The 144,179-nt window shown below is 34.2% G+C and overlaps 2 protein-coding genes and 1 pseudogene across 4 annotated transcripts; 2 read left to right on the top strand and 1 right to left on the bottom strand.

The window, feature by feature from the left end:
- Positions 1-76,549: 76,549 nt before the first annotated feature.
- LOC143222373 (cytochrome P450 307a1-like) lies at positions 76,550-89,221 on the top strand (annotated as a pseudogene). Its single transcript, XR_013012206.1, has 4 exons — positions 76,550-77,073; positions 85,031-85,815; positions 86,172-86,271; positions 88,066-89,221. The product of XR_013012206.1 is annotated as a cytochrome P450 307a1-like (transcript).
- Positions 89,222-98,130: 8,909 nt separating this feature from the next.
- Positions 98,131-116,703, top strand: sigmar (Tumor necrosis factor alpha-induced protein 8-like protein sigmar). Of its 2 annotated transcripts, none has more exons than XM_076448819.1 (5): positions 98,131-98,325; positions 109,038-109,162; positions 109,582-109,692; positions 111,963-112,162; positions 113,854-116,703. In XM_076448819.1, coding segments are annotated over exons 3-5 (567 nt in total). In that variant the 5' UTR covers positions 98,131-98,325; positions 109,038-109,162; positions 109,582-109,691; the 3' UTR covers positions 114,220-116,703. The 2 variants fall into 2 exon arrangements, with proteins under 2 accessions (XP_076304934.1, XP_076304935.1); XM_076448820.1 differs by having other exon boundaries at positions 98,234-98,325; positions 109,023-109,162.
- LOC143222371 (fanconi-associated nuclease 1-like) lies at positions 116,044-143,967 on the bottom strand. Its single transcript, XM_076448818.1, has 15 exons — positions 142,267-143,967; positions 141,859-141,999; positions 141,084-141,285; positions 139,709-139,846; positions 138,431-138,529; positions 134,790-134,924; positions 134,006-134,150; positions 133,167-133,247; positions 127,778-127,945; positions 127,173-127,332; positions 122,999-123,198; positions 122,074-122,169; positions 119,988-120,116; positions 118,053-118,158; positions 116,044-117,805 (listed from the first exon to the last, which is right to left on the bottom strand). The coding sequence occupies exons 1-15, from the start codon at positions 143,138-143,140 to the stop codon at positions 117,768-117,770; spliced, it is 2,712 nt and encodes a 903-aa protein (XP_076304933.1). The 5' UTR covers positions 143,141-143,967; the 3' UTR covers positions 116,044-117,767.
- Positions 143,968-144,179: the final 212 nt, after the last annotated feature.

The raw sequence follows: 144,179 nt of genomic DNA, 5'->3' as shown, positions 1-144,179 counted from the left end.
AGTCAGTATCATTAACAAGTCATGTTATTTATGTAGTTTAATATTATCCACTTCTTATATTGTGAATAAACCAACTTACGTTATGAACTTAATACCAAGTTCAGACAAGTAACCTGTTTCTACTATTCAAACAAATTATTTTGTTAAGATTTTATTCTTTGGTACTCCTGATTTTATTAGGTTTTGTTTGAAACAGAGGTTTGACTGGTTTTTGTTTCGATGTTCTATATCAGTTACCTTTTAAGATTTTATTTTCTCTTTTTTGTTAGTTTTAATGTAACTTAAGTTATTTTTATTATCACTGTTTGTTCCTAATTTTCTCCGACTTTCATGTTTTTTTTTTTTAAATACGTTTGTTTTTCTAACGATTTGAATTATACGTTCTCACAATACAGAATATAAAATACAGTAGCGTATTGTTGTATTTGCAAGTTATGGCATATTAGGCCACATGCTCAGCATCTTATATCCGAATGATTACAAAAAAATTCCGAAATAAAAATATTCTTGTGTCATGGTTGGTAACTACGTAGAAGTGAGGACAATGTTTTAAAAGGGGGCTCAGTTTTCTAATAAATCAGAAAAAACTTCAGAATTCGATAAGTTAGGAGTATAGGGGGCTCTAATCTATCCTGGACAACTTCATCATTTATTATGATTACTGAAGAGAAAAAACAATTGAAAAACAACATAATTGTGATGAAGCTGGACACATATTTCTATTGTTTACAGAGTAATAAACAATAATTTGACTTAACAAAGGATTATAGGCTAAAAGTTTACAAATCAGCAACTGTTTTCATTTGGCAAATGATTGAAACAGTGGGAATCAAACTATATCTTCAAAGTCCACAGTGTAACGATACAATGGACATTTATTCATTTAGCCGTTTTAAAATTGGTATTAGAATCCGATATACAGAGAAGAGTAAAATTTGAAAAGTGTTTCTGGTCAAAACTGACACAATCAGCGGCTACTAATAATGGTGATGAAATTGAGTACGATCGGAACAGCCCCTCTAGCTTGTAATACTTACAGTTAATTGGACAGATTTTTAATTTTAATTCAGACTAAACTGAAGCAGAAAATATAAACTCAATGGAACAAAAATTGTACAGCCACCCTCTGAAACATTCTTCGTACGTCTATGACTTTGGACAAAAAATTTAATAAAACTCCATAAATAAGTATTTATATAAATGTTTATACAATGATCTCTATATATAGGATGTCTTTTCGACACATTTATTTAAAAAAAAATGCTATATATCTGACTTAATAAAAACATCTTCTGTAATTTAAGTTACGACTAGGTTTTAACAAATGGTTTCGGTGCTTCATTCCCGTTGGTTTCCTTTAGTTGTAGGTATTGAAATTGTTAATGAGTTGAAATTAAATATTTTTCGCAGGTTAAATATTACCCAACAGGTGCGACTTGAAAACATTTGTTAATAAACGATATCAATGTTAAACAATGATAATATTGTTTTAATTTCAACATCCCTCATAGAAAAGTTATTTACGCCTCCACTTGTTTTTGCCACGGTGGGAATACCACTTCTAATACTTTTATTATGGTAAGCATAATATTTTTGTTGGTTTAATTTGTTTATTGTTAGGTGGTACAGAGGCATCCAATGGGATCGAATTCACTCAAGTTTATAGGTAATGAGTTTTATACAGATTATATATTTCTAACATGTAATAGGCTTACGAATAAGGAAGGTGTGGAGTTTTACAACTGTGAAATTAAACTCGAATTTTTAACTAGTACTTACAGTGGGTGAAACAATGTAGATTCAAGTGTTAATTATCCGTATTCGTTAGAAATATAAACTCACCAGCTAACTCATTTAATGTGCAATTAATATTTTCACTATTTATTTGTAAAAGAGTAGCCGAAGAGTTGACGGCTGGTGGTGATAACTCGGTGCCTTCCCTCTATTCTTTCACTGATACATTATAGATTTTTAACATCGAAGTCTTTAGGTGAAATGAAAAAAGAAACGACTTTTAAGAAGTTGTTCATCACCGTATGATATTTAAGATATTTTTTAATATTTCAATAATAAATAAATAATATGAATTCCTTTTACAGTCTGAGATATATGAACAATAACTTAGTAGCTAAGGTTTCTATTACGTTTTTCCTGTATTACAAGTTTTGGTGGACCAGTTTTGTAACTGTTTTGCTACTCGGTTGTCACGTACACAAAGTGAAGTTAGCTGTGAAGTTAAGATGAACGTAAACTGATATTGATAAATCATCATAAGCGCTGAAAGTAATTTGGCATTAATTACTTTTTCTGTATTTCAATACTGATCGAAATGTCTTTATTTTCTTAAAATGACAAACCACTATATATCTATATATAGGACAGATTAATATTTACACTAAATATTGCTAGAGGAAAATGTTAAAAACCACACATCTGATATTTAAAATGAAATGAGTTTAATGTATTTTTAACATCAATATTAATACATTTGAGTTACTTAATTATGAATGTTTTTCCGTTAAATAAGGATATTATTTATTTTACGTGAACGATTTTGTTTCAGACAAATATATTATTAATATATTTTTGTTTATTTCATAAGGATAACAAAAAGCCAATAATTTCAAGGGAAATTGATGGATTGCCGAAAACTGAAATTGCCAACCATTTCTTTAAACATGTCGATGAGAATCATTCAAAAACATTTCCATTATCTGCAGAATCAAAACCAAAATCTCCTACACTTCAATATACACTCTCTAAACTCACAGCTCTCGCAGATTTTCTTTGCCAGAATCCAAAGTATAGAATTAAAAATCAACCGAACTTCAATTGCACCTCTTCTTCAAAACACCCACTAAGAAATTTCTCAAATAATTTAAATTCAAAGTTGAAAAAAAATACAAATACCTTAACTGTAGAACAGGATACAAAATCTCCTTCACTTCAATCCACCCTTTCTAAACTCACAACTCTTGCAGATTTTCTTTGCCAGAATCCAAAGTATAGAATTGAAAACCAACCTAACTTCAGTTGCACCTCTTATTATTAATATATTTGATGATGTTTCAATGAAGTAGAAGATACTCGATTACATCTGAATAAAACATATGAAACGTAAAATAATTTTCTGAGCCGACAAAGTGAAATCTTACATCTTTAGTTTATTTTGAATCCATTATTCGTTTATTTGTGTTTTGAAACATGTTTGGTATGATGTATCAATGTTTATTTTCTCGTATTGTTATACAGATATAAAATATAGACTTTATCTGAAACCGTAATAAAAACATAGTGTAGAAAAGTTTAATGAAAGTTGATCTGGTATTTTATGAACTAAAGTGTTTATAGAATAACAGTGTATTTAGACATTTTGTCAATAAATGTATCAGTTTTATTCTCAAGCCTGTAATTTCACATTGTTATTGTGTGGTGTGTTCTATAATAACAGACATAAGTATATTGGATATATAAAATGTGGAAGAATAATACTTTGATTTTTGACTGAAGGTTCTTTTGATATGATAATTGATAAGTGATATTTTGATAAGTCTCTTCTGGTTATAAGCTATATTCAAGTGTCAGCAATATTGCTGAAAGAGTCCCGAACGTTTAAAGACATATTACTGATGCTCGTCATGAAGCATACAGCAACTGTTTTATTATAAGAATATTACTAAGTTAGAGTTGTGTCTAATAATTTTTGACAATGAGAATTTATCGAGCTTTTAATATGAATGTAAATAGTTTTAGTCAGCAAGAACCAAGCTCAAATCAAAGATTTCTGAAAATATCTATAGAAAGACAAGAATATAGTTTTTGTTTAACGATGCTTTTCATTCTTGTTTAACTACATTTGATATACTCCCTTCATTAATATTGAATTTAGAAAACACTTAAAGAACTCATCTTTGCAATCTTTCTAAAGATTATTTTAAAGCTTCCAAATTAACAGTGAAATTTTAGTAAAATATTATTAAAATTACTAATAAAAATCTTATTAAGCTGTTCACTTGGAGCGTAGTGTGGCTGTTTATATAGCTTTAGGTCCTGTGTTTCAAAATGTCCATAACTTCTTACCTCAGTAAGATTAAGAAACATGTTTCAACATTATTTCATTGATTCAGAATCACGTTCTACCGCTGAAAAAAAAAACGAATTTATTTGCAAAAGAAAACACGAAACGTTTGTCATTTCTGTTTCGTTTACATACATAAATACAAATTTCAAAGTAGTAAACTTGAGGAATTCTAACGCTATACACTAAGACAAATTTCAAAGTAGTAAACTTGAGGAATCCTAACAATATAAACTAGGACAAATTCCAAAGTAGTAAACTTGAGGAATCCTAACAATATAAACTAGGACAAATTCCAAAGTAGTAAACTTGAGGAATCCTAACAATATAAACTAGGACAAATTTCAAAGTAGTAAACTTGAAGAATACTAACAATATAAACTAGGACAAATTCCAAAGTAGTAAACTTGAGGAATCCTAACAATATAAACTAGGACAAATTCCAAAGTAGTAAACTTGAGGAATCCTAACAATATAAACTAGGACAAATTTCAAAGTAGTAAACTTGAAGAATACTAACAATATAAACTAGGACAAATTCCAAAGTAGTAAACTTGAGGAATCCTAACAATATAAACTAGGACAAATTTCAAAGTAGTAAACTTGAGGAATCCTAACAATATAAACTAGGACAAATTCCAAAGTAGTAAACTTGAGGAATCCTAACAATATAAACTAGGACAAATTCCAAAGTATTAACTTGAGGAATCCTAACAATATAAACTATGACAAATTCCAAAGTAGTAAACTTGAGGAATCCTAACAATATAAACTAGGATAAATTTCAAAGTAGTAAACTTGAGGAATCCTAACAATATAAACTAGGACAAATTTCAAAGTAGTAAACTTGAGGAATCCTAACAATATAAACTAGGACAAATTTCAAAGTAGTAAACTTGAGGAATCCTAACAATATAAACTAGGACAAATTCCAAAGTAGTAAACTTGAGGAATCCTAACAATATAAACTAGGACAAATTCCAAAGTATTAACTTGAGGAATCCTAACAATATAAACTAGGCTTCCAAACTCGCGGTGGCTACAGCACAGACGAACACTTGAGTGGATTGGCACTTGAAAAAAATTCTTTGCGTTAGATAGGTGACGCAACCTGTTAGCTAATGATTAAAGCTATGTTGTAGATAAGTGATGTCATCTCTTATGTAACATTCAAAGTTATGTCGTAGATAAGTGATGTCGTCTCTTGTGTAACATTCAAAGTTATGTCGTAGATAAGTGATGTCATCTCTTATTTAACATTTAAAGTTATGTTGTAGATAAGTGATGTCATCTCTTATGTAATATCCAAAGTTATGTTGTAGATAAGTGATGTCATCTCTTGTGTAACATTCAAAGTTATGTCGTAGAAAAGTGATGTCATCTCTTATTTAACATTTAAAGTTATATTGTAGATAAGTGATGTCATCTCTTATGTAACATTCAAAGTTATGTCGTAGATAAGTGATGTCATCTCTTATGTAACATTCAAAGTTATGTCGTAGATAAGTGATGTCATCTCTTATTTAACATTTAAAGTTATGTTGTAGATAAGTGATGTCATCTCTTGTGTAACATTCAAAGTTATGTCGTAGATAAGTGATGTCATCTCTTATGTAACATTCAAAGTTATGTCGTAGATAAGTGATGTCATCTCTTATTTAACATTTAAAGTTATGTTGTAGATAAGTGATGTCATCTCTTATGTAATATCCAAAGTTATGTTGTAGATAAGTGATGTCATCTCTTGTGTAACATTCAAAGTTATGTCGTAGATAAGTGATGTCATCTCTTATTTAACATTTAAAGTTATGTTGTAGATAAGTGATGTCATCTCTTATGTAATATCCAAAGTTATGTTGTAGATAAGTGATGTCATCTCTTGTGTAACATTCAAAGTTATGTCGTAGATAAGTGATGTCATCTCTTATTTAACATTTAAAGTTATGTTGTAGATAAGTGATGTCATCTCTTATGTAATATCCAAAGTTATGTTGTAGATAAGTGATGTCATCTCTTGTGTAACATTCAAAGTTATGTCGTAGATAAGTGATGTCATCTCTTATTTAAAATTTAAAGTTATGTTGTAGATAAGTGATGTCATCTCTTATGTAATATCCAAAGTTATGTTGTAGATAAGTGATGTCATCTCTTGTGTAACATTCAAAGTTATGTCGTAGAAAAGTGATGTCATCTCTTATTTAACATTTAAAGTTATATTGTAGATAAGTGATGTCATCTCTTATGTAACATTCAAAGTTATGTCGTAGATAAGTGATGTCATCTCTTATGTAACATTCAAAGTTATGTCGTAGATAAGTGATGTCATCTCTTATTTAACATTTAAAGTTATGTTGTAGATAAGTGATGTCATCTCTTGTGTAACATTCAAAGTTATGTCGTAGATAAGTGATGTCATCTCTTATGTAACATTCAAAGTTATGTCGTAGATAAGTGATGTCATCTCTTATTTAACATTTAAAGTTATGTTGTAGATAAGTGATGTCATCTCTTATGTAATATCCAAAGTTATGTTGTAGATAAGTGATGTCATCTCTTCTGTAACATTCAAAGTTATGTCGTAGATAAGTGATGTCATCTCTTATTTAACATTTAAAGTTATGTTGTAGATAAGTGATGTCATCTCTTATGTAATATCCAAAGTTATGTTGTAGATAAGTGATGTCATCTCTTGTGTAACATTCAAAGTTATGTCGTAGAAAAGTGATGTCATCTCTTATTTAACATTTAAAGTTATATTGTAGATAAGTGATGTCATCTCTTATGTAATATCCAAAGTTATGTCGTAGATAACTGATGTCATCTCTTGTGTGACACCCAAAGTTGTGTCGTGGATGAGTGATGTCATCTCTTGTGTAACATTCAAGGTTATGTTGTAGATAAGTGTTGTCACCTCTTGTGTAACATCCAAAGTTATGCTGTAGATAAGTGATGTTATCTTTTATGTAACATTTAAAGTTATATATAATACTTCACATTGTGTAATAACCCTAATGCATGCTGCTTACATAAGACATATATCGAAAAAAAAATTGTTATATTGTATTTGTGAAAATATAGTATACAAGTTTGTTAAAAATATAACATATAATGTTGTTGAAACTTAAAACACGTAAAGTCATTGAAAACATGACGTATTTCTCAGACTACGAAGTGTATAAAGATAGTTTTATGCATTTTTATACTTGCTGTCCTAGGAGAATATATACTAAGTTAAAAATACAAGAGGTTAATAATTTTCTCGTATGTACCTCAGTTGTAGACACCATAATTTTCTTAACGTTGAATAAAACCTTTAAGGTTTTTATTCCATTGTATTTTTTAAATTAAAAAAATAACTTACCTTATAAGGATGGAAAAGAGAAACAACGTTACGAGACTCGTGACCGCGAGGAACTGCTCAGAAAATCAAATTCGATCTTATATTTCACCAAGAAGGAAGGTGGGAATCCTGAAACTTCGTCCAATCGCAGCCCTGTTGGCAGCTTTCTAGCATTACAGCAGTATTCCGGGTGATTGTGAGCATTTTGTGACTCTACACATCATGGTATCAAATTGTACTAAATCTGTCACTCGTGTGATCGAGTCTTCAGTAGAATGATGGTCATAATTATAATTGTATTCATAAACTCAAAGAAATATAAAGAACATCTCACGAATCAATATAATTATTGTATACCATGGAATTATTTTATTGAATGTTTTCGCAGATAGCCCTCGTATAGCTTTGCGTGAAATTCATACAAACAAATCCTTTGAGATCGTATAGCAGGATCTGACTGTCACTCTTATAATACACCCAAAGTTCGAAAGTGCGGAGCGTGTTTTTTATTTTGATTTTGATGATATCTGAACGTGAGCCACGGAACCTCAGCTCTCCAATCTAGCAAATGATCATAACGAAATGTGATCGAGGAAAGCAATTGATAAAAATGAAATGGGACACTGACGTTTTAGACTCCAAGAAATGATTTGCCACATGTATAAACTGAAACTAACCCAACTTTCTTTGAGGTGTGATTTGATTGTTGTTAAGGTCAAAACTACACAATAGACTATCTGTATCATGCCAATCACAGGTATCGAAACCCGAATTTCAGCGTTATAAGCCTGCAAACTTACCGGTGAAAAACTGGCGCTATTTCTGAGATCAAAAGCCAACAAAATCTCATAACTTTACAAATATACACAAATATGTTGTTTGTAACAGAAGATTATAAACTTATGAGGTTAGTAACGTTGATTATATCCACAGATAATATAACTATTATTGTTATTATTTGTTTGATTTTTTACATTTTGTTAGGTTCAGTATATTTCATAGAATAGAACTTATAAACTCATTTATAGAGATTACAAAGCGGAAGAGTTTTTGTTTTAGGTTCAGTATTTTGTTATCGAATATTATGAAGGTCAGGTTATAAAGATAACCAGAATTTCAGGTTCATCATGTCGCTCTACTGATAACGTGAAGTTTGCCAAATATGTTCGCTCTTTCTGCTATGGGGACGTTATAAACCTGCAATCAATCCCACTATTTCTTGGTAAAAGAGTAGCTCAAGAGTTGGTGGCGGGTGGTAATGATTAGCTTCCTTTCTTCTAGTCTTAAATTGCTAAATTAAAGACGGCTGGCGCAGATAACCCTCGTGTAGCTTTGCGCACAAATTTAGGCCCTCTACTCAGTAGCTTTATAACATCATTGAACAGAATATATAAATATATATATATGTTTTAATAAATACCTTTAATGGTAGTCCAGTGACAAAATTAGTTATTTTGTAGATTTTATAAGTAGAAAACAAACTTTTTGGATTGCCAATAATCATTGTATCAATGGAAGCTTATTCAAATATTTTATCTGATTCCCACTGATACATAGTTTAGTAAGATCTAGAAAATTATTTTTATACGTCCGAGAACTTGTTGATAACATTATTAGTTTTGTTACTTTGTGCATAGAGCCCCCTCCCCCAGTGGCACAGCGATATGTCTGTAGACTTACAACGTTATAATCTAGATTTCGATACCCGTAGTGGTCAGATCATCTGTAGCTTAACTTCAAATATATAGCGTGTCTATGGAGAGCTAACAAAGGCTGTGTTTCATAGTATTTGACGATCATACCAAAATGGCTTTAAATTTAATGATTTTGAAAACACATTCATTGTCAAGCTAGCGTTCACATTTTTGTGAAATTGTAATCGTTAATTCATCAGAACGCACCCGATCCGCTTTCAGCCGTGGAGGCGTTATAATTCGACGGTCAATCCCACTATTCGTTGGTAAAAAGAGTAGCCCAAGAGTTGGCGGTGGATGGTGATGACTAGCTGCTTTCCCTCTAGTCTTACACTGCTAAATTACGGACGGCTGCCAAAGATAGGACTCGAGTAGTTTTGTGCGAAATCCAAAACAAACAAACAATACAGTGGATGGTGGTTCAGAGTTATATTAGTTATTTTGAATAACTGGTTGGGTCCCTTCACTCTAGTATTACTTGTCTGCAAGGCTACTAATTAGTTCCTTACCTTCATATTTCGGGCTGAAATGCCAGTTTCAGGAGGTAAGTTTATCTTACTTACCCCTAAGTGGTGATATGTTATTATTTTGATTTCTTCTTCTTTACTTTGGAGAGCAGTCACTTTCCCACAATTGTTTGCTGGTAGTAAAGGGTGAAAAAGATGTGGGACACCCACATCTCGCTCTCCTAATTTCAATTGATTTTGATTATTTTATTGCTCTTGAATTTCTTCATGTGAGACTGGCAAGTGGAGGTTAAAACTGACAGTCAGTGTTTCCAACCACAGTGTGGTTTCTACGTCATCAGTCAGTGTTTCCAATCACAATGTGGTTTCTACGTCATCAGTCAGTGTTTTCAACCACAATGTGGTTTCTACGTCATCAGTCAGTGTTTTCAACCACAATGTGGTTTCTACGTCATCAGTCAGTGTTTCCAACCACAATGTAGGTTCTACGTCATCAATCACCTTCAAAATCTAGAGTACAGTTTACATATCACATTATAGCCTGTATCCTGGGGATCCTTTTGATTGGTGCGGCGTCTTGGATTTTTGTTTGGATTTATTTTTGTGTTTATTACAAACATATGTTATACAATATATTAATTAGAGAAATGTAAACTAATTTGTTATCGATAAGTGTTATACCTATGAAACGTTATAAATGCAAAACTATGCCATGCAAATTAAATGTAGAACTGTTTGTTTATTTTTGTTTAAAGTTAGCTACACAAATACACAATGGGCTATCTGTGGCTGCCCATTTAGCTACACAAATACACAATGGGCTATCTGTGGCTGCCCATTTAGTTACACAAATACACAATGGGCTATCTGTGGCTGCCCATTTAGCTACACAAATACACAATGGGCTATCTGTGGCTGCCCATTTAGCTACTAAATACACAATGGGCTATCTGTGGCTGCCCATTTAGCTATTATAAATACACAATGGGCTATCTGTGGCTGCCCATTTAGCTACCTAAATACACAATGGGCTATCTGTGGCTGCCCATTTAGCTACCTAAATACACAATGGCTATCTGTGGCTGCCCATTTAGCTACCTAAAATACACAATGGCTATCTGTGGCTGCCCATTTAGCTACCTAAATACACAATGGGCTATCTGTGGCTGCCCATTTAGCTACCTAAATACACAATGGGCTATCTGTGGCTGCCCATTTTAGCTACCTAAATACACAATGGCTATCTGTGGCTGCCCATTTAGCTACCTGAATACACAATGGCTATCTGTGGCTGCCCATTTAGCTACCAAATACAATGGGCTATCTGTGGCTGCCCGTTTAGCTACTATAAATACACAATGGCTATCTGTGGCTGCCCATTTAGCTACCTAAATACACAATGGCTATCTGTGGCTGCCCATTTAGCTACCTAAATACACAATGGCTATCTGTGGCTGCCCATTTAGCTACACAAATACACAATGGGCTATCTGTGGCTGCCCATTTAGCTACATAAATACACAATGGGCTATCTGTGGCTGCCCATCACGCTTACCTAAACTTATTTTTGTTTAAAGTTAGCTACACAAATACACAATGGGCTATCTGTGGCTGCCCATTTAGCTACACAAATACACAATGGGCTATCTGTGGCTGCCCATTTAGCTACACAAATACACAATGGGCTATCTGTGGCTGCCCATTTAGCTACACAAATACACAATGGGCTATCTGAGGCTGCCCATCACGCTTACCTAAACTTATTTTCTAGCATTATAAGTCCACAGAAATATAGAAGTGAGAGCCATTGAGTCATTGTTTAAGTAACACATATTAACATATACCTACATAAAACATAGTGGAATTTTATATAAGTAAAAAAAATAACGTATTTAAAAATGTAAAATATGCCATATATCTGAAGTCTTATTTTACAATAGAGTAAAACTACATTTACTAAAATCATAGTGTGTTGTTGTTTTCAATCAGAAGATACTTTTAAAGTGAGTGTAAAAGCGAAAACTATAAATCTAGTGTTATAATATGAAAAGATCAATGTTGACACTTGTGGTGATGGCATCACTTCTAGCAGCTCGCCCTCTGACATTAGTGACATGATCATGTTATGCTGCCTGATAACATCCTCGTTTTTGGAAAAACATGGGTTTCACATTAAGTATTTGAAAAAAAAAATGATAATAAATTTGGTTATTACTCCAACTTGTATATTAATTAATTTAATTTTGCATATCACATACATATCCATCACCTAATTACTTTATTAATATTAATTAAATAAAATATTACTTAGATATTAATTAAGAATTTGCACTTCACCATATATTAATCGCATTATTAATTAATCTTTAATTAATAAATTTCCCCCAGTAACACCTCAACCACCCTCCCTCCTGGTACTGTCTTCTGGCAGATAGTACATGGACAGCAAAATCTGCTCACATCTCTGATGATTCCTGGGCAATGAACATAACTAGTGGATCTATCTGCTATCTTCTTTGCTCTTGGTGTCCTTGCACAGTCAACTCGTGAATTTGTTCCATCAGTTGAGTCCTGTATTCTGTTGTTATGATTTGCTACACTTCCCCAGTATAAGTTCTCTGTTTGATTTGGTACAGCAATTCCATCTAATACTCTGCTCTATAAGTGCTTTACCCCTTTGTCTTTTGCTCGATTTTTCCCCACATATTGTCACAAAGATTGTGCAGTGAAAAGTGTTTCTTTTGCGCTTCCTTCAATTCCTGCAAACCTACATTCGTGATATCACCTTTTGACCTTTGTAAGATTTTCGTGTTATATTTGCTCTTATTTTCTTGAGTTCTATTGGTGACTGCCAGTGTTTCTTCGTTTATATATGTATGTTTTTCATGCATTTAGTCTTTGATAGGTCTGATATAGCACTTCCTATTCTGTTGGTACCATCTCCTTTGTCTTCTGTTAAATTTTCTCCCAGGTATTGTCCCAAAGTTTCTGCAATGGAGGGACTTTCTTTTATGATTCCTTCAGTTCCTACAAACCTACATTCGGGATGTTCCCTTTTTGACACTTGTAACGTCTTGATGTCTTGCTTGTTCTTCTTTTCTTGACCACTAGTGGTGACCACCAATGTTTCATCAATCTTCTTTCGGTCTAGTATCTGAGTTTCTACTAGCTGGTATGTTTTAAACAATTTGGTCCAATGTGGATGTTTTATACTGTTGTCTCCAGGTCTCCCACATAATATAATGATTTATCTTTATTTTCTTATTGGACACTTTCTCATTGTCCCATCAATAAGTACACACACACACTCACATGTGCAGTTTGCCTTTCATTTGGTCATAATATAGTAGACTGGCTCTCACTACTGCAAACAATTTCTTGTAGGCACTTCACTCTTTTGTCCCCAACATATTCTTCCCTCACTGGCATGTTGTGATTTGCTGGTACTTCTGAATATCTGTAACATGCTCCAATCACTATTCACACTGTTGATCCATTTGTTAACTTAAGTTGATTGTTAGTCGTGTACTGATTAACCATAGAAATGGAACTTCCTTCTCATAGTAAATCTGGCATCTTTTATTGATTCTCTTTCTTTTGGCAGCAACATCTATGCTGACAGTCAAACTTTCTAGTTTCTTAACAACACCATCTATAGAAGTTGCTATAGCAAGTTTATACTGAGATTTCTGCTGTTGCTTTTTAGTTATGGACTTCCATTCCTTCGCAACGTTAAATATTTTATAAATAACATTTCTTTACCCATTTGTCTGTTATCCCCATGTAACCTTTGGTAGACTCCTGTTTCTAGTCAACTACTAATTTTTGTTTTAAATAATAATCTCTTCAAAATGAGACAAACGTATATACAAAAATTATTTACACCATGAAATATCACAGTTGTATCCAAAACTCTAAATAATTAATCTTTATTTTCAAATATCCACTTGGGCTGATTCAATTACTTAAGATTATAATTGACAATATAAACTATTTTTCACACAGTACTTACTTTTACTCACAGTACTATTAGTAAATTATTCACGCAGTAACTACCCCATGGGTTACAACAGTTCTATCATAACTTTAAAAAATTTGTCTACATCTCATGAAAATACACAGAGAATGGTTCAATTAATATAGATCCCCCTTTTACAATACAAATTATTATATTTATTAAACTTTGAAGCTAACTTTATCATATCGCCAGATATGGTTAATTATTCTCACACCAGCTAACTTCACGTTTTTTCTCATTGACTAATTATCTGAGAAAATTCGTAATCTGAGGGTCGCGGGTTTGCATCCCCGTTGCGCCAAACATGCTCGCCCTTTCAGTCGTGGGGGCGTTATAATGCGACGGTCAAACCCACTATTCATTGATAAAAGTGTAGCCCAAGAGTTGGCGGTGGGTGGTGATGACTAGCTGCCTTCCCTCTCGTCTTACACTACTAAAATAAGGGACGGCTAGCATAGAGCTACTTGAGGGCTATCAACGTGGTAAGTTTGTTTGTTTGCCACGTCATACAACTAAACTTAAATAATCACTGTTATTTTTTTAAATCATTAAATATTAACTCACCAAATGAATTGAATAATAACTCTTAAACTAAACAGTTTTGTATATCCAAAAAATATTAATTACTAATTTGAAATCATTCTTTCCCCAACTTGTGTGTCTGTAGTGAAGTTATAATTTATAAAGCTTCTGTAATAAATAATCATTTTCTTTGAAACAAACGTGGATTTTTAAAGCGATAAAACAGGCAATTTTTAAATACTCTATAACTTTTTATTTTTTATTTACATACATTTTATTTTAAATTTTTTATCGATGTTAAGTTTGTGAAAATTCGGGACAAGAAAATATAAATCGAGTTCACTGTCTCTTATTAGTGAAGAAAATCGTACGATCACAGAAGTTCTTCTGTTGTTGTCTTGCATCTGGCTTTCTACTTCGGTTAAACACTAGTCAAAAAATTCTTGTGGATCTAAATATGTTTCAGGAGCTTACGTTTCTCAATTTTTCTATCTACTCTAGTCCTCTGAACATTCTGACTCTGATGATTTACTTTCCTGAAACAAATCTCGCAGTTCTTTGAAGTAAACAGGTCTCATTGATTTATATTTCGTAAATTTCTTGTGACGTCTACAATGTGAAGGTACCTTCTTCCTTTCAGTTAACAGAGTTTCTGATATATATGAGATAATTGATTTATATTTATGAGGCTGTGTTGGTATAAAATATTTGGCATGTGATCCTTCCAGACTTGTGATAATGTTTGTTATTTCACTTGAGGCATTGCTATTTTGGACCACCTTCCTATTGGTGAAAACATACGCCTTGGTTTCTTTCTAAAAATAACAAGAATCAGGATAGGTTGATGTTAGTTATCATTATATCGAAATTACCTCTTGGAAATTAATACAATAAAACTACCGATACCTGTGCTATATAAATTTAGTGGATATCAATTAAAATACGTTTTCGAACAACACTAATTGACTCTATAAATTGATTTCTAATTAGTAAAAAAGGGAAGGGAATGTTAATCTTATGCATATCGAAATATTTACAACTTTACTTTGGGGAAACACTCTGTAGAAAGTATCATATTTTTCTAGTACTAAACAGAATAAACTGTAAACAATTACTAACAAGCGTTATTAGAAAATTGAGAATTTCAAAAATAATCAAACTAAAAAGAAATTGAAATAAAAAAACGTTGGTACTAACAACTATACTTTTGAGAATGATAAATTGCGTGATGAATATTTTAATTTAGTTGCTGCAATTATCGAGAATTTCACTCTACGTTGTTTTTGTTGGGTTTTTTTTTTATCAGAAAACATCAAAACGGACTATCTGTGTCTGCTCACCAAGAGCATTAATACCAGACTTTTAGAGTTATAAGTCTTCGGCCGTATTACTGAGCTCCACCAGATGTCCTTAATCTATAGGTGCCTTTGTATTTAAAATTCGAATATTTTAATATTAGTTTGGAAGCAGTTTAACATCGAGATGGCGCTGCGAAATTCATCAATATCGATTTGAACTAAAGCGCAAAGAGAATACAAACACGATAATAATGATGCTTCATAAAAAAGTAAAATAAAATACATTTCTAGCTTTATGTGGTGCGTAAATCAGTCCATTGTTTTTAATTAGAAAGTTTCTAGCTAGCATAAATATAAACTTGTTAGATAATTTCTACTGTTTAAAATTCTGACATGACAAAAGGGGTGTTTGAACATCAGATAAGATACATCAATGTTCTACAGTTATCCAAGCAAAGAAAATTTGGCTGATGCCGGTTTGTTAAACAGCAAAAGAAAATAAGCAAATATAAATGGCCAGGTGGTTAAGGCGCTCGGCTCGTAATACGAAGGTCGTGGGTTCGAATCCTCGTAACATCAAACATGCTCCTCCTTTCACTCGTGGAGGCGTTATAAGGTGACAGTCAGTCCAACTCTTCGTTGTTAAAAGACTAGCCCTGGAGTTGGCGGTGGGTGGGGATAACTAACTGCCTTCCCACTGCTAAATTACGAACGGCTAGCGCAGATAGCTCTCAAGTAACTTTGCACGAAATTCAAAATCAACCCAATTCTCAGGTTTATTTTGCTTTGAACTGTCGACACAGGCCTTTGTCGAAATGAAAGTCAACAACTCAAACGTGTTGTTTAGGATAGAAAATTCTGTAACGTTCGTTCGTACATAATCAATAAAACAAATCGACTGGTTTCAGGTATTTTATTAAGACAAGCGTGTTTTGTTCTTTTATTATAAATAACATCATTAGTTTTATTACTATATTCTTTTGCAATTATTCGAGTCTACAAGGCTATCAAAGAATTAGAAAATGATTTAGACTCACTAATTTCACATTACTATGAATTAGGTTTGCTTGCCAGTAAATAATACCCTTAATGCTGTTAACATGAAGCTAAAGGCAATCAATTATTAAGGATTCTTGGCGTTCTCTTCTTTATTAACACACAAAAAAAGGTCTGATAGTGTAATATATCACCACTAGATGGTAGCAGCATCAAATTTCATGCAGTCTTCGTGGTGGTTGTGTAATGATAAATATATATCACAGCCTGGTAATACCACTGTTGCATCCATGCTGATATTTATCCATACATCATAGCTTTACCCTTTCTTGGCGTTCTGACGAAATGTCACGATGCCTGCAGTCAAAGTTGGCAAAACTAATTTGACCCAAAGCTGTCGAAAACTTACCTCCGGATGTTTGCATCGAAAAGGCGAAATAAAGCAACTATTCGTTGGTAAAAGAGAATGAGACCAAGAGTTTGAGATGTTTGTTGTTGATTCGATGTCTTTCTCTCCAGTCTGTCACTTGAACATTACAGATGGTTGGAACACATGACCATGCAGTAACTGCCCTTAATACGTCGTAGGTACTGACAACATTTCTTGTATTGATTTGTTCATTACATCATAGGTTCTATCAATATTTCTTCTATTGATTTACTCAGTACGTAGTTCAATCTGTCAACATTCTATCCATTTTACCTGTTTTCATCGTGATTTATCCTTCTCTGTAATTGACTTCCTAAGCCTAATTTATTCTACCGTTGATTTATTCTCTGTTCGTGGTTTAAATCACATATTGAGATCTCAATTCATTTCGCTGTCAACTTTAGGTGTGTTCATATGCAACGTTCTTTCTTAAATATCGGAACTTTTAATGTATCCATATACAACACCCCTTCTTGTTACGTATCAAAACTTTAACACACAACAGACGAATTGCTTTACTCGAAGTTCAACAGAATACTTAGGCTAAAGTCTTTTACTGAAAGTGATGAAGACAAAATGATCTTTACTAAACTTTATGAATGTTGGTTATTCATAGAATTGCTATAAGAAACATAAAACTACTACCATAAAGTATATACAAACCAAACGAGTTAATCTATACCAGATGGATACATTTCACCAGAAGTCCAACCCCTCCTTCACTGATTGGCAAATATAGACTGCTTCATTTAGTTACATGCGTCGCAGTGCTAACTAATATGCGCCCTGCTTTGGCAAATAAAGAAATATCTAAAATAAGAATTTTAACCAAACATAGGTACATGTTTTTGTTCTAGTAACAAATACTCCTACTGATTTCAAACGAATATTTTAATTTTAATTTTAATTTTAGCTCCAAGGAGAGGCCAATGAAGCTCAAATGGTTCTTCCTGCACGATACAAGAACCCTAGTATACTAGACCAATGTTAAGAGGACGTTTCAGAACCTACGCTTTCCAACGTCACCCCGAATTTTTGGATGAGCATACGATTGATGACCACATGACAGGGTCAGAGCAATAAATAAGGGGCACATCATACAGATCGAAGGCTACAAAGTATGAGACGATTTTGAATTTTTATTGAAAAAAACAAAACAAGTGCAGATAGTACAGAATTGTTAGATATTACAAAATAGAAACACAATCAAATGATACAGCAATTTGTTTGTTTGTTTTTTGGAATTTCGCACAATGCTACTCCAGAACTATCTGTCCCTAATTTAGCAGTGTAAGACTAGAGGGAAGGCAGCTGGTCATCACCACCCACCGCCAACTCTTGGGCTACTCTTTTACCAACGAAAAGTGGGATTGACCGTCACATAATAACGCCCCCCACGGCTGAGAGAGCGAGCATGTTTGGCGCGACTCGTGCGCGAACCCGCGGACCTTAGATTACGAAGCGCACGCCTTAACGCGCTAAGCCATGCCGGGCTAAGAATGACATAAGCAAACAAATTAATACAACAAAACTAAAATTACATAATGAAATTATACACCACTATACGAAAATATATTAAAATCAAAATATTAATAAGACAGTCACTGGTCAAAGTGAAAAGTAGCGAAGTCAATTGTGATAAAATGCAAAACGATCCAGAAGCTGGAAGTCAGCCTCTTGATGCAAGAGAAAGCAAACCTGACCGGCTGCAAGACATTAAGACGTGTGTCTCGAGACCTGTCATATAGTATCTATTTCATGTTAGCCAAATTGCATATCCGAATAGAATTAAACAATATTGAAAGGAAAACACAAGGTGCTTGGACACAATTAATGGAATATATAAAAGAACAGAAGTAGGTGTAATAAACGAAATACAAAATAAAATTGAAAGGAAACGCCAAACCTAGACTGAGATAAAAACCAAAGGATTCATAAATTGACTCAACACGAGCGTGACAGAGTGGGCAGCACCCAGACGTACTGGAACCATGAAGATACAGATGCTTTCATACAAGTAAAATATTGTGAATAATGCACTAACAGAAAACCTACAGGTACAGGTCAAAATGATGCAAAGCGACACGAATCCAAATATAATCCCAAAACAGATAAAGTTGATGTTGCCCAGTTTAGTGAAAATGTTGAGAGAATAGTAAATGATAAAGAGAATGAGGCTACAATGACAAAATATCAAAACCATTAACCTCTCGCTGACAGTAATGAACAGTTGGTAATACTGGAAAAGAGAATTCAAGTACATGGGAAACAACAAGGAGAGTATAGAGCTGAAAACCCTGAGTTTCTCCCACAACGAGTAGCGAGAGAAAGGACAACAGCGATTGCCATCCCAAAACAGATATTAAATAGATAAGATAAACAGCAATGATAAACATTTTATCCTAATACGCAGAATCTCAAGATACCCATTATCAGAAAATAAATGTAAAGAAAGCCACGAGACAAGCTCAGTCTTATCTATCTTCAAATAAGAAAATGATAAGACGATCAATAATCCATATACAACTTTTCCCAGGGAAATGCAACACCAAAATACTGAATAAGAGGTAAGACCTGTTGATAAAGAAATTACAAATTAGATATAATATAAGCAGGACTGGAACAAAAAATCGTTCATAATATAATGGAGAAGACAAAAACATCAAACCAAAAAACGTCAAGAGAGAAAAGAAACCAAACCACAAAGCATTTTAAACCAGACATTGCTAATGTCAAATCAAACGGAATATTAAAGGTAGATGCAAGATGACCCAACCATCTGGCCTTGAGAAGATTCGTTTGAGCTTTACTAATCTGAGAGTAACGTCTCCATCACAGCAAGAGCAGGACCAATGGAAGAAGGCCAGATGTAAAGATGTTGACATCATGTGTATGGCTACACAAGTCCAACAGGAACATCATGAGATAACTGGATACTTTGAAGCGTGATAAAAAAAAAAGAAACATTCTCAGTGGTCAAGGTATGCAGCAGAAGAAACAATTGGCAATCTTAACACGAACCTTGATGAACGGAGAAATAAGGTGTCAAAAAGTCATTCAACAAAAGTTTACTGGAAGCAGTAAAATAGAAAGAACAAAGAAAATAACAAAGAAATACAGGAAGACACCCACATCTTACCAAATCAAACCATAACATATAGTGGTTAACATGATTAAATGTCTTACTGTTATCATGGGAACGATTACTACAAGGATATTCCTGTTATCAGTGTAATGAAAGAGGTCACACAGACACATAAGGTGTCACTGAATACTCCGACCACTGACACCACATGTTTGAGTAATGAGAATAAGGTTGGATGTTTCAGAGGCTGCCAGAGAAATGGACTGAGAACTAGCCATTTCACTAGCGTAGTAGAGCGCCCTCTGAAGGCAAGACGAGGAACTGTGTCTCTTCCCCTCAGATTTCACAACACAAAGTACATTCGTCGCCATTATGCCTAAAGTCCATATACTTCACAGGAACAGGAAAGATGCTCCTCACGACCAGAACGATGGAACATACCAGCGTAGTTTACCATTACTACATAACTACCAATCTTCACAAACTTTGACACTCGACTCTTTGGACTATTCACATCAATATTCATGCGACGAGTACTTGTTCAAATACCTGGACGAGATGGATGTCAGTCGTGTTCGATCTTCAACACGCGATCAAACTGAGTAAGTGTAACAGTTAGAAAGTCATGAGGTATCTCAAATGGAGAAGAATAAAAAGTCATCTTCTTTATATTCAGACTGGCAGGTCTCATAGTGATGGACTGTTTATTGTCGGAAAAACAGTCACGTCCAAATAACTTCTGGAAAACAGGAAGATAATGTTGCAACATATCATGCAGAATCAAAGTGCTGTAGACGGTCCATAGCTTCACCATCATGAGCAGTATACAGAGAGCTAATAGTAGCAGACTACAAAGTGTTCCTAATGAACGAAACGTCTGACAAACCGTGTCGCGCAAGGTAGGGGGGGAAGGCAGGAATGAGTACTACCTTCCCCAGTAATAATCCACTAAAAATAGGCTCACAGAAAAATACCTGGACAAAAATATGACAATATATAATGAAAAATCACTTACAAGCCCAAAAAAGCCTACAAGGTTCAGGAAGGGGCATCGAAAGGTAGGTCAGGAGGGCAGGGGACAGTTATGTTCCATGCCCCCTTTTTGAAGTCTTCATAAATTCGTGGTACATTTATTGGGATATAATTTTTTTTTTCTGGTGGGTGGAAGCCAGATGTGTTGAAAATTTAAATTTTTTGAGGCAAAGCGATTTTCCGCAGTATCGCTATATTGCGTTAAGTACATTATTAAAATACGAATGCATTACTTTTTATCCCGTATTTCCCAAGGCCCCAGGACTTTAATACCTTTGACCCCCCCCTCGTCAGGACTCAGTCCAACACACACGATTGTCAAATACCGCACACACAATTTCAGGTTTGGGTCTACTGAAGAGTTGAAAAAAAGACAACCAGTATAGAACGCATTACTTCGATTATTAAGAAACTGGAGTTATTAAAATTAGACATCAGTAACACAAACACTGATCATCAGTTGATTGAATACTTCAACTGGCTAGTAGTTTCAACATCAATTTAAACATTTATTTATTGATAGAAAAATTATTTTGTAAGACGTGTTCCTCCAACGAAATATACCAGGACCTCATGTACGAAAATTTTGTGCTTTCCCTAGCGACATAAAATTAAACTATTATGAAATACGGAAATAATATATTTTAGTTTCTTTCTTAGTTTTAAGGCATTAGTTTCATCTGAAATCCCTAACGTCTTTCTTTTACAAAAATATTCTTTACCCTTTTATTCGTGATCTAGGGGTCGATGGGTTCGGATCCCCGTCGCACCAAACATGCTCGCCCTTTCAGCCATGGAATCATTATAATGTGACTGATAGTTCTAGTATTCGTTGGTAAATTAGTGGCACAAGAGTTGGCGGTCACCGTTGGTGACTAGTTGCCTTCCCTCTAGTCTTACACTGTTGAATTTGGGACGGCTAGCACATATAATCCTCATGTAGTTTTGCGCGAAATTCTAAAACAACAAAACAAATCACTGTTTAATAATTAATATCCAGGGATAAATATTTTTGTCATACATCCAGGATCATTTTATCATTTTACAATTATATTAAGAACTTTAATGTTTCATAATCTAATTATATCAAATCCCATAGTAAAATTTATCTTTAAAAAATTATTGTATACGAGACATATCTATACCAATACTGAATAGTATTTCATGAGTGTAAGTAGTTTTACTATACAAATTATCAAGAAAACCTTTAGATATGGGATATAGAATGAATTTTCAGCTCCATTTATAACAAGATATTATGAAAATGTATTTATTTCTATCTTTTAACACGTTTAATTATTTCCATATCGACCCATCTCTTTGTACAGTTCATTTGTGTCTTTCACACATTGCAGGCTAGTCCTAGAAAGAACAAAGTCAACAATAGACAAGAGGTAATACTTTTCTCACATTCCTCGCATCTCTGTTTATTGTTCAAATAACAAGGTCAGTGGTACTTTACTTACTGACTGATAAAAGAAATATACAAATAATTCACAACACAAGTATAATAATGTGTTTTATATTTTAAAACTACTAATTAGAACACTATGTTTCTCTTCCCATTTATTCAAATGATATACGAACAATGTGAAATATTATATCGTGGTCAATGTTGCTTACTTACACCATATTGTTAAACATGAAACAGTGTAAGAAAACTGTAATTTTGAAAACAAGTGTTGGTCACAATGAAGAACATTGTAAAATGTCTTAAGTATTACATCTTTATCCAATTATGAATATTATACTTTAACCAGTAAGATTTTACATAATTAATTTATGTTATGTAGATTGTGCTGAATAGCACATTTCATATATTATAGTAAATAATCCAGAAAGACAAATAAACATAAAATTGTGTTTAAAATATAATAACATTATACTTTTATAATATTATTAAAGTTATTTGTAAAAATAAAATAAATAACAAATGTCCACACAATAATTTGACAGCTGATGTTCTAATAATTAATAATCTTATTTACGGAATGTAATTCACATTTCACCAGATGTCAGGGCAGATTAGGTGTATGATGTATCCCATACAGTGTTTCAATACATAAATAATTTATGTACAACTTGACTTTAATAACAAGAAGTAAATAATAAAACAATTAAAATGATTTTTATCAAATGACCTGAAACTTTAGACAATTTAAAAAGTTTGTGAAACAGGAATTGGCCTATAAATTTAGTTAACACCACTGAGTTTTTTAGTAGCAAATCATATATTAAGATGTTCTTTTGGTTGAAGTTTCAGTGGGTCTACCCCAACCACTGTGTGGGTATGCGTGGTACTATACTTCATGGCCTAGAATCCGTATAGTGTCCTCCCTATTAATTGTATGATCCTGGCATGTGGTCATCAATTGTATGCACACACAGTGAGTTGGGGTGAAGTGGAGGTGGAGAGCGTGGGTTCTCGAAATGTCCCCCTTAACGTTGGTTCAATGCTCCGGGGTACTTGTACCGTCCAGGAGGAACCATTTCACCTTCACTGACCTCCAAATAATCAAAAAGTAGAAAGTAAAACATATATTTTATTTATTACACTCGTTTGTTAGAAGTACGATAAAATTTATTCTTGTTGAAATTGGTATTTTAGGACTTTCGTTATCCACTACAAGAGGGGGAACAGTTTTTAACTTGTTGTTTCTTATTGACTAAGGAGCTACGGAAAGGGGCTATCTGTGTTTAGCCCACATTTAGTATCTAAACTTGTTTTCAAGCATTGTAAGTTCGCAGACATACCACCGTGCAACTGGGAAGACTGGTTTCCTCAATGAACAAGTCTAATATGATAAACTATGCCACAAGAGACAACGAAAACGCTTGTGAATTTTCGTTCCAAACAAACGTGATGTCAGAGTCATTTTACATGTACTGGAGTGTATTGCATGATAAATTAATTATAAAACACGAAGTACAAGTTCATGACACGAATAAGAAACGTTCTTCCACATTCACCATGAAACTTAACTAAATGTTTTCAGACGAAACTTACTGGCTCAAATCAACTTACTTTAGTTGATAAGAAAATCTCTATAAAGTCCAGCATGACCAGGTGGGTTAAGGCGTTCGACTCGTAAACCACGTGTTCGAATTCCCGTCGCACCAAATATACTAACCCTTACAGCCGTGTGGGCGTTATAAAGTGACAGTCAATCCCGCTATTCGTTGGTAAAAAAGTAGCCCAAGAGTTGGTGGTGGATGGTGGGGGCTAGCTGCCTTCCCTCTATTCTTACACTGCACAATTACGGACGGCTAGCGCAGATAACCAACCAAATACTTTGCGCAAAATTTATAAACAAACAAAACTTCTACGTCCTTCAATTCACGTTTTGTGAAACAAATAAGTAGAAGAAAATGAGAAAAAAAGGTTAAAAATACAAAATCCCATGTATGGTATTATACCCAGACGTACTCCTATGCCACTAGGGGGAGTTACTTAACATAAAGAAAATCATTTGTTTTAAACATTTATACCAGGCCAGATCATGAGATTAATAAACCTAGTAATAAACCTCACTCGTGTATCACCTGTTGTGGTGGACACAGAACACCAGATTTCCTACCCTTGTGATGACGTTTGTCCATAGTTATTCTGTATTCGACAGTCTCTCTCGCACCTTCTAAGCCTGATACACATACACCTACCCCACAGAAAAGCTTTGTGATGTGTTTTCTGGCGCCGCCTACCTGTAGCTGAGGGAATTCCTTCCAAATCTGAGCTCTCAACAACACGAGTGTTGCAAATAGTTTCTATTTACTGGTGTTTATGGATATTTTTCAGGCACCAAAGGGGCACTTGGCATATTGTTCATTGTGATGATTCACTCCTAACTACAACTAGGCTCCAAGACCTTTATTCTGAGACGCATATCAACAATACAATAAAAAATACTTTGGCGTAGAGGTCGTACCAACTAAAACGAGAAATCTGTAACCCTGAAATTCATGTTAACACGTGAATATATTATAATGGTATTATTATTGTTACTATTGTAGTTATTTCTTGGTAATCGCAGAGCTATACAATAGGCTATCTATTCTGTGTTCATCGAGGGGGACTGGAACTCCGAATTTTAGACTATAAACCTCATATTTTTCTACTACCCAGCGAGAAATATAATACATGCATTCAATTAATATTTATAACAACAGATGAAAACTAAATGCTCTTTGAAGAGTTTCTTTTTGTGAAAGTATTGAAAATAAACATTCTTTACAAGTTCCCCCTGGTGGGACAGAGATACAATTATAGACTTACAACGCAAAATCCGAGGTTAAATTCTCTGCAGTAAATACAGTAGAAAGTTCATTAGAACTTTGCTTAATTATCCAATCAAATGCCACACTAGTCAAAAAATTCTTGTGGATCTAAATATGTTTCAGGAGCTTACGTTTCTCAATTTTTCTATCTACTCTAGTCCTCTGAACATTCTGACTCTGATGATTTACTTTCCTGAAACAAATCTCGCAGTTCTTTGAAGTAAACAGGTCTCATTGATTTATATTTCGTAAATTTCTTGTGACGTCTACAATGTGAAGGTACCTTCTTCCTTTCAGTTAACAGAGTTTCTGATATATATGAGATAATTGATTTATATTTATGAGGCTGTGTTGGTATAAAATATTTGGCATGTGATCCTTCCAGACTTGTGATAATGTTTGTTATTTCACTTGAGGCATTGCTATTTTGGATCACCTTCCTATTGGTGAAAACATACGCCTTGGTTTCTTTCTAAAAATAACAAGAATCAGGATAGGTTGATGTTAGTTATCATTATATCGAAATTACCTCTTGGAAATTAATACAATAAAACTACCGATACCTGTGCTATATAAATTTAGTGGATATCAATTAAAATACGTTTTCGAACAACACTAATTGACTCTATAAATTGATTTCTAATAAGTAAAAAGGGAAGGGAATGTTAATCTTATGCATATCGAAATATTTACAACTTTACTTCGGGGAAAACTCTGTAGAAAGTATCATATTTCTCTAGTACTAAACAGAACAAAATGTAAACAATGACTAACAAGCGTTATTAGAAAATTGAGAATTTCAAAAATAATCAAACTAAAAAAGAAATTGAAATAAAAAACGTTGGTACTAACAACTATACTTTTGAGAATGATAAATTGGGTGATGAATATTTTAATTTAGTTGCTGCAATTACCGAGAATTTCACTCTACGTCGATTTTGTTGTTTTGTTTTTATCAAAAAACATCAAATCGGACTATCTGTGTCTGCTCACCAAGAGCATTAATACCAGACTTTTAGAGTTATAAGTCTTCGGCCGTATTACTGAGCTCCACCAGATGTCCTTAAACTAGGGGTGCCTTTGTATTTAAAATTCGAATATTTTAATATTTGTTTGGAAAAAGTTTAACATCGAGATGGCGCTGCGAAATTCATCAATGTCGATTTGAACTAAAGCGCAGGAGAATACAAACACGATAATAATGATGCTTCATAAAAAGTAAAATAAAATACATTTTAACTCTATGTGGTGCGTAAATGAGTCCAGTGTTTTTAATGAGAAAGTTTCTAGCTAGCATAAATGTAAACTTGTTAGATAATTTCTACTGTTTAAAATCTTGGCATGACAAAAGGGGTGTTTGAACATCAGATAAGATACATCAAAGTTCTACAGTTATCCAAGCAAAGAAAATTTGGCTGATGCCGGTTTGTTAAACAGCAAAAGAAAATAAGCAAATATAAATGTCCCGGCATGGCCAGGTGGTTAAGGCGCTCGGCTCGTAATACGAAGGTCGTGGGTTCGAATCCCCGTCACACCGAACATGCTGCCCCTTTCAGCCGTGGGAGCATTATAATGTGACGGTCAATCCCACTATTCGTTGGCAAAAGAATAGCTCAAGAGTTGGCGGTGAGTGGTGATGACTAGCTGCCTTCCCTCACTACTAAATTAGCAGTTGTAGTGTATGAAGGATGGAAGTCCTCACATTATACATCATACGTATATATGTCTCTCTACTACTAAATGGAATAAGTACAACCCAACTTTACGAGGTAATGACTCATAAACAGAGTCATGCAGTACAAATCTATAGAATAAACATTTATTAAAGGTTTGGAGACGACTTGAATGGTAATGAAGAAAATATTATTATATACTAGCACAAGTACTAGTCCCCTGGACGGAATTTACGTAAATTCATAATTAATTAAAAGTTATCTAACGACATGAAGAATTGCCCCCTTATATGTGACCAGATCATGAAAACCATAAGATAAAATACTAATAAAACGCCTTCCTATCCCCGTAGCGGGCTTAGAACCATAATTTGAAACAGCTTCTATCCAAGTGGAACCGTTTTAAAATGGTCATATTAGAACCATCTTTCATATATCTTCTCAAATATTAATACAGTAGAAAATATGTAATTTTTACAATTTTGTTGTTCATACATTTCACTTTATACTTTGAGTACATAGATTAACAAGAATATCGGGTTATACTTTTGTTGCTAAGCGACATGGCATAAAGTTGTTGTTGTATACCTATACCAAGTCAAGATTCATCCGTAACTGTGTCAATAACTGTGAAAACACATGACTCATAAACAGAGTCAATAGAGTACAACAATTTCGAAAATGTTTTGAGATGGCTGCAATGATAAAGAAGAAACCTGTATTATATGTATATATCTACACACAACGTCTCTAGAAGCTGTTATCAAGTATCCATTTAAACCGACTACAATTTCTTTCTAAAAATCGATACCATTAAATTGAAACGTTTCTTATAAGGTGTAAGATTATAGTGTAAAGTTTATAACCTTAATACATTATATTTATAACGGTGTCTAAACTTCACGCAGAACACCAGCATGAAAATGTATAGAAAGTAAGTAAACATATGTGACTGAAGGTATATTACATTCTTGTTATGTTCGTCTATTTGTGCTCTACCCACCACGACTATCGATAGCCGGTTTCTAGCATTGTAAGTCCCAGACACTCGGTATGAAATGTGATGACATTTCCCGTTATCACAATACTTACTTTAGGAAGATGAAAATTCTGGACTTTTTTGGCCCTCTTCTCTTTTACACTTTTATATTTTCTCTTCTCGTTTCTATTAACAGACTGACCTTCATCTTTTTGTGGTACAAGTGAATATTTAATTTTTTTTCTATCATCTTTATTTGTATGGTCTTCTGTGTTCACTGATTTCACTGTTTTACATCTACAACAATTGCACTTCCAAATAATGACACTACAAAAGAAAAGCGCTAATAAATAACATGGTTGATTTAATTTGACTCTTATTTGTACATCAGTGTTATGTCAATTAAAAATGGAATATAATTATAATCTAGAAATAATAATATTTAACAAAGACAGCCACAGGGACGTTCTCTCCCAGTGGAACGTCAGTAAGTATATGAACATATAACACTAAAATAGGCGGGTTCAGTTCCCCACGGTGGGCATGGCAAGTTGACCCCTGCTTCATCTCTTTAAAATAAAGTTAACAAATGTAAACAGGAATAAAATGTTATAGCTTAAGATGGATAATTGAATAATTATTATATTCGCTGATAAATTTGAATTTTAAGACAATATTGAAATAAACTGAAAATCATTAATTAGTTAAAGAACTTTTTTGAATGAAAATGCCCTTTATATTTATCTTAATTACTCGAATTGTAGTAATTTAGGTTACCCATATTTTACACGTTTCAATTTCAAGTATTTCTACTGACACGCACAGTACCTTATTGTATTTACATATAAAAAAGAGGTTGAACAATAACATACTTACAAGGAATGTTTTTCATCAGAAGAACTTGTAATATTGTAAAAAGTGATCCACAATTTAAGCTTTAAGTGAATCTCCACACATAAAATACACTTTATTGTAAACTAATGATGCTAATTTCCCCTTACATATTTCTTCTTAATGCAACCGTTTGTAACCTTTTGATTATTTATCATTCTAATTAAAATAAAGTAACTAATATCTTTTTTATTTCTCAGCCCCTTTAATTTCATTATTAAGTATATACACACATGGTTCAACTATTAATAACATAGAAATTATATTAAGATCTATTCAACAAAACATAAAAAATACTGTTTTGTTCTTGCCTTAAAGAAATTAACAAAAGTGGTATTCCTACTGCAGCAGTTATCAATGGAATCGTATGTTTTAACATGGATGGTGCTGAAATGGAAAAATACAAGTTAAAAAGAAAGTTAGTCAAGTGCAATTTGTTTTTGTTATATGATAGTATTGGAGGAGGCTACGTTTCATTTGGTATACTTACAGTGAAAATAACAAGATAACCACAGCGTTCTGAGTTACTGGAATCGAAGAAGTTCCACTCTTTATTCAAACACGTATAAGTTTAATGAATATGGATAAAACAGTACAGGTAAAGAAGTGTGAAGTATCACTTTAGATTTACTTTCTTCCTTGATAATCCAAGTAAAGATATTTACTTATCATATCTTATGACAATCAAATACACTGACTGTGTTTTTATATCAAATCAGGATGATCATTTGATGCGTCACATGACTGACCACCATTACATCAGATATATATATTCGTATCAAGACAAAAGGCAAAAGTGACGAGTTCTCAGACTTCCAAGGATGTATGATTGTCGACACTGACTTACTAGCAATTTGTAAACTGAATACTGTTTATATGTTTCACTATTCAAAGAAATCTGTAATTAGTGTCTAAATGAACTACAAACGAAAGAGAATATATTGGAAAACTATCGGTAACAATTCAAAGGTAAAGTACATGGACGGTCTTTTTGTTGTAAACAAATCTAAAACTCTGCTCTACTCAACCAGTTTTTATAAAATAGTCAAGGTTTAAATAATACAACAATACTAGAAGGAGGAAAATACTTATGACATGCAGTTACTGGTCCAAAAACTTACTTCAGACAACAGAAAAGCTCAAACTGTGAACAGTGAATTAGTGGGAATGATAGACGTGGTTTGGTGAATCATGTTTTACCTAAGTTGCTATGAGTGGTGAAATAGTAAGAGATTTATTATTTAGAATAGAAAATAATGTCCACAATGCACTGGAATATTATAAGAGATCGGGTTTTCACACATTACTACATTTTTTACCTTCATGAATAAGGGATTCAAGAAATTTAACAGGAAGAAAGAACAACACTCGTCAACACAAACATCGTCACAGTAATATTTTTCCATCACGACATTTTGTCACCAACCTTTCCACACATATTGTCTCACGTTAAAGGTACGTTTTACGTTATGTAGCATAACTTACTTTTCCTTGGAGAAGGAACGTATGTTTCTTCCTCCGTTCCTGGTTGACTTGGATCTAAGAAAAAAGCTTGAAATGTTTACAATATAAACTTTGACAATTAAAAATAAAATAATGGATGAAGTATGTACTAACTAATTTACTGCTTAGTTTGTTCAAAACAGTTTTTCCTTTTTCGATTTATTTAAAAATTATAATTCACAAATACTGATACAAATACTGCGGTATTAAACCACTAATTCTCCTGTTTCGTCCCTTTCCTTCAACACCCGGAGATATATCAAGTCAGGTTATCGCCCGGAATTGTTACTCGGTGGAACAATGGTAAATTTAAAGACTTACAATGCTAAAATTAGGGATTAGATTCCTGGTGTTAGGCACAGCATATCACTCACTGTGATTTTGCTCTGTAACAAAAAGCAGCAAGTACTTCAAAAGCGTATGTGTTATTTTTAAAACTCAATAACATGTATGAGCAAATTCTTCATTAAATCACGTTCAACAGAGGGCGGTGCATGCGTTTTATGAAGAGTTGAAATCTGAAATTATAAATATGTACTTTATTACAACTTTTAATTATGTTTTCCCACGTATGATGAACAATGTCACCTAAGCCTACTGGAGCATGCTTTAAAATATCATTTAGGTCTGAGCATTTAAGAATGCGTCTTCCTTGGCCTAAAATCCTAGTGACTATATCTCATCTGAAAACTTAGTTTAAGGTACCTACAACATCAACACCTCTCCAATATTTGTTATGTTCACTTCCAGAACAAACTAACTGATCACTCGTAGCGTTAAGAATAAGAAACACTTTGATCCATTATGGATGTTTCTAATGCTTGCTTACGGTTTAAAGAGATATCTGATGTCTTGGATTTTACTTTAGGAGCTGAAAAAAAATCGCAATCCGCTTCTTAGAAATTTACAGCGGAGTAGCCGGTGTTGGATTAACTACAAAATCCACATTTTCAATGTCGGCTGGCGCTGCTTGTGGCTATGCTACCCAGGCGATTACACATTACTGTATGAGATTATTTCGGGTTTCAGTGTATTTATCTGTATCGTTTAGGATATTATATTCATCCGATAACACACGTGTACACTATTTTTTTCTAATCCTATCAGCAACATAACGTGTAATTATTACAGAAAATAGAAAAGAATTAGGAGGGAAGAAAAAAACCAACTACGTTAATCTTAAATCTAAAAATTTTATTTCAGAAACACAGAGAGAGAATAAAATGGCCATAAAAATATACGTAGGAAAGGACAAAAAACACGTAAAATTTTATTTAGAAAAAGTGTTATTGTGAGAAAATAAGAATTGTATTATCCCAAATAGTAACAGTAAATATCTTACTTTACGCGGATGGCGAGTTCTCAACCATTCACCATACTTACATGCCCTTTTATCTATAACAGTGTAGTAATGTGACGGACTATCCAAGTATTTGATTAGAGGACCTCAAGAGTCGGCATTGGGTGCTATTGAATATCGCCCTCTAGTGTATTAATTGTAAATTAGAATAAACTCGAGAAGCTGTCGACAAAATTCGGAAACAAATAATCGCACTATAATAGACACAAGATGGCATCTAACTACAAAATCCAGACGTAATAACAATGGAGTTGAAATAAGTACTACATAGAATAATTTTGTTTTCTATATTTGCCATAATTTATTCTGTTTCATTCGGTTATACGTTATTACGATAGGCCTTGTTCTTTCATTAATTTATCAAGTATTTGCCGCAGTGTACATTTTAGTAAAAAATATTTCTTAACAGTCGATATGGATAGACAGCTTAATTTATTTATTAACAACGAATAAGCAAAACAATTACATAGAAAGAGGGAGACAAGTAAACTATGATATTAATTATAAAAAACATATACCAAATTTGTAGCAGACAAAAATTCTGTATCAATCGCTACAACATAAAGAAGAAATACTGGAACATTTTGAAACCCCTGTTCACGTGATTTCATCCTGATCAGGCTACTTTAGTAGAACGGAAGAGATGCTTGCAAAGGTAAATCAATACCCTTCGAAGCGATCTTTGACAACCGAATAACCACAACATGTCCCCATGTTTTCACATTGTTATTTTACTTAGTCTTATTAGTAAATCAATGTTCACCGAGTTTATTAGTAAATAAATGTTTACCATGCCCTGAAAACATGTTTGTCTGACGCTATTTCTTACTTACTCGGGCTCACACAGTGCTACCCAATTTATTTATATTCACACTCATTCTCGCCCGCCATGGCCAGGTGGATAAAGCGCTCCACACATAATCCAAGGGACGCAGGTTCGAATCCCCGTAACACCAAACATGATCATCCTTTCAGTCGTGGAGGCGTTATAAGGTTACAGTCAATCCTACTATTCGTATGTAAAAGACTAGCCCTAGAGTTGGCGGTGAATGGGGATAACTAGCTGCCTTCCCACTGCTAAATTACGAACGGCTAGCGCAGATAGCCCTCAAGTAACTTTGCACGAAATTCAAAATCAACCCAATTCTCAGGTTTATTATGCTTTGAACTGTCGACACACGCCTTTGTCGAAATGAAAGTCAACAACTCAAACGTGATATTTAGGATAGAAAATTCTGTAACGTTCGTTCGTACATAATCAATAAAACAAATCGACTGGTTTCAGGTATTTTATTAAGACAAGCGTGTTTTGTTCTTTTATTATAAATAACATCATTAGTTTTATTACTATATTCTTTTGCAATTATTCGAGTCTACAAGGCTATCAAAGAATTAGAAAATGATTTAGACTCACTAATTTCACATTACTATGAATTAGGTTTGCTTGCCAGTAAATAAAAAGCTTAATGCTGTTAACATGAAGCTAATGGCAATCAATTATTAAGGATTCTTGGCGTTCTCTTCTTTATTAACACACAAAAAAAGGTCTGATAGTGTAATATATCACCACTAGATGGTAGGAGCATCAAATTTCATGCAGTCTTCGTGGTGGTTGTGTAATGATAAATATATATCACAGCCTGGTAATACCACTGTTGCATCCATACTGATATTTATCCATACATCATAGCTTTACCCTTTCTTGGCGTTCTGAGGAAATGTCACGATGCCTGCGGTCAAAGTTGGCAAAACTAATTTGACCCAAAGCTGTCGAAAACTTACCTCCGGATGTTTGCATCGAAAAGGCGAAATAAAGCAACTATTCGTTGGTAAAACAGAATGAGACCAAGAGTTTGAGATGTTTGTTGTTGATTCGATGTATTTCTCTCCAGTCTGTCACTTCAACATTACAGATGGTTGGAACACATGACCCTGCAGTAACTGCCCTTAATACGTCGTAGGTACTGACAACATTTCTTGTATTGATTTGTTCATTACATCATAGGTTCTATCAATATTTCTTCTATTGATTTACTCAGTACGTAGTTCAATCTGTCAACATTCTATCCATTTTACCTGTTTTCATCGTGATTTATCCTTCTCTGTAATTGACTTCCTAAGCCTAATTTATTATACCGTTGATTTATTCTCTGTTCGTGGTTTAAATCACATATTGAGATCTCAATTCATTTCGCTGTCAACTTTAGGTGTGTTCATATGCAACGTTCTTTCTTAAATATCGGAACTTTTAATGTATCCATATACAACACCCCTTCTTGTTAGTATCAAAACTTTAACACACAACAGACGAATTGCTTTACTCGAAGTTCAACAGAATACTTAGGCTAAAGTCTTTTACTGAAAGTGATGAAGACAAAATGATCTTTACTAAACTTTATGAATGTTGGTTATTCATAGAATTGCTATAAGAAACATAAAACTACTACTATAAAGTATATACAAACCAAACGAGTTAATCTATACCAGATGGATACATTTCACCAGAAGTCCAACCCCTCCTTCACTGATTGGCAAATATAGACTGCTTCATTTAGTTACATGCGTCGCAGTGCTAACTAATATGCGCCCTCTGTTGGCAAATAAAGAAATATCTAAAATAAGAATTTTAACCAAACACAGGTACATGTTTTTGTTCTAGTAACAAATACTCCTACTGATTTCAAACGAATATTTTAATTTTAGCTCCAAGGGGAGGCCAATGAAGTTCAAATGGTTCTTCCTGCACGATACAAGAACCCTAGTATACTAGACCAATGTTAAAAGGACCTTTCAGAACCTACGCTTTCCAACGTCACCCCGAATTTTTGGATGAGCATACGATTGATGACCACATGACAGGGTCAGAGCAATAAATAAGGGGCACATCATACAGATCGAAGGCTACAAAGTATGAGACGATTTTGAACTTTTATTGAAAAAAACAAAACAAGTGCAGATAGTACAGAATTGTTAGATATTACAAAATAGAAACACAATCAAATGATACAGCAATTTGTTTGTTTGTTTTTGGAATTTCGCACAATGCTACTCCAGAACTATCTGTCCCTAATTTAGCAGTGTAAGACTAGAGGGAAGGCAGCTGGTCATCACCACCCACCGCCAACTCTTGGGCTACTCTTTTACCAACGGAAAGTGGGATTGACCGTCACATTATAACGCCCCCACGGCTGAGAGAGCGAGCATGTTTGGCGCGACTCGTGCGCGAACCCGCGGACCTTAGATTACGAAGCGCACGCCTTAACGCGCTAAGCCATGCCGGGCTAAGAATGACATAAGCAAACAAATTAATACAACAAAACTAAAATTACATAATGAAATTATACACCACTATAAGAAAATATATTAAAATCAAAATATTAATAAGACAGTCACTGGTCAAAGTGAAAAGTGCGAAGTCATTGTGATAAAATACAAAACGATCCAGAAGCTGGAAGTCAGCCTCTTGATGCAAGAGAAAGCAAACCTGACCGGCTGCAAGACATTAAGACGTGTGTCTCGAGACCTGTCATATAGTATCTATTTCATGTTAGCCAAATTGCATATCCGAATAGAATTAAACAATATTGAAAGGAAAACACAAGGTGCTTGGACACAATTAATGGAATATATAAAAGAACAGAAGTAGGTGTAATAAACGAAATACAAAATAAAATTGAAAGGAAACGCCAAACCTAGACTGAGATAAAAAACCAAAGGATTCATAATTGACTCAACACGAGCGTGACAGAGTGGGCAGCACCCAGACGTACTGGAACCATGAAGATACAGATGCTTTCATACAAGTAAAATATTGTGAATAATGCACTAACAGAAAACCTACAGGTACAGGTCAAAATGATGCAAAGCGACACGAATCCAAATATAATCCCAAAACAGATAAAGTTGATGTTGCCCAGTTTAGTGAAAATGTTGAGAGAATAGTAAATGATAAAGAGAATGAGGCTACAATGACAAAATATCAAAACCATTAACCTCTCGCTGACAATAATGAACAGTTGGTAATACTGGAAAAGAGAATTCAAGTACATGGGAAACAACAAGGAACGTAGAGAGCTAAAAAACCCTGAGTTCCACACCCAACGAGTCGCGAGAGAAAGGACAACAGGGATTGCTATCCCAAATCAGATATTACACGGGTAAGATAAACAGTAATGATAAACATTTTATCCTAATACACGGAATCTCAAGATACCCATTATCAGAAGATAAATGTAAAGAGAGCCACGAGACTAGCTCAATCCTATCCATTCTCAAACAAAATAAGACGATCAATAATCCATATACAACTTTACTCCAGGAGAATTGCAACACCTACATACTGCATAAGAGGTAAGACCTGTTGATAAAGAAATTACAAATTAGATATAATATAAGCAGGACTGGAACAAAAATCGTTCATAATATAATGGAGAAGACAAAAACATCAAACCAAAAAACGTCAAGAGAGAAAAGAAACCAAACCACAAACCATTTTAAACCAGACATTGCTAATGTCAAATCAAACGGAATATTAAAGGAAGATGCAAGATGACCAAGCCATCTGGCCTTGAGAAGATTCGTTTGAGCTTTACTAATCTGAGAGTAACGTCTCCATCACAGCAAGAGCAGGAACAATGGAAGAAGGCCAGATGTAAAGATGTTGACATCATGTGTATGGCTACACAAGTCCAACAGGAACATCATGAGATAACTGGATACTTTGAAGCGTGATAAAAATAAAAAAGAAACATTCTCAGTGGTCAAGGTATGCAGCAGAAGAATCAATTGGGAATCTTAACACGAACCTTGATGAACGGAGAAATAAGGTGTCAAAAAGTCATTCAACAAAAGTTTACTGGAAGCAGTAAAATAGAAAGAACAAAAATAACAAAGAAATATAGGAAGACACCCACATCTTACCAAATCAAACCATAACATATAGTGGTTAACATGATTAAATGTCTTACTGTTATCATGGGAACGATTACTACAAGGATATTCCTGTTATCAGTGTAATGAAAGAGGTCGCACAGAAACATAAGGTTTCACTGAATACTCCGACCACTGACACCACACGTTTGAGTAATGAGAATAAGGTAGGATGTTTCAGAGGCTCCCAGAGAAATGGACTGAGAACTAGTCATTTCACTAGCGTAGTAGAGCGCCCTCTGAAGGCAAGACGAGGAACTGTGTCCCTTCCCCTCAGATTTCACAACACAAAGTACATTCGTCGCCATTATGCCCAAAGTCCATATACTTCACAGGAACAGGAAAGATGCTCCTCACGACCAGAACGATGGAACATACCAGCGTAGTTTACCATTACTACATAACTACCAATCTTCACAAACTTTGACACTCGACTCTTTGGACTATTCACATCAATATTCATGCGACGAGTACTTGTTCAAATACCTGGACGAGATGGATGTCAGTCGTGTTCGATCTTCAACACGCGATCAAACTGAGTAAGTGTAACAGTTAGAAAGTCATGAGGTATCTAAAATGGAGATGAATAAAAAGTCCTCCTCTTTATATTCAGACTGGCAGGTCTCATAGTGATGGACTGTTTATTGTCGGAAAAACAGCCACGTCCAAATAACTTCTGGAAAACAGGAAGATAATGTTGCAACATATCATGCAGAATCAAAGTGCTGTAGACGGTCCATAGCTTCACCATCATGAGCAGTATACAGAGAGCTAATAGTAGCAGATTACAAAGTGTTCCTAATGAACGAAACGTCTGACAAACCGTGTCGCGCAAGGTCGGGGGGGAGGCAGGAATGAGTACAACCTTCCCCAGTAATAATCCACTAAAAATAGGTTCACAGAAAAATACCTGGACAAACATATGAGAATATATAATGAAAAACCACTTACAAGTCCAATGAAGCCTACAAGGTTCAGGAAGGGGCATCGAAAGGTAGGTCAGGAGGGCAGGGGGACAGTTATGTTCCATGCCCCCTTTTTGAAGTCTTCATAAATTCGTGGTACATTTATTGGGATATAATTTTTTTTTTCTGGTGGGTGGAAGCCAGATGTGTTGAAAATTTAAATTTTTTGAGGCAAAGCGATTTTCCGCAGTATCGCTATATTGCGTTAAGTACATTATTAAAATACGAATGCATTACTTTTTTATCCCATATTTCCCAAGGCCCCAGGACTTTAATACCTTTGACCCCCCCCTCGTCAGGACTCAGTCCAACACACACGATTGTCAAATACCGCACACACAATTTCAGGTTTGGGTCTACTGAAGAGTTGAAAAAAGACAACCAGTATAGAACGCATTACTTCGATTATTAAGAAACTGGAGTTATTAAAATTAGACATCAGTAACACAAACACTGATCATCAGTTGATTGAATACTTCAACTGGCTAGTAGTTTCAACATCAATTTAAACATTTATTTATTGATAGAAAAATTATTTTGTAAGACGTGTTCCTCCAACGAAATATACCAGGACCTCATGTACGAAAATTTTGTGCTTTCCCCTAGCGACATAAAATTAAACTATTATGAAATACGGAAATAATATATTTTAGTTTCTTTCTTAGTTTTAAGGCTTTAGTTTCATCTGAAATCCCTAACGTCTTTCTTTTACAAAAATATTCTTTACCCTTTTATTCGTGATCTAGGGGTCGATGGGTTCGGATCCCCGTCGCACCAAACATGCTCGCCCTTTCAGCCATGGAATCATTATAATGTGACTGATAGTTCTAGTATTCGTTGGTAAATTAGTGGCACAAGAGTTGGCGGTCACCGTTGGTGACTAGTTGCCTTCCCTCTAGTCTTACACTGTTGAATTTGGGACGGCTAGCACATATAATCCTCATGTAGTTTTGCGCAAAATTCTAAAACAACAAAACAAATCACTGTTTAATAATTAATATCCAGGGATAAATATTTTTGTCATACATCCAGGATCATTTTATCATTTTACAATTATATTAAGAACTTTAATGTTTCATAATCTAATTATATCAAATCCCATAGTAAAATTTATCTTTAAAAAATTATTGTATACGAGACATATCTATACCAATACTGAATAGTATTTCATGAGTGTAAGTAGTTTTACTATACAAATTATCAAAAAACCTTTAGATATGGGATATAGAATGAATTTTCAGCTCCATTTATAACAAGATATTATGAAAATGTATTTATTTCTATCTTTTAACACGTTTAATTATTTCCATATCGACCCATCTCTTTGTACAGTTCATTTGTGTCTTTCACACATTGCAGGCTAGTCCTAGAAAGAACAAAGTCAACAATAGACAAGAGGTAATACTTTTCTCACATTCCTCGCATCTCTGTTTATTGTTCAAATAACAAGGTCAGTGGTACTTTACTTACTGACTGATAAAAGAAATATACAAATAATTCACAACACAAGTATAATAATGTGTTTTATATTTTAAAACTACTAATTAGAACAGTATGTTTCTCTTCCCATTTATTCAAATGATATACGAACAATGTGAAATATTATATCGTGGTCAATGTTGCTTACTTACACCATATTGTTAAACATGAAACAGTGTAAGAAAACTGTACTTTTGAAAACAAGTGTTGGTCACAATGAAGAACATTGTAAAATGTCTTAAGTATTACATCTTTATCCAATTATGAATATTATACTTTAACCAGTAAGATTTTACATAATTAATTTATGTTATGTAGATTGTGCTGAATAGCACATTTCATATATTATAGTAAATAATCCAGAAAGACAAATAAACATAAAATTGTGTTTAAAATATAATAACATTATACTTTTATAATATTATTAAAGTTATTTGTAAAAATAAAATAAATAACAAATGTCCACACAATAATTTGACAGCTGATGTTCTAATAATTAATAATCTTATTTACGGAATGTAATTCACATTTCACTAGATGTCAGGGCAGATTAGGTGTATGATGTATCCCATACAGTGTTTCAATACATAAATAATTTATGTACAACTTGACTTTAATAACAAGAAGTAAATAATAAAACAATTAAAATGATTTTTATCAAATGACCTGAAACTTTAGACAATTTAAAAAGTTTGTGAAACAGGAATTGGCCTATAAATTTAGTTAACACCACTGAGTTTTTTAGTAGCAAATCATATATTAAGATGTTCTTTTGGTTGAAGTTTCAGTGGGGTCCACCCCAACCGCTGTGTGGGTATGCGTGGTACTATACTTCATGGCCTAGGATCCGTATAGTGTCCTCCCTATTAATTGTATGATCCTGGCATGTGGTCATCAATTGTATGCACACACAGTGAGTTCGGGTGAAGTGGAGGTGGAGAGCGTGGGTTCTCGAAATGTCCCCCTTAACGTTGGTTCAATGCTCCGGGGTACTTGTACCGTCCAGGAGGAACCATTTCACCTTCACTGACCTCCAAATAATCAAAAAGTAGAAAGTAAAACATATATTTTATTTATTACACTCATTTGTTAGAAGAACGATAAAATTTATTCTTGTTGAAATTGGTATTTTAGGACTTTCGTTATCCACTACAAGAGGGGGAACAGTTTTTAACTTGTTGTTTCTTATTGACTAAGGAGCTACGGAAAGGGGCTATCTGTGTTTAGCCCACATTTAGTATCTAAACTTGTTTTCAAGCATTGTAAGTTCGCAGACATACCACCGTGCAACTGGGAAGACTGGTTTCCTCAATGAAGAAGTCTAATATGATAAACTATGCCACAAGAGACAACGAAAACGCTTGTGAATTTTCGTTCCAAACAAACGTGATGTCAGAGTCATTTTACATGTACTGGAGTGTATTGCATGATAAATTAATTATAAAACACGAAGTACAAGTTAATGACAGGAATAAGAAACGTTCTTCCACTTTCACCATTATATTTAACAAAATGTTTTCAAACGAAACTTACTGGTTTATATCAACTTACTTTAGTTGATAAGAAATCTCTATAAAGTCCAGCATGACCAGGTGGGTTAAGGCGTTCGACTCGTAAACCACGTGTTCGAATTCCCGTCGAACCAAATATACTAACCCTTACAGCCGTGTGGGCGTTATAAAGTGACAGTCAATCCCGCTATTCGTTGGTAAAAAAGTAGCCCAAGAGTTGGTGGTGGATGGTGGGGGCTAGCTGCCTTCCCTCTATTCTTACACTGCACAATTACGGACGGCTAGCGCAGATAACCAACCAAATACTTTGCGCAAAATTTATAAACAAACAAAACTTCTACGTCCTTCAATTCACGTTTTGTGAAACAAATAAGTAGAAGAAAATGAGAAAAAAAGGTTAAAAATGCAAAATCCCATGTATGGTATTATACCCAGACGTACTCCTTTGCCACTAGGGGGAGTTACTTAACATAAAGAAAATCATTTGTTTTAAACATTTATACCAGGCCAGATCATGAGATTAATAAACCTAGTAATAAACCTCACTCGTGTATCACCTGTTGTGGTGGACACAGAACACCAGATTTCCTACCCTTGTGATAACGTTTGTCCATAGTTATTCTGTATTCGACAGTCTCTCTCGCACCTTCTAAGCCTGATATACATACACCTACCCCACAGCGAAGCTTTGTGATGTGTTTTCTGGCACCGCCTACCTGTAGCTGAGGGAATTCCTTCCAAATCTGAGCTCTCAACAACACGAGTGTTGAAAATAGTTTCTATTTACTGGTGTTTATGGATATTTTTCAGGCACCAAAGGGGCACTTGGCATATTGTTCATTGTGATGATTCAATCCTAACTACAACTAGGCTCCAAGACCTTTATTCTGAGACGCATATCAACAATACAATAAAAAATACTTTGGCGTAGAGGTCGTACCAACTAAAACGAGAAATCTATAACCCAGAAATTCATGTTAACACTTGAATATATTATAATGGTATTATTATTGTTACTATTGTAGTTATTTCTTGGTAATCGCAGAGCTATACAATAGGCTATCTATTCTGTGTTCATCGAGGGGACTGGAACTCCGAATTTTAGACTATAAACCTCATATTGTTCTACTACCCAGCGAGAAATATAATACATGCATTCAACTAATATTTATAACAACAGATGAAAACTAAATGCTCTTTGAAGAGTTTCTTTTTGTGAAAGTATTGAAAATAAACATTCTTTACAAGTTCCCCTGGTGGGACAGAGGTACAATTATAGACTTACAACGCAAAATCCGAGGTTAAATTCTCTGCAGTAAATACAGTAGAAAGTTCATTAGAACTTTGCTTAATTATCCAATCAAATGCCACACTAGTCAAAAAATTCTAGTGGATCTAAATATGTTTCAGGAGCTTACGTTTCTCAATTTTTCTATCTACTCTAGTCCTCTGAACATTCTGACTCTGATGATTTACTTTCCTGAAACAAATCTCGCAGTTCTTTGAAGTAAACAGGTCTCATTGATTTATATTTCGTAAATTTTTTGTGACGTCTACAATGTGAAGGTACCTTTTTCCTTTCAGTTAACAGAGTTTCTGATATATATGAGATTATTGGTTTATATTTATGAGGCTGTGTTGGTATAAAATATTTGGCATGTGATCCTTCCAGACTTGTGATAATGTTTGTTATTTCACTTGAGGCATTGCAATTTTGGATGACCTTCCTATTGGTGAAAACATACGCCTTTGTTTCTTTCTAAAAATAACAAGAATCAGGATAGGTTGATGTTAGTTATCATTATATCGAAATTACCTCTTGGAAATTAATACAATAAAACTACCGATACCTGTGCTATATAAATTTAGTGAATATCAATTAAAATACGTTTTCGAACAACACTAATTGACTCTATAAATTGATTTCTAATAAGTAAAAAGGGAAGGGAATGTTAATCTTATGCATATCGAAATATTTACAACTTTACTTTGGGGAAACACTCTGTAGAAAGTATCATATTTTTCTAGTACTAAACAGAATAAAATGTAAACAATTACTAACAAGCGTTATTAGAAAATTGAGAATTTCAAAAAATAATCAAACTAAAAAAGAAATTGAAATAAAAAAACGTTGGTACTAACAACTATACTTTTGAGAATGATAAATTGCGTGATGAATATTTTAATTTAGTTGCTGCAATTATCGAGAATTTCACTCTACGTTGATTTTGTTGTTTTTTTTTATCAGAAAACATCAAAACGGACTATCTGTGTCTGCTCACCAAGAGCATTAATACCAGACTTTTAGAGTTATAAGTCTTCGGCCGTATTACTGAGCTCCACCAGATGTCCTTAATCTATGAGTGCCTTTGTACTTAAAATTCGAATATTTTAATATTTGTTTGGAAGCAGTTTAACATCGAGATGGCGCTGCGAAATTCATCAATATCGATTTGAACTAAAGCGCAAGGAGAATACAAACACGATAATAATGATGCTTCATAAAAAGTAAAATAAAATACATTTTAACTCTATGTGGTGCGTAAATGAGTTTTATTTTATACCTCTTTAAAATTAGCTTCAGTTTCTATATTTAAAAATCGAAATTTTATTTTTTGGAAACCAAGTTTCTTTCTCTACACTGTAAATTAGACATTTATTCACTTTCGAATGGAAACAAAAATTAGTAAATCGTAAATATCGCAAAAACGAAAGACAATTCCAGAATAATATTATACTGAAACTCTTCGCAATTTGATTGCAAGGAATAAAATAAGATAGAATACGGTATCAAAAGCTAAGACTAAATGTACTTTCGTTAATAAGAGAACTTCAAAAGTTTCCGATAGAGGGCAGCAGTCACTCTGGTCATATTCTAAAATATACGTTTGTTTGTTCGGAATTTCGCGCAAAACTACGCCAGTATTGTCTACGCTAGCTGTCCCGAATTTAGCAATGAAACACAGCTACGGAAGGTAGATAGTTCTCACTACCCATCGCCAGCTTTGACTTACTTTTTTACCAACGAGTAATGAAATTGAGTACAACATTATAGCGTCCCCATTATAATGGCTGAAAAGGGCAAGCATGTTTGGCTGGGACAAGATTTGGAGCCCGTGACCTTCACATAAGGAGCCACGTGCTCTAACTACCTCGCCATCATTTTAATACATTTTACAATTATTAGACTCCATGACATGTTCCATACGGAAGTGAAAATGCACAACCTGTGTGTATGGTATTAAAAGTTTCGTTTTCAATTCTTGGGTACAAATACTTTTTTTAAAATATCAGTTCCCATAAAACATGATATTAATAACCAATGATTGAAATAGATAGCTCAGAAATTTTATTGTGTTCTTGGAGTTAGCTCAGAAGTTCTTTTGTAATCCTTCATGAAACTAAATGAAAAGTTTTGCTATATTCTCCAATTAGGTTTGCTTGTTTTGAATTTTCGCGCAAAGCTACACGAGGGCTATCTGCGCTAGTTATTCTTAATTTAGCAGCGTAAGACTAGAGGGAAGGCAGCTAGTCATCACCACCCACCGCCAACTCTTGGGCTACTCTTTTACCAACGAATAGTGGGATTGACCGTCACTTTATAACGCCCCCACGGGTGAAAGGGCGAGCATGTTTGGTACGACGGGGATGCGAACCCGCGACCCTCAGATTACGAGTCGAACGCCATAACACGCGCAAAGCATAACGTAATTAAAGAAACTTTTTCGTAACAAAACAAACAGCAGATGGTTGAATTACGCTTCGGATAATGACAGAAACTTTCACAGGCGCATCATGTTTTTGGAAACTTGACATTCCCACAGGTTAGTTAATTACGATACAATAAATATTAGAGAGTTTAAAAAGTAGAACAAATAATGTGCTGCAGAAAGATTATGATTGGGTGAACTAATCTCTACGTATTTATTGATGTTGATGACGTCTTTACAGGGTATGAATGTATAAGTTTCAGAATGAAGCTATTATAGTCTCTGAGCATGCTAACATTCACAAAGATTGGATGTTGTCTTTATAGTTTTTCCATCTCAATTTCTGTGGTCCTCTCTTCTATCATATGTGCTAAATCTTGATATCCTACATTGAGTGACGGGATTCGAACCTTCAACTTGCACATTGTGAGTTGAGAGCCACAATCATCAGTCCACGACAGCCCTTGATGCAAAAACAATCGTAATCAAATCACTAACTTGTATCGTTAGAAAGTTGACGATTATTTAACCTGTTATTTATTTTCGTCAGCTTTTTCTATGTTCTAATTGACTGACTTACTGAAATAGTTACGTGGAACTTGAGAACAAATCGTTGTTGTTAACTCTACCCTTAGCAACAACTCATGCTTGGTTTGTTTCTCTGTAAGGTCGTTTACTCTCGACAAGAAAACCATGACGTCATAAGTTAAACAACTTTGACAGACTGCTGCACGTGGGATTTGGTGCCGGTTTTGATGCCCAGTGGCCTAAGGGGGACAGTGAAAAAGGAAAAGGATTGAAGTAAACAGCAGAAACAGAAACAGTGGATATGTAAGTAAGGATCGTCCGGAGTTGCTGTTCAAAACCTGGAATGTTTCTTGTTTGTGACTTAAACTTATTTATTATTACATGACGAGCTTTTCAAATAAAAAGTGCTAACGGGTGTACAACAATATCTTGGAAACACATCTAATAACAAATAAACGTAAAAAACATAACAGACTATTGGATTGTTTATTTCTGTTTGCTAGAACTGATGTTTAAAGTGGAAATATGTGTGTGTGTTATTATATGTAAGCATACTCTATATCTTTTGAACTTCTAATTTTGAAAAAATACTCTATAACTCTTGACTTCGTAACACCTAAAAGACGCCTTGTGACTTTTGACCTTATAGATCTGGAGAAGTACTCTATAACCTCTGTCCTTCTAAGACATGAGAGAAATGCTCTGTGATACGTGATCTCTACATCTGAAGAAACTATTTATAACCCTTAACCACTTAGACCTGGAAATATATTCTTATGACCTTTGACTTTCATGTCTGGAGAAAAAATATGACCATAAAATCAGCTTTATATTTTTCATAACAGCGTTTTATGCAAGACTGTGTATGAATATTCTAATTCCAATTTTCCTTTTAGTTTGTTATTCAAGTTTACAGGGGTATTATTACTAGTTCTTATAGTAATAAAAATGCGTTTTCTCCCGATACCATCTGTACTGTCTTGTTTTCAGAATGTGTTTGTTTTGAATTTCGCTAAAGCTACACGACAGCTATCTGCACTAACCGTCCCTAATTTAACAGTTTAAGACAAGAGGGAAGGCATCTAATCATCACCACTGGTCGCCAACTCTTGGGCTACTCTTTTACCAACGAATAGTGAGATTGACCGTATCATTATAACGCCCTCACGGCTGAAAGGGCGAGCATCTTTGGTGCGACCGGGATTCGAACCCGCGACCCTCGGATTATGAGTTGAGTGCCTAAATCCCATGTCCTTGTCGGGGCCCTGAGAAGTATTTCATGCGCACCTAAATTAAGTTGCTTCATTGTTTGTTGTTAAGCAATGGGCATCCTTTGTAGAGCCCAACCCAGGTATAGAAACCATGTTTTTGGTCTTATATGTTTTTAAACAGCTTATCTAATCAATAATTCATAAAACTAACTTAGCAGCAACAATGCTACATGTCTTTTAAATGCCATATAAACACATGTTCAGAGTGTTAAAAAAAACATATATAACACACATAGTGTTGTTTCTTATATCGGAGTTCAGGTCATAACAGCGAAAAATACATAGACCTAAGTTGGCTGCTATCTGCTTTTAGTTTCTTTTTATTTTAATATTGGTCAAATAGTAGACCTCTAGCGGTACACTGTGTTAAAAATCTACATAGCAATTGGAAGCATCCAAACGGTAAGTTGTATTAATAATAGAAGAATAAATAGCTAGCCTCGAAACGGTAAGTAGTGTTAACAATACAGGAAGTGATTAGCTCTGAAAGAGAAGTATCCTAGAGAAGGTTTCACATTAGTCACACTAACTACACATTACATAACTCTAGAACTGTTTCACATTAGTCACACTAATTACACAGTACATAACTCTAGAACTGTTTCACATTAGTCACACTAACTACACATTACATAACTCTAGAATTGTTTCACATTAGTCACACTAAGTACACATTACATAACTCTAGAACTGTTTCACATTAGTCACACTAACTACACATTACATAACTCTAGAACTGTTTCACATTAGTCACACTAACTACACATTACATAACTCTAGAACTGTTTCACATTAGTCACACTAACTACACATTACATAACTCCAGAACTGTTTCACATTAGTCACACTAATTATATATTACGTAACTCTAGAACTGTTTCACATTAATGACACCAACTGTGGAGTACATAAGTCTGGAACGGTATCACATTAATCACACCAACTATATAGTACATAAGTCTGAACTGTTTCACATTAATCACACCAACTATACAGTACATAAGTCTGAACTGTTTCACATTAATCACACCAACTATACAGTACATAAGTCTGAACTGTTTCACATTAATCACACCAACTATACAGTGCATAACTTTCGAAGAATTTCACATGAGACAAAATAATATTTTAAGTGCTTCCATAGATCAATTTTCGTACTAAATTGTAGATTTGAACTCCATGAGTCGCATTCGTTACCCTAAAAAATCGCAGTCTTCACTTGGGGTTAGCAGATATGTAATAAGAGTAGCTGTCAAATCCTATTATACAGTCTGAGAAGAGTAGTCCAATCGTTGACGGTGGGTGATGTTGACTTCATTCAAGTCTGTTATTTTTAAAATTAAGGACGGTAACGCAGATAATAATACCTCCTGTACCTTTGCGCAGAACCAAATAAACCAATCAAAATCGGTTATACATTAGTTACACTGACTCTACGACAACAAGAGAATGGTTTGTCTCACCGACATTATGATAAACACAAAGTGGATTAACCCTTACCCAGAGGTTTTAATAACACTTAAGGTCTCCTCTGTAATTTGAGTTAACCCTAAGAACCCGCATTTTGTCCTTCGACCTACTTCTGTTGGAAGAGCGGCATGTCTTTGTACTTACATTGCTAAAAACCGGGTTTCGATACCTGTTTTAAAGATATTACAAATAGCCCATTATGTTGCTTTGTGCTTAACTACAAATAATTAATCAATAATACTACCGAAATATTCTATTAACAAATTTTAAATTTATACATTTTGACTCTATGACCCCAGTCACGCAACGCTGGTTCTGTGAAAATGCGAAAATAATAACGGAATTATTGTTTTACGTCCTCAGTTTCCAACAACAGAAAAACTGTTAAAGTTTCCATGTTTAAAAATCACGTGGAACACTCGTATTTCACTTCCGTAAACAACTTATGAAATCAACGTCACAAAATTAGGCTTAATAATCGAGAAAGCTCATATTAAGCAGAGGCCAGGTGGGTTAAGGCGTTCGACTCGTAATCTGAAGGTCGCGGGTTCGAATCTCGGTCGCGCGAAACGTCCTCCCCTTTCAGCCGTGGAGGTGTTATAGTGTGACCACTATTCGTTGGTAAAAGAGTAGCCCATAAGTTGGCGGTGGGTGGTGATGACTCGCTGCCTTCCCTCTGGTCTTACAATGCTAAATTAGGGATGTCTAACACAGATAGCCCTCATGTAGCTTTGCGCGAAAGTAAAAACAAATAAACTGTATAGATGAACGAAGGCCGATGTCTTACTTTCACTGTTGATACACGTGGTTTCATGTGATAAACCACGTGGATTCACATGGTTCATCTAGTGGATAACTATTGTACTTCTTCATTCATTTTTAAAATTTAAATTTTGTTTCGAAGTTCTTTGCAGACATAATTAGCTTTAGAATCAGGGTAATCAAATAGAAATTTCGCTGTGTTTGTATCTATGTATGTGGCATTCGTTTACTAAGTGTCCCGACATGAGTAGGTCAGCTGAGAAAGGTAATATCCTTTAAAGTGTAGGGTAGAGACTGATTGAAATGATCCGGTTATGCACACACACTAAGTTTGTGGTTCAAACTTACTGAAATGATCCGGTAATGTACTCTATGTTTGTAGTTCAAACTTACTGAAATGATCCGGTAATGTACTCTATGTTTGTAGTTCAAACTTACTGAAATGATCCGGTAATGTACTCTATGTTTGTGGTTCAAACTTACTGAAATGATCCGGTAATGTACTCTAAGCTTGTGGTGAGTGTGTGGTTCAAACTTACTGAAATGATCCGGTAATGTACTCTAAGCTTGTGGTGAGTGTGTGGTTCGAACTTACTGAAATGATCCGGTAATGTACTCTAAGCTTGTGGTGAGTGTGTGGTTCGAACTTACTGAAATGATCCGGTAATGTACTCTAAGCTTGTGGTGAGTGTGTGGTTCGAACTTACTGAAATGATCCGGTAATGTACTCTAAGCTTGTGGTGAGTGTGTGGTTCGAACTTACTGAAATTATCCGGTAATGTACTCTAAGTTTGTGGTGAGTGTGTGGTTCAAACTTACTGAAATGATCCGGTAATGTACTCTAAGTTTGTGGTGAGTTTGTGGTTCAAACTTACTGAAATTATCCTCTAATGTACTCCATGTTTGTAGTTCAAATTTACTGAAATTATCTGATGATGTGTCGTTATTGTGTGCTGATTTTCACGCCCTTAACTTTGAATTAGAAGAAAGGCAATATCTAAAAGCACCCACCGCACGCTCTTTGGCTACTCCAACAGTGGGGCCTGTCTGTCACGCACGTAACGAACTCAAAACTTCAAAGTGTGTAATGATTTTTTGTGGAGTGGGGGATTGAACTACAGAACTTCGAAAGGATAATCAGTCATGTTAAACAATTGGGCCGCACTCGACCTAGAAAATGACTGACATAACCTTGCAATGTACTCTGAGCGTGGAGTATAGAGAGATGAACTGATGGTGGGCTCTACGCGTGAGGAACATAGCATTAGAAACCGTTGAACTTTTTGTTTAAAATTAGATCCAAACCTCTAATACCTTGCGATTCTTTCTTTTATATAACAGTAAAAACAATTTATAATTATGTTTGTTCAACCACAGCTATTAAAACTCGGTTTCTCGCACTGCAAGTCCACAGACTGTGGAAGAGAGGACTTTTAAATTCGAATTCCAAATTATGATTTCTGGATCAGCTACTAACCACGAACTTCTGATAAAAGAATATTTACTGACATCAAACAAACACCCAAGAGTAAACAACAATCGTAGATCTTTAAAAATTCTATATTGATTCTTTTTTGTAAAATAAATAATTTTTTTTTTTTCTGTGAAGGTTACATCAACACATGGTACAGCTTGCAAGATTTCAATATATCATAACAATTGATATTCTCGGTGTACAGTAATGGGAATATTTATTGAAACACACAAGTGATTGAGTTATGGGCGCCCGCAGGGGGGTAGGGGCACTCGCCCCCACCAAAAATGAGAATCACAATCATTTCTTTATACATTCAGAACTTACATCTGTGTTTTTCTCATAGCAAAGCCACATCGGGCTATCTGCTGAACCCACCGAGGGAAACTGAACCCCTGATTTTAGCATTGTAAGTCCGTAGACTTACCGCTGTACTAGCGGAGGACCTGAATTTACTTATGGGTAGTTTATTCATTTCCCAATTTCTTACTACTTTGCCCCCATCTTAAAAACTTTGGCCCTACCTGGAAATATTTTTGAGGACTCCTCTGGATACAGAAGTCACAACTAATCAGAAGTGATGAATTTAGTAGTGGTCCAGAACATTATGACACAAACGTCACGCCATTCTTAATAACAATAGCTTGTTTCCTTGTTTTAGATTTTCCAGTGGGTTTTCCGTTGAGACAGTGGTAAGTTTACGGACTTACAACGCTAAACTCGAGGGTTCGATTCCCCTCTGTGGACACAGCAGATAGTCCAATGTGGCTTTGCTCTAGAAAAAACACATCCTCCAGTGGAACAGCGGTACGTCTGCGAACTTACAATGCTAGAAACTAGGTTTCGATGCCCATCGAGGGCACAGCACAAATAGCCCATTGTGTTTAAATAAAACAAACAAAACCTTATTTCAGAAAAAAATAATTAAAGTTTTATTCCAGTCTCCAGGCAACAATCTAAGCACGTTGCTGTTGAACTGACGTTTAAAATAAAAATGTAAGAATAGTGAATAGAATGTTACGTTTTGGATCGGCATATTCCAGTCGTTAGGGCACCAGAATCGCAACCTATGGGTCACGGGGTAGAATCCCCTTACCGAACATGTTCGCTCTTTCAACCGAGAAGAAGTCATAGTGTGACGGTGAATCCAACTATCCGTTATTAAAATGATAACCCGAAAGTTGGCGGTGGGTGGTTTTTGACTAGCTTCCTTCCCTCTAGTCTGTGACTTTAAAATTAGGAAGAGCTAGCACAAACATCCCTGGAATAAGTTTGAATAAATAAACAAGTAACGAACTCTAGCATTGATGTGGAGAACTGGATATTGACAGATCCCATACACATTCAAGCAAAACGTATATACCCAGCGAGCCATTTTATCTGGATCGTGTTCTTGGAACACCATATTTTAGTAAAACTCAACCAATATTCAAATACGCATTTTTAGCCTGTATTGCATCGTATCCCACTGCGACAAAACTCTGTCGTATTTCTTGAGTTAGGCTCGGCGTGGTCAGGTGGGTCAGGGCGTTCGAATCGTCATCTGAAGGTCGTCGGTTCGAATCCCCGTCACACCAAACATTCTCGCCCTTTCAGCCGTGGGGGGCGTTATAATTTAACGACCAATCCTACTATTCGTTGGTAAAAGAGTTGGCGGTGGGTGGTGATGACTAGCTGCCTTTCCTCTAGTCTTACAATGCTAACTCAGGGACGGCTAGTGCAGATAGCCCTCGTGTAGCATTGGGCCAATTTCAAAAACAAAACAGACAATTTCTTGAGTTTTACAACTGTTTTTATTTTTATTCTACCAGTTGTAATAAACAACTTTTTATTAAATCTCGTTATCAGGTATTTGGTGAAAACGTTTTCAAATCGCACCAGACAAAAGACAGTTGTGATCAAGGCGTTGTTTATATCAGCAACTGCAAACTGTAACCATTTTCATTTTTCCCTTTAATGTCATCCACCAATTAAAATTAGAGTTTAATAGCACACACACTACAAATATTAAATATCTGTGTGTGTGTATGTGTGATTAGAAATGTTGCAAAAATTACTAGGAACAAATCTTGAGGACATAATAGTGGTTTTATTTCGTGCGTTTTAAAGCTATATTGGTAAAGTTTGTTCTGGTACTAATAACTCCAACCCGGATTCAATTAGTAACTAGTGCTTTAAAACGCCTGAAACAGTTTCATCCGTACATTGTAGGGAACATGATTGTTGTATCATTACTAATCAGAAGATCACGTGACAAGTTAACACGTAACAGGTTTTTTATAACGTATTGACACCACATCTTTTTCATTTTAAAGGCTTGTGAAGGTCACCTTGGCTTTTAAAAGGTTAAAGAGTTCAAAGTGAATCATCTCGTGCCTCTTTAGGTTTTCCTTTGAGGTATTTGCAAATGGGGTCTTATTATAAGCGTGAAATAATGGTATACTAACACTTCCATGTCTAATGTGGAAACGAGGACATTGATAACTGGATTCTATATGTTCAGCTCTTCATTGGCTCAAAGGGGAAATCTAAAGGATTATAACACTAAAAACCGGGTTCCAATACCCGTGGTGAGGTCACTGTCTAGGTCAAGATAAAACCCTTTCGTCTGTACCAGCCCCTCCGCTTGTACAGCGGTATGTCTCAGATTTACAACGCTAAAATCAGGGTTCGATTCTCCTCGGTGGGCTGAGCAGATAGCCCTTTGTGGCTTTGCTATACGAAAAACACACACACTCCTCTGTACCATTATGTGAGATCTGATAACGATAGGTTTGTGGATGCGTTTAGCGTGTCTGATGTTATTGTTTATCCGATAAACTCGGTTAGTCACGTGCCTGCAAAACTTCTGCGAAGATAGAAGGTTTCAGACGTTTTTCGAAAATTAATCTGTTTTCCAGTTCATGTTAAAGAAAGTCCTTCTAACCAAACACTGAAGAAATCTCGCCAAAATTTCAACCTGTGCGTATAGCGAAGCACAAAAGATATAAACTAATAAGGTTGCGATTGGTCCCAAAAAACTGAAATATGGAAAAATATCCTTCCTTCTGATTACAATGTTTGAAAGGGCGCACTTTTTTTAGAAGTAGTGTAACAATAGTTATAGTAGGACAGTGTTTTGTTTTTAATTTCGCGCAAAGCTACACGAGGGCTATCTGCGCTAGCCGTCCCTAATTTAGCAGAGAGAAGGCAGCTAGTCATCACCACCCATCGCCAACTCTTGGGCTACTCTTTTACCAACGAATAGTGGGATTCACTGTCACATTATAACACTCCCGTGGCTGATTGGTGCGACGAGGATTCGCACTCGCGACCCTCAGATTACAAGTTGAACACCTTAACCCACATGGCCTTGCCGGGCCTAATGTATTTTATCTTATAGCAAAGCCACATCGGGCTATCTGTTGAGTTTACTGAGTGGAATCGAGCCCCTGATCTTAGCGTTGTAAATCCGTAGACTTACCGCTATACCAGTGGGGAACAGGACAGAGCGAAGAAGGTGAGTGGAATATGTCTTCATACAAAACAACTTTAGTGTGATACGAGATGTCGATATATATAAATCCTTCGCGATGTCAGAATGTCAGATGTTCTGATTTGAAGATAAACTATAGCCCAACACAACCTGCTTAAACGTTGTTTTTTTTTGCGGTTTTTTTTGTGGGAGGGTTTAAGAAAAAAAACTAAACCACGTGCTCACGTGCTGCAAACGGATCGGTTAAGATGTAAGTTCTTTGTACTTTACAAAACGTTCCCGGATGTCCTTCTAACTGTCAAGGTCAGAGTTATGAAGCGTGCACTTAAGATGCATGAAACGACTCAGGGATAAGACTTTCGTAACACCAGAATGCAGTTCTTTTCGAAATTTATCTTGAACGATTGAGAAAGGCGGAGCTGTCTTCAGGTGGGACAACTTTCTGGACAAAAAAAACAAAAACTTATCTGCTGGCGAGTTTAATCCGGAATCTTGAATTCTCGTGCGTTGTTTATTCTAGGTCACACAAAAACTCCCGCCTTCAAATTAAAAATAAACTCCGATATCTATTTTGCGGTGTCGTTTAGACATTTCAAGTCCAGAAATTTGTTTACTAACACTTAAAAAAACGTTAATTAGGGATGTGCGTTAACGAAAAAATGAATTTATAAGCACGTTATTGCTTACGTGGAACAACTCACCACTTTGGACCTGAAATCCATGGTTGGCGTCCCGTTGTGGCAGAAAATAAAAGAGCGTCTTCCGCAACTTGGAATCGCGGGTACAATGACGCAATGCGTTTTTCTTTTCTAACGCTTTCGAATTGTTTAGAATCCATAATATATTTTATTTTCCCTAATTTAGCATTGTAAGACTAGAGGGAAGGCAGCTGGTCATCACTACCCACAGCCAACTCTTGGGCTACTCTTTTTATCAACGAATAGTGGGATTGACTGTCACATTATAACGTCCCCACGGCTGAACGTACGAGTATGTTTGGTGTGACCGGACTTTTATAAAACACTCGAGTTTTAGGTCTCGTGTGAAAACCTCTGCGACTTTTGTATGTAATCCTGTGTGTTAACTTTTAACCAGAAAGGTACCGGGAATCAATTTTTGTAGTACTAAGGAATTATTTTCAGTTTAAACGTATAAGACAAGATGTTGTGAGGACTTAGAAAGTCAAAGAATAAGACGGAATACGGAACAGAAAAACTGTGGACTTTCTTGACTGAAGTAGTTTTGTTTCTGAGAAACTTAAATACGTATTTCATTGAGGTGTTGTCATTATTTTGTTATAGTTATCGCGTATATTCCTGTTTGTTTTGTTTTGTGTTTGAAACAGAAATAGCTCTAATTATTTTTTACTACATATTTTTATTCATTATCTTAACCAAAGCTCTTTTTTAGTTTTCTTTCTCGTTAATGACCGCTTCTCTCTTTACTTACATGTATATATTGATAAATTTCTCGGAAACTTAATCAAAGAAGAAAATACAAAACCATAAATAAAGTCGATGATAGTGCCATCTCACGGCATAAAGAAGAAAAAATAATAGCTTTGTTTTCTATTTTTTGAGAGTTCCTCTTGCGAGACAACAGTAACCATACTGACTTACAAAAGTCAAAATAGGGAATTGTTGTTGTTGTTTTGAATTAAGCACAAAGCTACACCATGGGCTATCTGTGCTCTGCCCACAAAGGGTATCGAAACCCTGTTTTTAGGGTTGTAAGTCAGCAGCCATACCGCTAAGCCACTGGGGTAAATAGGGAGTTAAATCTTTTACGGAGAATACGGTAGATGGAGTGATGTGGCTGGCTTTACTATAAAACAAACAAAAACTCAAAGACAATTTTAACATGATTTTTTGCTTAAAACAAGAAAAGTTTTCCAAGCGATTTTTGTTTTGTTAATCAAAATTTCAGGTAATAAAAATTAAATACTAATTTCCGCGAATGTCATTTTGGTACGTAAAAATACCAAGAAAAATAAACTTCGATTTCTTGTTAATTTTAGTTGTAACGAACAAAAATAAATCAACAAGTAATTCATGTCAACTGTAGAAAATGGTGGGAAAAGAAACGTGAACGTAGCGAACGAAAGAGAAAACAGCGCCACCAAGTGAGACAAGTGATTTTATCCGTGCGATAAAAGGTAAGTACACATAACTTTGGGCCGAGCGTGACCTAGTAGTTAACGTGCTCGAATAATGAATCCGAAAATTCGCAATTTGCGACCAATTGTCCCAAATGCGCTCCGCACATTGGATCGACAGATCACATACAAAAGTAACAATTAAATTTCACTACTAGGTCAGAGAATAGTAGCTTAAGTGTTGGCGGTGGGTACTTTTGAGTAGCTTCCTACGCTCTAAGATTTTTCAGTTTAAAATTAGGGATGGATATACACAGCCAGTCCTTTATTAGGCTGTAAGTTAAAGTTCTGTAACAAATATGTTAACCACGTGGCTATTCCATTGTAAAGCTATAGCTGGTTTTCCACTGTAAGCTCACGAAATGTATTTAGTATAATGGGTGTATTGGGAATTTCATCTTACAATCTTTGTAGAATATTGTTGTTAGCTCCAGTAACCTTCTTGTAGTTTAATGGAGACAATTTGTGTACTATAAACAGGAAACATGTAATAAGGAGTAATGCTGTGTGTACGTATCTTATTGTAAAACCATATCGGGCTATCTACTGTGGCCATCGAGGGGGAATCGAATCTCTGATTTATCTTTCAGACTTTTCTAAAGATTATTTATTTGTGTTTTTATCAGGCTTACTAAACACATTTTAAATAAAACAAAGTGCAGTTAATAGTTAACATATATCAGTGTCACTGCTATTTTAACAAGATATTTGTGTCTTAAGTGGGACTCATGATGCAAAAAAATCAGGTTTCGAAACCAGTGGTGAGTATGACATATTTTGTAGCTCTGCGTTAAACAAAAACAAACAAGCACAGTGGTCAAAATATTTATTAGTGTTAAGTGTTATAGGGCAGGAAAGCCCATGTATCAGATATGGACACAACAAAAACTAATAATAACTAATTCAGTCTGTTTTGTCTCTAAATTAGAACATAAACAGCTCGTGGTAGGTAAACAAGATTTAAGCCTGGCTGGAAAAACAGGTTACAAGGCTACTCTCCTTCTGAGACAACTTTGTAAGACAGTTTTTATGATGTATCCTTGTTCTCAGTTCTCGTAAGATACACTTCAAAACGTTGAAGGTAATATTTATTTTTTATTTATCTTCAAATATGGAGAGTTTTATTCAATAAGGACTTTCATATTTAAAACAAAAAAGAAATTATTTGCGAGAGAAAATCTGTCTTTGAACAGAAATAAAGTTCGCAGTTTCTTAGAAATTTCCAGCATAAAAAAAACCGCATATAGTTTTTGAACTAACAGACTCTACAACATAGATTTGTTTCTTTCTTTCTCTGGAACTAAGAACAAAGCTATACAATGGGCTATCTGTGCTTTGCCCACCACGTGTATGGAAACCCGGTTTTATTGCGAGCCTGCAGACATGCCGCTGTGACACTAGGGGACATATAATATAGAAGGAAGACGTCTAGACAACGGTTTGGTTTGAATTTCGCGCAAAGTTACACGAGGGCTATCTGCGCTAGCCGTCCCTAATTGAGCAGCGTAAGGCTAGAGGAAAGGCAATTAGTCATCACTACGCACCGCCAACTCTTGGACTAATCTTTTACCAACGAATAGTGGGAGTGACCGTCACATTATAACGCCCTCACGGCTGAAAGGACGAGCATGTTTTGGTACTAAGGGATTCGAACCCGCGACCCACAGATTAAGAGTCGAACGCCTTAACCCACCTGGCTATGCCGTGCAGTCTAGAAAGCGACACACCGTGGAAACATTTAGACTTCTTCAACGAAATAGTGTTAAATGATCATCAGTCGATTCCAAACTGGGTTGCAACAATATGACACCAAATATTACAGTCTGACAAATGGGCTACTCCTAGACCCGTACATTTTTATGTTTTTATCAACACAAATACAATTTTGTACTTTTGTCATTACAAAACAGGTTGTTTCGTACTGCAGAAATACAAAAATGAAACGAGTTTAATGTGAACTCTCGAGGTTAAATTCATGACGGAATTTCTCCAACTTAACTTCGCCATTTTTCCTTTACACATCGGTAGAATATGTTAAAGTACAAGTTGAAATCACACAAAAGATATTCCATTAGATCCACACATATAAGTAAAATAAGGGATTACACTAGGTCTAAAATAAATTACATTAGATTTATACCTACGAATAAACCAATAGGTTACATTAGATCTATATATATATTTGTTTGTTTCTTTGTTTTTTCATTTAGCGTAAAGGCCGGCATGGCCAAGGGGTTAAGGCACTCGACTCGTAATCTGAGGGTCGCGGGTTCAAATCCCCATCACACCAAACATGCTCGCTCTTTCAGCCGTGGGGGCGTTAAAAAGTACGGACAATCCACCTATTCGTTGGTAAAAGAGTAGCCCAAGAGTTGGCGGTGGGTGGTGATGACTAACTGCCTTCCCTCTATTCTTACACTGCTAAATTAGGGACAACTAGCGCAAATAGCCCTCGTGTAATGTTGCGCGAAATTCAAAAAGAAACAAACAAACCGATCTTAAGGGTTAAAAGACAAACATTACAAAGCATTTCTTGATGACGAGAAACCTACTTGAAATAAAAATGTTTCTCAGAGCGGCTGGTATGGTTATTATCACTTCTATTGATAAGAAGAGAACAACGTTTTGACCTTCCTGGGTCATCTTCAGGTTAGGAAATAGAGAGTTAACCTGAAGATGACCTAGGAAAGTCGAAACGTTGTTCTCTTCTTATCAATAGAAGTGATAATAACCATACCAGCTGTTCTGAGATACAAACATTACGAAGAATATTTTAACTTCCAATTCCCTTGTTATTCTGGGAACCTGAATGATATTTAGCGACACCTAGCGACAATATTTACAATTTTGTTTGTTTTTGTGTTTTGAATTTCGCGCAAAGCTACACGAAGGATATTTGCGCTAGCCGTCCCTAATTTAGTAGTGTAAGACTAGATGGAAGGCAGCTAGTCATCACTACCCACCGCCAACTCTTGAGCTATTCTTTTACCAACGAATAGTGGGATTGACCGTCACATTATAACGCCCCCACGGCTGACAGGGCGAGCACCTTTGGCGCGACGGGGATGGCGGGTGTCGAAACCCGGTTTCTGACGATATATGTCTGCAAACGTACCGTTGTGCAACTGGGGGACATTGTTTTGTTGTTGATTTAAATTTAGCAAAAAGTTACACAATGGGCTATCTGTGCTCTGCACCTGCGGGTATCGAAACACGGTTTTCAGGGTTGTAAATTTGCCGACATACCGCTGTGTCACTACTAACTGTGATACTTTTTGAAGTTAAATATTATATCCACATTGCCTATCTGATAATAACAAGTTTAACAACAATATAACTGTCAAGAAACTCAAGTATCGAACATTTAGTGATTGAATACATACCTGCCACTTTGCACATCTAACAATGATAAATACAGATATGTTTTTAGTTTTACAATACTCAAGTGTCAAAAAATAAAAGTGTTAATTTATCTCCACGTGTATGCGTATAATAAGGTAAAATTTGTTTCCTTGAAAATATTGGACTTGTTCCTATAATGAGTGTGATCCCACGTGACTAGTAGAATTGTTTGTTTGTTTTTGAATTTCGCGCAAAGCTACACGAGGGCTATCTGCGCTAGCCGTCCCTAATTTAGCAGTGTAAGACTAGAGGGAAGGCAGCTCGTCATGATCACCCACCGCCAACTCTTGGGCTACTCTTCTAGCAACAAATAATAGGATTGACCGTCACATTATAACGCCCCACGGCTGAAGGGGCGAGCATCTTTGGTGCGATGGGAGTACGAACCCGCGACCCTCAGATTACGAGTCGAACACCTTAACCCACCTGGCCATGCCGAACCCGACTAGTAGGATATATTGAAACTGTCTATAATAGTTTAACTCTGTTCCGTTGTTTTTGGTTTTGTTTCCAAGGTTTCATTGGCTTTTCATAGGTGGCAGTTCTTTAATGGCTATTTTTATTGTTCCTTGTTCTCCTGTTAAGAAATGTTCAACTTTGTTCGTCTGTTCTGGTGTTTATTTAAAATATGAATCCTTAACAGGCGTTTATCACAAAAAAAAGAATAATTTATTGTGTTAAAGAAATATTTTTTTCGTATATAACTCTTTAGGGAAACTTCCATATCAGTACCTTCGTTAACCCTAACTTGAAAGTTATTTTGGGTTGTTTTAACTCTGTGTAACGACATTTATAAATGAAGCCAGTCACTCTACCGACTCATAAATTTTTTTTGTGTGTTTATGGAAAAGTTACTGTAACTAACTGCCGCCGTCCATAATCTTGAAATACTAATCACGTATTACCAACTCTCGGGGAATGACTGAAACTCCTATAACGCATCTACAGCTTAAACGGTGGGAAATATTTTATGGTACTTCAAGGATTCGAACTCGACTCGTCAGCTCCAAAAAGTCCAAGAAATCCACCACCTGGCCAGCCCGTGCCCTCGAGAAACAAAAACCAGAAACTGGAGAAAATTGCATAGAGAACATAAGTCTGGCAGCAAAAACGTATAGTGTGTACATACATACTTAATTAAGTTCTGTAAATTCCACAATCACAAATATCGCACAACTTAAACTGTTTTACACCCATAGCTAATTAGAGTAGGACATAAAGACCAGAAGCAGTTGTTCTATTTTCTGTTATTTACTGAAGTAGTCTTATATCCAGTAAAAGTTTAAATTAGAATTCAAAACAACTACTAATTGACGTCAAACGTTTGAATGAAACACGAACGCACGATAGAAACAAGCTGTTTGGCCCACAAATGTTTTTTTTTATTATTTGTTCTTTTTGTAAGATCAAGAATTTTTCCGAGACAAACACAGAGTCGGTTTCGCGGGCTTGTCAGGCACGTAAACAACTGATGGCACCAGGTGGCTTGAGGTAATTTATACAGTTGTTGTGTTTTAGGGCAGTCGCCACTTAACGTTCTGGTCAGGTTATCTAGCTTGGCTTTTGTTGTTTTCTAGCAGAACACGGATTGCTGTGGATGGATTTATCCCGATAAAAGTGGGTCAGATGGTCAGGCCTTCTCAAAGGTTCAGAGATACCTGGGTCACTTCTATCTTTTGAGGCACATGGCTATAATAAAAAAAAAAAAGATAAAACATGAAAGTAAAATTACACAGTCATAGGCCCAAAATAACAGTGAAACATAATTTGAATATTTAATTTATATATATACACGGCTGGCCAAAATCTTAAGGCCAATGAACATAAAGAAAAAATATACGTTTTGTGTTGTTAGACTCAACCACTTATTTGAGTAGAGCTTCGAAAGATGAAAATAAAAAGGGAAAATAAAAATAAAAAACATTTTTAGCATTTAATAGGGAAAATGTAAACACTATGAAATTAGCCTAAATACTAGCTTACCGTTTCTGTTCTTGTTAAAGCAACTGATAATATAAACAATGCTTCAGTCTCTTCTTTTTATATCCTATCTCAGGCGGCCTAATGAGCACTGGTATTTAGCAAAAGGCTTCGTAGGTATACTGAATGTAGCAGATACATTATGGTTAACATTACATTTTCTTTCCTTCTACTCAGGGCCTGGCATGGTCAGATGGTTAAAGCACTCGACTCGTCATCTGAGGGTCGCAGGTTTGAATCTCCGTCACACCAAACATGCTTGCCCTTTCAGCCATGAGAGCGTTATAATGTGACAGGTTAATCCCACTCTGCGTTGGCAAAAGAGTAGTCCAAGAGTTGGCGGTGAGTGGTAATAAATAGTTATCTTCCCTCTAGTCTTACACTGCTAAATTCAGGACGACTAACATACTTTGATATCCCTTTGTGCGAAATTCAAAAACCAAACCTTCCACTCAGATGCTTTCATAATTGAGTTAATCCACAGCTTATTAGGGTACCAGTACACGAAGTACTAAAATATATTTAGCTTGTCCTTTCCAGGACTATAATTTCATGGCTTGTTCCTTTTATCCTTGGCGGCTAACATCGGTCAGGGTCCTTTCTTTCTTTTTTCAATATGGGACAAAATAACAATACCGCGCTATGATCGCTTACAGAATAAGATAAGTGAAAGTGTGTTTTAGATGATATGTAATTCAAGAAACGTTATTCGAGAATGTTGACAACTATATCACTAAGTTTCTACAAAATTACTTTTTCTTTTGCTGATCCTAAAAAATTAAATGACGCAATGAAAGGCAGAACAAGCCTAGAAAAATTAAATCACGCAATGAAAGGCAGAACGAGCCTAGAAAAATTAAATCACGCAATTAAAGGCAGAACGAGCCTAGAAAAAATTAAATCACACAATCAACACAAGTGTGGCCAATGTTTGGGATTTCACAGTATCACCAGCACCAGTCCAGTATAACAGATATCCAAGTTATGGAATACAACATGTTAGAAACAAGTAACAGATGCTCCAAGTTATGAAGTACAACACGTTAGAAACAAGTAACAGATGCTTCAAGTTATGGAGTACAACACGTTAGAAACAAGTAACAGATGCTCCAAGTTATGGAATACAACATGTTAGAAACAAGTAACAGATGCTCCAAGTTATGAAATACAACACGTTAGAAACGAGTAACAGATGCTCCAAGTTATGGAATACAACATGTTAGAAACAAGTAACAGATGCTCCAAGTTATGAAATACAACACGTTAGAAACAAGTAACAGATGCTCCAAGTTATGGAATACAACACGTTAGAAACAAGTAACAGATGCTTCAAGTTATGGAGTACAACATGTTAGAAACAAGTAACAGATGCTCCAAGTTATGAAGTACAACACGTTAGAAACAACTAACAGATGCTTCAAGTTATGAAATACAACACGTTAGAAACAAGTAACAGATGCTTCAAGTTATGGAGTACAACATGTTAGAAACAAGTAATAGATGCTTCAAGTTATGGAATACAACACGTTAGAAACAAGTAACAGATGCTCCAAGTTATGGAGTACAACACGTTAGAAACAAGTAACAGATGCTCCAAGTTATGGAATACAACACGTTAGAAACAAGTAACAGATGCTCCAAGTTATGGAGTACAATATGTAACAGTGTGTATAAATGTAGTTGACGCACGCGGAATCATCAGAAGATTATGAAGTTAATATTTTTATTTTGAATCACTTTCACAGTAACTTTGTTCAAAGATTTGTTTGTTGTTGTTTGTTTGTTTCTATATTATACTTATCCGCGAACACAGAATACTACATATCAACCTAGGTTTTCACGGATAATAATTGTTCCGAAATATTTCTTCTTCGGTTAGAATAATTTGTTTAGTTGTTATAAAATTTAGAATTATTTATCTGAATACAAAAAAAGCTTCTGATAATGATTTCGCATTTCTGAAAAGATGGGTAAACATGTTTTGTAAGAAAGGTAGTTTGGCTGTATTCATTTACTGCAAGAGGGCGTTGTGAATATAATTCGTATACATATATATATATATAGCAGATTTTTCCCTTCGTCTGATTTACTGTTCGGAAACTGTGTAATAATACTAGGTTCTTTTCTGAGGTACTTCTGTGTAGTGATACCAGGTTTTTTTTCTGAGGTACTTCTATGTAGTGATACTAGGTTTTTTTCTGAGGTACTTCAGTGTAGTGATACTAGGTTTTTTTCTGTGGTACTTCTGTGTAGTGATACTACGTTCTTTTCTGAGGTACATGTGTGTAGTGATACTAGATATTTTCAGAGGTACTTCTACGTAGTGATACTAAGTTCTTTTCTGTTTTCCTCCCACAACAAAATTAAAGGTATTTCAATCTATCAATCTCTACGATTTGTTTCTCATCTCCCAGAAAAATCAAAAAGAACAAAAAGATCCAGTTTTTACCTAAATGTGAAGTCTTGTGTTTAACAAGTCATTTTTGTTTACCTAATATCCACCTTTTTTAGGGATGGGGGAGGAATTCAGTATATAACAACAAAGAAACGTTCACTCTATTAACTGTAGTTAGTACAGCACCACCAAGTAACGTTCACTATGGTAACTGTAGTAGGTACAGCACCACCAAGTAACGTTCACTATATTAACTGTAGTTAGTATAGCACCCCCAAGTAACGTTCACTCTATTAACTGTAGTTAGTATACCACCACCAAGTAACGTTCACTATATTAACTGTAGTTAGTATAGCACCACCAAGTAACGTTCACTCTATTAACTGTAGTTAGTATAGCACCACCAAGTAAACTTGACTCTATTAACTGTAGTTAGTATACCACCACTAAGTAATGTTCACTATATTAACTACAGTTAGTATAGCACCACCAAGTAACGTTATCTATATTAGCTGCAGTTAGTATAGCACCATCAAGTAACGTTCACTCTATTAACTGTAGTAAGTATATCGTCACCAAGTAACGTTCACCATATAAACTATAGTTAGTATATCGCCACCAAGTAACGTACACAATATTAACTATAGATAGAACATCGCCACCAAGTAACGTTCACTTTAATAACTATTGAACGTACAGCACCACCAAGGGACGTTCACTATATTATATGTAGTTAGTATATCGCAACCAAGACGTACACTATATTAACTGTAGTTAGTATATCACCATCAAATAACGTTCACTATATTAACTATAGTTAGTATAGCACCAAAAAGTATCGTTCACTATATTAAATATAGTTAGTATAGCATCACAAAGTATCGTTCACTATATTAACTGTAGTTAGTATAGCACCACCAAGTAACGTTCACTCTATTAACTATAGTTAGTATAGCACCACTAAGTAATGTTCACTATATTAACTATAGTTAGTATAGCACCACCAAGTAACGTTCACTATATTAACTGCAGTTAGTATATCGCCACCATGTAACATTCACCATATTAATTATTGATAGTACATTACCACCAATTAACGTTTACTCTGTTAACTTTAGTTAGTATATCGTCACCAAGTAACGTTCACCATATAAACTATAGTTAGAACATCGCCACCAAGTAACGTTCACTTTAATACCTATTGAACGTATAGCACCACCAAGGGACGTTCACTATATTATATGTAGTTAGTATAGCACCACCAAGTAAACTTCACTCTATTAACTGTAGTTAGTATACCACCACCAAGTAACGTTCACTATATTAACTGTAGTTAGTATATCGCCACCAAGTAATGTTCACTATATTAACTATAGTTAGTATATCACCAATAAGTAATGTTTACTATATTAACTATAGTTAGTATATCGCCAGCAAGTAACGTTCACTACATAATCTATAGATAGTATATCGTCACCAAGTAACGTTTACTACAAAATCTATAGTTAGTATATCACCACCATGTAACATTCACTATATTAAGTATAGTTAGTACATCGCCCCAAGACGTGCACTATATTAAGTGCAGTTAGTATGTCGCCAACAAGTAACGTTCAGTATATGAACTATAGTTAATATATCAACACCAAGTAATGTTCACTACACTAACAATAGTTTGTATATGACCACCAAGTAATGTTTACTATATTAACTGTAGTTAGTATATCGCCAGCAAGTAACGTTCACTATGATAATTATTGTAAGTATAGCACCACCATGTATCGTTCACTATATTAACTGTAGTTAGTATAGCACCACCAAGTAACGTTCACTCTATTAACTATAGTTAGTACAGCACCACCAAGTAATGTTCACTATATTAACTATAGTTAGTATAACACCACCATGTAACGTTCACCATATTAATTATTGATAGTACATCGCCACCAATTAACGTTTACTCTGTTAACTTTAGTTAGTATATCGTCACCAAGTAACTTACACTATATTAACTATAGTTAGAATATCGCCACCAAGTAACGTACACTATATTAACTATAGTTGGAACATCGCAACCAAGTAACGTTCAGTATATTAACTATAGTTAATGTATCAACACCAAGTAATGTTAACTACACTAACAATTGTTTGTATATGACCACCAAGTAATGTTTATTATATTAACTATAGTTAGTATATCGCCAGCAAGTAACATTCACTATATTAAGTGTAGTTAGTCTATCTCCACTATGTAACGTTCACTATATTAAGTGTAGTTAGTATAGCACCACCAAGTAACGTTCACTATATTAACTGTAGTTAGTATAGCACCACCAAGTGACGTTCACTATATTAACTGTAGTTAGCATAGCACCACCAAGTGACGTTCACTATATTACATGTAGCTAGCATATCGCCACCAAGTAACGTACACTATATTAACTGTAGTTAGAATATCGCCACCAAGTAACGTTCACTTTAATAACTATTGTACGTACAGCACCACCATGTAACGTTCACTATATTAAGTATAGTTAGTATCTCGCCACCAAGACGTGCACTATATTAAGTGCAGTTAGTACGTCGCCAACAAGTAACGTTCAGTATATTAACTATACTTAATATATCACCACAAAGTAATGTTCACTACATTAACTATAGTTAGTATATCACCAATAAGTAATGTTTACTATATTAACTACAGTTAGTATATCGCCAGCAAGTAACGTTCACTATATTAAGTGTAGTTAGTATATCTCCACTATGTAACGCTCACTATATTAAGTGTAGTTAGTATATCTCCACGATGTAACGTTCACTATATTAAATGTAGTTAGTATATCGCCACCAAGTAACGTTCACTACATAATCTATAGTTAGTATATCGTCACGAAGTAACGTTCACTACAAAATCTATAGTTAGTATATCACCACCACGTTACGTTCACCATTTTAATTATTGATAGTACATCGCCACCAAATAACGTTTACTATGTTAACTTTAGTTAGTATATCGTCACCAAGTTACGTTCACTTTAATAACTATTGTACGTTCAGCACCACCAAGTTACGTTCACTATATTATATGTAGTTAGTATATCACCACCAAGACGTGCACTATATTAAGTGCAAATAGTATGTCGCCAACAAGTAACGTTCACTACATAATCTATAGTTAGTATATCGTCACGAAGTAACGTTCACTATATTAAGTGTAGTTAGTATATCCTCACCAAGTGACGTTCAATTTATTAACTATCGTTAGAATATCACCACCAAATAACGTTCACTGTGATAACTATTGTAAGTATAGCACCACCATCTAACGTTCACAATATTAATTATTGATAGTACATCGCCACCAAATAACGTTTACTATGTTAACTTTAGTTAGTATATCGTCACCAAGTAACGTTCACGTTAATAACTATTGTACGTACAGCACCACCAAGTTACGTTCACTATATTATATGTAGTTACTATATCACCACCAAGACGTGCACTATATTAAGTGCAAATAGTATATCTCCAATAAGTAACTTTCACTGCATTAAATACAGTTAGTATATCGTCACCAAGTAACGTTCACTACATAATCTATAGTTAGTATATCGTCACGCAGTAACGTTCGCTACAAGATGTGTAGTTAGTATATCTCCACTATGTAACGTTCACTATATTAAGTGTAGTTAGCATATCTCCACCATGTAACGTTCACTATATAAAATGTAGTTAGTATATCGCCACCAAGTTACATTCACCATAAAACTACAGTTACTATATCACCACGAAGTAACCTTTACTACATTTACTATAGTTAGTATATCGCCACCAAGTGATGTTCAGTATATTAATTATAGTTAGTATATCGCCACGAAGTAATGTTTACTATATTAACTGTACTTAGTGTATCATCACCAAGTAGCGTACACTACATAAATTATAGTTAGTATATCGTCACCAAGTGACGTTCACTACATAATCTATAGTTAGTATATCGTCACGAAGTAACGTTCACTACAAGATGTGTAGTTAGTATATCTCCACTATGTAACGTTCACTATATTAAGTGTAGTTAGTATATCTCCACCATGTAACGTTCACTATATTAAGTGTAGTTAATATATCGCCATCAAGTAACGTTCACTATATAAAATGTAGTTAGTATATCGCCACCAAGTTACATTCACCATAAAACTACAGTTACTATATCACCACGAAGTAACCTTTACTACATTTACTATAGTTAGTATATCGCCACCAAGTGATGTTCAGTATATTAATTATAGTTAGTATATCGCCACGAAGTAATGTTTACTATATTAACTGTACTTAGTGTATCATCACCAAGTAGCGTACACTACATAAATTATAGTTAGTATATCGTCACCAAGTGACGTTCACTATATTAAGTGCAGTTAGTATATGACAACCAAGTAACGTTCACTTTAATAACTATTGTAAGTATAGCCCCACCATGTAACTTTGACTCTATTAAGTGTAATTAGTATATCGCCACCAAGTAACATTCACAATATAAACTATAGTTAGTATATCACCACAAAGTAACTTTCACTATATTAATTATAGTTAGTATACCGCCACAAAGACGTACACTATATTAACTACAGTTAGTATACCACCACAAAGTATCGTTCACTATATTAACCGTAGTTCGTATAGCACCACCAAGTAACGTTCACTATATTAACTACAGTTAGTATAGCACCACCAAGTAACGTTCACTATATTAACTGTAGTTAGTATATCACCACCAAGTAACGTTCACTCTATTAACTATAGTTAGTATATCGCCACCATGTAACGTTCACCATATTAATTATTGATAGTACATCGCCACCAATTAACGTTTACTCTGTTAACTTTAGTTAGTATATCGTCACCAAGTGATGTTCAGTATATTCATTATAGTAAGTATATCGCCACCAAGTAAGGTTTACTATATTAACTGTAATTAGTAAATCATCACCAAGTAACCTTCACTACATTAAATATAATTAGTATATCGCCACCAAGTAACGTTCACTCTATTAACTATAGTTATTACATCACCACCAAGTATCGTTCACGACATAAAGTATAGTTAGTATATCGTAACCAAGTAACGTTCACTATATTAAATATAGTTAGTATATTGCCACTAAGCAACGTTCACTATATTAAGTGCAGTTAGTATATAACAACCAAGTAACGTTCTCTTTAATAACTATTGTAAGTATAGCCCCACCATATAACTTTCACTCTATTAAGTAAAATTAGTATATCGCCACCAAGTAACATTCACAATATAAACTATAGTTAGTATATCACCACAAAGTAACTTTCACTGTATTAATTATTCTTAGTCTATCGCCACCAAGTGACGTACACTATATTATATTTAGCTAGTATACCGCCACCAAGACGTGCACTATATTATGTGCAGTTAATATGTCGCCAACTAGTAACGTTCAGTATATTAACTATAGTTAGAACATCACCCCCAGGTTACGTTCACTATATTAACTATAGTTAATATACATAATCTATAGTTAGTATATCATCACCGAATAACGTTCACTATATTAATTGTAGTTAGTATATCGCCACCAAATAACGTTCACTATATTAACTATAGTTAGTATATCTCCACCATGTAACGTTCACTATATAAAATGTAGTTAGTATATCGCCACCAAGTAACGTTCACTACATAATCTATAGTTAGTATATCGTCACCAAGTAACGTTCACTACAAAATCCATAGTTAGTATATCACCACCATGTAACGTTCACTATATTAAGTATAGTTAGTATATCGCCACCAAGACGTGCACTATATTAAGTGCAGTTAGTATGTCGCCAACAAGTAACGTTCAGTATATTAACTATAGTTAATATATCAACACCAAGTAATGTTCACTACACTAACAATAGTTTGTATATGACCACCAAGTAATGTTTACTATATTAACTATAGTTAGTATATCGCCAGCAAGTAAGGTTCACTATATTAAGTGTAGTTAGTATATCTCCACCATGTAACGTTCACTATATTAAGTGTAGTTAGTATATCGCCACCAAGTGACGTTCACTATATAAAATGTAGTTAGTATATCGCCACCAAGTAACGTTCACTATATTAACTATAGTTAGTATAGCACCACCAAGTAACGTTCACTCTATTAACTGTAGTTAGTATAGCACCACCAAGTGACGTTCAGTATATTAACTATAGTTAGTATTGCACCACCAAGTAACGTTCACTATATTAACTATAGTTAGTATAGCACCACCAAGTTACGTTCACTCTATTAACTGTAGTTAGTATAGCACCACCATGTAACGTTCACCATATTAATTATTGATAGTACATCGCTACCAATTAACGTTTACTCTGTTAACTTTAGTTAGTATATCGTCACCAAGTAACGTTCACCATATAAACTATAGTTAGTATATCACCACCAAGTGACGTTCACTATATTACATGTAGTTAGTATATCGCCACCAAGTAACGTTCACTATATGAACTATAGTTAGTATAGCACCACCAAGTAAAGTTCACTCTATTAACTGTAGTTAGTATAGCACCACCATGTAACGTTCACCATATTAATTATTGATAGTACATCGCCACCAATTAATGTTTACTCTGTTAAATTTAGTTAGTATATCGTCACCAAGTAACGTTCACCATATAAACTATAGTTAGTATATCACCACCAAGTGACGTTCACTATATTACATGTAGTTAGTATATCGCCACCAAGTAACGTTCACTATATGAACTATAGTTAGTATAGCACCACCAAGTAACGTTCACTCTATTAACTGTAGTTAGTATAGCACCACCAAGTAACGTTCAATATATTAACTATAGTTAGTATATGACCACCAAGTAATGTTCACTACATTAACTATAGTTAGTATATGACCACCAAGTAATGTTCACTACATTAACTATAGTTAGTATATGACCACCAAGTAATGTTCAATATATTAACTATAGTTAGTATATGACCACCAAGTAATGTTCACTACATTAACTATAGTTAGTATATGACCACCAAGTAATGTTCACGCTTTTTGTATCATTATATAGTTAAGTGATCCTAAGTGCGTTAAGGAACATAAACCCTCGGTTTGGGCTCTTTTCTCTTTTAGTTTAATGTCAAATGTATTAAACTTGAAATACCTGGTGTTATAAGTTCTTACGAGGATTTGGTTAAACGAATTTCAGTAAACGTTTGGCACTGGTTGTCAGGTGTACCTGTGAAAAATCAAGTTCAGATGGATGAAAATCGGAAGAATAGTTTGACTTTTAATGTCGCTCAACTGAATATGTAAGGCGGAAATGACGTTTAATGCACCGTTATTTTTGCATCAGACGAATGGTTCGTGGGACGCGGCTCAAAATAGTGAAAGCAGATGGCCCACACTCTTATTTATATCATTCATTTTTGAGCATTGCATAGAAAGCGTCTTTATTTGTATCTTTATTAGGATGTGATATGTCTGACAGAATATCTTTATTATTACCATTTAGTATTTCTAACGGAATACCATTATTAATTTATAGTATTTCTAAGAAAACAGCCCACCGTTTGGCAGTGATAGTTGCTTTGTTTGTTTGTTTTGAATTTCGCACAAAGCTACTTGAGGGCTATCTGCGCTAGCCGTCCCTAATATAGCAATGTAAGACTAGAGGAAAGGCAGCTAGTCATGCCCACCAACTGCTAACTCTTGGGCTACTTTTTTACCAACGAATAGTGGGATTGACCGTCACATTATAACGCCCCCCATGACTGAAAGGGCGAGCATGTTTAGCGCGACGGACATGCGGTATTGTCAATGAAATATTGTCATATGGTGATTCAATAAAAAGGGAATTATTGTTTGTGATATATTTATTATCACATGGTATTTCTAACGGGATGCCATTATGTTCAGTTTGGTTGTGATTAAGAAAAATTAACTTTTCGTAAACGCTGAGGCTCTATGTGTAATAATTCTGAACTTGGTGGGCTGCGCAGATAGCCTTTGTGGCTTTGCTAAAAGAAAACACACACAGCTATTAAATATTCTAATTTAATTTTGTTATTAAATGCTTCAGTTTAATATTGTTATTAAATACTTCCAACAGAAAATAACCATTTCCATATTGTAGCTTCAACAGCGAATCGTTAATAATATTAATGTGTGGTATTTTCAATAGGATTTCAGTATTAGTGTATGGTATTTTCAATAGTATTTCAATATTAGTGTGTGGTATTTCAAGTTATCCTCAAAAAGATTCGTGTTTCGCGTCCTGGTACTTTTAAAACACATTTCGCACTTTAGGACTATGAAAGTAACCGTCATATTTCACTATTCATTGAAAAACGGACTCCAATAGTTTGTGGCTAATGAGAGTGTTAGGTGGTTCTAAATGGTTAAAGCGTTTCTTTTAAAGTGAAGGTCGTGGGTTCGAATACTCATCGTACCAAATATTTTTTGCCCTTTCAGCCGTGGGTAGTTTTAATGTGCCTAATACACTGTACGTCCCACTATTCATTGGTAAAAGAGTAGCTCGAGAGTTGGTGACGAGTGGTGATGACTAGTTGCCTTCTTTCTTGTTTTACACTGCAAAATTAGGGACGGCTAGCGCAGATAGCCCTCGTGTAACTTTGAGCGAAATTTATAAACAAACCAAACCAATATAATTTCAGTTAATATAAGCAACTTTAGTATAATTTAAGAGCCACCTTTTTTCCTTTTCAGGAACTAATGTTGTCATATGCAGGATGAATTGTTCATTTCTTATTAAGCGTGAGAATACATAATGGGCTTTCTATAGCACTCTATGGTTTTCCCACCACGGTTATCGAAACTCGATTTTAGCATCATATGCCCTCAGATATTCCGCTGAGCCCTTTGGGGACGGGAAATATGTAAGTGTAAATAAAATAACTAATTTTTATTCCGTTTTTTTCTTCCTTACCGTATTCATACACTGTAACTTTAACCGTCAAAGATAGTCTTTACAAATAAATAAGTGAAGTTCATTTGTTTGGGGTTTAACACAAAGCTTCACAACACGGGTATCGAAAACAGAATTTTGGTGTTATTGTACTTCAATGTTGCTGCTGATCCACTGGAAGACTGTAAATGAATAGTCCTTCAATAAAGTATTAATTACAACAGCAGCTTCACTTTTACTAAAGGGGTGGAAGGAAATTTTGTAAATGGGCTTGAAAATACGTCATTTGGAAACAAAAGTATTCTTACATATATATTTTTCTCTACAAGTTAGTTTTCTTATTTCACGGTATACATATTTCTATCTAAACTGACGACAAATGTAGAAAAATAATTTATAAATGGCAACCATCGTTTCGTCGGAAGTTTACGTACCAACAACTTTCTTGATTATATCACTTAATAATTATAACAATTTGGAGGTAGACGGTTCGAGTCCTGCCGTCGAACATGCTCGCCCGTTTAGACCTCGAGGACTTACAATCTTACGGTCACTTTCAATATTTGTTTCTTAAAGAGTAGCCTATGAGTTAGTGGTGGGCGGTGTGACGGTCTGCCCTCGAATAGCTTTGCGCGAAATTCGAAACAAAACAAGAAATTTGAAAGGTCTATTATTATAAATTGAAGTAATTTCCGGTAAAAACGTTATTTGTAGAATACCTAAAAGAATAGTTTGGTAACCCTTCTTAATATAACAGTTGTACATTATTCTCACTTGGGTTTTTACGAGTGAGTTCAGCAATCCCTTCAGTGGACTCACAACACCAGAAACGAGGTTTCGATAGGTTAAGTTAAAGAGTTTTTTTTTGGGTTTTGAATTTCGTACGTAGCTACTCGAGGGCTATCTGTGCAGGTAGTCCCTAATTTAGCAGTGTAAGACTAGAGGGAAGGCAGCTAGTCATCATCACCCACCGCCAACTCTTGGGCTACTCTTTTACCAACGAATAGTGGGATTGACCGTCACGTTATAACGCCCTCACGGCTAAAAGGGCGAGCATGTTTAGCGCGACTGGGATGCGAACCCGCGACCCTCAGATTACGAGTCGCACGCTTTAACACGCTTGGCCATGCCGGGTTAAGTTAAAGAGACAAGAACAGAAACATCGGGCTATCTGCTGTGTCTACCGACGGGAATAAAACCCTTGATTTTAGCGTTATAAATTCATAGACTTACCACTGGCCCCAGCGAGGTACCAAGAGACATGGTAACAATTAATCAATATTAACGACACTATGAACCACGTTTACAGTAGTGTAATAAATTTATGTTAACAATATTAACTCTTATTTTTAACGTTATTCATGCGGAAGACTTTGATAAAGGCATTTCTCTAATTGGGCTTTGAATTTACCTACAAAGGTACACAATTGGCTATCTGTTCTCTGCTCTCCATGGGTTTCGAAATTTGGTTCTCGCGGTGTAACCCGAAGACATTCCACAGTTCCAATAGGGTTGGGTGGGTGAGTGAGTTTGAAACCTGTAACAAAGAGAGAGAAAAAAGTTTCCTTTAATTAAGTTGTCAGTATAATTACACAGTAAGCGTATCCATTTCTGCATCAAACTTTTAAATTATCAGAGAGTTTATAGTGTTAGATCTAGGAAAAGCTGCTGTAGTTTTCCGTAAAAGTAAATTTGGTTCGGTACAAAACAAATTACAAACTAATATTATGTTTTCCTAAAGCTAACCGAGTCTAAATAATCCGACTTGGTAAAAAAAAAAAGTGTGACACCCAATAGAAACGATATTTTGCTAATACGACAAGAATCAGTAACGTAATTGGACAATTAAGTCCCTTTATTGGAGTGTGCGTTGATCGCATTGCCCAAGCCACCTCCTGACTTACGTCCAAGCTGACCGAATCAATAAAGATTTAAACTGAATAAAGCTCACGTTGCTTGATTGAATGGGTAATACCCGACTTACCCACATCAAGTGAATGAGTTTTCAATTCAAACATAATGGGATATCAAGTAAATTACCACTGGAGGGCGCTGCTTTCAACCGTCGTGCATTCGAGTTCCCTTCGCTGAACATGCTCACCCTTTCAAAATGAGGGCGTTATAATGTTATGGTCATTCTCACCATTTGTTAGTAAAAGAGTAGTCCATGAGTTGGCGGTAAGCGATGTTGACCGACTACCTTCTCATAGTCTATCATTACTAAATTATGGACGACTAGTGCAGATACCTCTCGTGCAGCTTTGCGCGAAATTCAAAACAAAATCTCGGTTTTAACGGTTAAGTTAAAGAGACAACAGAAACATGGTGGTAAGTATAATTTTTAGAAATCTTGTTTGACTTTAAATAAATACAAAAAAAAATAGATATTTAGTTACGAAAATGTCAAAATTGCAATATTTTTTAATTGGTATTTGGTATTTTAAAACGTAACGAAACGTAACGTTGTTCATGTCCACAAAATACTATAGCCTACGACCTAATTAAATTATGCAGAGAACAAATCATGTTTGAAGATGTAAAATTATTCATAGGTCATTCTTTGGTAATTTCAGCCATTTGCTTAAGCTACGAGGAAAATTTGGTTTGTTTGGTTTGTTTTGAATTTTGCCCAAAGCTACTCGAGTGCTATCTGCGCTTGCCGTCTCTAATTTAGCAGTGTAAGACTAGAGGGAAGGCAGCTAGTCATCACCACCCACCTCCAACTCTTGGACTACTCTTTTACCAACGAATAGTGGTATTGGCCGTCTCATTATAACGTCCCCACGAACTCGCGACCCCCGGATTACGAGTCGAGTGCCTTAACCACCTGATCATGCTGTGCCCTGCAAGGATATACATCATGATTGTGTTGTGTAGAAAGCGGGATATATATATATACATATATCATATGTTGCGTTAAAAAAATGAGACATAAAATATCCCATTTTAGTTGTTTAGATTTTGCCATATAAGTTATATGTTTTATTGAAAACAAAAACAAAAAACCTACATGCGTGAAAGGGGCTATACATCCGTGTTACGTTCATCCATAATAATCAACGTCAGGATTATTGACGTCACGTGAAAAAGGCAATATACACTTGTGTTACGTAAAAATGTGACAGCCACAGTGGGTTACGTATATTATGGAACCCAATCAATCTGTTTGTTGACAACGCATATTTTGATCTCAATAGTAAATGCGTCTTAAAGACCAGAGAGTTAGAAGCAGCAACGAACAAAACTGGTTAATAGAGCAGAACTTTCACGTACATCGCAGGTTAGATTTCATACGTAGTGCATTATAAGTGAAGAAAGACAACAACTGACGTCACGAGAGACCGTACATCAGTTGCTGCTTTATATATGCAAAAACGGCTCGTTTGGGTTGACAAAATATTTTACATAGAAGAGCGATACAAAGGAACGCCTTTATACCTATATTAATGTAATAAAATAAAATAAAATTGTATATTCAAACATCTAATACCGCCCTCTACATTCCGACACTCAGTCACACAACCCCTTTCAAACATGTGGTCAGCTTCCGGTCACTTACCTCTTTCTTTGTGAACCTGACGATAACCGAAGAAGGTCGAAACGTTGTTCGCTCTTCTACGTAAAATATTTTCTCAACCCAAACGAGCCGTTTTTTGCATATATATTTCTCAACAAGTGGGTTTCTCGACATCACTGGGTTGCTGCTTTATTATTAAGCCTCGAGGGTATCGTAACCCAAATTTTAATGTTATAAGTTCTCCGACACACCACTTAGTCATCGTACCAAATTAGTGTGTAGATATGTTTCAAAGGTTAATATTTAAATGTACATAATATGAAACCTTTACACGTATGAATTTTAAGAGCTATATTAAGAAACTTTATCAAAACTGTGTTTCTATATGGCAAAAGTAAATTTCTCATTTTAGTGCTTTAAATACGTGTAATTGCCGCAAGGGGGACGAAATTAAAACTAGTCCAAGTTAATAAAACATTAAAGAAATACCAGAGGGAAACAGGATTTCTTTTTTAATGTTGCGAAAAAAAATAATTAGAATAAAAGAAAAAAAAATGGAAAGAGGCGATAGCAATAATTCAAACTGTTTAATTGGTTGGTCAAGTGAGGTCACGGTTGAAACCTGCATAAAGAAAATTTTGTTTTTGTTTCCCATCACTTAGAAAAAAACCGTATAGTAAATATAATGTAGCATTCTATCAATACTTTGTGGTTAATTCGTATTAGTCTATTAAGTTACTATTATTCCAACTTGAATTTCATCAGTCTGAATTACTTATTCGAATGTGTTTAATCCTAATATGACGTGCTGAACACCTGGACACCCTTATTAGCGTACACGACTTGTCCCAGAAGGGGTGGGGCTAAGAAGGAAGCGAGAGTGTCACGGTGGGAAATGAGAGTAAGTTCCAGCTTACGTCTCTGGTGTCTGACGTATAAATACGCCTAGTCTACGCACTTTAGGACAGGCGTAAAGGAAGCTGTTTCAAATTCATATCTTAGAATTACGAGTTTGTTTGTTAATGTTACCATTGTAGAGACCCGGTTCGTACATGATAGTTAACCATCAAAATGATTCATCCAACGTTAAGTCCAGTCACGGTCACTTTATATGTTGTGTTAATCCTTCTGGTTTTATTAGCACTATACGGGAGAAAGAAACGACTCCAGAAATTCTCCAATCTCCGAGTTCTTCCTGGACCACGCGGATTACCCGTTCTCGGTTGCTCGCACATCATCGGTCGTTATAAAAACCCTTGGCATGGATTCTCTGCACTACGGAAAAAATACGGCGATGTATATGGTATAACTCTAGGTTCCCGGAAATGTGTCGTGGTGAGCTCTCTCACGGCCATGAGGGAAGTCCTCATCGGTAAAAGTGAAGACTTCGCAAACAGACCCGACTTCTTACGTTTTCATGCTATATTTCGTGGCAACAGGAACCTCTGTAAGTTGTTTAATTTTTTTTTTTTTTTTCTTATCTAGTCCTTCAGATGTTGTTTTACTTTTTAATATTCCTTTGGGTAACTATTTAATTGCTGACTTCCTAGGGGGGTTTGAAAAACTTTCTCTCTATGAAACAACGAAATGTGATATTAACTACCTTGTTGTGGACTGATGTTGTTCCTACTGATGCTGTGAAAACGTCTAACGAGAGTTTTGTTGGTGGTAGTTTTGTTTCAGAATTTTCGCGCAAAACTACACGAGATTATTTACGCATAGTCGTTCCTCATTTTGAGCGAAAAGACTAGAAAAAAAACTACGATAATGTGGCCGCTTAGTACAATTTTGCCTTTTTATAAATGCATCAGCGACTCGAAAGTAAGAAACCAGGTTTCAGGATGCGGGACGCGAACCACAAACCCTTCGATTGACAGTCCGGGCTCGCTAACTAAAGGATCACTTCCGATTTAGAAAAATATAATATTAAGAGTGATTCATAGATGTATACGGTGATATTGAAGGCATTAATGTTAGTCTAGAAATCGTTTAGGCCTAACCAGTAAAATGTATTTTTTCCTTTCCAATTTATTTTCTGATCTTGAAATATACATTTTAAAGAAAGAAGAATTTTAAATAAAAAAAAAACATTTTGTGTCCTAATTAGAAAACTAAGGACACGAAACGCTGATTTTAAAACAAATCTGAGCACCTTGTCTTGAAGTTTGTTTAAATAGTTTTATTGTGGTAACAGAAATTAAACTTTCTACGTGTAGATCTTTGTTTGTTTTTTTAATTTTGCACAGTGCTACACGAGGATTACCTGCGTTACCCGTCCCTAATTTAGCAGTGTAAGACTAGAGGGAAGGCAGATAGTCACCACCCACTCGTGTACTACTCTTGTTTTTACAAACGAATAGTATGATATACCGTATCATTATAACGGCTGACCGACTGAGTATGTTTGGTGTGATATGGATTCAAACTCGCGACCTTGAGATAACGACACGAGCGCTCTAACCACGTGGCCATGCTGGGACGTGTAGACATTTACTATGACTGGAGTGTTGTTGTTTTTTTTCGCCTATGTATTGTACAGCTAACTAATATTAAGTGTCACGATTAAACAGAAATTCACGAAGTCGATCTGTACGCCCCAAAATAGCAAAAATCCCTCACTTCACACATCAGTTCCTCTTTTATTGATGTGGTACTTATGCTTAATTTATATGTCGGCGATAAGCATATTCAATATAACTTTTAAGAAACAAAAGCGTGCTGACAGCTGAGTCGCCATTTTGAGAGGTTACCATGTAAAGTACATTACCAAGTGAATATTAACCCTAAACAGTAGGTATATGGAAAGGGGGGGATGTTTGTTACATTATTTGGCGCAAAGCTAGACAGGGGCTAATATCTTATGTCCTCTTCCCCATTTTAAACAAGTGGTCAATAGTATACACACCCCGCCAACATTCGGGCTACTCTTGTGTGAACAAATAATGGGATTTGTCTGTCACTCTTATAGCGTAGTCGCGGCACTAAATCACCGATTTACTGTCTAGTCAGCCTAATCGTGAGACTAAGTTCGGGTTAAAAAGAACTAAGTATTTGGTACATATCGGATCATTCGGATTTAAAATTTTAGGCGTAATAAGAAAAATAAATTTTAATTAATGAAAAATTTCAAAAGGAACTTTTTTTTTTTTAATTAATCAAAATGGGAACCTAGTGAATCTACACACTTTTGCCAACAAGTAAGAATATTATTTCTGCCATGACAATAAACCTCTGAAGTCCTAAAACTCAAAACGTTTAAGTCGTTTTCTGCTACTTCTCTATTGTTGAATATTTTGCTTCGTAAAAACGTTGCCTACATGTTTAAAAAAGCGGTAGTCAGTGGGTGACGGGCCTGGAGAGCAAGGAGGATGAGGCAATGCTTTGTAGTCCAATTCCTGGAGCGTCATTTGAGCAACGTGTGACCGAGTATTACCATGAAGCAAGATTGGCGCTCTTCGACTGACTATGCTGGCACTTTTTTTTTTTTCACGCAATTTTCTATGAATTTCTTCCAATTCTTGATAGTACATCTCTACAGCGACATTCTGGCCCCGTTGAGCAAGTTTTTTAATGGATAACGCTGGCCACAGACCACCATACACTGACCATAATCTTCTGTTAGTGCAGCTATGGGAAGTGTTTTGAAGCCTCGTCATTGTTGAACCGTTCTACAGATTGCTTTCTCTTGTCGTAAAGGATCCATGTTTTTGTCGCAAGTGACAACTCGATCAAGAAATTGGTCATTTCTGTTGCGCAAAATCAACATAGAGCGCAGTTCAAAGGGGTAATTTTTTTTTTTTTTTAGTTTCACTGGGAAAAGTGAAAAAGCATGACAAGTGGGTCCCACACAAACTAATTTGCTCGAGATGGTCCAAAATTATGGACAACGCCAACACTTAATCTTTGCCTCGAACAGTTTCCCGCGGATTTCTTTTCACCAATGGTCTCTATTGGTCGTTTTCAACAGAAGTACCCTCCTTATTGTCAAGCCTCCTCTCCATTACAGGCCCGCATGGCCAGGTGGTTAAGGCACTCGACTCGTGATCCGAGGGTCGCTGGTTCGAATCCCCGTCACATCAAACATGATCGCTCTTTCAGCTGTGGGGACGTTATAAAGTGACAGTCAATCGCACTATTCATTGGTAATATAGTAACCCAATATTTGGTAGCGGGTGGTGATGACTAGTTACCTTTTCCTCTCGTCTTGCACTAGTAAGTTAGGGACTGTTAGCGCAGATAGCCCTCTTGGAGCTTTGCGCCAAATTCAAAAACAAACATCTCCATTACGAAACTTTTAGAACTAACTTCATACTGTACGTTCGGAGGTTGTTCCTTCGCCCCATGATCGATCGATATCGCGAGCTGTTTGTGATGGATTATGACCACGTTTGAATTCATGCAAAAAATGATATGCAACTTTATAATCGTAAAAAACGTTTTCTTATTCCTATAAATGACTAAAATTTTATTATAAAACATCCGCCATTATTGTTCAAACAATTTAATAGAAAAACAATATTGAAATGCACTTAAGTGTTTTATCAAAATTACAACGATTCCAATTTAGGATCACTTTTAAGACATTCTCCCCTCATTCACGAAAGGGGGGACGCATAAAACTAACAGGTTTAATCATGTTACGTTGTTTTTAAAATTACGAGTAATGTTGCGTGAAGACTATCTATGCTTCATAAAGTAGAGAGCTACTCAACAACGCTCGCCACCAATTTTTGGGCTACTCTATTTTCAACAAAAAGTGGAATTGACCATCACTTGTAACGCCCCCACTGTTTACAAGGAAAGTTTGTCCGACGATGAGAAATTGAGCCCATGACCATCAGATTGTGAACCGAGCCCCCCTTCCCTGCTCAGAAGAACATACCAGGTCTCGGTAAGCTCAATAGAAGAATCAAACAAATGTGTAGTCCACTTTATTGAAGCCTTTTAGTCAAATTAGTTGGATTTATTGAAGCCAGTTTGAATTTAACTTCTACGGACGTTGATAACGTGACCACTTTCTCCAGATAATTACGGGAAATAATAACGATCCAGTTTTCATAATTGTTCCAGTTATTGATAAAACTTTAACTAACTTGGGATTTGTTGATCGAGGAACGCGTCTAGGTTCAATACTACTCGTACGTAACATTAAATCCCCAAAAATAGTAACTTTGCGCAAAATTTCAAAACGGAATCAGTTTCAAGGCAAGTTGCACTTAACATTTTAACACGAATACCTCACTAATCCAATGTAACTTGCAGCCAGCAAAATACCATTTTACAGTAAACTACAGTTAGCCTTAATAATAATGTAAAATACCAAGTTATTCTGTATTCTTAAACTCTAAGTTATTCTATAAATACAAATTATTTTAGAACCAATAAAGTGACTACAAAATATGTTCATTTTAAGAGAAAGATTTGAAGTACATTAAACAACATTTTGAAGCAACAGTGAAATACTTTAAAAGAAAAGACTCTTATTGATTCGTACGTAATTAAAACTTAAAATTTCACAAGTAACCCTATTGAAACAATTGACATCAGCGTCTTGGTCTATCCTTGCGTGAAATCGGCGAGTTCAATATATAAAGAATTTTTGTTTTTTTTTTAATAACACGGGTAAATTAACGTTTTCTTAACAGAGGTATTTTCTAAAAATTAATAATACACCTACACAATGATACACATTCAATTAAATAATTTGTAAATGTATATTAAAAAAAATAGCCTGACTAGTTTCGATAGGCCTAACTTGTCGTTCCCAACGTACACTGAAAACAGTTTTATTCCTTCTCTTTAAGTATGGCAAGTTAGGCCTACCGGGATTAGTCGATTTTTAAGTATAGTTATTATAAAATTTATTTTTGGTAATTTGTGCATTATTACGTTGATGTGTCGTTAATTTATTTTTAATTCCAAACAACTGTTTCTTTCGTCACACTCATCGTAAAAAAAAAAAACATTACTATTAAATAGCTTTGATTAATACAAGCAACATTCTGAGCTAATCTCTAGCACACAGACGACAAATCAAAGACAAGAGGTATCTTTGAGCCCATTTACAACAAATGCGTGGCATGTACCGATGAGAAGCAACTACATGCAGCATGTTTATTTCTTTCCGAATTTGAACAATGGCGTAAAAAGCGGGGTTTCGTTTGTTTGTTTTGAAATTTTGTGCAAAGCTACACCACAGCTATCTGCGCTATCCGTTCCTAATTTAGCAGTGTAAGGCTAGAGAGAAGGTAGATAGTTATCACCGCCAACTCTTGAGCTAATTTTTTTTTTTACAAACGAATAGTGGAATTGACCGTTGCATTATAACGCCCTCACGGCTGAAAGGACCAGCATGTTTGATGCGATGGGGATTTGAAGCCGCGACCCTCACATTGAGAGTTGAGCGTCCTAACCACCGGGCCGTGCTGGACCTGAAAGATCAACACCCTTTGTCCCAGTCAAAACCCGGTTGTTAGAGTTGTAAGTCCAGACATGCCACTGGGAGGGGGATATTTGAAGTTAAGCGCAAAATAACACAATAAGCTCTCTTTGCTTCTGTTCTGCCTACCACTGCTATCGAAACGCTGATTCTAGCGTTTTAAGTTTGCAGACATCTTGCTTTGCCACCTGGCGTTGATCAAAAGTAGAAGAAGATGGAAACTTAAGAGATTATTCAAGAAATATGTGAACTATTTAAATAATAATTAATATAAAAAAAGAAATCTAAAAAACAGATTGAGATGTACAGAAAGTTTACAATAACGAGAATGGAAAAGTACAAAGAGACCTGTAGTGACAAGGTTGAAGAACGAAAAGGTAGAAAATATTATGAAGGACATAATTATACACCTGGAAAACTTGTAGTATTCTGTGGCTACAGCTGTTCGAATATTTTGGTGACGAAAGATGAGAAATTACTTCCAGAGATGAAGAAATAGGAGAGGTTGATGTGACACGTAGGTGAATATAAAGTTCCAGCAAAAAAGGTAAATTGGAAATTTTCCTTGTTTTAGGAACCTTCTTTTGATATGTTAATTTCCATTATCTTTCCTTCCACGTCAATTACTGACTACATATAGACAGATGAATATAAGATTGGGCTAGCATAACAAAGGCAACCAAGAAATTATAATGCACTACATGATAATTATTACAATATAGATGAAACCTCCAGTAACAACATGGAGGGTGCTCATCGTATCGCCAAGAAGTAAATGGAGAATTTAAAAGCAATTAATCTCGATCTAGTGACTGGAGCATATTGGAACTAAGTATTGTCGTGTCGTGAAGAATTATTGATTTAAGAGTTCTTGTAGCTGTAAAAAAAAATATATAATAATAAATAGTAATATGTCGCATGTGATTTTTATCGAGGAACAACTTTTAAGTGTGTGATCAAATGAAAGTGATCTTGATAAAACTGGCTTTCATCAAGATAACATGGTATAGCTGAATAATTCTCGTCACAAGCGAAAACAAACATCGAAGTAGGTGTTTGGAAGGATCATGCATCGTGTTAAAAAGAATTAATGGTGTGGATTACGGAACAATGGTAATTTTAAGGTTTGGTTAGTCTAGGGCTAACACTTTTTGTAAGCCCTGCATCCAACGTAATTTTACATAAAATGAAATTATAAATGGGCCTCCATTAAGACCATGGGCCCTAGAACTGAGCCCTCTCTAGCTCCTACTTAAATACGCCACTTTTCCAGAATCTGGAAGGATAGGTGGTCAGTGTAAAAGGTCATATGCGCCATAACAGTCTTTAGAAGTACTTTGAAAGAATTGTCTATTTACCTCGTAAGAAGAGTTTGCGAGCAGAATGTTAACTTTCTGAGGACCTCATGGTTCCTATCGAGACAACTTCTAGTGGATCACCAAGGGTGGAACCACCAGAGGATTTTCTCAATCACCTGCCCACTTTAATGTCATCAAAGACAAGACATATTCTCACCAGGTATATTTTGTGTTTTTAAACTGACAAAAATATGGCCTTTTCTATAGTGTCTTCATCCAGGCAGAGAGTAGAGTACAACAGTAGATTCTTTCTGGACATTTTTTATGATCGAACTGTCAAAACTCCGTGAACATTGAGTTTAGAAAACTATCTTCTTATCATTGACTACTCGTGTTTTAAATAAATAATTTCCATCGTTATATTGGATGTCCTGTATTGATATTATCAGAGATTATGTTTAAAAATAGGCATGTAACGAAAACGGAATCTCGTTAAACTGTAAACCAATTAGAATGTGGAAGAAAAAAATGTATTGAAATGATTATAAAATGAGTTTTTTAATTTTTGTTTACGACAACGAGTAAATTGGTACCATGAACGACAATATTATAATTTTAAAAAGTTAAACCGAAAACTTTCGAATAGGTTCTTTTTTATTTCTTTTTCTTTTGCTGTTAGCTCGTGTGGGGGACGTCATTCGTTTTGAAGTTGCTCGTGCGTTTGCGTCAAAATGTTTGGATAAACGTGCACATGTAAGCCAGAATGAAGGCTTTACGAATCGAAACAAGATAAATTTATTTTTCTGAAAGGTGCCGAAGACTGTCTCGAGATCATCAGTTTTAATCATTCGCACTACTTTACAGTAGTGAAGTCAGTCAGCAGACACTAAAATGACATCACGTAAGAGACGCTCGACGTTGCAATGTGTACTGTCGTGACGTCAGTAAAACATGTCATTGATGACCAGGAGAGCTACAGCACGGCGTGACGCACAAACTTTAAAAGCAAGAAATAAATAATATTTGTCACTCTTGGTTTTGGTTTTATTTAAGGGACCCTGGGGAAATACATCTGGTATTTTAAATGTTTTTTCCTTTTTCCGTTCTTTTCTTTTTAGCGTATATTTTGTAAAAGTTCGTTACTTCTTCTGTTTTCAGATCTCCTAGATGAATTATCCAGTTTCAAATAGTGTTATTTACTAATGTCCTAAAATATCTAAAGATAACTCTCTAGTGTATGTTAGTTTTATAAAATAAATGACAGAATTGTACAATACTCTTCGTAAAGCAATAACAACTCTTAAAATCAAATGTTTTCAGTTGTTTAGGGACTACGCCACCTACCCTTTCCCTTTATCTCTGATGTTGACATCGAATTTTTGAAGTATAGCTGAAAAGTTCACGTTTTTTTTGTTTTGGTGTTTTTTTTTTCCTTTTTTAATCTTCAAGTAATTGTCCAACCCATGACGATATTCAAGTCAAACTAGCTAACCCTAACTTTTATTTTTAAACTGTTGTATTTTTCGGTTTATATATGACATCATAGTTTAATCGATGTTAACACTTTAACATTAGTAACCAGTATTAAAGCCATCCTTACTTTAGAGTACACATAAAATAAATGCCAACACAGCAAAGTAAAGTTGTTGTTTTTTCTTCTATCACAGCAATTGCCTTGTGCGACTGGTCATCGAAACAGAAAACCCGACGTGAGATTGCTTTTCCTTACATGCATCCAAAGACTGTTTCGCTGGGCATCAATCGTATGAACACCTTTATCACTAAAGAATTAGAAGAGTTAGTTTCGGTTTTAACTACTGTTAACAACCAGTTAATGGATCCCAGACCGTTTCTTCTCACCTCTACGGCTAACATTTTCTATCAGTATCTGTGCAGTAAACGATTTGACCCCAAAGATCCGACCTTCCAACGAATGATTATGATCTACGATGTCGTCTTCAAGGAAATCTTTCGAGGTTTCGCCATTGATTTCATGCCTTGGCTCAAAGTTTTCAATGCGAAACGACTGCAAGACCTTAGAGAAAAGGCAGACGAAGTGACAAATCTGACAGAAACGATATTTGACGAGCACGAAGAAACTCTAGACTTAAAGAATCCTCGTGACCTGGTGGACGTGTTTTTGAAACTTATCAAAGAAGATAAAGGGTGCGAGTTGTCTCGAGAGGATGCAGAAGTGGCTGTGGACGACCTCTGTGGTGGTCATTCGGTCTTGGGGAATCTGTGGATGTGGGGGCTTTATTTAGTAGCTGGACATCCCGAAGTGAAGGAGAAGATACTGTCGGAAGTGTCAAGAGTCACAGAAAACCAGAGGCACCCGTGCCTTAAAGACAAACCGATTTACCATACACGGAGGCAGTGACACTAGAAGTCTTGCGGGTCGTATCTTCGCCAATAATTCCTCACGTAGCCTCCAAGGCCACCAGCATTCAAGGTTAGTAGGTCAAGTTGCGACGCTTCGTTTTATTCAGTCTTTGGTGTTTTTGATAAAGGACGTCAGGTCACTCAGTGGGGAAGCTGTTAGTAAACTAATAGATCGCTTTTGGTGTTTTTTTTATTGCCTATTAAATGTCGTAAGATAGCATCATAATATCCTTAACAGGATGTTGTTGCTGCATTTCCAGTTTTACAGCACTAATCTACGAATTGATAATGTCTAGACCAAACAGGTTCTAAGAAATGTTTCAGAAAGGCCAAAGTATTTTATATCAATTAGTTGTTCTACGGTTCTTTTTATTTTTTTTTCAGATGATATTTTTGTTCTTAAAATTTCATTCATTTCCTTATTAGGTTTTCATGTCCTTGAAAACACCTTAGTGATGTTCAACACATTCGATCTAAACATGGATGTGGAATACTGGAACAAGCCTCGTATATTTAAACCCGAAAGGTGGGTTTTTCATACAACAACAAAAAAAAAAAATATGCAAACCCATGATATATGTAAGTACAAGTTTCATGTCCCCCCGAAGTTTTTCAAACTCTGCATTGAAAGTCTCGTAAAGTATAAACGTTTTTGTTTTTTTTAAGAGCTCCAAAGTGCATATTTCTATAATTAAAATACAGTGGAACCCCTCTAAAGCAGCCACCTTCGGGACTGAGACAAACTGGCCTGATTAGAGGGTTTTCACTGTACATAATTAGGGATTATGTAAACAAAAAAAAAAAAGGGACTGTTTGAATGACCGCTTTCAAGGGGTGACCAAATCTGAGGGGTTGCCACTTAGAGGGGTTCCACTGTAATTCTTCAAGGTTCATATCCTATCAAGATTGGTTGCAGAGGCTGGTTCCTCACACACACACACACACACACACACACACACACACACACACACACACACACACACACACACACGCTAATATAGCGGTAAGTCTACGGAGTTAAAATGCTAAAATCAAGGGGTCTATTCCCCTCGGTGGGCTCAGCAGATAGCCTGATGTGGCTTTGCTATAAGAAAACGCGCAAACACACGCTATTCAGTTTAACACATGAAAACTGTTGGAGGTGTTATTTAAATTTGGCTTCTGCTGTAATGAAAACCAGCAAGTTTTTTTTTTTTTTTTTCACTAGATAAAGAATAATGATAATTATAATAATGTTCAAGAAGTCCGCTGATTTCCAAACAGGAAATGGACTTACGTATGAAACAAATGATACCGGAAACCCAAGTATTTAACTTGACATCTTTGTTTCAAATAAAATAAAATATTTAACTGATAGATGCCAGGAGTTATAAAAGTTATTAAGTACTTTTGTACAATAACAAATGAAACTATACTCAGATTTAAGCACTCCTAAATGTCTATTAAAAGGCATTAAATAAACACCCTTGGAAATAAAAAATGTAATTTCACGACGCCACTGGTAAATATTTGGCTTTTTTTAAAATTTAAGAAGTTTATTTGTTTAAAATGTTCTGATTTGTTATATTCTAGGCCTGGCATGGCCAAGCGCGTAAGGCGTGCGACTCGTAATCCGAGGGTCGCGGGTTCGCGCCCGCGTCGCCCCAAACAAGCTCGCCCTCCCAGCCGTGGGGACGTTATAATGTGACGTTCAATCCCACTTTTCGTTGGTAAAAGAGTAGCCCAAGAGTTGGCGGTGGGTGGTGATGACTAGCTGCCTTCCCTCTTGTCTTACACTGCTAAATTAGGGACGGCTAGCACAGATAGCCCTCGAGTAGCTTTGTGCGAAATTCCAAAACAAACAAATAAACAGTTATATTCTATTGTTCCCCGCTGGTACAACGGTAAGTCTACGGATTTACAAATCTGAAATCAGCGGTTCGATTCCCCTCGATGGACTCTGCAGATAGCCCCGATATAGCTTTGCTATAAAAACACAAAACAAAACAAAAAACACTCATTATATCCTCGGTTTAGAAAAAATAAATTAATATCACGTGAATATTTCGGAAAATATTAATGGCTATTAATTTGTAATGTTCTGTTGTTGTTTTATTACATTTCAAATATACGTGTTGTTGTTTTATTACACTTCAAATATACGTGTTGTTGTTATTATATATCCAAGCTCCAGATGCTTATTTTTTGTCTTTTTTAAGTTTATCACTAGGTACGCATTTTTGTAATGTAGAAACTAATTTTTTATTAAAATAATTAGGCTTATCTAGATTAGGCTTATAATCCATTTTTATCTTTAACGATTTCTTTGTTTTACGTACAGGTTTCTCACAAAGGAAAATAGAGTTCTGAAACCGGCGTACTTCTTTCCTTTTGGAACAGGAAAGAGGACGTGTTTGGGTGATGGTTTGGTCAAGTCAACCCTTTTACTGGGTCTCGCAACTCTTGTCCAGATGTTCGACATTTGTTTGCCAAAAGACTTTGATACTCCAGATTTATATACAATTCCAGGTGTCGTTGTTCCACAAAACGAAATTAAGCTAATTTTTCGACGTCGTTCTGATCCGTTGATTGTATCTCCGAACAACACTCCTTTCCACTCAACGCCCTGATACACAGACAGCTGTTTAGTTTCATTTGAAAATTTAAAAGTCGCAAGACTTGTTTTTACTCGTCTTGGCGACGATGGAAACGTGAAAAGTGCAGAGTTAAAACCTGGCTTCAACTTTTCAGATCGTAATAGTATTGTTTGATCCAACGTGACTCGAAATGAAGTCTACTGAATGTTTTTACGACTAATTCGTTTTACTGAGCACATCGATCTTGTACGTATAAACTAGTACAGAAGATAACGTTGCATATGTGTTTTATTTTTTATAGAAGTGCTGAATGTGTCTGCACAATTTTTCAATTAATGTCGTTAGTGAAAAGGTGCAGCTATCAATAATGCAATTTGAAGTGTTTTAAAAGTGACCAAAAAAACTATAATTATATTTTTATTAGACAATTCATTTTGATGTGTGTCCATTTTTTTTTAGTGTGAAAAATGTAAAAGAAACGCCGTGAACTATTTCAAAGATTGTATTTAACTTTTCAATGCTGAGAGTGCCTGCCGTTATAAAATATGACATTGTCTTCAACTTTAACATATTGAATATGATGTACAATCTAGAGTTCATCTTTTTTTATGCTGAAAGTACCTGTTGTTATGAAATTATAAAGGCAAAACTCAATGTAATAGCTCTATCAAATTAATTAGTGATGTCTAGTTTCATATTTGTATCACCATAATGGATCGTTTTTTAATTACGATATGTTCCATTCATCCAATTATCTTTTAAGCATTTTCTACTTCAAGCTTTATGTTTAATTTTGTTGTTACTGTTCTGTTTTTACTTTTGTTTGTGTGTATATGTGTCTAATTTATTTGGCACATTTGAAGGATCGTTTAATAAATATTCAGTGTTTTTTAAACTTTTTCTGTGTTCTATTCCGTTTCTTGACTTGGTGAATATAAACAATGACGGGTGATAATAACCTGCAAGGAATTTTGTAATTAATAATTTTAGAACCTCAATCAAACTGTACTTTCAGTGAGTTCATAAATTTGAGACTATCTACGCTAACCGTCCCTAATTGAATAATGTAAGACTAGAGGGAAGGCAGCTAGTCATCATCACCCATCGCCAACTCTTTGGGCTACTCTTTTACCAACGAATAGTGGTATTGGCCGTATCATTATAACGCCCCCACGGCTGATAGGGCGAGCATGTTTGGCGCGATGGGGATTCGAACCCGCGACCCTCAGATTATGAGTCTAACATCTTAACCCACCTGGCCATGCTGGACCCATAAATTTGACAGAACTTAACATACAATACCTTTGACACAAAGGAAGGAAGTTTTAGTTTTGTTTATAAAGCAAGTTTATGATGTTATTTTTTATATAAATCCCCTTCAAAAAAAAAGTCAATTCTACAAACCCAGCCCACTCTAGAACGTTATCGGATAAAGCTGTATTTATCAGCAAAGTAGAAATGTATTCGATATTTGTCTTGAATTAAAATAGATGGGTTTTACTGTTGTTATCCTCGTAGCTACACAATGGGCTAACTGTGTTCTGCTCACCAGAGGTATTGAAACTTGGAATTTTAGCAACATAAGCCTGCAGAAGACGGGCTACTATTTAGCTCTTAACTAAAAGTAGTTAATGATTCAAGTAATTATTATACCTATTCATATTTTGTATAATTTCACCCTATTTACATATTTTAGTGGATGAACGCTATCTTCATTTATTCTAAATTTTAATAAAACTTTAAATTTGTATATTGTACCTTTCAAATGTAGTTTTAATTAGATTAAATTTATGTCGCAAAAAAGGAAAACATTGTGTGTAGTCTGGGCTAGTAGTATTTGGGTTTGAAGAAATAGGAAGATCGAGGCAGTTTTGTGTTATTGTAGATGGTGGGTTATCGGTTGTTATACCATGGTATAGGAGAAAACCGAATATCGTTTGCAGAAGTCCATACTAAGGGTAACATTGGTGGGTCTGTGAGATATGAACCTTCAAATAAACTACAGGTTTGTAAAAACGTTTTCATTAAGAATATGTGAATATACGACTGAAATGGTTTTGTATTCCTCCCTTAACGAACGTTTCGCATATCTGTTGTAGACTAGATGCACGTGCACATGGGAGAAACGGTCTCATCAGAGACCTTACTAATCTCCCCCCTAAGATTCAGACAGTGTTTTGTCCCAAAGTTAAAAGTACATACCACAAAGGCTATAGCTTCAGCAAAACTAACACGACTAACTGTTACTTTTATAATGGCAAATTGCGAACTAGAATCTTGGACTTTTGATGTGTAACCAGTAAGCTACAAATTTTTTGGGTTTGTTTCATTTTTATAAATTCGCGCAAATCTACTCGAATGTTATCTGCACTAGCCGTTCCTAATTTTACAGTGTAAGACTAAAGGAAAGGTAACTAGTCATCACCACCCACCGCCAACTCTTTGGTTACTATTTTACCAACGAATAGTGGGATTGACCGTAACATTTAAAACTTCCCCACGGTTGAAAGGGCGAACATGTTTAGTGCAACGGGGATTCAAACCCGCAACCCTCGAATTACGAGTCGAGTTTCTTAACCACCTAGCTATACCTAATATAGTAGTGTAAGACTAGAGGGAAGACAGCTAGTCATCACCACCCACCGCCAACTCTTGGACTACTCTTTGACCAATGAATAGTAGGATTTACCGCAACACTATAATGCCCCCGCAGCTGAAAAGGCGAGCATATTCAGTGCGACAGGGATTCGAACCCGCGACCCTCAGATTACGAGTCGAACGCCTTAACCCACCTGGCCATGCCGGGCTAAATTAGAGACGGTTAGCGCAGATAGCCCTCGTGTAGCTGCGCGAAATTCAAACAAATAATCTAATCCCTCAGTTTGAAACAAGAGACGCCTGTGTGCCGAAAGCCACTGTGCATCTTTTGCGCGAAATTATGAAATGAAACAAAATTGTACAATAAAAAGTAAATAATAATAATTTTCTTAACATTAACTTTATAATTTTATAACAACCGTTGTTGTCAAAATGAAAAGTCTTTATATCTCCAGTTCTTACGTTCATTTATGACATAGGAGAAACAAAACTTTTACTTTACTTTAAGTCTTTGGTTAAACCTAACTTCGCTCCCCCAGTGGCTCAGCGATGTGTCTGCGAACTTATAACGCTGAAAACCGGGTTTCGATACTCGTGGTAGGCAGAGCACAGAGAACCCATTGTATAGCTTTATGCTCAATTCAAAACAACAACAACAAACGTAACTTGATTGTAGTAGTTCACAATAATTAACAATAAAAATGTCTACTAATCTTCACCAAAGTCCAGATATACATATTTCAGCTTAATCTGAGTATTGTTAAGAAGGCAAGTCGTAGAATGCGTATGATGGTTTTAACTTGTTACTTCTTGCTGTGAACATACAGGGTTCAAAGAAAATGTACCACTAACGCCACAGATTTTCTGTTATTAATTAATTATTAATTATTCAGTAAATAATGTGTTTAGAATACGATAAGTAAAAATCGCTTCTTGTCAACGAGTTATACTGGTTTTCACTCCTCAAATTTTATTCATCACCAGAAACGCTGGACAAGAGCAAATCTAACGATATAACAATGTTGAGTGAGTATTTTATATACATTAATTATAATCCAGCTTATTCGATTCAAATCTTTATCATATTTCAGTAAATAATCTATCAAGGTCACACTGTTTCATTGTTCAATAATTGTCTGTCAAAATAGTATTGGCAGTTAACTTTTCCTTTCGTATATACTCTTTATTTGGCAGCCCGGCATGGCCAAACGCGTAAGGCGCGTGATTCGTAATCCGAAAGTCGTGGGTTCGCGCCCGTGTCACGCCAAACGTGCTCGCCCTCCCAGCTGAGTAGCTTTGTGCAAACACCAAATCAACTCTTTATTTGACATCTCGTTAAAAGGCTCGCCATCTATTAGTGAAAACACGAATCAATAAAATATGTAATTTTATGAAAGGTGACTTCAAAGTTCGGTTTCCCAATAAACAAAAAAACGTGTTTCATTTACTTATAATTTTTACATTAAAGCTAACCGTAATTTTAAAAAATATTAATAAAAGTAATGTAATATGCATCGTATGATACGCAACTCATCCCTACAGTTTAACACGAGATATTTCAATACTCTAGTACACGGTGTCTAAGGTGTATTTCATGCAATTAGTATCCACATTTGCAATGTCTGCTCATTATAAAATACGAAATTACCTGTTTAACTTACAGTGCATGTTATCTAAAACAATTTGTTCGTTTTTAGCGTTATAATTATTCAAACTGACACAGCGTGGCCATTTTCTAAACATGTAACATCAGCCGAGTTCCTTTTTCAAAGACTTTTAACTTTAAATCTATTCTTAATCAACTAAATCATAAAGTCTTAATGGTCAGTTTTGATGTAACCTCCTTCTTCACAAAAGTCTCAACAACTGAAGCCAGCAAGATAGCAAGATGCTGGATTATACATTCCCTGGAGCTCAGCACATTAAACAAAACAAAAATTCAACATATTAAGAAACCAAATAAACACAGCCACAAAACTTTGTTCACCTGATAAAATTAACGATGAAATGAACAAAATAAAACAACACTTCATCAACATCAACAAATTTCCTCAAAAAACCGTGTGAAAAATTATACACACACACCTAGACCAGCAACAAACAAACAACAATAAACCCCAAGATACAACAAACTACAGAGCCTCACACTACTACATACCATATGTTCCTGACATCAGCCAAAAAATAACCAACATTTGGAAAAAAAACAACTTATAACAAAACACAACATTTCAGTAATCACCAAATTTATTCAAAAACTAGACACAAAACTAAAGTTCATATTGTGTAAAAACTATACTGACAAACACAACACCAACATAATTTATAAACTACAATGCAACAACTGCCACGACTTATATTGGAGAAACACACAGAAAAATGGAAACTAGATTCACAAAAACACCTTCACACGTTTGTGAACACTGCAAATCAAATAAACACAACATAACCATAGAAAACACTCAGATATTAAGTAGGAAAACAAATATAAACAAACGGAAAATCAAAGAAGCCCTACTTATACAGCAACTCAAACGAATATGAAGGAACACCTTTATACCTATACTAATTAATATATATAACCTAACACCCACCTGCAACGCCCCCTACAATCCCGTACCCGTTTACACTCTCGTCCCTAAGACATGTGTTTGCGACAGTCAGTTGTGTTTGTGACAGTCAGTTGCACAACTTTTCGACCTTCTTCGGTCATCGTTGTTCTCTAAAAATATTTTCTCAACTAAATACATTTTCTCAACAAGTGGGTTTCTCGACATCACTGAAACTCTTTCTTTGTTAATCTGAAGATGACCTAAGAAGGTCGAAACGTTGTTCTCTCCTTTATCAGTAAAAGTGTGAATACCTACACCAGCCGTCCTGAAATACAGTTAACAGTTTTGTGATGAGTTCTCAGCTTAGCGTCGAGAAATGTGTCACATATAAACGATTTTGTACAATAGTTTGTTATATGATACTTTGAAACAGTTAACTGATTCTTTATACTTATAAAAGTGAACGCTTCTCCTGTATCTAACTATTAAAATGGGTCGAGCGTGTCCCAGTGGTTAATGTGGGAGAACGAAGATCTGGGTGTTTAGAGTTCTTGTTTTGGTACTGAACAAAAAAAAAACAAACTAAATTCACTGCGCATTTTGAGGCAATGGAGGTTAGGGTGTTTGCTTATTTATCTTTTTTCATTTTATTCTTTCTTATTTGATATATTTATTTATATTTTAGTATAAGTCTTAATACTTTCTACGGTTGGGGGTTAAAAGATTAAAGTTTCTGAATACCCCGGTTGCCTTCAACTCTAAATCATTGGTTTATATTTGAACGTTTAAATCAAAATTCATTATCATGAACGACGGGGGAAAAAAAAAGTGGAGGTTAGAAACTAACGATCAATCCCAGTATTATTTAGTAAAATAGTAGCCTAAGAGTTAGCGGTGAATGTTGTTGACCACCTACCTTCCTTCTAGCCTTTTAGCTGATAAATTAAGAACAGCTAGTACAAACAGCACTCGAAAGCTTTGCGCGAGATTAAAACGGATTCATGTTATAAGTGTAGCTGTCGGATCCCACTATTCGACCAGAAAAATGAATCTCAATACCAACAGAAGGTGTTGTTAATTATATGCTCTCATTTTAGACCATTGGTTCCAAATTAAAAAATAGCTAGCGCAGATTTTTCGTAAGTATCTTTGAGTGAATATCCGAAAACAAACCGTATTTTAGTATTTTAATACCTCTTCACTGTCTCCATCTAGCAGGTTTTAATAAAACTACCACAGCAATTTCTGAACTTGCTTTCCCATAGTGTTACGTGCTCAACCTTTGTAAAGTCGAAATTGTTCAATGACAACACTACAAAAGTTACAGAAGTAATAACTTTCATCTTTATTGGTTTATTTCTTTCAGGCAAACCTACACATAATGGACTGGCTATCTGCGTAGAAAATATAACTTCGAATTTTATGTTATAAGTTTAGGGCCCGGCATAGCCAAGCGTGTTCAGGCGTGCGACTTGTAATTTGAGGGTCGCAGGTTCGCATCCCCGTCGCGCCAAACATGCTCGCCCTTTCAGTCGTGGGGATGTTATAATGTGACTATCAATCCCACTATTCGTTGGTAAAATAGTAGCCCAAGAGTTGGCGGTGGGTGGTGATGACTAGCTGCCTTCCCTCTAGTCTTACACTGCTAAATTAGGGACGGCTAGCACAGATAGCCCTCGAGTAGCTATGTGCGAAATTCCAAAACAAACAAACGTTATAAGCCTTCAAACTTAGCAATGATCCACCGTGAAACAGTAGTAGCTTCATTGCTATAACTATTTTACAAGTTCAAGCGTTTTTTTGTCTTGTTTTGTTTATTTCACATCGTAATAATCAAACTGGATTTTACCTTCTGTAAATATTTTTCTCGTGATAGGGAAAGCACAATAGACGTGTTCTCTCTCACAACGTTGATAAATGTATTATTTAATACAATAGGAACTTCGACTTCTTAGGCCTACATTTCTTCTTGTACTACACTTTCGGATATGTCAGTGAGTTTTGACTATAATAAGCAACTTTTTATCGAAACTTCAGGTGCATATATTTATTGTTACTTCTGTTCTAAAATAACCGTTAGCTATTCCCAAACGAAAAAAGAATGTTTTTAAGCTGCCAGTAAAGTTTATGATATTCTAAATTTAATACCTTTAATTGACCAAATTAGTGTTTGGTTACCATTAACCTAACATCTAATTTTCGAACATTACACGAACATGTGATGAAGGAAATGCCAGTTGAATGCCAGTTTTTAAGAAAACGTGATGCTGATTTAGAAAAGAAAATAATTAAAGTATCTTCTTTGTATTATTTCAGTTTATTGAAAATAAAAAAGTACCTAAACCTCAAAAATTTATGTATTGTATTATTTAACGAGGTTGAAACAACCTAATTAAATAATAAACTATTTTTAAAGATATAAGTTCAAATGATTGAGATAGAAACAAAAAGAATTCAGAACCCTAAAATCGTTTGTTTGTTTCAGGTATTCACACAAAGCTACAGAAGGGCTGTCTACATTAGCCCTATTTTTAAGCTAACGGGCAAAGTAGGAAAAACGCGACTAGTCAACAGCACCCAATGCTTTGTTTTTGTCTTTGAATTTCGCGCAAAACTACACGAGGGCTATGTGCACTAGCCATCCCTAATTTCGCAGTGCAAGACTAGAGGAAAACCAGCTAGTCATCACCACCCACTGCTAGCTCTTGGGCTACTCTTTTACCAACGAATAGTGGGATTAACCGTCCCATTATGACGCCCCCACAGCTGAAAGAGCGAACATGTTTAGTGTGACAGGGATTCGAACTCACAACCCTTGGATGACGAGTCGAGTGCCTTAACCATCTGGCCATGCCGTGCTTCACCCAATGCCACCTTTTAAACAATGTTTATCTGACCGAGAAATGGAATATGACGCCCTCTTTTGATTTGTCCTTGTCTGTCATCAATTGCTGAATTTCTAGGAAAACAACACGCCGTCTCGTGGATCCTTCAATAAACCTATCTAATTTTTGCACAATGCCTAAGATCCCGAACTGGGTTCAAATTACAATAACGTAATTTTTTAGATTGGAGTGAACAAATTTTGAGCATGTACGTGAAAAAAAAAAAAAGAAAGAAAGATCAATTTTGCTATTACTTGCAATTCTTGGTTTTTAAATTCGAGATATTTAAATAGCTTTTATAATTAATTAATAATACCATCATATGAAACTTAAAAATCGACTTTTGTGATTTTTACGTTTTCCTATCCACGCGTATCAAACAACTTCAGAGCCACACAATTAAGTCAAAGTTTAATGTTTTATCGTGATAATCTCTACATTATTTTACTAAAAAGTTTAATACGCATACTAGCAGTCTTGAGGTACATCCTTATGTTTTATGTTTAAATTATGCCATATTAATTCTATCATGCTCATTTAATAGTTGAATGTTCGTCCTACCTTTTTGTTATTTTAATTATTTCATCTTAGTGAAGCAAAAACTGTTTACAATATTGTCTGTAACATTTTTAAAGTATAACTCATGACTTCAGTCAAGTGAGGCCCGCCATGGCCAGGTAGATTAAGACGTGCGACGCGTAATCTGAGGGTCACCTTTTCAGCCGTGGGGACGTTATAATGTTACGGTCAATCCCACTATTCGTTGGTAAAAGAGTAGCCCAAGAGTTGGCGGTGGGTGGTGATGACTAGCTGCCTTCCCTGTAGTCTTACACTGCTAAATTAGGGACGGCTAGCGCAGATAGCCCTCGTGTAGCTTTGCGCGAAATTCAAAACAAACCAAACCAAACCAAAAAAAAGAGCGAATGGCATTAAGACTGAAAAGTTTAAGAAAGTAGTCCTAGAATATGCTGTAGATGACGTCACGTAAATATAGTAATTTAGAGGTATATCTAGAAGTGAAAAATCAGATATAAAGTTCGAGTAGGATAGTAAGTTAGTAAGCTAGCAGTGTATCGTGAAACATTGAGCAGTTTTGTTTTTAAATGGCAGAGTGGCAGTCATTTAGTAAAGTATTTTGATTAGCAATAGTTACCACGGTTACTTATTTTGTTATTCGGCATGTTAGTCACGAATTCGTAAAAGTAAAATTATTTTTGTGTTATTTGTAGTACCATTAGTAAGGCATTTCCTTTTGAATATCGTTTGTAAGCTTAGACCTACAAATTAACACAATGTACAAAAAGCGTCAACTTGCAGAAGTATTGATGTATAATAATACGTTGTATTATTTTAATACCATCATAGTAACAAATGAAGATTTGTATTTTTGGAAGCACTGTTTTTGATATTACTTGTTTCTGGATTTATAAATATTATTAAAAAGTATTGTAGCAGGGCCAGACTGCATGAACAGTATTAAAACAATTAGCAACACCTAATATGTGATTCCAATTGAAACCTTATTCCCGAAGTATAATAGCTATGGGAAAACCGGCTCTTAAAATTACATATATAAAATAAAATTGAGTATATAGTCTAATACAATATAATAACTCTTTGTTTCAATATATTAGTACGTGTCCAGTTCCCTGAAACTATCCCAAAAAAATAACTAGCACTGAATAACTCGATTGTTTGAGCGCTGAAAATAGGGGTATGGGTGTTACCGAGTTCGATAGTTCTGCTTTCAGATTGCAAACGTTATACTCTCTATACCATGACATCACTGTGTATAACGAACATAAGCTTAAGGCATAGCCCTGTTTCTCAGATAAATAGGGTTGACTCGTGTTTGTCTGAAAAAGTATATTGGACACGTTTTTGGTATGCTTTCTTTGACTCCGAATAGGCTTGACGTAGTAGATTAAAAGAGTCATGACAAGTACAGAAGAATTAGGAAAGTGTTACGGTAAGTTGATAAATACTATCGTAAAGTTCACAGTTATCTTGAACAAATTAAGAACCTCATTCAATATATTAATCTTACGAAGGAAATAAACTATTCACTATGCTTTCTTTAGCAAAATCAGTATAATTAAGATTGACGTTAAGTGAGTTAATTAGTTATCAACTAATCGAGTTAGGTGAACTTGAAATGTCGTTAAAATCTTTTACGGTTACATCTGCTTCACGTTATTTAGTTTACTGTACTTACTGTTGGAAGTTCTAGACATTAAACTTAATATAGTACGAGGTTCAAGGACAACAAGGGATCTATTGTGTCTAATCAAGGTTTATCTAGACTGTTTCACTTGCTAAACAAAATTTAAATTAAAATAAAAAAGTCAGCCCCTATGACTGAAATACATTTAAAGCCTTCCCATAAATTTCCTTAGTTTGCTATATCCACCACATCTGAACGCATTTCATTCCAAAGACCAACCACTCTGTTACTAGTGCTACTGTTAGAAAAATAAAGCTTAATTATAACTAGTTTTTGTAGAAGTTTTACTTTTCTGCTAGCTTCTAGATCTATCCTGCCAAAATTTATGTCTTATAATCCTACTATTCTCACCATATAAAAAAAAAAGCACTAACACTATTAAATTATCCAATATTATTTTAGAAACCTCCTCTGGACCATTTCTGACAATTCAATATACAGGGTGGCCCGTAAGTCCCTACCCATCCATATATTTTATGTATCCAGTGTATCTGTGTGCTGTCTCTCATTCTTGTTGCATAATATTATGCAACGCTATGTTCTGTGAGACATTTTCCTCATCATGGGCTTACATCAGCCATATTTCTCTGAAAAAAAAACATTTATAATACATGCATAATTGAATGTAACATAATAACATATGGATAGGTAGGGACTTATGGGCCATCCTATATTTCTTAAGCCAAGAAGCTCAATATTGAACACAGTATTTTAAATGAGGCCTCGTCAGTGACTTGTACGATAAAATTATGTCCACTTCAAACTTCATTGTTTCTGTTGTGGCACTCAGTGGTGCCATATGGAGATGAATAAAATTATGTCCACTTCAGACTTCATTGTTTCTGTTGTGGCAATCAGTGGTGCCATATGGAGATGAGGGCTTGAATTTTTTTTTTTTTTTTTGAGAAATGTAAAACATCTAGTTAGCTATGTTTACAGGAAATTACTAATAATAATTTTAATATATACAAACTCAATCTTTCTTTTTGTTACAGTTGATGTACAAAATGTATTACTTTATCAACAGTTCATGTATCATATGGAAATTAAGATCACCTTTGAATCATCAAGTAGATTCTTGTTGTATTTAACATTTTTTTTCATCATGTACGATAATATTTATATTTTTTAATTTTAGAACTCTTTTTACGTAATGTAATATTTAATCATTAGTTCAACACTAACATTAATTTGAAGTTACTACCAGGAATTCTCAGAACAAAATGCTATTTATTTTAATTTTATATATGAAACAAGAAATACCTACAATTCAGAACTGGCAGGCCTATATAAAACTTTTGTCTACACTTTACAGAGGTTCTAACTCATTAATATAAATGAATATAACTCTGAAACTTACTTTGAAAATAAATGAGAAATTTGCTCGATGATACAAGGTGAACTGATTGTTATAGTGTTTCCACGTTTTGAACAATATCTCATCTGTTTTCTGTGTTCTTGAACACTTTGTATATTGTTTTCAATTCTCTTTTATAATTTTAGTTCTTAAGAGATCACATTGTTATATTTCAATGACAGAAAGCTACTGGCTGTTGATATAATATTTAATAAACTTATGTTAACTTGTGCTGTAGCTATCACAATGAAAAAACCTCAGAGCACCACCCAGTGTCAGTCATCTTGCTTTACTGTCAAAATGATAATTACTGTATATTAACTGTAATGGTATAAACTTATACAAGCTTTATAGATAGCTTTAAATTATACAGGGTGTTTGGAAAGTCACTGTGCACTTGTATATTTATTAACAGACATGTTTCAATATAGAATACAGGAGGTAAATATGAATGACAATTATAAACAATGTTTAAAGTGACCCCTGTTGGCATCAATACAGGCTTGGATCCTTCTTATTTTGTTTCTAAACACCGCTATCAGTTGCTGGCTTGAAATAGACTGAATAAAATATGATTACAAAACTGCACAGTGACTTTCCAAATATCCTGTAGTGTTGTTATTATTTCTATAGATGTTTGCTGCAAAAAGTTGCACCCTGGTATTACACGTAGGAGATAGCTTTTCTGGAAACTGTTCAGAATGGCTTTCTTCACCAATTAGTTAATAATAGAAATAATGCTATTTTAAATGTAAAAATGATCGAGAGAGTGGAGATTGGGAAACGTGGGTGTAAGTGAGCTTTGCTGTATTAGATTAAATATTTTGATGCATATAGTGATAAGGAATTAAGATATTTTTGTTGCAAATTTCAAAAGGATGTGACGTAAATTATCTATTGTGAATTGGGCAGCTGAATTATTTGGAAACCATGATCAGATGTGGAAACATTTCAGAGAAATTTTTAAATATTTGAGGTGAACGTACCTCATAGAAGGAAAAGAGTAGTTGGAAGTGAAAAACCACGTTAGTTTTAGATAAAATTTAAAGTATCGTAATTTAAGACATATGAATTAATTGGTATGACAGATGACTTGGAAGATAATAGAATATAAAAAAAGTTGGTGAAACAGAAAATTAGGACATCGGGAAGGTTGGTTGAAAATGTAAAAATTAATAATGAGGATTTCTTTAAATATATTAAGGGTAAATAAAATGTTAGAATGGTCTTGAAGGGTGATAAAGGAGGGTTGTATTTGAGGGTTGAGATACCCAGGTTATTAAATTTGATATTTTCTTCAGTTTTTACTAATGAAGAGGAAAGCAGTATTCCTCATCTTGAACTTTTGGTAAGTGAAAAAGAGATCACACAAGCATTTATCATAGGAGGAGAGATTCGAGAGACTGTTTTCTCTTGTTGAAAAAAGAAGAGTTAGAAGGGATCTGTTTGAAGTATTTAAAATTATGAAAGGAATTAGTAATATTGATGTATCAATTATTCATACTTAACAACAGAATTATAGAACTAGAAACACCAATGTAGATCTAGACAAGGTAGAAGTTGTCTTCAGCTAAGACAATTTTATTTTTCAAAGAAGGTAAAAATGCCTGTGGTACAGGTTGCCATCAGATATTGTTGTGGCAGTAAATTTGAGTTAGTTTAAAAGAAAGCTTGATAGATATATGAATGTTTAGAGCTGGCTTTAAAGTTTTACAATTGTTGTTGTTTAATAGTTTAGTTTGGCTTAGATGATGGAAAGCCAGAATTGACCAACAGGTCTCTTCTTGTCTCTGAACATTATGTTAGTGCTGGGATAGTGGTAAGTCTTTGGATTTACAACACTAAAATTAGGGGTTCAATTCCCCTTGGTGGACACAGCAGATAGCCTGATGTGGCTTTGCTATAAGAAAAATGCATGTTAATACTGACCTGGGTAAGGAAGAAATTGGGAAGTTTGAAAAATAAGGCTTTTGGGCCAGATAATATTTCTGCAAGGGTTTTGAAGAATGTTAAAGATTGGATACATGAGCCACTTGCTACTGTTTTTTGTCAGTACTTGAATAGCGAACAAGTACCAGAGGGTTGGAGGTTAACTAATGTAACTTCTCTTTTCTATGGAGTTGATAAAAATTGTCCCATTAATTATAGACCCATTAGTCTTGCATTAATTGCAAGAAACATTTTGGTAGTCTGTTAAAAGATACTTTACAAAGTCATTTAACAAAGTTTATAACTTTATTGGATTGTCAACATTGTTTCATTAAGGGAAGGATTCTCCCTTGGAAAATGTTAAGGGGGATTTGATTGAAGAATTTAAGATGATAATTGATAATGTTGATGCTTGAATTTTTTTTTTTAATATTTAAAAGTTGTCTTCAACTTCCCCTAGTCGTTAGGACTAGGGGACAAATATAAATTTTGGCAGGGTAAGAGTCATCTTCAGCTAGTTTCATTTTTCTAACAGGGTGGTTGGGCTTTGGGATAGATTGCCTTTGGATGTTGTAGAGGCATTAAATTTAAATGAATTTTAAGGGAAAGCTTGATGAATGTATGATTTATAAGAGCTGGTTTAAGACTTTATTTTTAAGTTATTTTGATTTAAAGGATGGAACAGCTAAGATGCACTAATATGTCCCATGTTCCAAAACGGTTCTGTTAAATTTGACATTTAAGTACCTAGACTTAATTTTTAATTATTTTCAACAATATCAGCTTCTTAAAATCTTCATTCCTTGTGAGACATCTGGTGGTACATTCTGTAAACATAATGTAAATATTTCCCAGGATTCTTTGTACAAACAACTAGATTCATGTTACAAATGAAGTATCAAGTTATTTTTCCCGTGAATCTGATGACTGTTTGTATTTGTGGCTCCTAGGAATGTAATTTCAGTAGCTCACGACCTCATTTCAGCTCTTCAGAAGCAATTTTTGTTGTACTGATGAAGAGCGTAACAATATTGTATACAAGTTGTACAGCCTTGTAGAAACTTTTGGTTGTTAATTAACCATTTAATAGTAAATGTATTATGCCATCAAGCCAGTCAGTCAAACTAATTCTTATTTTCTTTGTTAGAAGCTGAACATGAAAAACATAAGTATTTGAAATGCAGTTTTTTGTGTTTATTTTTTTTACACTTAGTTTTCTGTTAGCTGAATGGAATTTCTCTTTTTCCCCTTGATGTATGAATATTTGCTAGAGACAGAGAGAGAAATAGTTGTGTTAGAGCTGTATATTCAATAAAATTATCTAGCAGTTTGAGCAAACTGTTGTAAAGAACAAAATGACTCAAGTCATTTTCAATTTTTTATTTTACTTTTTTATTAGTTATTGACAAAATATTTCATAAACTTGCATTACTTCATTCAAAGGACAACAAAAACCCATCTTTTCATTGGGACATGGAAAGTAACATGTAGAGGAGTCTCATGTTTGAGGTAAACAGAGTTATTTCACAAAGAATAATGGTTTGTAATGATGCATCAGTATTTTCTGTGGTTTATTTACTATTTTTTCTTCTTAATTTATTCAACCAAGAAGGTTTTTTTGTCACAAAATCAAGTCTTAATATATGAGTACTTTTGCTATAGCAGACTAAGTAACAGTTTCCGAGATTTTTACTTGTTCACTAACAAACATTCCAAATAGTTTTTCTGCAATATATTGATTTTTACTGAACAACCATACCATAAAAAAACAACATGGAGGTCCTTCTAAATGACAACAACTGTTTGCACCTGAAGTCTTTTTTTTTTTCTCTTATGAATTTAGAAAATCTTTGTGTTGCTGTTTACATTCTAATACTACACTATGGCCACGTTGTATGTGTCATGTAAATCTTGAACGTAACTTCAGTTGAGGTGGTGTTACTTTTATAATGTCATCCATATGTGGAATAGTTTTCCTTCAGGTGTGGTTAAAAAAAACAAAAAAAACCCTGCAACATTTGAAGAATATTTTAGATAAAGATTGGATATAGTTTCTGTATGTAATAGGAAGGTATTAGAAAACAAGGTAGCCAGAATGAATCAAATGGCCCCTTCTTATCCTTGAAAATTGAATATTACTTAAGTAATTCTGTGTATCTTATGGTACACTTGCAACAAGATGTAATAATGTGTGTCTTGCACAAACAAATATTGTAGTAGTTTTAAGCTAAATCCTTGCCAGTGCAAGTCACATAGGGCTGTTGCTTTCAAGCTATGGTTTAAAGTGGTGCGGATGAGAATGGTAACCCATCTTCCCTGTTAGGGATACCAGTCCATTGAAGGTTAACCCACTGGTACCCATCATACAACCTGGTAGACTGAAACAAGTCGGATAAAGTGGGATAGAACAGCAAAAGAGAGGTCAGCTTCACATTTGAAACCAATAGACTAAGTTAAAAGCTTGAAGCTACTCAGGCATGGGTGCAGTCATCTGAAAACGACTGTTTTTTGTTATATTTGCTGATATTAAAGCTTTGAATGTTAGTGGCTGTTGGAAGATGCTTCTGCTTCACAAAATTGTTTAAGTCACTTGGTGAGTTTGGTGAATAACTTGCAGATGGCTTTTAAGTACAGTAAGTGCAAGATAGTGTATTTGGATTATCATAATTTAAATTATACATATAAGCTCAACAGTTTTATGGAAGAAAAGGGTCTTAGTTTTTTGGTTAATCATGTGCTCTCTTAAATTATACAAACACTGATTTTTCTAGTGATAGTGTAAACAGGATTTTTGGTTTTATTTGAAGAAAGTATTTTAATATATAGGTCATTGCTAGGCCTCCTTTGGAGTATTGCATTCAGCCTTGGTTGGGTTCCTTACCTTAAAAAGGACATTGAATTGTTAGAAAGATAATACCTGGAGTGGGAAGGCTATTATCCAGGGATTGGCTTACATCTTTGAAATTTTCTTTTCTTGAAAACAGAAAACTTGTATAGAGTAAACCTGGACAAATACTTTCAGATCTAGAAGCCATGTGTGTGCAACCTAACTTCTACTGTTTGTAGCAGGAAATGGGGCTACACTAGTGTCTCAATTATCCTTGGTTATTCGTAGTTTTGTTTTTTTCCTCGTATGTTTTCAAAATAATTGTCATTATAATTTTATATAGTAATTGACACATTTTAGAGAATGTTTTGCACAGAACTTAATTTTGGCTCCAAAAGTTTAGATATTTGATGATATCTAATTTGCAGGTTGGCCGGTTCAACCCTAGCCTTGTCTCTTCTATATTTATTCTTTAATGTAGGAATACAAAATATTTTTAGCTTGATCAACTTTATTTATTAGTGATTAAACACATACAAAAACACAAAATACATGTTAAGGGTTCTTAAAGATTTCACTCAACTTTGGTTGTCATTAGATGTTCTAAGCTGAATGGGGGCACCTTTGAACCACATATGCATGTTCAGGTTGTGTCAGGCTGTTGTCCAGTTATGTATTGCCATTTTTCTTACAGATAACTAGTATTTTCAGTCTGTTTTACTCAAAGGCTTTTTGTAATAGATCCCATGCATATATTTATGCTAACGTTTGATATAATTTTCATGTGCATTAATAGTGTCATTACACTTCCACATCTATAGTGGGAAAAGAACCAAAATTTCGGAGCTATTTATGCCTATGTTAGTGATTTAAATTAAACTAAAACAGGAATGGGCGATCAAAAGAGGAAGTTGTTATTGGAAAAACAAATGAAATTGGACTTGTGTAACTTAAATTTGGAGAAATTTTGCATGACTGATTGGCTGATGCTTGGCTTTGATTATGAAGATGTGGTTTAAACAACAGTAAAAAGATTAAAACTTCAATATACTGAAAAAGTTATTTACACAATGGGCTAAATAGTGCAAAGATATACTAGTGCCTCAATTATCTGCTCTTTTTTTGATCTGTAATTGTCTTTCCTTGGAACAACTTGGATAATTGAGGAATCAGTGTATATGTATTTACTTTCACAGCAATAAGTGCAAACAGCCAATTACATGATAGTACTGCTTGTTGTCTAAACAAATGCACTGATTGGTTGAATTGAGATAAAGGAGAAGAAAAGAGTGACATTGGTAACATATTGTGCACCTGTTATTTCTAAATAAAACATGAAGTGCTGAATCTGCCATTAAAATTCTAGAAACAAATTTTGACTTAGGAATCAATAGTTCCAGACTTACAAGAGTCCAGAATTATTCCAGATTTGAGTTTTATTTCGTATGTTCCTATGCACAAATAAAATTGGAGAAAATATTAGGTTTGACGATGACAACCTGAAACCAAAGATCCATTGAGGCCTGTTATAGGGTACAGTGCATCAAAAGTAATCAGCTGTAGGTGCTAGATTTTGTGAAAAACAGTTGTCCATCATTTCCACAATATTTCGCATTGTATGTGGGAAAATTTCATAAGTTATGCCCAAAGCAGTCCAGTTTATAATAATGTATTATGCTGTAATTTTTTTGTATTTTTTTAAATAAAGAATATAATTTTCCCATAACTTCTAAAGAACAGGAATATATAGATTAATTCGCTTTAGATATATTGTTTTCAGATGGTTTAGACTCTCATGCATGAAACTGTATATTATTAACTGTATGACTATGACCTACTTACAGTAAGTAGAAATGCGACTCTCGTGAAATTTCTTTATAAAAATGAAACCAGTTGATGAAATAGTTTTAAATTTGTCTTGCACAATCTTAAGATTATGTTGTTTTAGAAAAATTAGACAATTTTGGTTTTTTCCATTATTTATAATGATCTTTATTTAATGTAGTTATACACACTCAGAATCAGAATAGTTCATAGGCAGTTGGATTTTTCATTTTAAATATTAAAATGCTATTTATTATCTTATAGTTTTCAAATTTCATTTGCATAATCTCAAACCTTGTAAATGAATATGAAATGTTTTTTAAGTAAATGTTTATTTTATTTTACATTTTCTCCACTGCCATTAACTCTAGATATCAACATATACTGTAGTGAGATGATTAAATTTAAATAATAGAAATATTTACACATATTTTAAATATTTGTAGATTATTTCATGATGTTCTCTTTTTCTCATATGCATAGTTTCATGTTTTTATTTTTTCACTTAGTTTAGTTTACCTTTCCAATTCTTTGACTTTCATGCTTAATGTAGGTATGCCAACATGTTTCAATGTGATCCCATGGTTGTAACAGTTATTACAGGTCAAAGGTCATTCACAAGCTCTTTCACTAACATTTGCATGTGTGAATGACGCCGTCTTGCTTGGACATTTCAACAAGTTCAAACTACATAGTTAAATGTGTACAATAACAAAGTTTCAAAATATACATTTATAAATGCAACTAATACGTAAGTAATTAAAATATAAACATAAAGCTTAAATGCATTTTTAACTGTTAAACAAAGTAACACATATAAGGTGAGAAACACTAGCTACACTTTTAAGAGAAAAGTGGACTGAACTTATTTCCTAGCTTATGTTACAAATCAATTCACTGGTAGAACTTTCTTCAGGGTATAATTAAATACTGGGAAATCTCTTTTTATTGGTTGTAAGCATGTCATTTAATTTCAAACCATGACCTAGCAACACAGATTTGACTTTGGAAGTGGGAATGGCTGACATTAAGCTTAGAAATATCAGTATGTCAAAAAAAACCATCAATAAATTCTTATAAATTTTTCAGATGCTAATGAAAGACAGATGAAACTTTAATTTGACTTTATATACTTACAGTCTTTGTTTTGTTCTCACAATGTCATATATAATAGCTTCTAAAGTTTAGCTCGCAACAGCAAGCTGATCACATGACAGCAAAACCTGCAGTTTTAAATCTTTCTTTTTAAAATAAAGGAACAAAACTTGGAAAACATAAAACTAAGTAATAATATACTTTATAGTAGTAACTTAGTTAAAATACATTCATAATAAAGTGGTTTAGTGAAATATTGAATATTGCTTGGTAAACATGTACAGAAGGGGTTTAAAAATGGTGACATTGAAATAGGGTTAAACTGAGCACCCATATCTTCAGATGTTTTAGTTTGTTTGCAGCTAGAAGCCACTTCTGTATCTTAAATTGTCAAGCAATTGGAGAAGCTTGACAAGAACTGTATGTTTGTTGCAAGACTCTTGGAGATTGCAGTTTCTTGTGGGCCTAACTACTATGATGTTTGTCACAGAAAACATAGTAAGTTTTTGGCAGTAAGATACAAGCCAGAAGTCTGCTAATATGTAGGTTACTATTTATTGAGATTCATTTAAATACGGTCAGGTGGTTAGGGCATTTGATTCATAATCTACAGATTTCTGGTTCAAATTCCTGTCCCATAAAACGTGCTCTCTCTTTCAGTTGCAGGGTTGTTATAACATGATTAATCCCACTGTTTGTTGGTAAAAGAGTGGCCCACAACTGCAGGTGGTGATAACTAGATGTTTCTGTTTTAGTCTTTCAGTGCAAAATTAGGAACAGCCAGTAGGGATAGTTCTTGTGTAGCTTTCTTCAAAAATTAAAACAAAATGAAAAACAAATATTCTTAGATAAGGTTTGAGACACTTTTAGTGAGTAAATAGCAGTGATTGGAGAAGGAAATAGCTTGCTTCCACTTCCCACTTGGATTTTTATTTAACTTGCATGGCTGTGTTACATTATTGTTATTTAACTTGCATGGCTGTGTTACATTATTGTTATTTGACTTGCATGGCTGTGTTACATTATTGTTATTGGTTATTACATGCTTAAAAACTTACTGCTTTAGATGGCTGGGGAAAAAAAATTGATTTTGTTCACATCCAGTTATAATTTCAGATTTTCTGTCAATAACTGTACAGGTTGTTAACAGTGGCAGCTGTTAATGATATGTTAAATTTTGTTTATCCTTGACTATCTGCTATAGTATTTTCGCTAAATGTTTCATCACTTTAAAAATTTGGCTTTTTTTTTTTTTTTTTAACGTGTGCTGTTTCATTATATTTGTGTGTACGATTTAGGTGTGTTAGTTTTTATGTCAATGTTTATTTCAACTCTGAAAATGTGTTTCATAAATCTTTTAATAAAATATGTTTCAGTTTTGTTATTTAATATGTATATATCAATGATAAGTGATGATTTCTGAAGGACATAAGTTCTAACATAATACGAAAGGAAGCTGGCATATGTAACAGAACAGGAAATTCATTCAGCAACATTAGAGGAAGTGGAAGAAATTGAAGCCTTCGAGCATACATGTGTGCGTGATTTTGGTAAGAGAAATTAATTACTGTTGATAGTCATGGTGTTTGTAAATATTTAAAAAGATGTGCTGTAACCACTAATTAGAATTTTTAACCATACATTTCAGGTTTTGGCTATTTTAATATTATTTCTGGATAGTGTGATATAATACACTAACAGTTTATTGTACCTCAAACGTTATATGTTACCATAACAACAAAAGTAGTGGAAAAAATACTAGTTTTTTGAGCTGATCAGTATTTGGTATTTGTTTAGTAGTAGAATAGTGTACATTTATAAAGAATATGGTTTAAACACTAAGATATATCACTGTCTTCATTGAACTTGTGTGATCTTTTTAATTTTCAGTCAGTACACATGGTTTTAAAGTATAACTTTTCTTTTTTGAATCTTAAAAATTGCTCATTTAAACTTTGTTTGATTTCAGTTTCTTGTCGGTTGATGGTTGAAAAACTTTCTTGCTACAGTTTGTATTCATGTGCTAATTGATTGCAAATCAACCACCATAACTCAAGAAACCTTTGACCGTAACTCAAGAGTAAGTGTTTTGTCTTCCTCAGGACAATCTCACACATATTTTCAATTTGAGTTTTCTTGATGTAGTTCTTTTTCCCAGTCAGGTGTAAAGTCATACAGTTGGTGAAATAAGCAGTATATGTTTACTATATCTCGATATGGCTGGTATGGGTATTAATACTTTTACTGATAAGGAGAGAACAACGTTTTGACCTTCCTAGGTCATCTTCAGGTAAAGAAAGAGAGTGTTTGAATGTGACTGTTGACGGACACGTCTTAGGGACGAGAGTATAAACGGGTACTGGACTGTAGGGGGCGTTGCAGGTGGATGTTAGGTTATTAACTAGTATAGGTATAAAGGTCTTCCTGTATATTGGTTTATTTTGGTTTTAGTTGTTGTATAAGTAGTGGTTCTTTGATTTTTCCGTTTGTTTATATTTGTTTCCCTACTTAATATCTGGGTGTTTTCAACGGTTATATTGTGTTTATTTGACTTGCAGTGTTCAAAAACGTGTGAAGGTGTCACATTCAAACACGCTCTTTCTTAACCTGAAGATGATTTAGGAAGGTCGAAACATTGTTCTCTCCTTATCAGTGAAAGTGTTAATACCCCTATCAGTTGTTCTGAGATATATTTTTATTTCAAGTGTTTCTTGTCATCAAGAAATACACATTTACTGTAAAATATCCATTATTCTCTTTATTTAACAAGCTTACTAATAAAGTTTGTTTTTTAGGTTAGAGATATCCAAATTGATATTTTTAACTAGCCGTATGTTTACAGATCACAAATAAGATATATAAATTGTAAACAAAAGAATGGAGTTTTCTGGAAATGTGTAGAATTTGAGACCTTGAGGTAAATAAAGTTAGGTTAAATATGTAATGACTGAAGAAGATGTAAAAGTTAGTTCTCACACTTAAATGTTCTGTTTGGATAGTGTTTGATTTAAAGCTCTGAAACTCATTGGTCCAGGCCTGACATGGCCAATCGTGTTAAGGCGTGCGACTCGTAATCTGAGGGTTGCAGGTTTGTATCCCCATCGCGCCAAACATGCTCGCCCTTTCAGCCGTGGGGCATTATAATGTCAATCCCACTATTCGTTGGTAAAAGAGTAGCCCAAGAGTTGGCGGTGGATGGTGATGACTAGCTGCCTTCCCTCTAGTCTTACACTACTAAATTAGGGACGGCTAGCACAGATAACCCTCGAGTAGCTTTGTGCGAAATTTAAAAACAAACCATCAAACAAACTTGTTGGTCCTTTGTCAGTATTTATGATATGCTTGTACACTGTTCATACACTAACTGCAAACAAAAGATGGTTAAGTGTTATGGTCTTGTTTCTTGGAGCACACAAGAGGGATCACAGTATAGAGTATATCAGGAGTGATTGTTGGGAAAGGATAGAAACTGTTTGTCTATAGAATTCAAGAGAAAAAAACCAAAACCATCTTATGTTTCACAAAAAATTCATTTATTCACAACTATAATATTCTTTCTTTTTCCATAAATTCTGTAATTATGAAGTTTCTCAAAGTACAGATGGTTTGTAGTTTCTATAAATATTGTAACATTTCATGTATTTTGTTTAGATTTGCTGGTAATGATTAGATAGATGTGATTATAAAGATTTATTTAACTGTAAAGAATTTGTAAAAGGCTCTGAATGACTCCAGAAACTAAACATTGATGTCATTAAGTTCTTGATACCCAGTGATTTGCCACTGGTTATCACAGAAAAAAAAAATCAGTGATATCATACTATAAAGGAACTACTGCTTATGCGATACTGGAAAAACTTTATTACATGATTTTAGGTTTCATACTTACAATGTTTGTCAGACAAAATTCCAAACATAGATAAGTATTTTCTCAAATATATACTTTCTCTGCGAAGTTGATATGGTAGAGTACTTGGTTTTTGCTGCTAACTTACAGAGCTCTTTAAGATGATATTATAGATATAAAAGGTTTAAAAAACAAATATTGTTTTTTGAGTTGTTGAGTTCTGAATTTGATAAAACTAATCATGAAACATCAGTGAAATATGATAGCGACACAAGTAATAAAAACAGAACTAGTGGTTAACATTAGCAGTTTTTGCACACACTTGCCACTTCAGTGTTGCCGTAAAACTGTTTTTTTCTCCTTATTTTAAAACTTGATTCATTAGATGAATTTGAACTGCAATTAGATGGCCAACATTTTTCTAATATACGAGTTTAAACCATTTTAATTTTTATGTACAAATGTGTAAGTTTATTAATTTTTCATATGTGTATATTTGATAGTGGGAGACAGTCATTTTAAAGCCAAAGACATTGGGATGCGCACTCAGAAGAAACTGTTGAGTAGAATGGCAAATAGAAACATTGCCAAGGTCTTTATCGACGACACTTCTGCGAACTTGCTGGATAACCTACACAGAATTGTGCGCTACCAGAGTGGACACAAGAAGGAAGCTGAGAAAATTATTAAAAATGTCATAAAGGTTGTATTGTTTTATTGTTCAGAGATAATACATAAAGGTTGTATTGTTTTATTGTTCAGAGATAATACATTGTGTTTCAGAAATCTGATATGATAGGGAAAAATACACAATGCATTCTTAATCTATTTATTACACTATGTAACACAAACTTTGTTCCTGGATAGTATGTGTTTAATTACTTATGTTGTAAAAGTACAGAAAATGACCATTATTCCCTTCAAATTTTGCTTTTCTCACCTGGATAATGAAATTTATAAATTAACTTATTTTTTATATAAAAACGGACAAATCTGCACATTTTTATTTACATATGGTCTGAATAAAACAACATATGAACCAAGATTTACATGTATTTATACTAAAGTTATACAAACATGTTTAGAAGTTAGTAGTTTTTCAAGATTTGCAACTGTAATGTAAATCACTTTCACGTATCAGCCCCCAAATATAGTCTCCCATCATGTTTTTGTTACACATTCACAAGAGAAAAAGTTTCAAGAGAAACATAGGTCTTCTCCATTTACGTTAGGCATAAGCAACTGGGAAATAACACTTTATGTCCAGGAAAAATTTTATGTAGTGTTATTCAAATTGCATACCATTAACAGCCATACATGTATCAATTGTTGATATACTTTACCATCATGGCATTTTACTTCCTGAAATTACAACTGACACAATTTTTTTTTAAAACTTTAAGAATATAATGTCTATTATCCACATGGGTTTGGACTTCTGGCACACTCTGTACTTCTAAACATAACTGTGACATTTTAGAAATTAGTGTATGGTGTTTCTGATAACGTTTAGTGTAAAAATATATCTTATGTAAGCCTTTTGATCTTGAATTTCTTTAAATAAATTCATTATTTATTTATTTTACTAAAGGTTTCAAATTCCTCTGGATGATTATCAAAATAATTTTTTAATATGAACCTATATTTGTTTTAGTGGTTTTACTTCAGAAAATATTTTAATGATAATTGTTTAGCACTGGATAACAGCACTCAGAATATTGGCAATCTCAAGGAATTAGTTGTTTTGTTAATGTATATTTCCACAAACGTTGTTAGGTAGTGATTCATCAACCAACGTGACCATTTTAGGAGCATACACATGTATTTCCTTTCTCCATTGTTTTCATCAGTGGAGGGGGTGGTCACACTCCTCAGGTTTCCTGATTTTGGTTAGAGTAATTAATTTGTAAAACAGGTGAATCTCAACTTCATCTCCTCCATAATGATTTGATAATAGTAATTTAACTTTATGTAAGAAATCTGTTCTGAATGAGCTATACCATAGTCTTTATACCTTTAAAAGTATTTGTCACATTATCTTGTTACTGTCAGATTACAAAATTCTTAGCTTCCAGCTAAAACTGCAACGTGTTCTATGGTTATATGCATCATAACGATTATCTTAACATATTTTATACAATGCAAGAAATGTTTTAAATTGCCAGAAATTCTAAGGATGGTTTGGAGGAAAGCTGTTACTGAAAATGTTCAGGTGACAAAAAATAAAAGATACAGCTAGTAATTTCAGTCTGTTCATGCTCAGTTTCCCCAGAAATCATTGGTTGTTCCAACAGTTATGTGTGTTCGTAAGATGTATGTGAAGTTACAAGTATTTCTAAGTATCATTCTTTTATTGGTTAAGACTAATCAGTGAAATATTACCTTCTGTTTTAGATTGTCATTAAGATGGGAATACTCTACAGAAATGACCAGTTCAGTCAGGAAGAACTGAAAATAGCAGAGAAGTTCAAGCACAAGTTCCACTCCACGGCGATGGCTATTATCAGTTTCTACGAAGTAGATTTTTCGTACGATAGAAACTACCTGTTACAAGCACTCAACGAGTGTTGTGCCATGCTTAAAGACCTGATCTCCAACCACCTGACAGATAAATCTCTTAACAGGGTTGACCACATATTTTCGTTTTTTGGTTCTCCAGGATTTCTGGATGATGTGTTTCGACGTGACAGTCCGTATCACGAGACTCTTGGCAGGATCGTCTCAGATATGCACAGAATGATGGAAGACGGTACACTCTAAAAAAACAATCGGCTTACAGTGCGGGTGTTTCAGCTTAGGTAACTGTTAGTGGTTTCTGTACTTTCACTTAAAGTTTTGCCAACATGATATACTATTGTGCAGATGAGGATCATACACACAAACTTAATTTCTTTTGGTATGTGATACTTAAAGTACGAAAAAACAAAACAGTTCAACTTATTGGCATGTTAAAGGGTTTTACTAAAAATGTGTACTATTTTAATAAGAACATAATACTAGTCTCAACAGTTGACTTTCGTATTTGAACGTTAATCTGTGACCAAGTGTCCGAGACGTTGGGTTGTTTTTCATCTTACGTGTTTCAAATATACAAATTACGTGATTTCCTCAATTTCATAATATTATTGAGTAGAGGGCCTAAACTTCTGTAACAAAATAATTTGTCACAAAAAAGATGAAAAAGTAGTCTGGTATTTCAAGGAATTTACTGTTCAACAAATGAATTATTTTTCAGTTGCAAAAAAAACTAGTATTTTTATAAGAAAATCATGTGTAATAAAAAAATACAATGTAAAATCACAAAGTTTCATACGTTTTTGTAACTTAAAATCATTGGTTAATTACTGGAGTGCTGTTGAGGGGTTTAACAACATTAAATCGGTGTTCAGTTTTTAAGTTCCTTCCTTTGTTATAACTTCATCAAGGTCAACATAAAATAGAAATCTTTAAAAGTATTTTTGAGTGACAGTTATACACTTTATTTTTACCAAGTTTTAGTTTAGTCATTTTGTGTTTTATACGAGCTTTTCAGTTGGACTTAGGAAGTTGTAGTTGATAATTCTATATTATGTTCACAAGGGGATAAATATGTCTTAAAGTGATTTGATATTTATGTTTAAGGAATAAGGGTATACATATTTTTTGTTCTATTTTATGTTTAAATGAAACAAGAAATGTTGAATGTGAATATCCACTAATTTGATTTGTAATGTTAGAAAGAGGATGTGAGTTTACTCTCTAAACTTTAACTTGATCATGTTTATATCAGTGGTTCTACTTAGTTTACAACAAGGGGAATGTTTGTTTCAATGAATGTCGTGTTCTACATAACTACAAATATGGGGGTTGTGTTTGTGTCTACCAATAGCTATGGTTCCTTGTAATGTTAAACAAGTAAAGGGAATGTTTTATTAGTGGATATTACTGTACACAATTATAAGTAAGTGGAGTGTATTTGTATCTATTAGTGGATACTTTCCTGTTTGAATTAAGTTAAAGGAGGGTTACATTTATCAGTTGTTTTTAAATGTTTTCTTTACACTGTTGCAAGGAAGTAACTTGATGAAATAGAGCCATTTAGTTCTAGGTCCAATGATGTGAACTTTTAGTAATTCAGAGAATAACACTGATCATACAAGAAGTAAGTAAACAGTACACCTCAAATGATACATGTTTTAGAGCAAATAGGAGGACAATCGTTTAATAAATTTCTAGAAAGATTGGAACAGCTGCTTTAGCTGTGGTTCAGTCTTTTATTAAACAGTTAAATGGATAAAGATATCAATATTTTTAAATTTTTTGGATGGTGTCATGAGTGGAGCAAGTCTGTAGGGCAAGGCTTCTTTGTATGATACACTTAGTAATTCAGATATGATCTTTCTATTTACTACAATATTCAAAGAAGGAAAGAAATAATCTCTTATGGAAATCTTTGGGAATGTTTTAAGAAACAAAACATTTGTATAATATCTAAATGTAAGCTTAAACAGCAAAAACACTCAAAATTATGTTAAGTACTAAAGACTGCTCAAAGAACTGAACAAAGAACAAACTGTAATGTATGTTAAAATGAAAGTGCTCAAATCCAATAATACTAAGGTATTTTACTCTCTGTGAGGGGCGAGAAAAGGAGTAACATTACAAGTCCTGGACATCATATATTAGACATCCACTTCTATGCAACTTTGATATCTTAACCAAGTAGTGCCTTAGGAAATAACATTGTAAAGTAAAAATCACATGCACATGTTTCATAACAAAAACATTTCTACAGTCATGAAACAGTTCCATGTACTTATTATAGAGACAGATCTGATAGACAAGTGGCGTTGAAAAACTAGCAATTTATAAAGCTATTGGTCAAGCAGTTGGCATGTGCTTTTGTATGTAACATTGTGTAAACTGGTTTGTTGTTATTCACCAGTTTTAGTTTGTATGTTAAACATTGTATTAACACTTTTTGTTCTCTTTATTTTACCTATTTATAATTTTAAAATGTTCCATTAAGAACAGCATAATATAGTTTCAATACAAATTTCTTTTTGTACAGTTACAATATCTGTGATGCATTTTTTAAATTATCTTAATGTATTCGGTACCACATAATAGTTTTCCAAAGTAAGAACTGGTAACTCAAAACTACTTGAATAATATCTCTGTACTCAGTTTTTTACTATATTTTTGTATTACCTGATACGTTAAGAAGGTACTTGTATTGCTTGGAATAAACTGGTAAATTGTTAACCCTTGTCTCTCATTCATCAAGTATCACAGTCATTTACTGCATGCTCCTTTATATATTACAACTAAAATGTAATTTCTATTATTTGAGAAGCTCTCTTCAGGTACCATTGACACAATATAAATATAAAAACTTTTATATTTTAATCATGGTTCTTCAGTATTTTTCTTATCCCAAGAGACAAATTGAACGTGTCATCTTATTGAGCAATATAATCTTTTTTTTCACCAAAGCTACTAACTTGAGTAACCAAATCTTAAGTTTATCATCAGTATAGATGAAAAATTTATATCCAAACTGCCAAATACATCACACTCTTTATATTAAAAAAAAAACAACTGGTGCCCCCTGGTTGTAACTTGTAACCTTCACTCATATTTCTGTATTTGAAAATTCTCTTGAGTCTCAGACAAAAATATTAACAATATGGCAGAGAGAGTAAAATAAGTGTTGTCTTTCATGAATGAACAGAGAATCAAGTAGTTGTTTTGAATTAAGCACAAAGCTACACAATGGGCTATCTGTGCTCTGCCTACCACAGGTATCAAAACCCAGATTTTAGCATTGTAAGTGCACAAACATACTGCTGAGCCACTGGGAGGCGAGAATCAATTATTTTATTTTTGGCAAGATTAACTTGTTTTATGTAGTAAAAAATACAGAACTAATCAACCAATGATATAAAGATATTCTGATGACTGCTTCTAACCCTATGAAGATCAACAAACATTGCTTAGGTTTTAAATCCACCTTCTTTTGTCTTGTAAAGAATTTATTGTGGCTTCATTGTTCACTTATAACATCGATAAAGTGAAGTAATTCATTCTGTATTGAAATTAACTGGTTAAATAGAACATAAAGCAATGCTGTTAAGCCAACATTACTATACTTTCATAAATTGTACACACTTTCAGTTACCATATAACATATTGTATATTATTAAGCACTGTGTATTTGATTTCAATTAATATATCACATAATACTTCAGGGTGAAAGTTATATATTCTTCTATTAACGTTCTCTTTACTTGCAGTATAATAACTATTTTTTGAAGAATACAATCGGTTCAAGTTTCAGTCTTCCGAAGTTTTCTGGAACCAACACCTGTGAATGTATAAATGGTCTACATGTAGTTAATTATAAATATCTTAACTTTATTCTAAATTTCAACTCAATCCACTAATTAGGAAGTTTTGGTGGTAGATTTCATACACAAGTAAATCTAAAACAATGTGAAAGTTACTTGATATAAATGTGGTAATTTTATCAAAACTAATGTTTGAATTGTGCATGTACTTCAATTTTAAATCATTAAACAGTAGTTGGAAAGAACAGTACTAAAAAAACTTACCTTCCACATGACAAACTTCAGTAGAGGCACCTAGTGACAACAAGTAATCCAACCACATGACTTGCTTAGGAGACAGGCGATCTCCTGGTCCCTTCACTTCCACAAACTGGAACCAGATTAATTTCACAATATTAGTTTTTAATTAAAAGCTCCCTTAAGATATTAAAAGTTCAGAATGCAGTCCTTTGTGAAAATAGTGAAAAATTAATATGTTAGTAAAACACGTGAAACTTTCCCCACAATTGATAATTTTGCTATTTGTTTGTTTAGAATTAAATCACAAAGTTACACAATGGACTAACTGTAGCCAGCCTTGAAACCTGGTTTCTAGTATTGTAAGTCTGCAGGCATGCTGCTGTGCCACTGAAGGGGGGGAGTCTTGCATTATGAACTGTTCAAGTGCAAAGATGATTATAACAGACAAATTCAATTACCTAAACTCAAAGTTCAGTAGCACTTTGCTGTTTGTTTATTTTGAATTTCGCATCAAGCTACACAAGAGCTATTTGCAGTCTCCATCCCTAATTTAGCAGTGTAAGACTAAGAGGGAGGCAACTAGTCATCAACATCCACCACCAACTCTTGGGCGACTCTTTTACTAACAAACAGCTGGATTAACCATTGCATTATAACATCGGTGTGGCTGAAAGCATGTTTAGTGTAACAGGGATCTGAACCTGCACCCCTCAGATTAAGAGTCAAGCATCCTAACCATCTAGTCATACCAGGCCTGATCATTTACTCTTGGCTTCTCTTGAAGAATCAGCTAAGTTTTCGTCATCCATACCATAGTCTCATTTCGGCTACTGCCAATTACTTTGGATATACTGGGAGACAGAACCACTTTACAATCACCTAGTGCTGAGCTGTTCTTAAATCTAGGATTAGTGTGTTTTTTAAAATGATCTCCCAGTCTTCTGATTGTCAATCCAATGCAAGTGCCCCCCCACCCATGGAGCAACAGAATTCACAAATAACAAATGAATTCTCAATATTGATCTAATCACACACTGAAGATGAACATATGAATAGAACCTCTGTTGATTATGATGTTTAATTTCTTCTTCAAGGTTCGTGAGTATGTACGATAAAGACATCATTACTTGTGGTGCACAGGATGTAAAACATTTCACAAAGCCTTTCTTTGAAATGCAGAAGCACAAAGTGGGTGTACAGTTGGTAACAACTAACATTAAACTGTCCTTGTTTGTTGTACACCAGAAGGTAAAGAAAGGGCAGAGCAAAATCTTGTTGGTGTTCAAATCTTTAAAATTTCATATTAATTTTATTGGTATTCAAATGAAGCAGAAAACTGTAAGGTTAAAAGTACTTATATTCTTAGCATGAATATAATCTTTTGCTCAGACTGACACCGTAAAGGCTTTGAAAATTAAGACAAACCTTTATAATAAAATCTGGTGTGTACAAAAAGTCTTGTTTATTAGATTATAAAAAGACCCACAGTAAATCTGCCAGAGCTGATGAACAGATAGTTAGTGAATAATCTTACATCAATTCCAAGATAAAATGTTCTTGAACTAAATTTGAAACAAATCAATTTGATTTTAAGTAATTAAAAATAAGCTAAACTGCTTCAAGTTCTTCTTAAGACAGCTAAACAATATTCTATTCTTAAAATTTTCTTTTACCTTCTACACAGTTTTCAAATGGCAAACGTAATTAGGGTTACCTTATTAATGGATATGCTATCAACATTTTTTCTCAAAATGTCTCCCACCTTCAGTAATCATCCAAACCTCAAACTAAAGAAAATGGAACCTCAAAATTGAAGAAAGCACGAGGACAGACTAAATTACTAATAAATATGGTGAAATCTGTTAACTACATAACAAAAGAAACGACAATAAAACATATTCTGAAAGAGTTTTAAGGTATATAGTTACTTTAGAAAAAACTATTCAAATCATAGTTTACCTTCACTGTACAAACTTCTGGGTTCCACACAACCAAATCAGGAACACCACTTCTGCAGTGACGATAATCTTGTGCAAGTCGTTGGCAGATTCCACTAACCAGTCCATTTCCTAAACACTTTACTAAACCCTATGACAACAACAACACAGTTCTCTTATATTAAACTTTGAATTCATTGCCAGGAAAGATCTGGAACATTAAAACAATTTTTCACAACTGCTAAACAGTAAAGAAATTTTAAAACAGTATCATTAGAAGGTCACAATATCATTATACTACTGATGGTATCATTAGAAGGTCACAATGTCATTACACTACCGATGGTATCATTAGAAGGTCACAATGTCATTACACTACCGATGGTATCATTAGAAGGTCACAATGTCATTACACAACTGATGGTATCATTAGAAGGTCACAATGTCATTACACAACTGATGGTACCATTAGAAGGTCACAATGTCATTACACAACTGATGGTACCATTAGAAGGTCACAATGTCATTACACAACTGATGGTACCATTAGAAGGTCACAATGTCATTACACAACTGATGGTACCATTAGAAGGTCACAATGTCATTACACAACTGATGGTGTCATTAGAAGGTCACAATGTCATTACACAACTGATGGTACCATTAGAAGGTCACAATGTACACAACTGATGGTACCATTAGAAGGTCACAATGTCATTACACTACTGATGGTACCATTAGAAGGTCACAATGTCATTACACAACTGATGGTATCATTAGAAGGTCACAATGTCATTACACAACTGATGGTATCATTAGAAGGTCACAATGTCATTACACAACTGATGGTATCATTAGAAGGTCACAATGTCATTACACAACTGATGGTATCATTAGAAGGTCACAATGTCATTACACAACTGATGGTATCATTAGAAGGTCACAATGTCATTACACAACTGATGGTATCATTAGAAGGTCACAATGTCATTACACAACTGATGGTATCATTAGAAGGTCACAATGTCATTACACAACTGATGGTATCATTAGAAGGTCACAATGTCATTACACAACTGATGGTACCATTAGAAGGTCACAATGTCATTACACAACTGATGGTACCATTAGAAGGTCACAATGTCATTACACAACTGATGGTATCATTAGAAGGTCACAATGTCATTACACTACTGATGGTATCATTAGAAGGTCACAATGTCATTACACAACTGATGGTATCATTAGAAGGTCACAATGTCATTATACTACTGATGTTAATATAACAGACTTAAATCATTACGAGTACACTCGAATGGGCAGCAACTGCCTGTTGTAGGAAAAAACACGTGTAGAAGACAATGTTTTGAAAGTCTTCCATCTTTAGTTATTAATTTTCAGATCAAGAAAGGACAACTTGAAGTATCTTCTTCCTGAACAGTAAACTTTCTACTCTAATTTTGTTTATATAAATAGTCCAAAAATAATTTAACATTTTTCTTCTACACACAAGAAAGCATTACCAATCTATCTTATCCTTAATACAACCTTTCTTCTCATGATGAACTAGGAAAAAATGAGCAAGGTTAGGCGCTGATACGAAACCATAGCAACTCCATCTGTTTGATCATGCACAGAACTGTTAAAAATGAAATCCAGTTTCTTGGTGGCAAATTTTAACAAATTCCTTAAGTACTTGTTTTGTTAACCCTTGTATTAAGTCCTCATCTTCAAATAGAATGTTGGACATTAACTGAACAGCTTCACGTAGAGAAATGTTAGTTTATATTAAAACTATTCCAAAACTCCTGTTCCTCAAATTTAAGGTTTTTTCAACTTTTCAAATATTTCAAAACTATTTTTTACCGTATATTTAATTTTCACAAATTTCTCAGTCAAAAAAATCCAACTACGTTGTGGTTATAAGTACTAACATCAGATACTATTGGTCGGATTGGACACCTATTTACATGGATCTTAGGTGGAGCATACTAAAAAAATAAAAAAAAAATTATTTGTGCTGAGATAGTAAAATCATCTCTGAACAATAATTCCTCATTGATTTCTAAGAAATCTTTAAGATGGAACATTGAGAAGCCTTCACTAACCTGCACACTATCCAAGCTGCCAAATATATCCCAATTCACTAAACACACTTTTCCGTGATGAGCTCCCCAAGTCTGATCAATCTTACTTTGTAACTCCTAAAGCAATACAAAGATACATGTTACTATAATAAAGCCTCAACACATCTGAAGACCAGAAAGCTTAGGAAAAACCCATAAGGATCTTGTAAAGGACACTCCAAGTTCTTCAAATTTCTAGATCATTTCTCTCATATGATTACAAATATATCTATATCCTTTTATCAGCTTTCAAAAAACAATTTCATAATTTTTCTAAAAAAACAATAAAGAAAACCTTCAAAACCATGTATTTTTTTCTCAAGAAATGTCTACTATGTTTCAGGTATCTAACTATAAATCTGTTATAAACTAAAATCACTTTACTTTTAATTAAATTGTACCTTTTTTTTATCTAAGAACTTAATTTTTTAACACTAAACTACGGTATGATTTTCTTGACATCTAGCAAAGGTTTAACAAACAGTTTTTTTCTTTACATCTAGCAATGGTTTAACAGATTTTTTGTTGACATCTAGCAATGGTTTGACAGCAGTTTCTGATTTCTTCAACTATTTTTACATAAACTTCAAACCAACTGGATAAAATGATGAGACATAATGCTTAAACATAAAAGATATTGAATAATACAAGTCCAGTAACTTTACTTTGGGATGAATCAATTTGTCTAAAGCTACAATTTTATCTTATATAATAAAACAATTATATGAAGTGTTTTGCCCTAAGACCAAACAGATGGCTTATATGCATTTAACCAGAAATACCTTACCATTGTAACAAAGCTAAACTGGATGAAAACAGAATAAATCTCACATTTCATTATGTCATAAACTAAAAATGTTCAACCTTTGTGACTTCCAAACAGTTGTTAGCTGTTGAAATGTCTAACCTCTATTGTAGCATTTTTTATTTCTTGAAGTCTGTCTTGAATTTCAGAGATCCTATGTGTATAAAACTGGTCTGAATTTAAGTCCAAGGGGTAACTTTGATATGGAGTACGGAAGACATCTTCAACCTTTGATTCATAAATAATATCCCAGAATAGCAGACAAAACAGCATAGAAAATGTTGACCCTTCTCCATGAATGCCTGTAAGTTTTAAAATAACAGAAAAATGTGTAAGTCAAAGCTGTTTCACAGCAGTTACTGTGTCTGGGTCCTGACTGGTGTCACCGTTATCAACAACAGATTCGCAGAGTTATAAAGTAAAAATTGTAGAAATTCATCCAATCACAAAAATGTTAAAAACAAAACCATCTTTGAAAAACTTTATCAATTCAAATATTTTCAACATTGTGGTTTGGTCTAAAATGTTTCAAGTACATAAACCAGCTGCCATTACCAGACAATTTAAGAGCTTTCAACCTTTTAGCAACAGTTAAAAATCTAACAAACTGTTATAACAGTTCTAAGTCATATTTATGATTTACTTAAAAACAAACAAAATATATCAACTCTGAAAATTACACAGTTCTATAAGTATTTATTTGTTGTAACAATTTTCTTTGAAAACGCATTTCTCTACCATTTTTAAAGATTGGTAAGGTAACACATATCTATGACATATTTGGTTTAACATATTCACCATACAATGTATAACCTAAGGACTGGCACACATATTTAATTTGTTTTTTCCTGTTAAGCCTTAACTCTGTCCCTAAACACCTGTTTAGAAATACAGTGGAACCCCTCTAAGGCAGCCACCTTCGGGACTGAGACAAACTGGCCTAATTAGAGGGGTTCCACTGTAACTCCACTTCAGTTCGACCCCAAATTGAAGCATTGCCTAGATATGTTTCTGTATTCTTTTAAACATTTTACTAAATGTTGTACAAACAATTTCCAGAGCACAAATAATACAACAACAAGGCAATGCATGTCAAAAGATGTTCCAAATGTACATAACATTAACTTGCATCAAGCTGTAAAACACCAAAACAAAAAACAGAGTTAACATCAAGAAAACAAGAGCTTTTTGCACCTACTAATTCAGTTGTTATTTCCTCAGAAGTTAGTAAAATTAAATGATAATGAAATTGCTCTATTAAGACATCTTAAGCCTATACAAATTCTTAACTGTTCACTTTTCAAGTAACATTATGAAATTAACATGTTGTGTGTGTTTACTAATTTTCATGATTAAATGATGCTTTCTCATTATTTTAAATTCTTTTTGTAACTTTTTCTCCTAACTAACATGAATTTCCCATCGTGAATCTGGTTGAATATGTTAATCTGCAGTAATATGAAAAGTACTTTCTATAAGTCTGATTATTTGACAATTGCTTTGTAACCACGTAACATGACGTTACATGGATTCTCCATAACACTGTTGTAAGTTACAACTTTTCATTACACTGTAGCAAGTCACTACTGGACTGTTCATATTTCCATTACAAGTTATTATGTATCTCTTAATTCATACTGTAAACTCTTAACAACATCCAAATTATCAACAAGTAATCTTAAAACTGAATCACATTCAATAGTTGCAATAAAAAATAAATGTAATAGACTTTACCCTTTATTTTACAGAGAATTACACATTTATCATTAATAAAGTAAAAGTATTGAACTTAACATTGTATTAACATATTGGTGTGCAAACCTTACCTTTAAAATGTATTGACATTACATTAACTTGTGCACCTGTACCAAGTTGAAATTACATTAATCTGTGCACCTGTACCAAGTTGAAATTACATTAATCTGTGCACCTGTCCCAAGTTGACATTACATTAATCTGTGCACCTGTCCCAAGTTGACATTACATTAATCTGTGCACCTGTACCAAGTTGACATTACATTAACTTGTGCACCTGTACCAAGTTGAAATTACATTAACTTGTGCACCTGTACCAAGTTGAAATTACATTAACTTGTGCACCTGTACCAAGTTGAAATTACATTAACTTGTGCACCTGTACCAAGTTGAAATTACATTAACTTGTGCACCTGTACCAAGTTGACATTACATTAACTTGTGCACCTGTATCAAGTTAACATTACATTAACTTGTGCACCTGTATCAAGTTAACATTACATTAACTTGTGCACCCGTATCAAGTTAACATTACATTAACTTGTGCACCTGTATCAAGTTAACATTATATTAACTTGTGCACCTGTATCAAGTTAACATTATATTAACTTGTGCACCTGTATCAAGTTAACATTACATTAACTTGTGCACCTGTATCAAGTTAACATTACATTAACTTGTGCACCTGTATCAAGTTAACATTACATTAACTTGTGCACCTGTATCAAATTAACATTACATTAACTTGTGCACCTGTATCAAGTTAACATTATATTAACTTGTGCACCTGTACCAAGTTGATATTACTTCATTTACATCCACACCATTAGCTTGAATAAGAACTAATAGAACTGGTCACAGGAGATCCTACGTAAACTATCATCAGACTTCTTTCTGTACATGCAAGAAAAATCATTGTTTTTTTATGGTTATATCATTCATATCATACTGATATACTTGGGGCTTTCATTAACCATACCATAATTTTTAAACTTTGAATCTTCTGTCTGTAGCTGCTCTCCTATTTGTTCTCTACTTTCTGAACAGTCAACATTACCTCATTACTTGGTTTGCCACTCATTTTGCAAAAAACTATGTTACTTACACTGTTCTTGAGAAACATACTGTCTTCACATCATAAACAGCTCTTTAATGAATCTCCAAGTTTTAAACATGAATTCAAGTTGAAAACATCTCAGTATGTAACTAAGGCATTTTGTAAAGATATAGTCCTGTTCCCTAAGAAAACATTCGCTGTTGTCAAAGTACTTCCATGAATTATTCTATCACATATTAAACTTTCTTACAGATCATGAGATTTACAATTACAAATTAAAACTTTAGGTTCTATTACAAACTGATCAATAGCTTCTTCTTTATGCTGTCTTCTCATAAAGTTTATCACTCTTAAGCGAAACTACTTTAACAAGGGTTACAAACTGCTTTTAGAAAACTAATAATCTTTCTTCTTCTTCAACACTTGCAAAATCACTTGTGTTAAAAAATTTCTAAAGCCTTCTCTCCTACACTATCAAAAGTAAACAAGTCTGTGGCATCTGACTTTTTTAATCTACGTCCATTGATGTTAAATATAACGTTTCCATTACCAAAGGTTTTCAGAAACATCACCCTAACAAAATAAGCTTAACAGGTTAATTTCCAAAATCACTTAATCTGAATAAAATTCTGTAAAAGCAGAGCTGGTACTATCTCTTTAAAGACAAATAAAATAAAATTCTGTAAAAGCAGAGCTGGTACTATCTCTTTAAAGACAAATAAAATAAAATTCTGTAAAAGCAGAGCTGGTACTATCTCTTTAAAGACAAATAAAATAAAATTCTGTAAAAGCAGAGCTGGTACTATCTCTTTAAAGACAAATAAAATAAAATTCTGTGAAAGCAGAGCTGGTACTATCTCTTTAAAGACAAATAAAATAAAATTCTGTAAAGCAGAGCTGGTACTATCTCTTTAAAGACAAATAAAATAAAATTCTGTAAAAGCAGAGCTGGTACTATCTCTTTAAAGACAAATAAAATAAAATTCTGTGAAAGCAGAGCTGGTACTATCTCTTTAAAGACAAATAAAATAAAATTCTGTGAAAGCAGAGCTGGTACTATCTCTTTAAAGACAAATAAATGACTTTCACATTGAAAAAAAACAATACTTTATTTATTCAAAAAGTTCAACATAGGTGACAGTGGTAGTTTTCAGAAAACTGTCAGTGCTGCTACCTATATTTAAAAACAACTTACAATTCTACATTAAAATATATTGACTACACTTTTATTACCTGCATGTGTTTTAACATGCTAGTTATGCAACATTTCATGAAATTTTGATGGAAGCAGAAATTGAGAAGTAATAATTTTGCTATATTACCAAAACATTTATTAAGAACCTCATAAGTACTTACTTTAAACATAAACAAGAACACTGAATCAGCTTCCAAGATCCACGTGTATCACCGACATAAACTTATTACAAGAATTATGCTGATGTTCACCTATTTTCTACTACTCACCCTGGGTAAAGCCTTGTTGTTTATAATGTTGCAAAGCTAGTTCCTCAACTTGAACAATGACAACATCCCCAACACTACTTGACTCAGCTGAATCCATGGAAATAAAAACAGTTTTGTATCCAGGTAATGCACGAGGGAAAAGCCGACCTTTAATCACCACCTAGTTTACCAACATTAATCAACACCAACCACACTAGTTACAAACCCATAGTAAAACTCTATACTAAAAGATCAAAACAGCTTCACATATGAATCTCTGTGAAATTGATTTTTTCTAAACTTCAGATAAACTTTCTAAACCTCATAGTTTACAGATAATTACCATTTAGTACTTTCCATGTGATGCACTGAGACACTTATAAGTAAGCTCACTAACTGGTAAAACCATCATACACTTGAATAAAATAAAACAAGAATCTTTATATTTTTATGTGTTGGCTTTCACATAAAAACAGCAATACACAGAAGGCTAGTTTTAGATTTAAAAGACAAGATGTGATGTATTGTTCACATCCACATTACTTATAATTTATATCATATACAATATTATAATCTTCCAAGGTTGTTCTATTGTACTAAAAATTATTTTTGAATGATACACAGACCTTGGGAGCTTCACGAACTGACATTATCTCTGGCAGCTCTTCCAATCTTAACTCCAGTTTTTTGTTGGATGAAGAAGAACATATTTTCTGGGCTCGTGAGAAAAGAGCAAACCTGAGGCCAGTTCTTACAGAAATGTCTGCGAGTGCAGTTTTAATCACAGAAAAAGCCTATAAAATCAGAGTTATAACAGAAAATCTATAAATTTGTAGTTTAAAAAAAACTGGAAGTAACAGCTATAAAGTCAGATTACAAAATTCCTGTCTAGCTTTTGGCCCAAATATAAAACAGAATAATAGACCAATCCCCTCCCCTCAAAAAAACACTAAGATTTAAAGGGGAGGGGCCCAAATGACTTGGTAGTAAATCTGAAGGATTTTAATGCTAAAAAAATGGATTTCAATAAATCATGGTGCACAAATAGCCTATAACACTATGTAACAAAATGTTTACTTTTTCTTGTTCCTGGACAGAAAGTGTTTTTCCCAATTACTTATGTCTAAAGTAAATGGAAAAGACCTATTTTTTTCGTCAAAGTTTTGCTTTTGTAACCTGGGAGCCCATAACGAAAACATGATGGGAGACTATATTTGGGGGCTGATATGTGAAAGTGATTTACATTACAGTAATAAATCTTGAAAAACCACTCACTTCTAAACATTTTTGTATAACTTTAGTATAAATACATGTAAATATTGATTCATATGTAGTTTTATTCAGACCTTATGTAAATGAAAATGTGCAAATTTGTCCATTTTTACATAGAAAATAGGTTAATTTCTAAATTTCATTATCCAGGTCACAAAAGCAAAGTGTGAAGGGAATAATGGTCATTTTCTGTACTTTTACAACATAAGTAATTCAGAAATAACACATACTATCCAGGAACAAAATTTGTGTTACATAGTGTTATGTGTTGTGTGCTTAACATCAAAACAAAAGTTAAATGTCAAGAGGTCAGTTTATTCTAATTAAAAATTAATAATATTTAATGTTTATGAAGTAAAAAATTTTGTAATCCTTTGTCTGCTACAGTCAGTTTGTGAATCTTAAAAATTCTACATGTATAAACTTTTTTTAGCAAGGTTCACATCACACAAAACAATAACAGGAATGCTTAATCACTAGTAATATTACACCTTCTAATTCAAAAACTGTTCACTAGTAATATTACACCTTCTAATTCAAAAACTGTTCACTAGTAATATTACACCTTCTTATTCAAAAACTGTTCACTATTAATATTACACCTTCTAATTCAAAAACTGTTCACTAGTGATATTACACCTTCTACATTCTAATTCAAAACTGTTCACTAGTAATATTACACCTTCTAATTCAAAACTGTTCACTGTTCTAATTCAAAAACTGTTCACTAGTAATATTACACCTTCTAATTCAAAAACTGTTCACTAGTAATATTACACCTTCTAATTAGTAATATTACACCTTCTAATTCAAAAACTGTTCACTGGTAATATATTACAAAAACACTTCTCTAATTCAAAAACTGTTCACTGGTAATATTACACCTTCTAATTCAAAACTGTTCACTGGTAATATTACACCTTCTAATTCAAAAACTGTTCACTGGTAATATTACACCTTCTAATTCAAAAACTGTTCACTGGTGATATTACACCTTCTAATTCAAAACTGTTCACTGGTGATATTACACCTTCTAATTCCTGTTCACTGGTAATATTACACCTTCTAATTCAAAAATTCAAAAACTGTTCACTAGTAATATTACACCCTAATTCAAAACTGTTCACTGGTAATATTACACCTTCTAATTCAAAAACTGTTCACTAGTAATATTACACCTTCTAATTCAAAAACTGTTCACTGGTAATATTACACCTTCTAATTCAAAAACTGTTCACTGGTAATATTACACCTTCTAATTCAAAAACTGTTCACTGGTAATATTACACCTTCTAATTCAAAAACTGTTCACTGGTAATATTACACCTTCTAATTCAAAACTGTTCTGGTAATATTACACCTTCTAATTCAAAAACTGTTCACTGGTAATATTACACCTTCTAATTCAAAAACTGTTCACTGGTAATATTACACCTTCTAATTCAAAAACTGTTCACTGGTAATATTACACCTTCTAATTCAAAAACTGTTCACTGGTAATATTACACCTTCTAATTCAAAAACTGTTCACTAGTAATATTACACCTTCTAATTCAAAAACTGTTCACTAGTAATATTACACCTTCTAATTCAAAAACTGTTCACTAGTAATATTACACCTTCTAATTCAAAAACTGTTCACTAGTAATATTACACCTTCTAATTCAAAAACTGTTCACTAGTAATATTACACCTTCTAATTCAAAAACTGTTCACTAGTAATATTACACCTTCTAATTAATATTACACCTTCTAATTCAAAAACTGTTCACTGGTAATATTACACCTTCTAATTCAAAACTGTTCACTGGTAATATTACACCTTCTAATTCAAAACTGTTCACTGGTAATATTACACCTTCTAATTCAAAAAACTGTTCTGTTCACTAATATTACACCTTCTAATTCAAAACTGTTCACTGGTGATATTACCTTCTAATTCAAAAACTGTTCACTGGTAATATTACACCTTCTAATTCAAAAACTGTTCACTAGTGATATTACACCTTCTAATTCAAAAACTGTTCACTAGTGATATTACACCTTCTAATTCAAAAACTGTTCACTAGTAATATTACACCTTCTAATTCAAAAACTGTTCACTAGTAATATTACACCTAATTCAAAAACTGTTCACTGGTAATATTACACCTTCTAATTCAAAACTGTTCACTGGTAATATTACACCTTCTAATTCAAAAACTGTTCACTGGTAATATTACACCTTCTAATTCAAAAACTGTTCACTGGTAATATTACACCTTCTAATTCAAAAACTGTTCACTGGTAATATTACACCTTCTAATTCAAAAACTGTTCACTAGTAATATTACACCTTCTAATTCAAAAACTGTTCACTGGTAATATTACACCTTCTAATTCAAAACTGTTCACTGGTAATATTACACCTTCTAATTCAAAAACTGTTACTGGTAATATTACACCTTCTAATTCAAAACTGTTCACTGGTAATATTACACCTTCTAATTCAAAAACTGTTCACTAGTAATATTACACCTTCTAATTCAAAAACTGTTCACTAGTAATATTACACCTTCTAATTCAAAAACTGTTCACTAGTAATATTACACCTTCTAATTCAAAAACTGTTCACTGGTAATATTACACCTTCTAATTCAAAAACTGTTCACTGGTAATATTACACCTTCTAATTCAAAAACTGTTCACTGGTAATATTACACCTTCTAATTCAAAAAAACTGTTCACTAGTATATTACGCCTTCTAATTCAAAACTGTTCACTGGTAATATTACACCTTCTAATTACACTGTTCACTATTAATATTAAACCTTCTAATTCAAAAATTGTTCACTAGTAATATTACACCTTCTAATTCAAAAACTGTTCACTAGTAATATTACACCTTCTAATTCAAAAACTGTTCACTATTAATATTACACCTTCTAATTCAAAAAACTGTTCACTGGTAATATTACACCTTCTAATTCAAAAACTGTTCACTGGTAATATTACACCTTTAATTCAAAAATTGTTCACTAGTAATATTACACCTTCTAATTCAAAAACTGCCCCATTAACTTACATATTCAATTCATAATAAACCTAATGTTAAACTTTACAGAATGAGCAAAATATTATTAACTGATAAAAAAAAAGCAAACGAATTTCCTCATACGTACTAAACAGCTTACGTATGCAATCATTATATATGTAAAATATGGATTTTATAGGTTGGATCCAAAACCTTAAGTAGCTGGAAATAAGACAGGTGTTTCTCTATTTATTTTTAATTATGCTCTTCTTTTATACATCTTTATAAATATTTCAAAGTGACGGCTTTCAGGTAAGAAAATAAGAGAGTTTGAAATGTTTTCACCCACAATTTAATAGTCGAGAATATTCGAAAACTTAAAAACATTTCATTAAATATGGAAATGAAAAAGAGAAATCATACAAGATTGTATATTATTAACTTAACAAATTTAGTAACTGAAAAATTTACCTCCCAAAACTTTAGATTTAAAGCTGCTAAAAAAAGCCAGAAATAAATGTAAACTTACAGTTGAAAAACTAAAGCAGAAGTGATAAAAAATGTTACAGAAACTACCATCAGATTAAACAATGTAATGCCTGAGACAGTCAGATTACCAGACCATTTTTATTTAAATAAGTCATGTAGCAGAATTTGGGAAATACCTATACAATTTTAAATACATTAAACATAAGTTCATTAATACAACCTTAAACTGAAGCTAAATGACACTTTTAACAAAAAATGGTGTTTGGGTTCCACATTTTACAAAGAATCAAAGTACATTCAGAGATAAACCACAGATTTACACTTTAAATAGAACACAAAACAAATATTCCTTTAATATTTCTAAGGTTTTAGGACTCTCCAAGTATTCACTCTTACAGAGTATTGTGCCACAGGGTCTATGGCATGCACTACCCTTCTTTGATTATGCATGCAATACATTCAAGGAAAACCTAAAATTTCTAGTTATATACTGTGTAGATCACATGAAAAAATCAAGTAACTGCTGCATGTCTTTAGCAAGGTAATGCTTTTTGACAAAAGCTTTGGGATAAATCAGATTTTCTGACATCCACTTCTTTATTTCTACAACAATACGTCACTGTTTAGCGTCAACAAACTTAAAACAAAATGAATAACCCTGTTTTCCAGTTTGCATCTAATGAGGAAATTTCACATCTACAAGTGCTCGGGTTACACGGTCTCGTACATCAGCGTTCAACTGATCTTTCAAACTGACGTCTTTCTAACGTCATGGATAAACTGTACATTCGCTTATATAAGAAACTTCCCTCCTATCACTTGAGCAATATCAAATCGTTAAGTGTCAGAGAAAGTCAAAGATTTATTTCAAACAAGTTTTGAAAATCAAATGCCTATAAAGTGTGTATGCTGAACCTTCAAGATGAATACATTAAATAACTGATAGCAGTAAGCCTAAAAATGCCCTGTAAGAGATTTGTTGGGTTTAAATAAAGGATAAATGGATACGAAATCAAAAAACAAAGAATGCATAAACCACCTGTTTTATTGGCTTTGAAACAATTGAGTAAACACTAAATAGAAGAGATTAACACAGAATATTGGAGTATTTATAACTGTTAATGAAAAACAGATAACAATAAAAAATGTCAATCAAACATTTATTACAACACTTTAAAATGTTTACAAGAATGAATAGACAAATATTTGATAGCGTAAAAAAATTCCTGGTCACATCTTACCTTTTCAGGCTGTTTTAAATGCTGATCTAAATTCAAAGCAATTCTCTCATACCATCGCCCTCTGTAGTCTAGGCAGTACACCTAGAAAAGAAACAGTCACAATGCATCTAACTACTACCACATCCATTATGTGTGTAAAACAGAAAATTATTCAGCTAAACATCACAGGAGCATCTCTTTAGCTGTATAATAAATACCAAATTAAATTTTGACCAAACAAGTCCCTGGTGTCTTCAGCAATAAATTACCACCCGTTACGGCAGTCAAATCTTTCTGTGTATGAACGTCCCCAAGAAGAAAGGCCTAACATTCAAAAGTGCTTGCACTGTAGAGTTTTTATTTCTCTGCGTGAATGTTGTGCTAGCTCATACTATACTTTGGTTAACAACAATTTATGTCAAAAACGTCAAATCCCTCTCATGTCAAGATGGCACACAGGATCCATTAATGATTTAATCTCCGTAACAGAGGATAACACTTTCATATAACTCTTGTCCTACACATAAAACAAATTAAGACAAAGTAACATTAAAAATTTTAAATTCTTAAAATTACTTGTATCTGGGTAACAAATATGTGTGATTGTTTAACTTAGAAATGACATGATTAATGCTTATTGCATCACATATGAATGATCACTGTCTTAGGAACAAATAATAATCTGATGTATCAAAGGTATGAACAAAGAACAGAACACTCAACTGATAAAACTACATCAGGTAGGGGAACACTTTTTGTAACTTCAGTTTTTTAACCACACTTAACACTTTTCTGAACTGTTTACAAAACAAATACTAAACTTAAAAAACATTAGCTTGAACTGACAAACAGTGAAATACCTTCTGATCAACTAGTGTTTGGAGCATATCTACAGCATCCTTGTATCTTCTTAGTTTCTGCAGTATTTCTACACCACGGCTCAGACACCGAATGTAAACATGCCCGGCAGTGAAACAACGTAGAAAGACCGGAAGCATGTTGTCCCTTATAAAATAGTCTGTAATTACTGACTATAACAACTCATTCTAAATCAAATGAAATTGAAAAGTTCCTGTAGTGAGCCATTAAAATTATTGAATAACATTCCAGAATAAAACCTCAACCTAATATAAGCTTATCTTAAATAAACACTAATTATTTTGAGGTGTATTTAAAATGATAAATTTTTAAAATGAATCTAAATTAAACTAATTTATGTACACAGTATCACAAATATACGAGTTGTATTTTTTTTTCACATCCTACAAAATTCATCACTCAATGAAACAGAAAGGTGGTAACATTAGCTTGGTACAGCAACTGCCAAGTGAGCAAAGTTTAGTCCAGCCTCAGGAAATCACTAGAAACAATCAGTAAATATGTCTTAAAAGCAATTAAAGTATATTTTTGCCAAAATCTCTAGTGAGAAATGTTTTATTGAATTCATTATACAGGGTGTTCGGAAAGTCACTGTGCAGTTTTGTCTGTTAATAAATATATAAGTGCACAGTGACTTTCCGAACACCCTGTGTTTGCAAAGAATACTTACATATAAATGACAAAATTCTAAAATAATAAATATCTAAGAATTACTGCACACACAAGCTCTAAACATTATTTAAAAGACACTCAAGTATATCTTACTTGTCAGGCTGCATTTGTGAGCAGTAATGAAGGTACATTTCTTTCACATTCAAGAACAATTCATAAGCCATTTCATAGTCTTTACCTTCAAATAAAGAGAGTAAATCTGCCTCTAGCTGCCTTGCCACTTCATACCTACAAAATAATGGTTCAACTGAGCAACAAAGATCATTTATTATAATAAATTAACATATGTCACACTTTTAAAAAGTAAATATTGGAACCAAAGATCAAAATTTTCATACTTTAAAAGTCCTTCAAGTAGTTGAATTAAAGAGAAAAACCTGTGCGAAAAAATTACACTCACCAAAAGCCTCAATTCAACACCTACACCATCCTTAAAATGACTGCCACAACTACTTCATTCAGTGCATGGAACTGTGTCATTCAGTGCATGGAACTGTGTCATTCAGTGCATGGAACTGTGTGTCATTCAGTGTATGGAACTGTGTCATTCAGTGTATGGAACTGTGTGTCATTCACTGTATGGAACTGTGTGTCATTCAGTGTATGGAACTGTGTGTCATTCACTGTATGGAACTGTGTGTCATTCACTGTATGGAACTGTGTGTCATTCAGTGTATGGAACTGTGTTACTCAGTGTATGGAACTGTGTTACTCAGTGTATGGAACTGTGTCATTCAGTGTATGGAAATGTGTGTCACTCAGTGTATGGAACTGTGTTACTCAGTGTATGGAACTGTGTTACTCAGTGTATGGAACTGTGTCATTCAGTGTATGGAACTGTGTCATTCAGTGTATGGAAATGTGTGTCACTCAGTGTGTGGAACTGTGTCACTCAGTGTATGGAACTGTGTCACTCAGTGTATGGAACTATATCATTCAGTGTATGGAACTGTGTCATTCCGTGCATGGAAATGTGTGTCACTCAGTGCATGGAACCGTGTCATTCAGTGCATGGAACCGTGTCATTCAGTGCAAGGAACCGTGTCGTTCAGTGTATGGAACTGTGTCACTCAGTGTATGGAACTATATCATTCAGTGTATGGAACTGTGTCATTCCGTGCATGGAAATGTGTGTCACTCAGTGCATGGAACTGTGTCATTCAGTGCATGGAACTGTGTCACTCAGTGCATGGAACGGTGTCATTCAGTGCATGGAACTGTGTCATTCAGTGCATGGAACTGTGTCATTCATTGCAAGGAACTGTGTCATTCAGTGCATGGAACTGTGTCACTCAGTGCAAGGAACTGTGTCATTCAGTGCAAGGAACTGTGTCATTCAGTGCATGGAACTGTGTCACTCAGTGCAAGGAACTGTGTCACTCAGTGCAAGGAACTGTGTCACTCAGTGCAAGGAACTGTGTCACTCAGTGCAAGGAACTGTGTCACTCAGTGCATGGAACTGTGTCACTCAGTGCAAGGAACTGTGTCATTCAGTGCATGGAACTGTGTCATTCAGTGCATGGAACTGTGTCATTCAGTGCATGGAACTGTGTCATTCAGTGTATGGAACTATGTGTCATTCAGAGCATGGAAATGTGTGTCATTCAGTGTATGGAACTGTGTCATTCCATACATGGAAATGTGTGTCATTCAGTGTATGGAACTGTGTGTCATTCACTGTATGGAACTGTGTGTCATTCAGTGTATGGAACTGTGTGTCATTCACTGTATGGAACTGTGTGTCATTCACTGTATGGAACTGTGTGTCATTCACTGTGTGGAACTGTGTGTCATTCAGTGTGTGGAACTGTGTCACTCAGTGTGTGAAACTGTGTCACTCAGTGTGTGAAACTGTGTCACTCAGTGTATGGAACTGTGTCATTCAGTGTATGGAACTGTGTCATTCAGTGTATGGAACTGTGTCATTCAGTGCATGGAACTGTGTCATTCAGTGCATGGAACTGTGTCATTCAGTGCATGGAACTGTGTCATTCAGTGTATGGAACTGTGTCATTCGTGTATGGAACTGTGTCATTCAGTGTATGGAACTGTGTCATTCAGTGCATGGAACTGTGTCATTCAGTGCATGGAACTGTGTGTCATTCAGTGTATGGAACTGTGTCATTCAGTGCATGGAACTGTGTCATTCAGTGTATGGAACTGTGTCATTCAGTGTATGGAACTGTGTGTCATTCAGTGTATGGAACTGTGTGTCATTCAGTGTATGGAACTGTGTGTCATTCAGTGTATGGAACTGTGTCATTCAGTGTATGGAACTGTGTCATTCAGTGTATGGAACTGTGTCATTCAGTGTATGGAACTGTGTGTCATTCAGTGTATGGAACTGTGTGTCATTCAGTGTATGGAACTGTGTGTCATTCAGTGTATGGAACTGTGTTACTCAGTGTATGGAACTGTGTCATTCAGTGTATGGAACTGTGTCATTCAGTGTATGGAAATGTGTGTCACTCAGTGTATGGAAATGTGTGTCACTCAGTGTATGGAACTGTGTCACTCAGTGTATGGAACTGTGTCATTCCATGCATGGAAATGTCTGTCACTCAGTGTATGGAACTATATCATTCAGTGTATGGAACTGTGTCATTCCGTGCATGGAAATGTGTGTCATTCAGTGTATGGAACTGTGTCATTCAGTGTATGGAACTGTCATTCCGTGCATGGAAATGTGTGTCATTCCGTGCATGGAAATGGGTGTCATACAGTGTATGGAACTATATCATTCATTACAAGGAACTACGTTACTTTCTACATGCAATAACTATCCCATTCTTTTACATATTTTGAATCCTCTTCAAGTAATGAAAACAAAGAGCAGGTTAAATCAGTTTCAACTTTTTTTTTCTTCAATGAAACTTTTATGATCGAACAAATTATGGATTAAGTTTACAAGATAAAGTTTGTTTGTTTGGAATTACTTGCAAAGCTACACAAGGACTATCTGCACTAGTCGTCCCTAATTTAGCAGCGTAAGACTAGAGGGAAGGCAGCTAGGCATCACCACTCACCACCAACTCTTGGGCTACTCTTTTACCAAACAAAATAGCAGGATTGACCATCTCATTATAATGCCCCACAGCTGAAAGAGCAAGCATGTTTGGTATGAGAGAAGTTCACAAAACAAATTAAACCATATAAAAACAATATAAATCACAAAAAACATTTTTGTTAGTTTTTAACATTGGGAATAGTGTTGTTTGTTTTAGCACAAAGCTACATTATACCATTTGCTCTATCTAACACAGACTCGAACCCTAGATTTTAAGCATCATAAATCCATAAGCTTAGTAACCAACCAGTGTACTGGATATAGAATAATCATATTAAATTAACAATGAAAAATTTACTATGGTAATTACATGGTTTATCTACTAATATCTCATACTTAAACCCACTGATTTACTTACTACAGCATAACTGTTGCTTCACTTTTTCTGCAAATACAGTTCTGGAATATTTTTCTCATATTTTTAAAGAGGATTTCAAACTTTGATATAACTTTAGCCCTCATTAAACTGACCAGTAATAAACATTTTAACCATTATAAAAAATATTAGAGAATGTGGTATTTTTTATCGTCTTTCATCGGCAGATCAACCAGTTCTTAAAGAAAGACAAAAGTTAATTAATCTTTATGTGTCATGGCAAAATGTTATTATCAAAGGACACACAATACTCAAATTTAGAAAACAAAAAATTCCAAGTCAGACTTGTACCTAATTAAATCTTCACGAGTTTCAAACAAGACAGTTACTCTGTGTATGGTAGTTGTAGGAAAAACCAGCTGGCCTCTGTTTACTAACAGCAAAGTGACCCTGAAGAACACAGAACATCACGTAATTACAAACATGTGAACCCTATCATTAATTATAAAATCAGTTAGCAATAAAAATATAATTTTACATTAAAAAACTAGATATAAGGTCTTAAGTTAAAACCTAACAGACAGTGCCTAAACAGGTATATCGTAATATTATATTAAAACTCGTGCTGCGATTGAAGTCACCACCACTAAACTCTTCTACATTCTAAATAAATAAAACAAAATAGTGATAGTTTCTAAATAATCATAGAAAGCAAATGCTTACATTCCGTATTCCTATATCTGATGTAGAGGTGATAAGTCAGTTTAAGAAAAACAAATTAAGCATACAGCATTTTTTATTCCTGTTTTGTAACCCCAGACGCAAGGATGTGGACCAAACACACATTGTTACTTATTACAGTGTTGTTCCATACAGAGATACGTACTTGACGTCCAAGTTATCAAATATTTTTTTTAATCTTGCATTATTGGTTCAACAATAGTAGTTCATGGTAGGGTCAAGTAACCAGTAGACGATATACAAAGTTTGGTTTGAATTTCATATAAATCTAATCATTTCATGGTTTTATTATATTACATGTTCGTAGTTAAACAGGTATATTAATTACAAGGTTAGTTTTCAGTTCAGGTCTCTTGTAGGCATCATGTTTTAATCAGAAGTCAACAATAACCATCACGATACTTATCTCTAGAACAACCTGTTTATCCTTTCAATTTAAAACAAACTTTGCCAATTTCACAGTCTTGTTATTTAATTAAAACAAACAAAGAAAATAAAAAACGTATACAGTTAAGTGAACAAGCAGTCAATTTTATATAATATTAAAACACAACTGAAATGTAATATCTTTTTTTACGAGAAGTGACGTCAGCTGCAGATTGGTTCTATAGATTGAACATGTATCAAAGTCACTGGCACATGAGCAGGGGAAATTATTGAGAACAAATGTTGATAAGAATATATTGTCACAAAACAACTGGCCCCATTCATTAGCAAATCAATGACTTGTGAACTAAAATATCTTCAGATTTAACACAACCAGATATATTATGCATAAAATATGCAAGCAGTGTTTAACATGTAAGCACAGAAAACAAACGAAATTTTTGTAGTTTATCAAAACCCATTTCTTTACATCTCTCAAGACCAAGGACCACATCAACTAACAATTGACGTTGTTGTCCTCCACAGGCATCATCTTCATCTTCAACTGCTGCAGGAAGAGAGAAAAGCATCAAAATTCTTGTAAACACACGACGTGGAAGTTCGGTCAGTTTGAAGCAGGTCCCAACTACCTGACGAGCTCTTAAAGAAAGTGAAACAAAACTTGATAAGTAAAATGTGCAGCTATCTTACAGTGGGAAAAAACAACATAAACATTACAGTTTCCTAGGACCTGTGAAGCCTCTTTTTTATCTTGTAAAAGAGCTGAGTAAGTTAATAAAAATATAAAAAAACAATATAGTAATAACTGAAATTTTTTAAACTACAGTATAGCAATATACAGTATGAATATTTTTGGAATTTTATCATTCTGAACCTGATTTAAGTTTACTTTTCAAGTTATCTAAGTTAGATTGTGCATTACAAAGGTGCAATGTTCACTGGATGATTTATCACATTATCTACTGGGATTAACTTATCAACATAGCAGCCTTTACTGAATTAAATTAATATTTTAATACTAGGTCACAACAAAATGTATCAACCATAATCACAAAAACAAGTACTAAACTTGTAATTTGACCCTTCCAAATCTGGAAAAACAAAATCAGGTAGATTTTTGAACAAGTATTTTGAGAGAAGTTGACATTTTTCTGAACAGGGACTGAAAGAACATACCTACACTAACACTCTCAACACAGTTACATGCAACATTACTCATTCTCTGAGAGTTTAAACTTCTTTGGCCTTATTTACGTATTAAAGCTCCACAGGGGGCATAAATTACTCTCAAGTGGAGGACTAATACTGAAATTTGGAAAGTTAGTGCAAGCTGCGTGTTTATCTGTCTTGAATATGTGAAACAGAAATTACCTATGGTAATCTAGGATTAGAAGATACTGCACTAGGGGCTCACATTCCTGTTTCTGGAGTCATCTTTCTCTTTACAGTTTTAATAAACAAACATTATTAAACAAAAACACTTTGAAGCTGTCAAGTCATAGTTAAGCACAGTCACATTCATCAAATAAATATTTCATACGTTTTCACATAAATGTTTTCTTTTCTTTTGCTATTCATGTTTATTTCCAGATATTTACTAAATATACTCTTTGTTACAAATTACTTTTAGCATACCTGTTGGAGAACAGTTTACCTCAATACCACATAAATAACCAATAAAATCTAAATTTATCATTCATAAAACATATGCTCCAGTGCTCAGAATGCCAAATAAAAACTTACAATTTCATGTTTTTGATCAATCTAGACAACCACTGACAAATTCAGACACAATTCATTTTTCAAAAATATATTACACGTGGGTGAATCCATAAACCTGATGCAGGTTATTTCACCTTTACTTTCAGAGCCTTACTTCTTCAAGATTACTCCAGTGATGTTGGGAGAAAACTTGGACTGGAACACAGACTTGTGCTCTCTTCCATGCTTCAGAATAGCTACAATTGTTTCTTTCTTTCCTTTGGTACCTGAGCCGATGCCCAATGTTTTACAAAGAGTTTTTAGCTCCAACAGATTCAACAGGTTTAATGTTTCTTCTAGTTCTTCCAAGTCATTTACTATTGAGAACAAAGGTAAAAACAACAAGTGTTATAATCTGTACTATAGATCACAACAATGTAACCTTATTGCATAATACCATATACACTAAACATCTTAATCAGAATGGATACTAGAGGATAGCCTTCCCTGTGTCAATGGGTGTTAGAAAATAGCCTTCTCTGGTTTAATTTGATGCACAGATAGCCCATAGTGCAGCTTTGTGCTCAAGAACAAAGAAACAGACAGACTGTAAACCTAAAAGTGAATAATTAAACATCTGATCCTACTTCTAATAGTATATATTGCTATCATCAGATATTACACACCACAGCTTCAATTTGCTATATTTTATATTCTACTGAGTCAATTTTCACCTACATAAAACTTTGTTCAGTTTTTGTAATGAGCATCTGAGAGTCACAAATAGCAAGTGGTTTATCTAATATACAAACTTCTTTAAAGCTAAGATTTCTGTGTGAAACAGGATATTATGTAACAAATACTGACAAATTCAGGGCATATAACTTCCATTTTATTTCACCTCTAATAACATTTTTCTCTTAACATATAATAAAACTCATGAAACTTGCCATCGTGTAGAAGCTGAGCCTTCACTAGCTCTTCTAACGTGGGGAGAATATTTTCAGCTATTTCTTGGTATTCTATTTTCTGTGGCCTTATCCACTTGTGCTTACGTTGGAACAATCGCACATACAACTTTTGACCAGCTTCTGAAATAAGTTTTGACGTTCAATTAATGGACATCTTAAACTAGGCTGAACAAACAGTCTTTAACTCATATAGAGGCAAATTTTGTACTTATAGACTTTATATATATATATATAAATGTTGCAATTTTATGATCAAAAAGGTATTACGAAATGATGATCAATATGATAAAAAAGGAGAGTTCTTTGAACTTACTAGTCATTAGATTGTTAAAATATGCAAAAGTTTTAAGTCATATACAAGTTATAAAAATTGTTTAAAATTATCACCTGTTAACTGTTGAAAATTTCTTATATGAGTCATATCATCTTCATTAAACAGTTTTTGGTCATCCTTCTGGCTTAAAACATATTCAATAATGTGTAGAAAGTTCTTTAGATAGTAAGGAACACTGTTATCTTCTTGTTTTAGAGTTCCCTCATCTTCTAAAGTCTCTGGAACATTAGTACTTTTTCCTTTACTAACATTTTTTACATCAGAACACTTTTGAAGAGGTTCACCATTGATTTCATGGTCTTGCTTACTGCTGTAACCAGTTCCTGGTCCTGAATCAAGTTCATTTAAAAGTTCATGTAATTCCATTTTCTCAGAAGGAGAACCAGTTTCTGAACAAAACACATCTAATTTTACAGAATCATTATTTATATTCTTACACGTAGCTTTGGAATACTCTGGCGATATCAGATCCCGAGACTGTTCCACCAATATTTTATCATCACTTCCACTAGTAGGCCTAATCTTTTTACTTAATTTATGTTTGTTTTGGGAAAGGAGTCTCTTTTTTGATAAACTAAGATTACAAGATAAAAATTTTGAGGGTGAAGCTATTCCACATTTGTTTTTAGGTGACAATGTAGCTAAATCATCTTTTGCTGTGTAATCCATCACAGCCGTTTGAAATGTTTTAGGATTTAGTTCAAACTGCTCGGTACAATTAGTCATTCTCTCTTCACTGTTTCTTACAGCTAAAGAAGTTCCTTCAGACTCAGTTGCTTGCTTCGAAGAACAGTCATTATCCAAATGAAAATTCATTGTACTTTCCAGAATCTCTGTTTCACATCCAGGGCAATTCACCCATTTTTTTCTTTGTCCTTGCTTTTTTAATAAACTTATGATTGTACAATTTTTTTTTGTTGGTATCATATTAGAATTATTATTACAAAATGGAAAATAATATGCCCCTTAACTTTCTTAATTTAAGAGCTCACAAAACAGAACATTAAATACTATAGAACACAACTGCATCCCATCTGGATATGCTGTAAAGTACACTACACAATATTTTACGTTAAAGGCTTACTCCTAAAAAAAAAAAAAAAACGTAAAATTATTTGTTGCTACTAGCACACTACTACTGTATCCTTACAACTTACATTCACAGCTCATTAAAAATACAAACTATTCTTCTAACATTACTATATTTTCACAACTTAGTCACTTAATTACTTTGAAGGAGTTTTAAGCCTAGGCCTTTACTTCTTATCTTCATACGTTACGTAAATTTAAACAAAAAACTTACACATGTACATTAATCAGGCTACTGCTATTGATATACTATTTACTACATTCCAAATTTCCACCCAATATTATAATACCAATTGAAAAACGAGAGGATTAGTTTTAGAAAACAGTCTATAAAACTAACATGCTAAGGCGTAGTGAAAAATATTACACTGAAACAGCGTAAGTTGTAATAGTATGATTATCAAAGCTTTTCAATATCTATGATTCTACGTGTTAGTTTACAGACCATAATGTAATACACTATAGGATTGTACTTTGTACTAGTAGTAGAGAATAAAGTGCTTTCACAAGTCTTTTATTAACATTTTCGCTAATCCCGCCTTGACGTTTAACTGAAAATCAGATAGTCTTTCTCAATTTTAATAATTAACTTGTATAACATCATAACCATCATTATATAACTTCAAAGTACAACGAACTGCATCAAAACAAATTCAACCGCGTTTTCACCTCAATGCAACTTTTCCCCTAGCGGCTTTATTAAAAGCGAAAGTAGCAATTGAAGAACAAGTGAAATAATACTACTAAATAGATAAATGTTTTTATTTATAATAACAACATGTAATACAAATATATTACTATTATTCCTCTACTCAGTTCAAATATAATTTCACTTAAAGTTAAGTTAATGAAGTCAGTGCTATGAAACAAACTATCA

Source organism: Tachypleus tridentatus, chromosome 8 (assembly GCF_004210375.1).
Source record: "Tachypleus tridentatus isolate NWPU-2018 chromosome 8, ASM421037v1, whole genome shotgun sequence".
In the NCBI taxonomy this organism is placed as follows: domain Eukaryota; kingdom Metazoa; phylum Arthropoda; class Merostomata; order Xiphosura; family Limulidae; genus Tachypleus; species Tachypleus tridentatus.
Note: the sequence above shows the minus strand (reverse complement) of the source record. Positions and strands in the feature narration are given on the sequence as shown.

Coding starts and splice junctions, on each gene's coding strand:
- LOC143222371 (XM_076448818.1), bottom strand. CDS start 143,140: ATGATACCAACAAAAAAAAATTGTACAATCATAAGTTTATTAAAAAAG. Junction 138,530..139,708: donor GGAGGACAACAACGTCAATT/GTTAGTTGATGT, acceptor TGTGTTCTTCAG/GGTCACTTTGCTGTTAGTAA. Junction 127,946..133,166: donor ATTTAAAACAGCCTGAAAAG/GTAAGATGTGAC, acceptor CTGATTTTATAG/GCTTTTTCTGTGATTAAAAC.
- sigmar (XM_076448819.1), top strand. Junction 112,163..113,853: donor TTATTAAAAATGTCATAAAG/GTTGTATTGTTT, acceptor CTTCTGTTTTAG/ATTGTCATTAAGATGGGAAT.